At 41.4% G+C, this 132,668-nt stretch overlaps 8 protein-coding genes, 1 long non-coding RNA gene and 2 other non-coding genes across 11 annotated transcripts; 1 reads left to right on the top strand and 10 right to left on the bottom strand.

Moving 5' to 3' along the window:
• Positions 1-22,617: 22,617 nt before the first annotated feature.
• Positions 22,618-86,533, bottom strand: snx29 (sorting nexin 29; the record flags this gene model as incomplete). The annotated part of the gene is made up of 20 exons (XM_030775109.1): positions 22,618-22,784; positions 27,089-27,228; positions 35,545-35,685; positions 45,642-45,723; positions 46,707-46,762; positions 48,069-48,185; positions 55,397-55,506; positions 72,244-72,329; positions 76,322-76,450; positions 76,848-76,911; positions 81,012-81,094; positions 81,189-81,282; positions 81,636-81,760; positions 81,962-82,313; positions 82,518-82,769; positions 83,117-83,187; positions 83,726-83,906; positions 85,495-85,619; positions 85,912-85,964; positions 86,465-86,533. Coding segments are annotated over 20 exons (2,460 nt in total), but the record flags the coding sequence as incomplete, so codon positions are not given.
• A 3,003-nt stretch (positions 86,534-89,536) lies between these two features.
• tnfrsf17 (TNF receptor superfamily member 17) lies at positions 89,537-90,885 on the bottom strand. The gene is made up of 3 exons (XM_030775108.1): positions 90,717-90,885; positions 90,235-90,363; positions 89,537-89,814 (listed from the first exon to the last, which is right to left on the bottom strand). Exons 1-3 carry the CDS (start codon positions 90,883-90,885, stop codon positions 89,537-89,539), a joined length of 576 nt encoding a protein of 191 aa, XP_030630968.1.
• A 758-nt stretch (positions 90,886-91,643) lies between these two features.
• On the bottom strand, positions 91,644-93,023 carry LOC115812717 (uncharacterized). Its single transcript, XR_004025286.1, has 2 exons — positions 92,385-93,023; positions 91,644-91,889 (listed from the first exon to the last, which is right to left on the bottom strand). It is a non-coding gene; the product is annotated as an uncharacterized LOC115812717 (long non-coding RNA).
• A 3,305-nt stretch (positions 93,024-96,328) lies between these two features.
• rsl1d1 (ribosomal L1 domain containing 1) lies at positions 96,329-100,208 on the bottom strand. The gene is made up of 9 exons (XM_030774152.1): positions 100,163-100,208; positions 99,499-99,635; positions 98,971-99,109; positions 98,370-98,518; positions 97,957-98,058; positions 97,578-97,671; positions 97,278-97,403; positions 96,855-97,037; positions 96,329-96,677 (listed from the first exon to the last, which is right to left on the bottom strand). Exons 1-9 carry the CDS (start codon positions 100,202-100,204, stop codon positions 96,528-96,530), a joined length of 1,122 nt encoding a protein of 373 aa, XP_030630012.1. The 5' UTR covers positions 100,205-100,208; the 3' UTR covers positions 96,329-96,527.
• Positions 97,781-97,911, bottom strand: LOC115813460 (small nucleolar RNA SNORA55). The gene has a single exon (XR_004025325.1). It is a non-coding gene; the product is annotated as a small nucleolar RNA SNORA55 (small nucleolar RNA).
• Positions 98,619-98,749, bottom strand: LOC115813458 (small nucleolar RNA SNORA55). Its single transcript, XR_004025324.1, has one exon. It is a non-coding gene; the product is annotated as a small nucleolar RNA SNORA55 (small nucleolar RNA).
• A 1,160-nt stretch (positions 100,209-101,368) lies between the features above and the next one.
• On the bottom strand, positions 101,369-109,712 carry gspt1 (G1 to S phase transition 1). Its single transcript, XM_030773774.1, has 14 exons — positions 109,395-109,712; positions 108,204-108,245; positions 106,777-107,013; positions 106,395-106,428; positions 106,007-106,084; positions 105,594-105,774; positions 105,250-105,404; positions 104,868-105,008; positions 104,574-104,667; positions 102,980-103,060; positions 102,556-102,729; positions 102,371-102,460; positions 102,000-102,168; positions 101,369-101,749 (listed from the first exon to the last, which is right to left on the bottom strand). The coding sequence occupies exons 1-14, from the start codon at positions 109,558-109,560 to the stop codon at positions 101,697-101,699; spliced, it is 1,695 nt and encodes a 564-aa protein (XP_030629634.1). The 5' UTR covers positions 109,561-109,712; the 3' UTR covers positions 101,369-101,696.
• Positions 109,713-110,273: 561 nt separating this feature from the next.
• Positions 110,274-113,214, bottom strand: dmc1 (DNA meiotic recombinase 1). Its single transcript, XM_030775225.1, has 13 exons — positions 113,158-113,214; positions 112,986-113,030; positions 112,727-112,873; positions 112,479-112,561; positions 112,298-112,350; positions 112,051-112,092; positions 111,790-111,862; positions 111,599-111,690; positions 111,424-111,497; positions 111,166-111,280; positions 110,806-110,866; positions 110,604-110,720; positions 110,274-110,343 (listed from the first exon to the last, which is right to left on the bottom strand). Exons 1-13 carry the CDS (start codon positions 113,212-113,214, stop codon positions 110,274-110,276), a joined length of 1,029 nt encoding a protein of 342 aa, XP_030631085.1.
• A 1,347-nt stretch (positions 113,215-114,561) lies between these two features.
• Positions 114,562-117,394, bottom strand: tomm22 (translocase of outer mitochondrial membrane 22 homolog (yeast)). Its single transcript, XM_030773898.1, has 4 exons — positions 117,131-117,394; positions 116,322-116,440; positions 116,093-116,210; positions 114,562-115,667 (listed from the first exon to the last, which is right to left on the bottom strand). The coding sequence occupies exons 1-4, from the start codon at positions 117,221-117,223 to the stop codon at positions 115,593-115,595; spliced, it is 405 nt and encodes a 134-aa protein (XP_030629758.1). The 5' UTR covers positions 117,224-117,394; the 3' UTR covers positions 114,562-115,592.
• Positions 117,395-118,120: 726 nt separating this feature from the next.
• maff (v-maf avian musculoaponeurotic fibrosarcoma oncogene homolog F) lies at positions 118,121-121,406 on the top strand. The gene is made up of 3 exons (XM_030773897.1): positions 118,121-118,267; positions 119,759-119,824; positions 120,467-121,406. Exons 2-3 carry the CDS (start codon positions 119,789-119,791, stop codon positions 120,908-120,910), a joined length of 480 nt encoding a protein of 159 aa, XP_030629757.1. The 5' UTR covers positions 118,121-118,267; positions 119,759-119,788; the 3' UTR covers positions 120,911-121,406.
• A 3,291-nt stretch (positions 121,407-124,697) lies between these two features.
• Positions 124,698-131,297, bottom strand: tmem184ba (transmembrane protein 184ba). The gene is made up of 8 exons (XM_030775459.1): positions 131,067-131,297; positions 130,632-130,797; positions 128,423-128,513; positions 128,163-128,238; positions 127,787-127,878; positions 127,361-127,530; positions 126,315-126,509; positions 124,698-124,927 (listed from the first exon to the last, which is right to left on the bottom strand). The coding sequence occupies exons 1-8, from the start codon at positions 131,295-131,297 to the stop codon at positions 124,698-124,700; spliced, it is 1,251 nt and encodes a 416-aa protein (XP_030631319.1).
• Positions 131,298-132,668: the final 1,371 nt, after the last annotated feature.

Below are 132,668 nucleotides of genomic sequence, written 5' to 3'. Positions count from 1 at the left end.
GATGACACTGCACCTGAGTGACTGATAACAATATTTTATTGTCATCCTTCTTCCCCCTGTCATGTCTGCACAATAATGAAGACACAGCATTTTCCCACCTTTGCTAGCCCTTCTGTAGATTCACTCATGTCGTGTAACATTTCAGAGTGATGTATCCTTCTGTACGATTTTAAGTATAGATAGCAAAACAAAACAAAAAAAAAAGAATGTTCTCTCCATTGCTATGATATCATTGTGTTGATATATAACTATATTGTCTCCTTTATCTGACTTTGTTTACTGTAATTTTTGATGATTTGTAAGCAAAATCTGCTGTATAATTACTGTTCTGTATTCCATTTTCTTATGTGGCAATAAAAAAAAATTATTGACACATTTTCTGTAACTTTGCCTCCTGCCTGCTCATCTTCAAGTTCTTCTTGTTGTGTTTGCCTCATGATTTTGTGTGAAAATGTATCATGCTTTCCTGTGAGTCAGTGCGCTTGGATTTAAACATGTAAAACTGTGCCACATGCACTGAAACCTTCTGTTCGGTTAGGAACAATGATTTTAATTTCAAATTTGCTGGCAATTCATGGGAACACAAATGCAGGTGCCCCCCTTTGTGAGCCAAGGTTTCCAGTTTTCCCACACAATAATTATATAGTATTTTGATCGGCCGTTAAGTTACTCTCTTGGGTGTATACTGAAACATGAACAAAAGAGAACAGAGATTGCTTAATTAAGGCAATACCTTCTCATTTACACTGTTTGAAAGAACCCAATTAACTGCACAAAACTATCGCTGATGCAATCTGTCATACTAAGCAGTGATCTCATATGGGCATTTTTAATAAGCCATTACTCAAAACAGTATCTCATTCCTTTTACAAATCTACAGTTACTTATTCTCAGGACTGCTGCTGTATCTTGTCCTGAATGTTTAATAACTCTTCCACACCGGTGATGTTTCAGAGCTCAGTCTGGTGGACTAGTCTAGAGTTGAGGGGCTGTCATCTCTGAGGGATTGCTTAGTCTAACCCTAGGATTACCCAGATCCCTTTGAATAAGCTTAAACGAAGTCTGCAAAGACAGACAGTCAGTCAGAGAACAAGCAGGAGTCACATGATGACTCACTCTCATGAAATGTATGTTTGAGAACAGATGTCTATGGTTGGCATGAAAGTTACATTTGAAAAACATGATGATGGTCTCCGATAGAAGTCTTCTGAGATGACGGTGCATCTTCTCGTTTAGCTGCGAAAGTGTGCTGTTCATTGAACCTGACGTCTTGTCCACAAGATGGTGAGACACCAGTCCAGCCACTGGCCATGTGGTCAATACTTCCATCACTGCAGAACACAGTTTCCCCAAATATAGTTACTCTACCTCTAAATACATCAGGAAAGGCTTTTGGGACTGGGCATACAAAAAAAGACATTTAAAGCAAGGTTAAGGACTTTGAACATATATCTGGCCTGAAATGAATTGGCTAAAATGGAAGCAATACTCTCTGTGTTGCAGCAGAGATGTGGTAAGAACTATGCGGCCAGAATCACACACTGGGCCAGATCAGTAGAGTGATGAATAAACCATGACATGTCACAGGACCGGTTAGTAGGAGGTACTGTTATGTAAAAATATTCATAATAGTTTTTCCTCTCACTGTAGAGTGTCATCTTCAGTAATTAAGAGCGAAGTGACAGTTTAGAAATTCTAATAATACCTTTTCATTTTTGACAGGAGCACTTTTGTGAATGTGGCTTTTTTTTTTTTTGTAATATAACTGAATGAGCATATAACAGGCACACGATATAAATGAACTCCATGAAGAACATTTTGATCTTCTTAGATTAAATAATAATGCTCTCAAAGAGTTCTGTCTCATTCTCTGTCAAAATTACCTTAGCAGTAATGGAAGTCATTTTCTTTTAAAGTGGCCTGTGACATGTCAAAGTGTATGTCCAAAAAACTATATCAACTATAAATCACCTGTTAACTAAGCATTCACACTCAGCCTACTGTCACAATTCATACGTGACCAGTTTTTCAGGCACACACACGTTCAGGCACACATGTTCAACATTTTGGTGGTCAATCTGACAAAATTTAGGAGCATGGATAGAAACTAGACCCAAAAGCCTGGATGAAAGCCAGCCGTTGCCACGGTGACAGAACTTGTGCCGCCTGCTTAGAAATCTCTTTGTATGTTTCCACGGCAACAACTGTAGATAGGTGGAGAGGGGGTGGCAGTGGGGTGGTGTGGGAAGTGCTATACACATCGTTTTTTGTTTTTTTTTTTCACATGCCTGCATTGTTTATGCCCTGGAATTCACTGGTATAATCGTTTGGGGGAAAAAAAAAAAAAAATCCAAAACAACACAGTTACTCAGCACTGTTATCTAGCTCTACCTAAGCCTGAACAATGCTGCCATCAGCAAGTGCAAACTCACACAGATCAGTCAAGCTATTACTAAACCGACTCTATCTGTTATTTTCTCATTGTTTATGGAACACTGATTTTTTTTTTTTTATTTTAAATTCAAAACTGCTCTGTCATTCAGGTTCCCAGTGACCTTTTAGGTTTATCAGATATATACATCATTGTGTGTCTCTTCATTTATTTGGTAATATTCAGTTTATTTTGGTCTATGTTAGCACAGAGGTGCATGTTTTGCTTTATTGTTTTTTTAGAGATGTAACTCACCGCTGTAATTTACAAGAAAAGCTTACACTAAAGCTGGGATATAAAGCATTCGTTACATCACTACATCAAATGGATGATGATGTTACACATGATTTCTGTGACAGAACCCTGAATCTCAAGCCTGCAACAGATCTATCAGCATCAACAACCTTTCAGCATAGAGGTCAGTTCACGATGAGGAACAGCTTAAAGCCATCATTTTCCTATACACCTTAAGCCTGGACTGATATATGAATACATATGCAGGAGAGGACTGGTGCCATTCAACACTGATGCTAATGTGCTTTTCCACAGAGATGCAGTGCTTAACAGAGAAGACAACTGGATTTGTGTACATTTACCACCTCACAGACACACACACGCACACACACGCTCGCGCGCACACGCACACACACATACACACACACACACACACATGTGCACGCACACGCAAAGGTGCACACACACACATACATACGCACATGCACCCCGACACACACAGGTACACACACACGCACAAACACGCACACACAACTGGCTAAATATTTCCCTATCCTGTTTTTCTTAAGCTGAAGATAGACACAGAAATAGTGAGTGAATTAAGCTCTGAAGCTTGCTGTGTTGACAACAGCGTACACTCAGAAGCATACAAATTTTCTCCTCATGTTGCCTTAAGCAAACGGTCAACTGCAAACACTCTCTAATTCCTATTCTGTGACCATGGAACATTTGTTAGTGCACCTAACTGTAAGAAGAATTTCATCATAGTTGCTGAACACTCTAAACAGCGATTAAGGAAATATTTTTCCAGTTATTGTTCTGGAGGAAGGAAACAACGAACGTGGTCACAGCTGGCTGTGAAGAGCATCTATGTTTCTGAACGAGCAAATAATTAGTCTCACCCATCTGCTTTCTTTGCCCAATGATTTCTCATTTACAGTGTTGGCATGTGCGTTTTTAACCCAGTATTGATTTTAGTAATGTTGTTCAGGAAAACGGCCACGTGGGGTGGGGGGTGTGGGGGAGTGGGGGGGAGAGGGGGGGTTTCAGGGTGGATGAGTGTCACAGCTCACGACTGTGCTCTTTCACACCCCTGAATGATACCTCGTTCAAACCGAACAGCAATCGCCAATTGCAAACTCAGTCACTTTGACATGTAGCCATTACATATGTAAAACCTAATGTCTAAATGTCTGGCAATTACAGCAGGCACTAACATCCATTATAACAAGAGACGAGAAGCCCCCGGCACAACTGAATGAAAGGCCGGAGAATCGACCGTCGAAAAAAAAAAGAAGTCCTGACTCATCTTAAAAGAGTGTCATGTCCAAAAACGCGTGCAAATGATGTTATAATGAAACTCTTGCATGTGGTATTTCTAATAAACACCAAAACATGAGAAACTCCATATGGCATTACATAAGCATGTGCCCAGTATGGGGCGGGGAGTTGGTTTCTTGTTGCGATAAAGCTCTGAAAAACTCCATGATCATTTTCACAGTTCAGGCAGTAGCCAACCTGGCCATCCTGGTTATGCCCTTGCATTGGGCCTTTAGCCAGTGTGAACAGATGGCTGACTGGGAGACAAAGCTGCTAGAACCATGTTCAGTATGATGGGGATGTGATTCCAGTCATTTTGACTGTGCTCTTAGAGTCTGAGGAGATCTCTTTGGTAAACCGACTGATCAAAAATGTTTCACAAATTTGTGTTTAAAGGCAAGACTGGTGAGTGACCCTGAAAACATCAGCGTGTCAAGAGGGAAAAGCATAAAATTTGTTTGACCGCTGGAGCTTGCTGGAATTTGTTTCTTCTGAAATGCAATATTTATCAATAAATTTGAAAAAAAAAAAAACCCAATCCCACTGTCAAGAGACACTATTAATATTTTACCATGGTCCAAACCTTTTTTACATTGCTCCCATTCGAAAAACCATGTACATGCATTCTTTTTTGCTGTGCATGCACGCGTGTGTGTGTGTGTGCGTGTGTGTGTGTGTGTGTGTGTGTGTGTGTTTGTTCATTGAATTCTTCAGACACGGGACACAAAATGCATATCCGCACGCTTTGTCAGCTGTCACATCTGTCCCCGTGAAGGCGCACACACCTGGTTCATGTCACACCTAGCGAGGTGGCGATCACACAGATTGGAGGAGCGCAGGTGTCATCACTCACGGAGAAGACCTCACACTGCCAATCAGATCTGATCAAGGGTAAAGCATCACCGTGAAGTTTCACAAGACTGCACTCAATTACACGCTTCTCGAGTTCTACATAGCAGCTGTAAAAAATCTCTCTAATCTTCCTCTTCCTGTAAACCCCCCCCCCCCCCCATTACCCTCCACACAGCACACCTCCGCACCTCTCCAAAAAGATCAACTTAATACAGAGAGTCTTAGAAAATAGATGCTTCTAAACAATTCATAAGTTTACGGATGTCACACATGTTTTCTGACCTGAGAGAATTTCAGTGGTCTTGTTTGACAGGGTGTTCTGTTCACAGTGACCCTGGCAAAACAGAGGCACTTCCTGTGGTGATTCAGTCAGACACTAAACACTACTTTATGCAACCCTGGATTCCCAGCCCAGAAATGGGAAAGAGCGATGTTTATATATGACATATATTGACTTATGACCCTGCGATGGACTGGTGATCTGTCCAGGGTGTTTCCCTGCCTTTCGCCCTATGAGCCCTGGGATAGGCTCCAGCACACCCCCCCCCCCCCCCCCCCGACCCTGATTAGGATAAGCGGCTTACATAATGAGTGAGAGAGAGATATATTGACTTATGTATCATTCCAAGCTTTAATGATCTAGTTACAAGCAACTTATTTATAACTATTACATTCACACATGGCCGCACGTTTTTCACTTGGAATCATAGAGCCATAAATTCCTGAACTTCCTGAAATTCCTAAACTATATATACATTCTCTCTAGAACCTCTCCATCATTGTTTTTTCTTAATAGTGGCAAATGTATACTGCAGTTACTACACAGGAATGCTGGAAAGCAAACTTTAAGTGCCGAGGTTCTAAAATAAATCAGATTACTGTAACAGGCACACATATCAAACAAAACAGCACTGCACCAAATTTGAGTATTTTTGTGGAAATTACTGATGGAAAAATTTCCTCCCTCAAAAAAAAAAAAAAAAAAAATCCTCCACTGTCACTGATCCTATTATAACAGCACTGTAAACCGTCATCGTCAGGGCTTACAAAAATGACTGACTTCATAAAGTCAAGAGCTTTAAAACATCAAAAACAAAACAAAACATGTTCAGATTATACGTCAGCTGTCCACATGCGTTCTGATTTTTTTTTTTTTCTTTTTTTTTTTGAATGATGGATTTCTCTGTGTAATTGGGGATGTGTTTCAGGGCTCCATGCATATCCAAAGCAGCAATTTATCTTCAGAAGCATTACAAATGCAAATTTCAACAATTCTTTAATTCAGACTGATGAAGCTTATTTTCAGGACACACTGAAAAGAAATGACAAGAGCCCAGCAACTGAGTTCAATCAATTCAGTGAAATTGTAAAGAGGAGCAGTTGAGATTGCAGCAGACCGGAGGTGATTTGAGACTATGTGACAGTATGTTTTCTTATGTGCACTGTATCTTTTGGTGACAAAAAACAAACAAACAAACAAACAAAAAACATTCAAATAAACTGCTGCTGGACCAGATATCAGATCCATCCACCGATTAATTCGATTCTGTTTTAATAAGTATTAAAGGTTTATTTGACATATGGCTCGACTCATAGGATTTACCTGTTTATAAATTTAGAAATTCTATCCCATGTTTAATTCCTCAAATATAAACAAGCAGACTTTATTCGAGACAGAGCTTGCTTTATAGATAAGAGGAAAGCTAAATAATATTCAGTAAAGAACTGTGCCAACGGCATAACGCAGTTTATTGCAGTGAAGCCAAGAGAACACGTATTTAATTATAAAAACATTTTGGAGTTGATGAGATATGAGACCACAAACTGTTTTACATATTATACACATTGATGAGATGTGAAACTGAAGAAAACATTTACATCATACTTTGATGTAAAACATAATGGTTTACTATTTCAAAGAGAAAAATTAAATGAAAATGAAATCATGTCAGAGTGGACAAACTAATGAAGACATGGATCAGTTTTATTAGCGCTTGGGAGCACTGCACTTATTACATTCCATTACTTGTTCTTTTCTTTTTTCATGAACTTTAAACTTTCCTTTTAAACAATTTCATCATAAAACTAAATGTCTAAATGTCGTCTTCTTTTTTTTTTTTTTTGGTCAGGTTTAAGAGAGTAGAAAATCTTCAAAGGAATCATTGGATATAACAGAACTTCTTTGAGAGAGTTTCAATATTGATCACCCACTGGTTTTAAATAGGATTTAATTGAATGTATTAATTTGTCTGTGCAGGGTCTGCTGCTGGTTTTAACAAGATGTGAAATCTTTTCTAACTTGCTGCAGTCTTTCATCAAAAAAGCTTTGCTTATTGGAGAAAGTGTTATATACTCAGCAGGCCTGGGCAGGAATAGAAAGAAGAGAACCCTTTGGAATATTTGAGTGATAATGAATAAGCAGAAACATTTAAACGTCTTTTAATCAACACTTACATGAATTCATTTGCATGTATCATTAATATCTACACTTTTTTCCCAGTTTGGCACAGTTCTAATTATGTTGTCCAGAAGTACACAAAACTGATTCAGAGAAAAAGGAGAATTGATCTTCTGACTTCAAATTTGGTTTCAAATTCATACACATACACGCATACTCTGTTTCATCTGCATTATGCAATTCACAACATATTTAGTCTTTGCTACGCAATTCATTTCTGTTTTTCCATCATCAAATAGTTGCAGTGAAGTCAACCAAGCGTATGCATGATGCAATTGTGTGAAATCAGACTCAATTAGAGAACAGACGGTTACTGTCACTAATGTCACATCTAGTCCCTGCTTGTGCCAAATATTCTTTGCTTACAAAGGTTTTCACTGCATTCCAGCTGCCACTGTGCTTTAGAATGACCAAATTACTATGCAAATAGAGTATAATTATATTTTTTAAAAAAAGAGAGAGAATGTGTTATATGCTGTCATTGTTTGAGGTCAATAACACATAGAGAGAATTACAAATGCATCACTACCCTGACCATTAACCATGACCAGACCTATGAGTCCGTGTGACTAAATATGCACTGTTCCACTTAATTTGATGAACTGGTCTGTTTCCTTAGCTAAAGGCAGGAGTTAATGAGATTTATCAGGTGTTGGAACAAATACCTGCAAAATACACACCAAAGGAGAGCTTCAAATATATCTGCTATTTATCATAATCTTACTCTATTTTTCAGGACGCTTTTATAGTGCCACTTTACAATTGCTCCAATCTAACGTCAGTTATTGTTTACCTCTCTTGAGCCGCCTCTGCATAGTAAACAACTGAGTTTTTATTGTGTATAGTACTCTGCACTTCATAATACTCACTGTGATTAAATATTGAATTGCAGCCTCCTCATAGCTGATGCAACCGAATATTAAAAAAAAAAAGAAAAAAAAAAAGCTTAATATCTTGTGTCTTATTTTAAGTGATGTTCAATTTTCAGTAGAACCCATGTTTGGTGTTGTGCTTAGGCTGTTTGTGTCTGTGGATAAAGAACAATGATTTGCCCCTCTGTTGTTCATTTTAAATGAATATGGATGATTTTTTTTTTTTTTTTTTTGTATTGCTTTCCAAATTCTGGAGTTTACTCCCAGTTATATTCTGACGTTTTCAGCTTATGCTGCACCTAGCAGTACCTATATTGATGCAAATATTGATTTGAAGGCAATTTGCAGTTCTTAATTCTGTCAAAGTGTTTGGCTTGCTATTCAACATATATAGCCACTTGAAGGTAAGCTTGTTTGACTCAGTTTGTTCCTCCGCTGTATTGCTTTAGTTCATCACCTAGCACACAGCAAGAGCAAGAAGGTCATTAAAACTTCCAGCAGTTAAACTGAGTACAAAGTTGCAGGCAAATCACTGGAAGAATCTTCTATCACCATCAACCATCTGTACAATTCCGACGCTGTCATCTGGCACCAATGTGAGCAAGGTGGCGTTTCAAGCTCATTGTAATTAGCCTTGTGGTGAGGGAATTGCAGGATTCCTGCAAGTGTGTAGCACAGGTGTGTCAACTGGGCTCTTTGGCAGCACATCTGGATACTGGAAACTAGAAACAGCTGGAACCAATGCATGCTCACCTCAGGAAGCTCTGTGTGTACGTGTGTGTGTGTGTGTGTGTGTGTGTGTGTGTGTGTGTGTGTGTGTGTGTGTGTGCATTTGAAAGTGTAGACAGTTGTAGCCTCAGTAGCTCTTCGCTGGTGAATTGTTCATCAGTTTTTTTTTTTTCCTGTTAATTCACTGGTCTAAAATGCAACAGCTGGGCTGAATGCTGAGTTTCAGAATGAGACTGGAACACTCTGAGGTGCTTCATTGTTCTGCGTGTGTAATTGGCTGGCATAGCAATGAGAATTTGATGAAACTGATGATTGCTTCAGAAGATTATCTCTCCCATTATTATTTCTTTCCTTAGAAGATTATGGCAAGAAGTCATGGAAAAAAAATGCCTGTAAGCTGACACATAAGTGGCTGAAATGTGTTTTAAGTGGTCTGTATATTTTTAAGTGATCTGTGTATGTTTAGTTTTCAAGATAGCACATATGCTTGCACCAAAGATGCACTTGGAATAGATGTCAATGTGAAAAACAGTGCATTCTCCTTAAACCTCTGAAATTTTATTCAGTTCACAGTTTATCATATTTGATGGCTTACTTCAGTGTGTGTGTGTGTGTGTGTTAGTGTGTGCAACAAAACTACACGAAGGTGTGATGTTTAATTAGTATTTTCTTCACACATTCTGTTACCTGGTAATCTTACCTTTGTGCATTGCTATGTGCTTTGCATTTGATTCTGTTTAATATGCAGCTTAACCTTCCCTTGGGTTTAAAAGATGTAATATCTAATAAAGGCCTTGCCTCCTGTTCAAATGACAGGAACATTCTGATTCGATGGGAAACAACTATTTTGTTTTGTGAGGGACAAACGCACTCATACCACAGGAGGGCTGCGTGATAAGATAATTACCACAGGGGCGTCGGCTTTGCAATGCGCAACGTGTGTATTATTGACCCTTCATAAATCTTGTGTTAAAATTCATAATGAAAAAAAAAAAATCTAGCGTGTTGTTACTTGGAGGCACATTAATGTTCATTTTAGCTATTAACGGGTTTTAAAAGTGGCGTTGACTCACGAGCAGCACGATGTGGCCAGTGCTGATTTCATGAGTCATGTAGTGAGAACTGTCCTTGGTGCTCATACATTCATGCTGCTGCTGCTGACTGCAGATTCAGTACTGGGTTTGGTTCAACTTAAGCAGTTCAGACTGGGGAAATTCAATGTGGATAATATAAGAACAACAGCGACACACATGCACACACACTGAGTGAATTAAACTACTATCCCAACAGAGAGCTTATAAACTCAGGTGTCTAACTTTTCTCTTAATCTGGTTTAGTTGAAGGTAAATCCATCAGATTTCTGACTGAGAGAAAGACCAGTGACTGAAATCCTTTGTAGCAGCTGTATTTAACCATCTTAATCTCTATCACACACACTCCCATTCTCTAGGACAGTTTACATCCGGTTTCCCAAATGATCTCTGGTTTTAAAGAGAGTTATATTTCTCATTTTGCAATGTTCAAACCTGATCACAAAGTTCTCTGTTATAAAACTCAGTATGAATCCAAGAATGTGGATTAAGGAGGAGTAAGTGACACGTAAAATGTTTTACTATTGCTGTCAAACGTGTGCCGTGGAAATCTTTGGTCAACAAACCCTAATCCAGAATTGTGGATGATTTGACAGTAGAGGTATTTGTTTTTTATTGCGGCTCTCTGAAAGAAGCCAAAGGTATTTTCATATTTACTGTCCCCTGAATAAATCACAGCCTGTGCTAATGGACCTTGCGCTTTGTAAATACCGTTATTCATATGAGTTTCATTAAGTCTCCCTGTTTTTTGGCCACTGGAAATGCCAGGAGTGATTCTCTTCTATTTGCAAAACAATGATTTTTTAGTGTGTGTGTGTGTGTTTTTTTTTGTTTGTTTGTCTTTTTTATTTTTTCCTTTGTGCTATTTCCACTCTACCCATAATCACCAGTTATGTAACCATGGAGCAGATGTGGTGTGTGCAGACATTTAAAAAGAAGGTAATTATTTTATGATAGCACCTTTTGTCACTATACATTCAAAACTGCATTCTTCACTGGACATATCTGTTTTTCATTGTCCCCCAGAAGCTGAAAAAAAAAGTGCTGTTTTTTTTTATTTTTTTTTACTCATTTGTCATTCAACACCACTGAAATAAAGACTGTATTGAGCCACAAAGAACAACTGAAAGGCTTTTCTATTAACCTTTAAGAAATGATTGCCAGTTGCCGTGGCTTATGGAGCATTGTTCTTTGTGCTCATTGTAAGCACATACATTTACAGAGCAATAACCGTAAAAGCAGCGGGACAGAAACAGTTAGAGCATGTTTGCATCTGCTTAACGAAAACTGATTTAAACAACAAAAACATGCCAGGCGGTGTAACGAAAATAAAGCGGCCTTCCCACCGTTAGAGACAGTTGCCTGGTGTGAACAGAGTTATTGTAGTTCCTGTGATTTGGGAAGCAGGAGAGGGGTATTGTTCATGAGGAGAATGACTCTGCGGACTGTGCACAGAAGACGGTTAGCAGCCGGAGTTTCATATATGGCACAACTCATCTCCCACCCCCCCTCCACTAGCACATTATTCCTGCATCAAATGGAGAAGCGGTTCACAATGGAAAACCAGGCAGAACAAGAACATTTTGGGACAAGAGACTGAATGAGGCAGATGTTAAATGAGAAAAGTTTAGTATGGGGCTTGACGAATGATTCGTTTTAGCATCCCAGATTCAGCTGAAACGAGGGCTTAACTCAAAATTATTCAGAACGACGTGTTAAAGTTCCTGGAAAGTTCTAGGTTACAAACTCTATTTTTTTTCCACTTGTCTCAGACTGATCCTTCATTCCAAAAGAAATGGATATTCTCTCAGCACCTTTCAAAAAGATTACATAAGGTATTGCACCGTTGCAGTTCACACAGCTATAATCAAGCGGTCCGACCGAGAGTAAATACTGGACTCCGGAAACTGCGGCACTATTGAGCATCTCGACATGCCTCAGTGAATCCACCTTCAGTGGTTATGTGCTGCCAAGTTGGGTGTTCGGTTCCGTTTGATAGATCGGCTGAGGCATCTTTCGATGACATCCAACTTCAATTCTGCCCCCATAATCAAAGCCCTTCATAAAAGGGCCATAAAAGAGACCATAAAAGTCAACAAAATCCATGCGTCAAGCCTTGTAGAGCTTATAGTGCAGAGGTGTTTTACAAGTTGATTTAAAGGTAGACATATGAATGTCTACCACCATTTATCACAAATTAAGTACAGTTTTACTTTCATAAAAGCTCTCATGAAAGTATTCTGATTTGGATAGTTTTAAATATGTTTTAAAAATGTGCTGTATGGGATATCATTTCAGATGCTATCTGAGTGATGTAATTAATGATGGATCAATGTTCTCTTGAAATAGCACGGGAGGAAACTCAAAGACCTGGTCCAAGAAATTCTCAACACAGATAACATGATAATGATCTCCTGATGACAGACGTGAGGGAAATGGCCCATGAGGATCTTTGATCTGGGGTGTAATTCGTTTACATGGAAAAGAAGTCATCACACAATATCAAAGGATAAAAACACATAAACAGGGGCCCACAGTTGATTAAAAAAAAAAGCTGGATGAAAGAGTATTGGATGAGTGTACTTTTCGAAGCGAATAAATTTGTTCATTGAAAATTTTATAGCAATACTTTGGCCCTCTTTAGAGCAACCATTTAAACAAAAAAGAAATGATAATAGAAATAGCCTGTGACATACAAAAGACTGCGATTCGGCTTAGGTCAACAGTTTAATTGAAGAATTACACAGACACTTCAAAGAAATTGCCCATTTTGGTAAAAAGGTAGCTGCAGTGTAGGTGTTAGTAAGGTTAGTAAAGTTCTGTTGCTTGTTTTTGAACCCAAAATGAGAGTCACTGTACTCTTTTCAATATAATACAGATATGAGAATACCTTTATAACTGATTTACAAGAAGATGGTCCTGCTATGATAGATGAGTGTAGAAATCCATATTTAACAAGCACCAAACACAACACAGTTGGACCTCAGCGGTCCTACAGGCTCTGAATGGAAGTCTCTGTTGTCTGTTTTACAAATCTCAAATCTTAAAACTTTTAGTCCAGTTCAATGCAAAAGGTGCCTCCGATATCTGTCAGCTATGGTAAACCTTTGAATCTTGTCATTTAAAGATTAGCTGTAGTCATGTAAATGTAACATAATACTATATATATATATATATATATATATATATATATATATATATATCAAGTTTTTATATATGGACAAAGCTTTTTCAATCAGAACAGGGGTATATGGTTTAAACTGCTAAATCTGAGGTCATGGCTGCTTTGATATGTCTACATATAATTTGTTTAGAACAAGGGCATAACAACTTGGAAAGATATTTTAAGGAGCTTTATCTGTAATTATTAAATACACCAGAGACATGGTTTTCAAATATTCATGCCCTCTGTGATGTACAGTAGTAGGTTCTCTTGCATTCTCCTTTCTGTATGACAAACCACTTTTAACAAAGTACACATCTTTAGTGTTTGTGCAAAGTTGAAACAAAGAAAGTAAAAAAAAAGAAAAAAAAAAACTTCATAATTCCATCAGTACCAACTGTGGCAACACTTTAAATAATATCAGACAAATTACATATTAGCCTCCATTTGGCAAAATACTCAGGATGACAAATGGTACCTCAGCGCTGTGGTACTTTTCATTTTCTCCATGGAAATAATTATTATTTAAATTGCCTGTGGCGCTCATCCATTTGACAGGGCTCTCTCCAAACAAATTATCAACCCCGGCCTGACCTTCAAAAAAAAAGAAAAAACCTAGGGCATGGACCGTACTGAAATTGTAGTTCCAGATGTGAATGTGAGATAAGGTGTGTTGGCATAAGCTGGCACATAGTCATAATTAACTTTTTTTTTTTTTTTCCCCTCAGCTATTCATCTTTCACCGTAATGCCAAGGCACTGATTTATATACCATTTACTTTAATAGCATCTCCAAATACATCAAATCCTGTTCTGTACAGACACAGCAGGCAACGGCATCATAAAAACGTCTGACGCATCGAGATCCTGCCATCGTCTCCAGGACACAACCAAATGTGTTTTGACAACTTTACGCATAAATTAGCATATAAAGTCCACATACAACAATCATTTCAAACAATATACGGTATAATAAGGAAAACTCTGAGAAAGATAATAGCGTAATGACTGGCATTTTGTTTCGATTCCAAAACTGAACATGCCAACAACAAACCCATCGTGGGGCAAGTCAGAACCTTTTTGGGGGGGGGGGGGGGGGGGGGGATCCTAACTTTTGGGGTTTGCAATCTCATGGGAGGCCAAAATCAGCAGAGAGTCATCATGCTTTTCACAGTCCTGCTGCTTCTGGAGAACTCCCTCACCATTAACCTATCCCAACGTCAGCTGGGTATTCCAGGTGGAATTCATTACTGATAGCACATCCTAAAGACAAAAAAAAAAAAAAATCATAAATGCCTCACATTTTTACAAGGTTCTCTGTAATACGTTGCAGATTATGATAACCGTACTCCAGCGAGCCGGTGACTCACACTAGGAGCCATCCTCACATCTCCACATGAGGAATTCCTTTGAGGCGAAGATGCCTAAGCAATCAATGTTATGTAGAACACTGAACCCACCTAATATATTCCATATTCCACTCTCAAATGCCAGGTCCCCAGCTGGGCTATGTGTGAAATCAGGGTGAAAGAGACATCTATTACTCTCCTGAATGAGCGTGTGCAGATGCACTGATGTTTTCTTATAACTCCAGGGATTACATTAACCTCTGTAATCACACAGATGTGGCAGCCATCACTTGGGTATTCTAATCAGTCCATATGGAGCAGATGTATAGATTTTGTACAGCACACTAAGCACTCAAGAGACACATGGTCATCGTATAGACTAGCATACGTTTCCCAGATGTATATTTTACAGCTGTGATGAGAACAACAGAAATGCTTATCCAGTCACTAAATGCATTAGATCTCTCACAGAACCAAAATGGCATATGCAGCGGCAAACATGTTTATCAATGGTTAATGGTTGAAAAAAGCAAAAAGTAAGGCCAGTGTATCTAGGGGCTAAGAAAGCCAGAGAGAAGAAGAAAAGGACATGTTGTGTCATGACGGTCTAGGTGAGCTCGGACACACAGTCGTGGACATAGGCAATTTTTTATTGTCACTGACCAGTAACTGCTGCCAGACGAGGAAATGAGTGCTCCAAACACAAGCCAACCTCTTGAATTACAAAAACAGCACCATAATGGGCAGAGCAGTTAACTGGGCCCCACTCCATGAAGATGTGTCCCTATAGAGAGGATTACATGAGGATAACAAAGCTTCTGGGGGAGCAGCCTCTATCATGGAGCTCCAGGGTTCATGGATGAGAGCTGATGCAACCAGAGAAGCTTGTGTTTCATATTCTGTTGGTTTTATTTAAAAAGAAACATGCACAGTCCCAGCTGCAATATAATTTTTTTTTTTTTTTTTGGGGGGCTCCACAAAAAGGAACAAATAGTAGGGGCATAATCACAAAGTCCAGCATTTTTGTTCTGCTTTTTTTTTTTCAAATTCAACCCAAAAAAAAAAAAAAAAAGCCAAAAAAAAAAAAAACCCCCAAAAAAACTTGTCTCTACCATCTGTCACTATCTAAAACGAGCACGTCACACATTTGAAACTAGTGCATGTTTCCAAGTGCATCCCTGGAGGTGGACAATAGTTTAGAGTTTTAATGAAAGTCTGGCTGGTGACAAATTGCCGTCAAAACCCGGAGTCCAATGAAAAACCATTCACAGTGTCAGGCTTTATTATGTTCAGTCGGACGCCCCTCCCCTGTGGTTTATTATCTGACACTGATCAAAGAATTGTACTCTTGCCATTAATATCCCTTCCACAGTATCTTACTATCAATAAAATCTTCAGAGCTCTGACTGTCCTTGAAGAAACAGCAGCTCATGCGGATCTGACTTCTCACAGTCAGCGTCAAGGTCTTCTGCGGGCGGCTGCAGAGTCTGTAGCTCCCCCCAGTAAGAGGTCCTACACTCCACTGACAAGGATGGAATATCAGCCATAGAGTGGGATAAATGGAAGGAGAGAATGTTTCGGCTCTGAACAGCTACCAGGATTGCAAGGATTGCGTCTTAAAGGGGAACTTAATTTCTGAAGTAACGCAGATGCAGCACATGCTTCATGCTTTTTTGACAAACACAACGGAGAATGTAATCATTCCACCCTTCAAATTTCCCACGCAGTGTTCACACACCTCAGACGAGACCCTCATAGTGTACACTCTTTCCATACCGTGAATTCAAAAAAGCCCTCGCTCGAGTCTTTTGCCTTCGGGATAAGTATGTCTGAGTGGGGGCTCATACACTGCATGTAAACAAAGTTGGTCATGTCCCTGGTGTCTGATATATCGGTTACTGTAAAGGATATTTACAAAGCAGAGACAGGAGATGAGATCAAATGATGCCGTGAAGACTAGAAAAGAATTACACATGCATGCTGAGGTAGAAAGTAATTGGAGTGCGGGAAGGTGTAAGGGAATCGCCTGGGATGTGTGAGAGCGGAAAACACCATGGCAAATAAGTGTGAAATATAACAAGTTTGTGTGAAAATGTATAACTAAAAAGTGAAAGAATCCTGCACAGAGACGTAACGAAAAGTTTGTTCGCAAAAAACTTCTGATGCTTTTCACTTTTCATTAACTTAAGACGTGAAAAAATGTATTACTCTGCGACCTCTTCAGTCTACGACGGCGGGGGCGAAAGCTCTGTTTAGCAGTCAAATATATTCATTTTGAAGAAGATCGATCCTAAGACAGCAAAGGGGTAATAAGATAGAAAACCCATCAACATCTGTCTTCCATTTACTCCCATCTTTCATCTGTCCTTTTCTATCAGCTCAGAGGAGGAGTGTTTCACATGCTGGACAAATGAAGTTGACCTCCATTTCTCCACCATCTAAAATTCATCCACCTTGATGGCATATCCATCCTGTGTTGTCTGACCTCCCCTTGAGCTAATAAAACGTTTGAAGTATGTATGCATGACAAAGGTTGTACAAAGACCTTTTACCACAACCAAGTCTTTTGTCATGCCTGTGTTTGCCCGAAACCCTACTTTTCTCGACGTTAGCAAAGGGAGCATTAGCTTGTGCAATATGACCGAGGAAGTGGAGAGACAAAGAAAGAGGGGCAATAGTGAGGCTTTAGAACACACGTCAACGAAAGCTGTTATCTAGGGCAGCAGACTGTTGTTCTGTGCTTCCTCTACTTTCCTGTTTTCCTTCTCTGTTCATTTCAGCTCCCCTGGGGTATCAGCTCCCACCATCAGCTACCACTTGATGAGATTAAGTGTCCAATTAGACACTGCCTGAAGTCCTCACTTTACAACAAAAAGGGTATTTCTTTTAGGGGCAAAGCTGTGAAGTTAGAGAGAGGTTTTACAGGGAATCCCATCACCCCTCAGTCAAACGATATTCCACGGTCTCGTTTTTATAAAATAACAAGGTGTTTGGACCAGCGCAGCCTTTGAGACGTAGAAATCTGAAACTGCTTAAGTGAAGGAATGGTACGTACAACAACATGATATTTTTCTCTGTGTATGAGCCGTGTCTCTGTGTACAGTGAAGTTTTCTGACTCTCACCCAAATCATTTAGTCCCTGCCAGGTAGTGGCAGGGTTGTACAGTCAGCGACAGTGGGTTTGAGTGAGAGTTTGGAATGAGACCAGGTGTTTTTGGAGGGCAAACACTGTAGGATATGACTGATCATCTCTGAACCACTCGAAATCTGGCTACCAGAGAAGCCACACGGGTAATGACAAACTAATCTATAGTGCTGTGTGAATGCACCATACGGCGTGATACTGGCCCTGCATGTGAAGGAAGCGGTAATCATAGCGATCCTATGGGGGCTTCTACTTTTAACCTTCAAAGGGACTGAACGAGAATACTAAGCACATATGTGTCTATCCCTGTCAGTTCAAAACACCTATCCACACAAGAATACCAGTGACCCTTCGTGCCAACTGTAAAAATAGCTGCTTCCTGCCAAATGAAACTTACGACGATATTTAAGCGCTTCAAATAGCGCTGTCAAACTTCGTTTTTTACCAGACTGCACTGACATTTTTGCGCCTCCTCAAAAGGCCATAAACTGCAAGTCTATATATTATTTTCTTTACTTATATAAGTGCCTCTAATCTAGATTACTATACATTACATCAGTAGTCTAGGTTTCAAAAGCAGAATGTAGCTATTTTTGGGGGGGAATGAAGGGTCATCTACAGTTATTTAAAGTATCATACAATGTGTTATACTAATTGATATAGGTATTTAGTTTACCAAATGAAAATGCACAACATTAAAGTAGAAGCTGCAAAAAGATCTGTTTTCAGATCAGCATGTTTGGCTTTGTGTCCCGTGTATAATGGCGCCGTCAATTACACTTTCATTGCTGCCACTGGTCCTTTACAAAGACAACACACCCGTTTATCTCTGCTCAGGACGAATATATACTCACTCTTCCTACTTCACTTGAAACTGTCCTCCCGATCCATCAATTTGTCATTTTTTTCCCTGCACTTTAGTAACTCAAGCTACAGGGTCACAGGAAAATTAAAATGAAAGTGGACACTAGGTCTCAGAATTGTGGCCTATGTGTACACACTAAACGGTGCTGGTGATGCATTGTGGGAGTTGAAGTTACCAGTACAGCTTTAATGTATAAATCTTAGTTATGCAGCTTACAACAGGCCTTAATCAATATTTCTTTTAAAATGAGGCAGGGGCCTTGAGTGTGAGGCCTGCGGTTAACTGTAACAGTAACCATTAACTGTGTAAATATCAACCAGGTAAAAGATTTGATTGCCTAAGAGTTGAGGAGTCGCTGTGGGCTAGGTGTCTCCCCCAGATGAGGCCAACCTTTTATTATTCCTCCCAGTTCTTCCAGTCAAGCAGACAGAGCCAACAGGAACAGATGATCCCCAAGCAACAGCAAATTAGCATCTAAATCTGGCTTGTCTTCCAGTCTCAACTGTTTATGCAAACGACACGTTGTATTTACAAACCTGTCGGCTGCTTCTCCTCATTAAGCATTTACGCTTGGAACTAAGGGATATTTTGATTTGGAGAATATTGCTGAGGATAAACTTTTACAGCTGACAGACAATGCAGTCTTTTTTTTTTTGGTGGTGTGTTTTTTTTTTTTTTTTACTGACAGTTGCTGACACTCTCTTTCTAGCTACTTTTATGCATATATTGTGTTTTGGTTTTGACAGTCGCTCATCCTTTTGAGTTTGCAGGTGAGGAGAGTTGCATAATGTATAAACTATACAGACAACATGGGCTGAACAATGGCCAAACCACACACATGCTTACAAATGACTCCTGGTCCCACTCGGCTCTCTCACTCATTCAAGCAGCTTGTATTAAAAGCTTAATGATACAGCTGGGCGGGTTTGTCATTTTGAACTGTTACACTCTGGTCCCTCTCACTCAGGTGTAACCAAAAAAGCACTTTTTTTTTCTTTTCTTTTAACTGAAACTTCAGTTTTAGTAAGAAATCCTGCCAGTATATAGTCACGCTGCCTCTGGCAGATAACATTAAAATTAGTGAATATTACTGGAACACAGCTTTCTACGCACGTGAATTCTTGGCACCCCCCCCCATTCTTCGCCCCCCCCCCCCCCAATCCACCTCTTCCCCTCAGATATTGACTTTCTTTTAAATACTAAAACAATGCTGAAAAGATAATAAATTAGCGGTCCTTTCAGGGAGCTAAGGGTTCGATAAAGTACTATCAGACATGTAGCTTTTTGTTGAATGATGTTTCCATGCACAAGTGGGTTGCAAATAAATTACCGAAGATTTTACCAAAGAAGAAAGAAAGAAAGAAAGAAAGAAAGAAAGAGAGAGACAGAGAGAGAGAGAGAGAGAGAGAGAGAGAGAAAGAAGGAAAGAAGAGGCTCGGCTTTGCTTTACTCATACAGCAATCAATCCTGGTGAGCTTGATGTTACTGAAGAATGTAGTTATACAGCAACCTTGTCGTAACTAAGGTCACTGTTACCCCTTTCTTGTCCTTTGAACACAAAGGAGAATTCATGGAAATTGCATTCAGTTCATCAATAAACTTCTAGTGCGTATGAATAAAACAGCATGTCGCTCAAAATGTCAGCTAGTGGCCACATGCATGGTAATAGCACGAGAAATACTCTAATCTAAAAATATACATGAGCTCATGTTTCGTATGAAACGAATCTTCTCTGTGGACTGTAGTCTGTGAAGTCCACAATGGTAGATTATCAGTTTTGAACCTTACGGGAGTAGACGTGAGCACAGTTATTTGAAACAAAATCTGGCCTGGAATCAGTCAACTGTGATTATGTCCCATCACAGCCATGAGCAGTCAACCACTCCTAACTGAGTATGTACACATTTTCCACTCAGTAGACAATCAGTGCAGTCACACAGTACATAACCCAAATAACTACGAGCCCGTTGTTTTTCCATGCAAGTCAGGAATGTTCAGAAGAACTGAAGAGCTTGAACCATGCATCCATCAGCCATCCACCCATCCATTCACCCATCCATCCACCCATCCATTCATGCATTTATCCATCAAGCTGGGTTTTTGTGTGTGTGTGCGGGTGTGTCCAATCTACAGAAATTCTGACTGCTCAGAGATAAGTCCGTGTGTTTTATGTGCCAATAAATTCAAAGATAAGGCTCCAAGGCGTCGCTGAGTTTTATCGTTCAAGGCTTAGACAACAGAGACAAGATCAACGATACGTGATAAACAGCCTATTGATTTTCCTAAAAACCTTAACTTTATGGCTCTCACTGACCAAAAAAGGATATCGCGGTTTATATTGTCCATGGTCACGTTGTAAAGCTCAGACAATTTTTTGTGGTTCTTTTAATTCACTCAATAAATAACAATATAAAAATGCCCAGTACGGTTATTCCTTTATACAGTTATATAGATTCACGTTCCAAATTGTACGGATGAGCTTGTTCATTTTTGCGTAGCATGACAATAACAGCGCTAAACTTTGTTGATCAATAAGGTGGGACAAAAAAAATCAACACTGAGAAACACTACAGTCAACTTGTCAATACCCCATCATTTGGTGCACAAACAAGTCAATTACTCTTCAATTGTACGTGTTCCTCACATACTTAATGTCTTGGCTCTATGCCCAGCACAAACCGACACGAAATCGCCCGTTGCTTTTTTTTTCACTCATTTATTTGTTAATTTTTCTCTCTGACAGATTGAATTGAAGGTGGTGTGCCATGCTATGGCAGAGCAGTTGTGAAATGTAACGCCAACTGCAGACAGCCACAGAACAGAAGCAGATCTGTCTTCTGCCAGCAGCTTGTTCTTGGTGAAGTATATATATATATAAAAAAAAAAAAAAAAAAAAGGATCATGACATCGATGCATAAGTGAAGTTTGCAGTGAGATTGTTTGTTGTGGTAGCAGATATTGACAAATGAATAAAGGCTACGATAACAGCGATGCTACTGTATTGGATGCGTCAGTATACTGGGTAGTGTATCGACGATACACAATCTACCGTTACATCAGATTTCATTTCAAATGTGCGTAAAATGTGTCATAGCCAAAGACAGAAAGACAGTTATCGTGTCACGACGAACCATAAAATCTTGACATTTTCATTTAAATGTAAGCCACTTATTGTGCTTTAACTGATATCAGGAGGGAAACAGAGAGTCCACTGATTCAGCAGAGCTTCCTCTACTTATATAATCTTTTTCATGCCTAATTTCCTCATGGCTTTGTGTACTGGCGCCGTGTTCCTCTTTAACAGTAACGTGACATTCTAGGTCGCAAGAGATATTAGTGCATTCAGAAGACCTCTAAAGAAAACATGGGGGGGGGGGGGGGGGGGGGGGGGGGTTGGTGTGAGTTTTGTCTCTGTAAGAATTCAGAAGCGTTTCAAGTTTTGTCCACTGTAAGACATTCATCCGTGAAGCAGATGCCATCTATCACTCATTAACACTTAGCAACATAGAAGCCTCTTGAAGAAAGTGGAGATTGATTGTTGTATCCAGTCTGTCCAGCTAGCATACAGTCATAGAATAGCATTAGCACATATCCAAACCGAACATGTAGTATAGAATGGTAATAAGATGAGCGACATAAAAAAGGTGTCCCCCTTTTAACTTGATTTGGTAGAATACTGGATAATGCTGTGACCTATTTTCAGATGCTGCTTCTACAGTTTTTCAATGAACGCAGCTTCGTCGAAATTTCATGATAGTTTAAGTAAGAATTACATCTTGTACCCCCTCCCCAAAAGAAAAAGAAAAAAAAAAAGAAATTTGTTATAAAACACTAGGCACTATAACTCATAAAATTCCATCATGAAACTGAGAAAGAAAATAGGCAAAAACCCCCTGCCATCTTGGCTCCCACTCTCCCGGGCCTAGGCAGTCCTGGTCTCAGTTTGTGGTCACATGTGCGCGTGTGCGTCCAGCATAGGCAAGGTGAGCTGCATTTGCCCGCATGCAACCCTTTCAACGAGTTCCCAGATTTGACACGATGCCTCTTCTCACAGCTTTCCTCCTCTGACTCTCAACGCACAGTACATAGTTCAAGAGGTCAGAGGCCAGTTACAAGTCCAGTCATCCACCCTCTGTGAGAGCAGGGTTAAAGGTCACCGCTCTGAGGCTCCGGGTTCCGTGTCTCTCGGCTCTGGTTTCGGTCCATGCGGGGAAACCTGGATGAAGTCTTGGTACGGGCAGTTTTGGATCCACTCTCGTTGGCCTGTGGAGTATCCCTGTCAGAAGACACAAAAAAAAAAAAACAGAAGATGCATCACCTCCACACCCTTTAGTTTTCCGTCACCATCCACCGCATGGAAAGTAACTCCTCCTCTGTGTTCTCCCACCACAGAAAGTTCTAGAACTAAACAATGTATCCCACAGACACATAACGGATGTCATTTCAGTCAGTAGGTCTTATGCTTCTTTATACAGCCTGTATAAGATACGAACATGCTGAAATAAAGCACACGTAATAGGTGTGATTGACGTGGCGCCCAGGACGTAGACTTTCTCCCATTCAGTTCAGTAATGATGAATTAGCCCTGAATTTTCAGGATCTCTGACATATGGCAAGCATGTCTGTCTCACGCACACGAGTGTCGAAATGATGAGGGAAAGCCCCGGGGGGGGGGGGGGGGGGGGGCGGAACCCCTGAAACAGAGATGAGCTGGGGTCAGCGTGCGCTAAGCTTCGCCCGTCAGACATCTCGACCGCAGCCACAGTCACTGGGTCACCATGACAACCGCTCCATTCATGAGGCAGGGGTGCTATCGACCACCCGAGAAAATAATGCCCCCATGGCGTCTTTGTGTGTGCGTGCGTGTGTGTGTGTGTACACGTGTGTGTGTGTGCGCGTGTGCGCATGCATGCATGTGAGTGTGTGCACAAAGACAAAGCAAAGATATCACAAACTTAACGGTGAATAGACTCAGTGCCATGAGGGTTAGGACGTCCACGCTAGGATGACCACACTGTGCTGTGCTTTTCTGGCTTTTCTGAGACGGAACAAAATACAATCCCATTTAAATATTCCAAAAAAGGAAACAATAGTAAGTATTAGCAAACCAAAAAATACGACTATTTTTTTTTTTTTTTTTTTTACAAGTAAAGCACAACCAACATTTTAATCATTGGATGTTTCGCTTTTGCTCACCAATCATGTGAGTCTTTGAGGTGTAAGAGGTGAAAAATAGAGCCATTCCAGCCTGTGCAGAGAGGATACTGCAGGATTGGCTCTCACACAGTGCACAGTCAGGATCACAATTACCGTCAGCCTTGTTGGATACGTCTGAGCTCTGATGGTCAAGCTTTCTGGACATTTTTATAAGAGTTCATATATACCTATTACAGCAGATAGGATAGTAAGCTATATGTGTTCTCTTGGTCTGAGCTTGGGCTTGTCCTCACCAGACCGGCAAGGCAGGGAGGGAGAGAGAGAGAGAAAGAGAGATATATATATATAGAGAGAGAGAGAGAGAGAGAGAGAAAGAGAGCTAGAGAGAGTGAGAGAGAGAGTGTGTGCTTTCAATCAAGCCAAAATAGGAGGGAGGGGGGTGCTATCTGTCCTCTCTCCCTGCCTGCACACAGACAATATTCAATCTGTCCATGCAGAGAGGGGCTTGACCCCCCAGTCTAAACACTAGCTGCAGCTGTCATCAATGGTGCCTGCACACAGCTGAATTACACAACCCACAACAACAAACACTCAGCTTTTTTGTTAAGCCATGAAATAGGCTCTTTTTTTACTGGAGTGCACTGGACTTTGTGGACTTTTTTTTTTTTTTGTGGTAAAGTGGAAGTAAAATAAAAAAGCACACTCTGACAACTGACAGTCTCTCTAGAACAAATAGAGCCTGCACATGAAACAACCATCTGGTTCTCTGTAACTTCTCTATAACATTACTATTCAATAAACCGCCGAGGATTTAAGAGCACACACAATGCTTAAAAGAAAGCACAAAGTAGCCGCGTAACAATAACACAAACTACACGTCGAGCATCCCTGGTCCGAAAATCCAAAATGCTCCAGAGCCCCAAACTTTCCGAGCGGCGACATGACGCCACAGGCGGAAGATTCTGCATCTGACCTCACTTGCCCATGTGGGGCTCTGAGCGCTCCGTCTCATTACGGATATTCAAACACAGTCACGCGCCGCGTGACGGGCGTTTCGCCATTGTAACGTTGTAGCGCAACGCAATACTCGCGTGTTTGTGGTGATGCTGGTGTAAACAAACCTACTGCACTGCCAGTTGTATAAGAGTATAACACATACAGTTATGTACAGTACGTAATACTTGATAATGATAAACAAACAACTATGTTAGTGGTTTATGTATTTACTATACTGCACTTTTTATCATATGTACTCTTTCTACTTATAAAAAAAAAGTTCACTGTAAAACAGTATGCCGTGTTGTGCTGGCAGCAACCTCATACATCTCCTGTTTACCATGTCTCTGTACAGGTTTGTAACCTAGGAACAATAAGCTATAGCATAGCCTATAACATAGCCAACGTGGGTAGTGGGCTATACCATCTAGGTTTGTGTATGTACACTCTGTAATATTCGCACAACTATGAGATCGCCTAACGACACATTCCTCAGAACGCGTGACCGTCGTTAAGCAACGCACGACTGTATTCCAAAATCTGCCGAAAATCCAAAATCCAAAAACGCTTCTGGTCCCAGGCATTTGGGACGTACTTCAAAAGTGACGACGTAAAAGGGAGAGTTTCACTCTGTGCAGCCTTTTGGAAACTGCAGAAATGATGAACTTGCAGTTGCTTGAAAAAGAAAGCATTCCAGCAGCGGGATCACAGAAGAGTCTATTAAGTAAGGGCTGTAGATGAATCGTGCCTACTCCAGAGCGGACCGTAAAAAAGGTTAAGCATGACATTTGAACTTAGCAGGGACGCTGAGGTACACCGCTGCGTAGAGCAGGAACGCACCAGAACAGCTCCTTGAGGTCTTGAATAGCAACTCTGCGTGTGAACGTACAGAATTTAGCATTGTCTTCCACTGCAAGGCAGGGGACATCAAAAAAAAAAAAAAAAAGAAGAAGAAGAAAAAAAAAAAAAAAAGACTTTAGTACCATAAAGAGCTCATTACAAGAGCCCCTGCATATGAGGAACATCGTTCTTCCAGCACCTGTAATCAGTCCTTGTGACAGTGAAGAGAAGATGGGGGGGGGGGGGGGGGGGGGGCGATGACTCTAAGCACACTGACACATGTAGATGTACATGAAAGGGTTCCCTCATTAGTAAACTGCATTGGCCGTGTGCCCTCAGGAAGTCCTCTCTGACAGCTCTCTCCAGCATTTGCCAAGAGGGCTGTTCGACGACACGCGTTCGCAAACACGAGCGGAATAACGCGCGGAGAACTGTCAGATCTTGACGGGCTAATGAGAACAGACAGACGGGAAGAAAACACCGGTACGCCTTCAATTATTAAACGTAAATTGCTCATTGACTGACCAGAGGTTCAACAGACACGCATTTTACAGATAATGTTTCCTTCTCGAAGAAATCTTGTGTCAGCCAAGAAACAGGTAAAAAAGAATAGATGGAGAACTGCTATGCAGTCATATATATATATATATCTATATATATAGATATATATATATATATATATATACACAAATACCTATGTCTTGAATTTTTCGTTGTTGTTGTTGGAGTTCTTTTTTTTTTTGGGCCATAGCATGGCTCTACAGGAGGTACACATTTCTCAGATTTTCATCTCTATCAGAGCCAGAGAGAGAGAGAGAGAGAGAAACACTGTACATAAATGAAATGCATGTACTATATGTACTCTCCTCCATAAGCTTATGTTACTTGTCAGAGGAACAGGCCTACAGCAGAATGTGACACCCTGATACTTTTACACCACGAAAAATCCCTCCCTAATTACTACAGCTAAGCCGTGCCAAGTACAACTCTTTCATTCCCGCCAAAACGAGAGCTGTAGCAATCAGGGCCTTGTCTGTTCGAAATCAGAAATTTTCTCATACCAAAGCCAAAAAGAAACCCATTTAAGCTGGCGATGCGAACCCAAAGCCAAGAATTCCCTTTCAATGCATTTTCATCTGATGTTAGGAGGAAAAATGGATTTTTCATTAATTTTCTGTCTGTGTTTAGAGCATTACAGCGCCAGCATACTGACAATAATTAAGAAAGATACAACATGTACTGAATGTCAAAGCAGATAGACAGATAATGGATGAGCTCATTTTGGATGCTTAACTGGATGAAACATTAGCTATTGAAACAAAGCAAATCGTTTTCTTGTCTGTTGGCTAGTGTCACTACAATACTGAATTTTGGCTCTCGAATGCAGATTCAAGCCACTTTGCATAATGACAAATTTCTCATGGATTTTTGTGCGTCGGCCCAAACTTGACGGTTTTGTTTTTCACTTGTGGTGGGGGGATGTGGGGGGGGGGCGAGACTGAATTCATTTCACATTGGTTTCTGTTACTGCTGTGGCTTTGTGTCCTTTCAGTGCTAAGACAGGCTGAGTGTAGAGTGCGTTCTCACCTGCAGAAGGGTAGCAGCTGCAGCAGGGTCTCCTTGGTGGGTTGGGCGGTAAACTCCGGCAGTGTCTGGATTAGCTTGTTCATCACCATGCGTAGGTACGACTGCAACTGCTTCCTCCGTTCCTCCACGAACTTCGCATCCTGAGCGAAACACACACGGAGGAGGAGGAAGAAAAACACGTTACGTTTTCCGCATCGTGCTCCCCCCGCCCCGCCCGTCCTCGCAGATTACGCAGATGCACACGGACGCTCCTGTCCTAACCGACAGAAACGGCGCTGTTGGTAAAATCGCTTCAGAAAAACAAAAACAACAACGACAAAAAAAAAGAAGGCCACAGCACTCCGGCATGTCTATGCAGCTGAGCGTCGCTACTGACTTTGTGAAAAGAAGGACATGGTTGCTATGTGTCACATGTCATTCCTAAGGTATATAAATGACCCTGCAGTTATCAAATTCGGCTGTAAGTCATACCAAACGTGACCATGACTGCCCTCCAATCACAAAGTATAGAGATACATTCCAAGTCAGGCCTGGTTCTGCAGGCCCAACCAACATGATTGAGATGGAACAGCTGAACTGACCAAGGGTGAGAGTAATAGAGAGAGAGAGAGAGAGAGAGAGAGAGAGAAACTGTAAATCTGTTCTGATGGTTGATTAATAGCCCCTGATCCCGCGGTCTGACGTTCGATGTCACGGCAGGCAGCCCAATTCCCCCGTGTCTGATGGGGATGTTAAACAGGGCCGTTTCTGCCATTCTAAATATAGGGCGATTCCTCCGATCGTCAAGGAAAACAGCTCTATCTCCGCTCTGATAATCAAAGACTATGTGTGTCATTTAAACCACTGTCACCATGCATCCTGGCACTTTGCGCCCGGGCTACAGCGTCAAGCCCTGATGGCGATCTATCTTTACCAGACGTGAAAAGGCATGAAAGTTGATTATCGTATAGGAGATGTGGAGGAGACCTCAGCTGTCAGATTAGCTTTCTCATGAGGGATGTGCTTGCCAAGCCTAATTTAATGGTTTGTTTCAAGGGCCCACATAGTGCTGGATGCATCTCAGAGTTAAAGAGCTTAAAACCAATGACATACAGTATAAATCAATTGCTTTAATATGGTTTAAAACTCGCCGATAATATTATTCAACTTTCATTAAAACCAAATTACCTAGCCTTTTTGTACATATCTGCACGCAATATCATCACCATACCCCATTCTATGAGAAAATCATATAATGTACTGCAGCATTTGGGCTTTTGAAAATAATCTTTAAAATTATGAAAAATGCACGTTGTTGGCTCTGCTCAGAGAGAGAAAGAGAGAGAGAGCGAGAGAGAGAGAGAGAGAGAGAGAGAGAGAAAGAGAGAGAGAGAGAGAGAGAGAGAGAGAATAAGCTAAAATGGTTGTATGTTTGTGGCTTCCTTAAGAGACACAATACTATGAACTGGTCAAGTGGAAATTAAAAAAAAAAAAAAAAAAAAGCATTTTAGCTACCAGTGTGGCATTACTCACTTAATTGGGGGAACTCTTGGTTATTATGACTCAAACACTCATCTCAGGACAACTAATGGCCTCTCTTACAAGCCGCTAGAACAGGATGTGCACAAACACAGGGATGAATAAACATCATTTCTACACAGATGTTTTGAGTTAGGGTGAACGAGAGAACTCATTATCAGATGAAGGGTACATAATCTGGCAGTGCTTTGTTGTTGCTGTATATAAAAATGCAAACAGTCATATCACATTTACATTTTAAGAAAAAACAAAACAAATGCATACACAAACACACACACACACACACGAGAAGCACAAACAGCCCCATAACGAAAGGCAAAAATCAACAAACTACAGTATAATCTCCAATGCCCAACTAAAAAAATAAATAATTAAATAAAAAAGTAATAGATCTCTGTAGACATTTCTCAGCTTTCTGTCTCTGAGCCAGTTTTACCTCTTTAAAACACTGGCAACGCCAGGCTTCTCTCCCGATTCCTCAAACAAACACATTTCTCTCTGTACTCCAGCCTCTTGGAAACCAGGACAGTCTAGAGAGACTCCCAGACCATGTTGTCAAAAAAAACAGCTCATTGGCATTTAAGACAGTACATCGATTTTTCTTTTTCTCCTCCTTCCTACACCTGTCACTCCGTCAACCGGAGATCCTTTCGGTCAATACGGCACGTGCGGTTGGCTAAACGTAGAGCTGTGTGTTCTCACAATAAGACACAAACTTCTCTTAATGACAGAGACATGCTGAAATGCTGATAGAGAAGCTACACAGTGATCGGCGGAAACTCTCAAAGAGATCTTACTAGTTTAAGTAAAAAAAAAACACAGAGAGTGTGGGTTACATGCAACCTGCCGTTCCCTCAGAGTTTCGTGGCATTTGGGGTTTACAAATGAACTAATTCGTTCATGGTTAAAATCGGTTAAATCGCTCAAATTTAAACGGAACGACCCAAAAGAACTACCCTGTATGCGTACGTATTTCTGTTATCCTCAGACCACAAAGACACTAAGAAAGAGATTTTTGATTGTCTTCAAACTTTCAAACAATGAAGTTTTGAGCCGTATTTCCGTCACATAACATTTATGATGTTGAGGTATCACACAGCATTGTAATGTGTCCGCTAGTCACCGAATCCCAAAAGTCGACATGTAAGGTTAACGTTATGTACTGCAAAGCTTTAACATGTCGCAGTTCATTTAAAACATCAAAACATCCACGTCTGTACATGAGATCAGTCAATGTGTCATAACATGCGCAGAGACTGGAACATTTGAACAGTAACACATCGTCCCGACGTAGCTTGGGCCATTATGTAGGATTGCATAACATGAACAAACTACCGCTCCAAATTGCGTAAAAGCTCATGTAATTTACATACACAATGTCTCCACAAACCCTCTCCTGGGGGGGAAAAAATATATACATGCATGAGTACGCATATGAACACAATACAGAAATTATAATTAATTCACTTTGGCCAGTTGGGGAGGGAATGAATTGTGTGTGTGTGTTTGGGGGGGGGCAGTAATGAGCAAAGAACATGTTCTAGTATTCCTCCACCCTTTGCCCCTGAGTACTACGAATTCAAATTCTGTTTTGTTCTGTAAGAGGGAAGTCAACGTTTCCAAAACGCGTGCGTGTGAGTGAGAGAGAGAGAGAGGGAGAGAGAGAATGAGTGCGTGTGAGAGAGAGAGAGAGAGAGAGAGAGAGAGAGAGAGAGAGTGTGAGAGTGTGAGCGAGACAGAGAGATCTTAATTGTATCATTTTATATGAAGGTACTCGACACACGGTTTTTGAAAAGACCTGAAACGAAAGTCAGAGATCTCACTGGTGGCAAAGTTTCAGCTGCATATGGTTCATGAATAATTCATAACACACACACACACAGAGACAGAGAGAGAGAGAGAGAGAGAGAGAGAGAGGGTGAAAAGCAGTGGATAGGAGTGGAACCTCTATCCCCCTCTACTGTGACAGCCGGGCCGCGTACACGAGGTGCTGAGAGACAAACGCCTGAAATCACAAAACCGTTGCCGAGACGCTAAACGGTGGCGTCCCATGCAGAGGGGCCAACAGCAAAGCATTTGCCTGTCGGCCTGTCATCTTAAAAGGGTGTCATGTCTGCGTCGAGTCTCTAAAAGCCTCCTCTGGATCTTCGTTTTGCCATGTCTGGCAGCTCGGGTCCTAGCCCGTGGCTATATTGTGCAGTGTGTGCCTAGACAGAATATCATCGGCCTCTCCATCTGGGCCTCCCAGCTGGGCCTGAAAAGATGCATCACTGAACTCGCCGCAACATGAACAGCGCACGTGGCGCGTTTCTCGACGCGGCCCGCGCACGTACCGAAACGGTCGCAAAACACGGTTCGCTAAGTACTTGCGTGACGACGTCATTTCATAAGAACGAAGCTTTTTTTTTTACCTAGTGATTCACGTATCGCTGTTCTGAATCAGCATTAGCGTACTTCTGTTTTCTACATTTGAGTATCTGAGTACATGTTGTGCTTTGAACAAGCACTTCCATTAATACGCTCCCATTCTCCTCTGGTCCTATCAGTGGAGAGCAGGGAGAGCAGTAGGCCAGTTGCCAGACAAAAGGAGAGCCCAGTTATTATCTCTACGGTGACACTGTCCACTGAGTTGGCCACTGGGCCACAGTGGGGACCTGAGTTGCATTCAAAGGGCACACACACACACATGCACATGCACACACACACACACACACACGCACACACACGCGCACACCCACACATGCGCACACCCACACGCACACACACGCACACACACGCGCACACACACACACACACACACACACACACACACACACACACACATTGTCTCACTCTCTGAGAGAATCCTCTTAACAGTTTCATTGTCAGCCTTCTACTGTCTCTCAGTCACTTTTCACACTGTTTGGCCTTAAATCCAGTGATTTATTTGCCTTTAAAACACTGTTGTGCGAATGAAGCTGCAAGGCTGAAGATGGAGCCCCATAAATTTGATCCAGATGATCCAAAACCTGCTTAGCAGAAAAGGGGGGGGGGGGACGAAGAATCAGTGTGTGAGGAGCTGAGGCAATGACAGTTTGACTGGGAGTGCAGACAGCCCTGCTCTTTGATGTCATCACGCTTACTGTGTCCGCCTCGGCAACAGCAGTCACTGCGGATTTGACGGGCAGGCTGGGGAGAGCTCAGCGTCTATGCCGGGTGAGGCCCCTGACAAATCAGCTGTTTAGGAGCTGTCAGGGCAACTGTGCACAGACCGGCTTGACATGCCCTCTCCAGACGAATCCGTGGACAATGCCAGAGAAGTGAATCCGAGCCGACGACACTCCCCGCCACTCCGGCCCCACCATGCCAACCGCCACCAACTGCCAACCCCCCCCAAACGACAAAATACCGGATGTCCATCCACTGTCATCATACACAATGTACTATATGTATGTATGGTTTCACTCTGTCTGCTAAAACTCAGGCAATCAATCCCAAATATGCAGAGAGAGTTTTGTCAGCCTGCTGAGAAGAACCAGTAGGACGGGCTATGGAAATGTTCTCAGAGGTGAAGGTTGTTTGTGTTATAGTTAAATCTCATAACCTTCTCATCATATTTAATGTCCAGCTCATGTGAAAATGAAATGAACAAGTATTATTCAAATGTCCTCCACATTCTGCTTGGAATAATTTGCTAACTTGAAATGGTTCCAATATCACAGCTGCATGTGACCATCAAATTGGCTCATCAGATTTTACTGGTAACTGATGTTATTGGGTCTGAGACAATTCTAAAATGGAGAAACATAGCATAAATCCAGATACCATATGTAGTACATAAGTTAATCTGATCTGACGAAGCTGCCTGGTTGTAAGTTTTAGTCAGGCAGAGGCTAATCCTTGGAAGGATAATTACGCCAACTGCGATGCAGCGGCCAGGATGATGAGAAAGAGAAGTAGAAGCTTCCGGAATCAGATCACTTTTGACAGCTCATCTGTTTCATCCCCTGTGCTGAGAGAAAGTAGAGGACTGTGCTTTGAAAGGATGTGGAAGGGCCTCCCATATGAACATCTTACACAGCACCAAGAGCCCCTCTTCTTCATCATTATGTACACATCTAATACAGTGCAATCAGTTCTGAAGATCAGTCGGCTCCTTCACTTCAAAGCCGGCTCTGAAATGTGGCTACCTTTGCATGATGAGGATACTGCCTTTGGACCGGCAGTGGAACAAATCTGACTTAACCTAAAAAGACACACGCGGTGAGAGACTAAAAAGAAAAAAAAAAAAAATCATCCAGAGAGAAGAGAGGGACTGGGCGTTTGTACTCACGCGGCACTGGTTATGGTTCATCCCAGTCAACCGCACCTACCAAATTAATATAACACGCTATACTTTATGTTCATTTGGTCAGCCTGGTAAGGAAGAAAAAAAAATATTCAAACGATGTAAGGCTTTTCTACGTCTTTTCTGCGTCTGCCCTGCGATGGACTGGCAACCTGTCCGGGGCGTTTCCCCCCGCTTTTCGCCCTATGAGCGCTAGGATAGGCTCCAGCACCCCCCTCGACCCTGACTAGGATAAGCGGCCTAGATAATGAGTGAGAGTGAGTGAGTGAGTATGCATTAGCTAAGCGGCAATCTAAAGTCTCATTCTCCAACACGTAGAGTGCCTGGATCAGAGGCTTTCCACCTGTACAAACAGTCTTTGTGGGAGAGAGCTGGCTCTTAGTGCCCTTGAAGAGCTGAGAGGATCAGATAGGAAGAGGGCGTCTTTGTGAGAAGAGCGCGGTGTCGTGCCGTGGATTACCTGGGGGACGTGCGCCGAGCCCCCTCTCGACAAAATGCCGCTGACGAGAGGCGGTGAAAACCAATCACAGAAAACAATGACGGGATCAAGAGCGACATGACAGCTAATCTCACTGGGCCCGATGATTACAACACAAAAAAAAAAAAGAAAGAAAGAAAGAAAGAAAGAAAGAGAAAAAGAAAGTCACCAACCATCCCAGCTGCCGTTCGCTCGTTTTCCACTTTAAAGGCCTTTCTTTCTGTTTCTCCCGCCGCTTTCTTGTTCTAACGGCGCCCTAAGGGCTTCTGCACTCCAGTTAGATTTGCATGTCAAAGTTCCTGCCAAACTTTCTACAGTAGTGGTTAGCAGCTCTTCAGCTCCACAGAAGGAGAACAGAAGAGCTTTTCTGCTTTGTAGCGGTGAAAGGCATCTCAGCATTAATAACATCGCTCCATCGCCTCTGTCGTGAACTTTCGTAAGAGGTCAAAAAGCTGTTTAGTGATTAGGAACAACGGCAACTATGAAAAATTTACTGTACCAAACTGCACAAACCACATTCTCAGTTTCGACGAACAAGAGTAACAATAGGGCGAGTTTCCTAAATTTTCGAAAGTAAAGCCCAGAAAAAAAGACAAGAATTGTGGTTTTTGGTTTTTGATTTTTTTTTTTTTCTCGCCTAACGTACTCCAGTTCTGCTTTAAAAGCGTAACATCTTCATGGCGAGACAGAGGCCGTCCTGCTCTTATGCTGTCCTTGAGGACGGTGCCCGGTGCTATGTGCCCGAGCGCCGGTGAATCAGCTCTGTCTTTCACGCTCTGAAAACCCTGCCTTTGAAGGGTTGAGAGCAGACCACTGGCACTATCCCAAAATCACACAGTAAGAGGAAGCAGTGCCATGGACCAATTACCTCCCCCCAGGGGGAACAAAGGCAATGGCAAAGTGTGTGTGGGTGTGGGTGGGTGGGGGGGGGGGGGGGTGGAGCTAAAAAAGACAGGAGCACATCAGAGCCCTGTCACAACTGGCCTGTCCTCATTAGCAGCAACAGTAGCAAATTAGTGACTGCCCTGACACCTGTTAAAACAGCAAGTCCATATTTTACGCCGACAACAACACTGCAATCGATGTAGAAGAGGTTAAGGAGTCTCACGGGTGAAAATCTGTGAGATATTTCACGGCTAAGAGGTGAAAGTGGCGTGCTTAATAAGCAGGAGATGGTGAAAGGAAAATTTCTATTTTAGCTATGTCATCAGCCAAGCAGGTGCTGTTAGCTAGACTCGCGCATTTATTTGTGGTAACACTGTCCTGAACTCAAACACTGCCACTAAGATGTTTAGTTGATTAGGTTGACTTTCTCCATTTGCTGTGTTTCAAAGCTTTGTTCTCTGTTCAGGCAGGACTGGGAGCTTGTTGCCTGCCAACAGAGCTACACTGCCACGCTACCTGTGGCTAGCCTCTCACCCGTCCATAGCAGTTCTGCTCAATACAACTCGTCACAACTCCTTTTTTTTTTTTTTTTTTTTCTGAGGCTTGTCTTACCTTGACAAGTTTGAAGGTGCCTGTAGCACATTGCATCGGTGTCAAAGTAACGAAAGCTAGAGGAAATTTTTTCTCTCTCTCTCTCTCTCTCTCTCTCTCTCTCACTCTCTACTTCTCCACACAATGTGAAAAGCACCAGGTGAAAAAGAAAACTACCTCAGTCACTCTGTGTTGAATCTGCCTTTGAGGCAGGCTTGCTGTAGAATTCAACTTTGTTCCAGGGTATAAACTACATTTCAACAGAAACCGAGCATGTTACTGACAGATTTTCACTTTAGAAACAGAAATTACAGAGGCTTACAATACAATCAAAAAAACTTCTGAGAGCCACAATTCAGGAATCTGGGCATGGGTGGCGTCACACCTCATCAAGTCGGGCGAATATTGTTGATACTGTATCCAAACACGATGAGATAACTACCGTACTGTGTGTACCCGGTGAAAATTAAAACAGCTTCTTTGGGGGGGGGGGGGGGGGGGGGGGGGGAGTATTTAATATGCCAAATGTGGGTGGAAATGGGAATTGAGTGATGCAGTAGGAGAGACAGCTTTAGCCTGACCAGACACATCATACACGCACATAAAAACAAACAGCGCACACAGACTCTTTTTGGAGAAGCTTCCGGCAGTGCATACCTTATTCCCAATGGCTTTCTTGGGAGGGAAGTTAAAAGTGTCCACCTGTGGGAACTGGGACCGCAGTTGACTGTGCAGCGTTCGGAACTCCGTGTAACGTCTGTACACATTCCACTCATTATCCAGGATCCGGATATAAACCTGAAAGGCAGATAACAAGAAAAAAAAAATCCGTCTCTATGACGCAGAACCACAAAACATTTCGACTCAAACCGCGGTCAACGTTACTGCTGCGCAGATAATTCTCAATCAACAAAGAAACGTGTGCTTCTTCTTCTAACAGAGTAGCACTGAAAACAACAACAACAACAACAACAACAACGACAAAAAAACTACGTCAGATCCAGCGTTTCTCTACGGCTTTACTTTAAGGGATTTTTTTATTTTTTTAATTTATTTTCTTCTTAAAGGATGTGAATCCAGTGCTCTTTGAACAACGGTGACTGTCAGACAGCCACAGGGGATTGAGGACGGGTGTGTGCGAGGGGCCAGTCGCACAAGAGAAAAGAGATGGAAGGGAGTGATGCTATTTTCATGCTTTTCCTCCTTCAAACCCAAGAGCAGCACAGAGCAGCACAGAGCAGCCCTGGCTCAAATGAAGTGAGGAGGACCTCGATCAGCGCAAGGCGATACACTCGGTTTCTCAGACAAGGCTGCGAAATGTCGACTTGGGAGGCAAAGTTGTGTGTGTGTGTGTGTGTGTGTGTGTATGTGTGTGTGTGTGTATGTGTGTGTTTAATAGCTAGTAGTACCAAATCTCACAGAAATAATACCGAGGTACTGGATGAGTTGTTCTATTCTTGTTTTGTTTTTTTTTAGTGCACTGCCGCTCATATTGAAACGAATGTGTGTCAAGCCAACTCTGTGTTGATCAAAGGGACAGATGAAAAGAGGCTGGTTGTGGCAGCTATCTGAACAGATCAATAGATAAAGCACACATAAAAGCCACTCGCTCTCATGCCGCGCATGGAGGACAACCCTGATACATACGGGACGTAAACGAACAACCCGACCACAGACACATCTCAGAGTCTACAGTCAGTATTCAGTGGCAACATTGCTGTATCATAACCAGAAATGTACGGGCAAAAAAAAAAAAATTAACAATAGGAACCAGAAACTAATTAATATGCCCAGTGTGCAACCAGCTCCACTTGGCGAAAGGAGCTGAAATTTAATAGAATACTGAATACTGAAGGATTGCTCTCAACCCTTCGGCAAAAAACGAGATGTGTTACTTCCCACTCTCTCCTCTTTAACATTTTGCTCATGCGTCAAGATTGGCCAACTTGGAAGACCTCGCCACCAAAATAAGCAGCTCTTCCCCCATAAATGTTCAATTACTCTGAGAATAAGTCTCAAATAACTAAACAAATACTGATTTGCTTCTGACAAAAGCTGTAGAATAGCGCATTTCACACACAGTAAGCCACTGGCAAACCACTTAGGGTTTAGTCAGTGGAATATTTTCAGACTTTGTTTCATAAAAACAGGCCAAGGTTCTAATGACACGTACACACTATCATGAACAAAATAAAGGAAGCACAGTCTCAACAGAAGAAAATCAAATGACAAACTCACGGTGCATTAAAGCAAAGGTAATCCAATTTACGCCTTCTCATTAGCATATGTATTTGTGGAAACAGATCATCCTCTAAAGAGCAATCACTTCCCCTTCAGTAATTGCAAATTAATTCTTTCGTTATCTATAACAAAAAAAAATAAAAAATATTCTAGGCAATACCGAGATTCCTTTTGCCGACTGAAATCGATTTTTTCTTGATAGAAATTAAATAATCGTTAAATACGCTAATCGTCTTGGCCCAACCAAACCCCCCCCCCCCCCCCCCCCCCCAAAAAAATAACACTTTTGAAACTGATGCTGTTAATTAAAATGGATTAATGTCGCCTCAAGAGCAATTTTGGAAAAATCTAGGATTGTGTTTCCAATTCAAAAGACCAAGGTCAAAGCCCACGGGGGGAAAAAAATTATACAACATAACTGCAAAGAACAGCCATCGTGGAATACAGTCAGGTATGTCAACAACTGTGCATCTAACATTTATATTTCATACTGTGGACACACACACACACACACACACACAAAAAAAAAAACCCAAAAAAACCTTCAGTGCATTTATCTTGTTTGGGTTAAAAAAAAAGAGAATAATTATAGCCAAGTGAAGAGACCAGTCGGTGTATGATTCATACCATGGGTAAATGTCAGACGGGGGGAGGGGGGGGGGGCTAATGTTTAGCCCAACTTTGGAGGCATTTACAACAGCTCATTATATCCTTATCGAAAACGGAAGCACTCCTCAACGGGAGATCAGGAGACGCAACGGAGAGACATTTCACGGGGATTTGAGATAGCCCCCTACCTCAGTGCTTCATACAGTCTCTGTAACTTGGTATTAGTGAGAGCGGGAAAGGGCCAAAGAGGACATGCGCTCTTTGATTGAAGATAAAAAAAAAAGAAAAGAAAGTAAAAAAAAAAAAAAAAGAGATCTGTTAGCAAGCACTCAGACAGCAGTATGTTTAATTGGCAGGACCCAGCTGTGGTAAAAGCTCCAGCTTGACCTCTTCGATCCTCTAAAAGGAACCCAACAGAGAGTCCTCACTCCTTCGACAGTCAGAGGGAGCAAGTCACGTTTCTACCTGTGACAGAGTCCCGGAAATATCCACCGATGCCAGTCAATGGGTGTCATTGGATAGAGCTGCCTGGGCAAAGTGATGATGGATCTGAAGGCTGCCTAAAATTAATCTTCACCAGTGGGAGCGGGGATATGTTCAACCACCACAACAAAGTCATTTTAATTTTCATAACCTGACATGCACATAATAGATATGCCAAACACAGATGATGTTGGTGTAGTAAGTAAGAGATTTAGGATTTTTTTTTTGGGGGGGGGGGGGGGGGGGGTGTAAGTACATACTTGTCATAAGCCTTCTGCTGTTTGTTTTTCATTAGTAGCAGCCAGCTAGCCAGATGAAAGTCTTTGTGACAGTAAGAGTTAGGGGTTTTAAAGCTGGGTTGGGAATAAGTGTGGGGGGGGGGGGGGGCTATTTGATTTATGTGCACAGAGGAACCAGTGAAGCGACAGGACTGGACTTTCAATAACCGGTTCTTTCACACCCAGCTGCAGAGCCTGAGTAAGTCATCCTTAGCCCAGCACAAACTAATTAAACCAACCAGTCTCCTTAAAAGGAAAAATATACCTCCAACAGAACCTTATTTTATATCCATCCAGAAGTCCCCACTTCAACCCCAAGGAGACACATTTGTGAAATTAGGCAGAAAATAGAATCCATTTGGTTTATTACTAGGAGAGAGTGAATGAGAGGACAGAGAGAGACAGAGAGGACAGAGAGACAGAGAGGGAGAGAGAGAGAGAAAAAGGAAGAAGAGAAATAAGGAGGACAGAACTAGAGCTCTTCCATCAGGGATTTTCAACAGTAGCATCTGTCACCTTTTCACACTCTGCAGCAGCAAGACATAAATTGTAAGACGCGAGATGTGAGTTAGACATTTGGAGAAAGACGGAGAAGACAGTAGAACAAGTCTTTACGTAACCCGCACCTGAAACGGTAAACAAAAAAGGACACGTCCACAGCTATTAAACGACGGCATCATTTAAACAGGACTTGCTAACATCAAGCAGTACACAGTTCAGTTACACTCAACGGAAAGCGGGATTAAACTAAGAATGATGAATTAGCGCAGCATGACAGTTTGACCTTATCATGTCATCTCTAATACGACATAAACAAACAGCCAATGATAAAATATGGCAGCAACATGCTAGGTGATAGCAGTGAAGCAGATGGGTTTGCTTAAGGAACCGGACAGGACAAGAAATCCAGTCCTGGAACAAATGATACAGACACGTCTGACCTTTGTGTCCCACATATATTGATCTGAGCGCGAATAAGACTTTAACCATAACAACATTACACATTTTCAGTACCTACAAAGTGTTCTGACCTATTACCAAGAATGTTTGCAGTTTAAAATAAATTGTGTGGCTTGTCCGTTCTGCTTTTTTAGTGGAGCGAGCCTAAAAATAGGGCCTGGTTGATTTTCTAAATGCCAGAAAATGAACAGGTAGAGGGCAGGAGGCAACTGTAGCCTCTGGTCTGAACAGATGGTCTGATAAACAGTGTTACTCTGGGTTAGGGTGAGCAGCACACAGAGAAAAGAGAGCTATTAGTGCCCATGCTCCACTAAGGTGTTCATTAAGTGTCCAAGAGATGGCTCCTTATGTCCTCTATGTTTAGAGGGAGAAGGGCTGCACACGCCATCATCTGGATTGGCAGTTTTCTGGGGGGTTAAAAGCTATTTCACCACACACGCGCACACGCATGCACACACACACACAAAGACACACACACGTGCCACAAAAACAGGACAAGCCGATGGAGTACTGTCGAGTGAGAGAGAGAGAAAAAAATCACATTCAAGTGAAGAGACTACCGGGAGGATATTACTCTAGTAGTCTAATCATAGCAGCCAATAAGAATGACACTGCCTATTTGCAACAAGCCATCCATAAATAATAGGACATAAATGCTGGTATTGTTCAGTGTGCTACCTGATGAGCAGTTTGTACGTCGGCGAGAAGCATATTACGGTTTTTACAGTTTAATCAAAACATTTCAGAGATTTTTTTTTTTTTTCTTTCCAACCCGGGACACCTCAGATGAACACTGCAGAATGTTATCAGGTCAGCCTGAGGAGACATTTCAAAACTTTTGAAAATGGAAGCGTTTTGAAAATGCAGGAGACCCGGTGGCAAACTACACAGTACCACGTACCACCCCTTGAAATTGCAAGTTCGAAACGTAGCAATACCAACGGTAACTGAAAAGAAGCTATGACCGATTTCACGTGTTTCGGCGGACGCACGGACTAGTCTTCAGACGCTCACATCCCAAGCCCAGCACCCACCACACCCCCCCCCCCCCACCCCTTCCCCGACTTGATCTTGCCATGGAGGGGACTTCCAATAATGCAGGAAATTGGAAAGAGGGAGGAGATGGGTAAAAAAAAAAAAAAAAAGAAAAGGTTAAAAAAAAAAAAAAAAAAAGAAAGCGAGAAAAAAGAAAGAGAGAAAAACTTCCGAAAATGCGGGAGCTGCTCAGGCGAAGTCTTTAGCGGAGTGTCAGTCTGTCAGTGAAGTAATGAGCTCAGGCCCAGTGAAAGCTCCTTTACCCCTGCTCCACCACTGCAGTCTACGTGGGCCAATAAACACTATTTGCTCCCATTAAGTTTGAAATTGCCTCATAGAGTCTGCATGCTAATGGGAGATAAGGTCTAATTCCACAGCCTTCCAAGCCCAAAGCTACCTCAAAACAGCTTGACAAACAACTGTTTCACACTAACGCAAACGAGAAGTTAGCGATAGCGTAAGAAAATTATAGCAATATTTTCGAACAGTTTTAGGTGAGAAAAAAACAAAAAGAAAAACAAAAGAAACTGAAAAGCAGAAAGAAGTCAGCAAAGCATGTCTGATAAAACTTCCCATTGAAACGTCTCCGTTTCTCTGTCAAAAAAACTCGATGGTGCTAAGCAGACAGCTAACACGGTTCGAGAACCATTATGAAAAATTGATAAGCACACGGGAAATCCTATTAAAATTCACTGTGTTTGAGGATGGAGGCATGATCAGGTATGAATATCCTTCCTCATGCCTATCTTCCCCTGGGTATCAATGTGCATGTGTGCGTGTATGTGTGTGTGTCTGTGTGTGCGCACGCGCGTGTGTGTGTGTGTGTGTGTGTATTAGCATTTGAAATCAGGAAGACAAAAAACACTGGAGATATTCATTATACAGCACATGTGCCCTACATGCTAGACTGCAGGGCAGCAGAATAAGTCGTAACTTCAGTGGAACTGTCTCATATCTCTCCTCGTGTCTGTGGTTTAACGAGTATGGAAGTTAACGAGCAGGTACCCTTTCCTCTCAGTCAGCCATTAAGGGCCACTTAGTCTACCCAGCAGGCAGTTCGGTCCAAGCTCCATCAAGATATATGAGATTAGTGATACTGTTGTAATGACTGCAAGTTTAAAAGGTTAAATGTGCACATGAACACTCTCGCACGCACACATACACTTACACACACACACACACAGACACACACACAAACATACCACATCTCTCAAGACTGTAAACAGAGGAGGAGATAGGAAAAAAAAAAATTCTGCCCGCCTTTTCAGATTATCCAGCCGGGACCAGAGGTAAAATTACTGAAATAAAAGCGAAAGCGTCTAATATTCTAACGACATTCTCTCTGCAGGAGTAATTATGATTCAAATGGATCCGGTTTCTTAACAAATGTATCTGGCACTCGAACAGAGTCATTCAAAGTGGACTTAGCTTCAGATAGATGGAACACCTCTCATTTTTCTTCCGCTTACGCTCCTCTAACACAAATGAGTTATACGTCAAGGCGCGGCCTGATATTAAAAACCTACTCGAGATGGAAGTCTGACAGTATGAAAACAATATTATAATTTCACCAAGAACCACTCATCACCAGCATTCTTCTGAGAGAGATCAATCAAACGCGGCGTCTGCGATAGCCAGTGGGCAATTATAACGCTGATACGCAGAGCGCTTTGCAATTAATAACGTCGGCGAAACGACGCCGCGGTAACGATAGTCATTATCATACTTAACATCATCATGATGCTTATTATCGTCTAAATCACTGCCATCAGGACCATCGTCAGTATTAGGCCATAATCAGAATCATATCCTCCATAAAAGATGTACATGCATTTTTTTTTCCCCCCGCTTTGCATACCGTGCATTTGCATATCGCATTCTTGTGCTATCTGAACAACTCTCTATTTTTCTGTTCTGCAATACAAAGTGAAGGCATTTTTATTGCCACGAGAGTGGGAGCTGCTTTATTGATGTCTCTGCCGTCATCATATCTTCCACTGCCCTCTCTGGATGGGAGTGTATGTGTGCGCGCGCGTGTGTGTGTGTGTGTGTGTGTGTGTGTGACAGAGAGAGAATGAGGAGAGACATGAATTATGGAGACATCGGCATTAATAAAGATTTATACAGATCCAATGGCAGTCACTTTATATGTGCATTTTCAAAGATATGACCAAGTCATTAAAAGAGAACTAATATCTATGTACAGTATGCAGAGCAAACGATTACATTTCTCCACCATGCTCTCTCATCTTATTTCTCTCTCTCTCTCTTGCTTGCTCACTCACACACTCCTATCTTCACGCATTCACGCACACACACGCGCACGCGCACAAGCACACACATACACACACACGCACGCACACAGCCATCCAATCATTGGCACAGAGAAGCATTCAGAATTAAAAAAAAATAATAATAATAAATGAGGAGGGGTACAGTGGGGGGAAGGAAGAAAAACCCGGAGTTATCAAATCTCATTAGCCTAATAAAAAAATGAAAACTTTGCAGAGCTGGGAGTCATCAGACTCAGCTGGTTTTGCTGATCAAAGGGAATAACTCATTTAAAAACCCGCACTGAATCCTGCGAGCTGGAGGTTTGGTTTTTTTTTTTTTGGTACACACTACTGCTTGTCTTGGCGCTGAGCCCGTGTATGTATATGCACTGCAGAGAACTATGAGTAAAAATGAAGTTTGTGTTAGTGCGGTGTGTTCAGTACACAAACACAAATTCAGCCACGTCCGTATTCCGTCTGTGTTTTTTCTCCCCCGCTCTGTGATCTCAGAGAGAGAGAGAGAGAGAGAGAGTCTGAGACAGAGCGCTGTTCGTAATGGAGCGCACCACCACGAAGAGCTTAGCACAAAGTGTTAAAATGACACTGCTGAAGTCAACAGACCACACTCACTGCACGCCTCTTTACATCACACGTCACAGGGCTTTGGGCAGCTCACACCAACGCCATATAGTTAACAAACACCTATTTAACAGATGTCAGCGATGATGACGCCATACTCCATCATCCCTCAAGTCAACTTGTATGTTTGCACTTGTTTACACCACAATGACTGAAATGATTTGGTGCCATAAATACTCGATTTAAAAAAAAAAAACATAGTGTCCCTTAGTCTGGTCAAATCAGAGAATAACAGATAGAGTGAGAGAGAGAGAAAGAGAGAGAGAGGGAGAGAGAGGGAGAGAGAGAGAGAGAGAGAGAGGGAGAGAGAGAGTGAGAGAGAGAGAGAGTGAGAGGGAGAGAGAGAGACAGAGAAATAAGAGACTGAGAGAAGTGCAAGCAGTGACCTGGCTGACATTGAGTTTCACTGATAGAGATAACAGTCACTGGTGGCTCCAGAAAACCCATAATAAGTCAGTGCTCGTCGCCGTGACAACACTGATTTACCGGCGACATTTTGATTGATCTGATACCACTACACACCAAATATCGGTAACAACACAACCCGGGCCAACCACATCAATCCAGCCCATTAGGAACCAATACTGCACAGTCCTCTACTGCAGCGGGGGACAGGGGAGCTTCAACTCCGAGGGAGCTCACCTTTTACGAGAGCCACCAGTACAAGCCACAGACGCAACAGCGTCCGTAAAGCGGTACAAAATGAGTCATTCATTTTCCTCACTGATTACAGCCCCTTTTGTTCCCTCAATAAGCTCTTCTGTTTGAGCTGCATAAGAGCATAAGAGCAGGTTTTCAGCAACTGTAATATTTTCCCATTAAATGAGAAGTGGGAAGTAAAATTCTTCGGTGAGATACAAAACAGCAGTAATAGAAGAGAAGATCAATGAAGGCTCTCTCCAGAGCGAGCATCTCGCTATATGGGCCACGCCCATTCAAATTCTAGAGAAAGGCTGAAAACACGACAGTACAACAAAAGACACGCGGTGCTATACAGCGTTGGTAATGTCGTCCTGATGTTAGCCGATACGGAGGGAAAATCTCCGCCATTAACCCTTATCTTCTCTCTCCTGCTCTCCTCTCCTCACTCCATGGCTGATGTTATCTGGTTTGGGGGCCTGTTATTGTGGAGTAAGAGGAGTAACCATGGCTCTCATACGGGACCAGATCCAACGCCGTTCTTCGCGCTGGTCGGCTCTCGAGACACGAAGGACGGTGGATTAAATGACATCAGAGCGGTTTGGCCCGATTACAAACCGCCGACTTCCATAGGATGTCATAGCGATGCAGAACTCAAGCCGTACATCCCGTAAGACCGATAATTACGTGCAAGATAACTAAAGCAAACAAACACACAAAAAATTGAACAAAAATAAATAAATAAATAAATAAAGCAAAACATTTTTTTGATGATTCACAGGATTTTGCCTCTGAGGGTTGCGTCTGTGCGTACGCGTTTGCTACGTTCAAACTGAATAAGGTACATCACACGCCTGTGTCTGAACATACCCAGGGCATGACTAGTTCAGTGCAGAGAAGGCTCCCGTAGAGTCATCAGTCATGTCTTTAAACGTAAGCCTCGGGGATACTGGCTTAAACCTAACACAATAGAAAGCGCCAGCCATCAATCATTCACCATGCAAACAATAGGGCCGTTTCCACGGGGAACCATTAAAACACGGGACTCGAGAGAACATTTAGAAAGAAAAATCGAAAGAGATGTCAAAAGACATTCGCTCAGCAGAAAAGGCTTCATATCACAGACCGGAAGGAAAAAAACCGACTCCGCTTCAAACCGGTGCGTCAGACACTTATAACGAAAGGTTCATACGATGAAGCAGGAATGAACTGTCCTACGGATCCATAACCGAGAGAAAATACAGGACTAATCTAACAGGCAAGGGCCTGAACTGTAAGTGACAAAAAAAAAACCACGAGGCCGTTTGGGGGAACAGGGCACGACTCAGGGGATTACCACGCGTTTAACTTGGATTCACACCGAGTCCTCTGGGACCGTATCTTCGTATCGGTCCAGTCCGCGCTGCATTAAGCAGAGTGGTGCTCAGTCAGAGAGCCAGCCAAGCTTGAACAACGTGTGCATGTGTGTGAGTGCGTGCGCGATCTCTTTCGTCAGTCCCACTGGAGCGGGATGTCTGTGCATGACAGAGCAGGTGAGTGAGACGTACCCAGAGAGGACAGCGGGAAGTCGGAGAGAGTTGAAGGAAGACGCGGTTACCTGGTACACATGATAGGCGTTGGCAGAACGACCTTGCAGAAACACTGAAGGGATCCACACGTTGACAAGAGCGCGGTGAGTTCTGTGGAAAAAAAAAAAAACAAAACAGAAAGGCAGTGAGACGTGCACACATATACCCAGACAGACAGACAGACATAAATACATACACACAGATACACACACACACATCCAGACAGACAGACAGACATAAATACATACACACAGATACACACACACACACCCAGACAGACAGACATAAATACATACACACAGATACACACACACACACACATATCCAGACAGACATGCATACATACATACACACACACACATCTAGACAGACATGCATACATACAAACACACACAGATACACACACACACATCCAGACAGACAGACATACATACATACACACACACACAGATACACACACACACACACACATGCACACACACGCACACACCCAAGAAGCGTTTAATCAGCTGACAACCATACATCAGTACAGAGATGGAGGTTAGTCATGTTGCCTTAGGAAATGAAAAGGTAAAAATACAACCACGCTTTGGTCTGGCAGGAAAGAAAAACCAAACAAACAAACAAACAAAAAAAAAAACCCCAACTGTATTACAACTATTTTAGCTCTCTCCTTTTTCAGCGATACAGCCTGCAGAGTAAGTTAGCAATGCTAACACAACACGACACGCTGGATTCACCATTATGTCCATTCCATTCGTGATCCATTTCCTTGATCAATGCTCAACGGAGAGCAAAAATAAAAAGTAATGCCCTGAGACACTGTAAAGGTTACTGTTTTCCTTTATGAGCTTTTTTTCTCCACTTTCAAAACAGCACATAGATCCAACATCCTTCATTTTAAGTGCATTCACAAACCGAACACCCTGTGACATTTGCCCCTTTGGATTCAATAAATAGATTTTTTTTTTTCAGACCACACACACACACACACACACACACACACACACACACATGTATGCACATAAACCATAAAAAATAATTAAAAAAAAAAAAAATAAGTGTACTGCGTAACAGGCGAGAGGCCGACTTACGTTTCGAAGTCTGATAAACTGGGATCGTCAGAGGTCTGGCTCAAATCCCCTGGCACCTTTTTTTTTTTTTTCAAGAGAGAGAAAAGTGGAGAAGTGTCAGGTGACCTTTAAAATGAACCTGCAGGATCCCCTCATGTCCACAGACAAGACGCCGGGACTTCCAACTCCGAGATCGTCAACAAAAACTGCACCGCGCGAGCCTGCTCTAGCGTGACTCAATTTCGTGTCACTGCGGACTAAGCTTCCAGGAGGTCCGTAACACCGTTTTTTAAAGATATGCATGCCCTGGAGATCTGCTGTAAATTCATTTGAAGTGCTCACTTTAAGTTATTCAGCGTAATCCACAGAAAAGATCTCTAGTCTTCCTTAGGATGTAAAATGCAGTTGCACACTCAGGGTTTGTAAGTCAAGATACCTGAGACAGATTCTGAGGGAGTGACAAGGTAGAGATTCCCCAGTGAGGTTCAGGCTGTTTAACTCACTTAATGACTCCTAAACACAGCCCCTCTTCCCAGATGAGTCAAATCATTGACTGTTGTAATGACCCACTGTGATGGATTCCTGTATGCTGAAGTAAATCCACATGATTGGGGGGGGGGGGGGTTATAGAACTGGCAAACTGAGAGATCCAGATCCATAGAACTAGCCCTGTGGCGTTCTTAATAATTCTCTGTAGAAATTATACTGTAATCCTACCTGTGTGTGCATGTGTGCGTGTGTGTGTCTGTGCGTGTGTGTGTGTGTGAGAGAGAGAAAGAGAGAGAGAGAGAGAGAGACCTTCTCAGTAATAGAGTAGTATTGTCAGCATTTATAGAGATTGTGGACACCTGCATTGTGCCAGTTTTGTAGTGACACAGATAAGCCGAACTCTTCTTCATGTGGTCAGAACCAACTAATAACCAAACAAAGTCAAGTTGATGCCTGGTCAAGGCCACTGCAGCAGGATGCATCTGGAAGACGCAGCAGGACAGAGTCCATCACAATCAGGGGCCAGCAGACGAGAAGAGAGCACTGAACCAGTGGTCTAGTAAAAGGTCAGGAACCGTGGAGGGAGCCCACGGTACAGTGACAGAGATCACAACCAATGCCACTGAGGAACTGGACAGATTAAGGAACACCTGTGTGTGTGTGTGTGTATGTGTGTGTGTGTGTGTGTGTGTGTGATGCACGGTGGAGCACTGCACAGTGGTGAAGCGTTGGCACAGGAAAGCCGTTATCGACCAAATGTGGCGAGAGGGTGTGAAGTAGACAGTGGTCTGAACGAGAAAGACCTGCACAGTAGAGATACAGAAGCCAGAATGCGTTTGCGTATGCATGTGCGCGCACGTACGCGTGTGTGCGTGCGTGCGTGTGTTTTCTCACCGGGCCGCGCAGGTCGATAAGCTCCTGTCTCATCTGGCCGATCAGGTGGTCCTTGGCCATGAGCGAGCGGTACAGTCGCTCGTTGAACTCGATCAGTTCTCCATGCATCTCAGCCACCTGCAGAGAGCAGAGAGCAGCTTCACTCAGCACACACACACACACTCTCTGTCTCTCTGCATGAGGGTTTTTCACTAATCACTTAAATAGCTAATATGTTAAAGAGCAAACAGTTTCAAAGGGATGTAAAAAAATAATAATGTGAGAGTAAACACACGAGGCAAACATAGTTATGAAAAAAAAATATGTGAAGAACACATAAACGTCAGGGCTATGTGTGTATGTGTGTGTGTGTGTGTGTGTGTGTGTGTGTGTGTGGGGGGGGGGGGGGGCAGACAGCGAGTGTCTCTCATTAAAGCAGGTTTGATTCCTGCCAGAGACCCGTCATCAGCTGTCACCAAGCATAAACGACACTGACGTGCAGACAGGTTGCTGTCAATAAAGAGCAAGCCGTCTGCCAGCCAGAGCTCGCATTCATTTGTTTATGGAAATAAACTGTCAGCGCAGGGCGGCTTGGTAGGGTGACGTTTTGCCTGACAAGAGAATTATGTCACCTCTGGCATGTTTGTTCTTATAGCTGCTCCTCCTCCTTAGAAATTTCCAGAAAATCTCTTTCATTCTATGACAGTACGTCATACACGGCACTTAGGAGAGACCTACAATCAATACCACCTATTATTAGCAGCATTTATAAGTCTAAAAAAAAGATTATTATTTATGGTGATAAATTAAACTGCGCTAAAACGTTGAGGCCTTAAGTTCAATTCTCAGACCCAGAGAGGAGCTGTGTGTGAACTGGGAGGGGACAAGAAGCAGGGGTTGACCTTGCATATGTCAGAGAGTGCACTAGTCCTCGCTTTCCAGGGTTAGCACAGGTATTCTAATGGTGGGAATTTGTATATATAAAATAATTAATAAATGAATGAAAATAAGGTAAATCAAAAAGAACAAACCATTTAGGCCACATTCTCGCTAACCAATCACGGCTCACCATGCTACTGACAAAGTTAAAAGACAATACTGACAGCCAATCACATCCAGCTGGGCTTGACTGAACTGTCCCAATACCTGTGAGGCAGACAGCTCCGGGGAGAGTGTTCTCTCGAGTTGACTCAAAACTGTCACAGTCTGAGAACATTTTAGGCAAAAAGAGAATTTGACACAAGCCTTTCATCCCTTACTTGAGTCACTGTGCTTTAAATAGCTTTTTGGGCCTTGCCATTGTATAGCATCACATCCATTTTTGTATGTCTATTTTGGACGTTGTTTGTCTGGCCACTGAAAAAGGTGTTTTCAAAAATAGTGACCCCCCCCCCTACACACACACACAAACCTCCCTTCAACACATAAAATGCTTGAACATCAAGCCAAATAATAGTGAAGTTACATGCAGAGCTTTGAAGGTACAGCAATGAAAAAAGCTTCCATCTCTGCCTGAAAGGTTTGAAATTCATGCAGGCAAAAGAAAAAAAAAAAGAGAGAGAAAGAGGGAAAGAAAGTAAACTTGTGAGGAAAGTCTTGAAGCAAGTGAGAAGTTAGAGTAGTGTTAAGTAAAGGATACACACTGACTTAGACACAAACACAAACATTTACTCACATGCACTGATACAAATCGTAAGGTAGTATCTAGGCTAAGTATAATCCTCCGGGGAGATGGAGGATTATAAATCATCGCAAATTCCTGTTTTCTATCACTTTGAGCTACAATCCACCAACCACAGGCACACTGAACAGAGTAAGAGTCACGGCAAGTGTCATCTATTTGGTATTAATTCATATGCAGTTCCCCTAACAGCAGCAATAAGCCATTTTACATTTGGGAGACAGCTCTCAGGATATTCATTCATTTATTTATTTGTGCCCTAACTTTTAAATAGGGCATAGAAAAAAAAAGAGAGTGAGAGAGAGAGAGGGCGAGAGAGAGAGAGAGAGAGAGAGAGATAGAGAATTAATTTTAAGCGTGAAGAAACCCAATTAATTTTCGGCGAGAGCAAATCGGTTTGTTATTCCGCCGTCTCTCACTGATTCATTCCAGCACATGAGTGAGAATTTCCAAACCTCTGTTAGTGCATCCCAGCTCCTCCAATTTGTGTAAACAGGCAACGGGATCACGCTATTCAGTCAACACATCAAACCTCATTACCGCAAGCCAACTCCAAACCTGAAAAACTATGACCGCAACTGCATCGGCTCAGTCCAATTACAACCTGCCTTCACTGTAACAACACTTCATATATTCCACAATTAGCCATTTCTCATCAACACAAAGAATGGAAATAGAATTAAAAAAAAAAAAAAAAAAAAAATGAAAATAACATACCCTGAGGTTAGGTCTTAGAAGAAGGTAAAGCCAAATTCATTCCATAGGTGGAAGTCGCCGGGAGTGAGTATGACTGGTAATGTAGACATAACCGTGCAATAGACCAAAATACTTGGAGGGAGGTTTTTTAACGAGGGATACAGCAGAACTGGCTTCGGTAGTTCATTATTTCTTCCCGTCAGGAGTTTGGTTGCCTGAGGGCTTGGAGATAGGCAGTGACGGAGGAGAAATTTTGTTACTCTTCTGCATGCTGGATGAAATGTATAAGTAAGCACATGCACGTTTGGAAGGAGGAAGACAAAAGGTCACTGAGGATGACTTCCACTCAAATGTAGTGCGACATTGGCAGGGTTGGAAAATACAGCTGCCATAACGCATTTTTGAGGATGGAATGTAATTTCGATGAATTTTTTTTTTTTTTTCTACGGCAGTTTCATCAGTTAACAGGATTGGACTAGAACTCTCCAGTTACAAAAAAAAACTACCATACAATGAATTCTGCATTTAAATAACCGACCAAACCCTCCTGCTGCTTACGTAGGCTACTCTGAAGCAACGCTGAGCGCGTGCAGACCTTAGAGAGTGAAATATTTAGTGTGCCAAGTTCAATGGGGTAACCTAAACTCGAAGAAACCAAAAAATAATGCTAACACTTTTATCATGTTTTATAATTCAGTGCTATCGCTCTTGGCAAAGTTGTTGTTTGCGCTGTGTGGCAGGGCGCTCACTCTCTCTCTCACACACAGGTGTTGCTGACAGTTCGCCTGCGTTCCCGTCAGTGAGAGAGCTTGTGCTGAGGCAGGTGCCCTGAATGGAAAGGCCCGTCCTAAGCAGAAGTGGGAAGCGTGGCCCTGCTGCAGCTTTAATGCCCGTAATTGGATGTGAAACAAGTCTGAGACGCAAACGGAGAGGACAGGCTTAGCAAACATAAACTGAGAGAGGCTGGCAGGAGAGAGAGAGAGAGAGAGAGAGTGAATGTGAGAGGGAGAGAGAGAGAGTGAGAGAGGGAGAGGGGGGGGAGAGAGAGAGAGAGAGGGAGAGAGGGAGAGGGAGAGGGAGAGGGAGAGGGAGAGGGAGAGGGAGAGGGAGAGAGGAGGTGAATGTGAATGCTGGTGTCAGTGTCTACTCCTGCAGACACACACTGACAAAGAGAGAGATTTTAGCAAGGGCTGAGGAAACTCCTAACAGGAAGAGAAATATGCAGTGCAGCAAAGGCAGGAGGAGAAGAAGAAGATAGATTAATAGAGACATCCAAGGCTTGGAGCGGGGGGGGGTTTAACTCACAGAAAACACATTCATGCCCATGTATATGCAATTCATATCAATCAATTTATATTATATCATCATGCGATTTATATTCATCATAATCATCAACACACATCTAATGATATACGGGAGGCACAAAAAGTATCACCCTGTCACAAATATATGTTACACATTCCCTATTACCAGATATAAGCATTAAACAACATATCTCTCAATTTTCAGCACTTCAGGTTTGAGTGTTCCATCACAAAAATACTCATGATGTTAATGGGCGCATGCTGCGTAGGGTTTTATTTCACCATGCTCATCTCTGAATGAGTGAAAGAGAGAGAGAGAGAGTGTCAGTGAGACAGAGAGAGAGAGAGAGAGTGTGTCAGTGAGACAGAGAGTAAGAGAGAGAGAGAGAGTGTCAGTGAGACAGAGAGAGAGAGAGAGAGAGAGTGTCAGTGAGACAGAGAGTAAGAGAGAGAGAGAGAGAGAGAGAGAGAGTGTCAGTGAGACAGAGAGAGAGAGAGAGAGAGTGTGTCAGTGAGACAGAGAGTAAGAGAGAGAGGGAGAGAGAGAGAGAGGGAGAGAGAGAGAGAGTGAGAGAGACTCAAGAGTAGGCCTGCTCAGCTGCTTTGCAACTCAACAGAGCGAAAAATCACTGTAAGTGAGAAAGCACCACGGCCTGAGGAAAAGCCTCAGACTGTCTCTAGAGATCCTAGTCCAGATTTTCACTGTTCTATAAACACACCGCACATGTGACACTACACTGACACCCCATACGCAAGCCCGCGCTCACACACACACACGTACATGTACACGTACACGTACACGTACACACACACACACACACACACGCGCATACACGCAAACAAACACAGACATACACGTACATGTACTCGTACACACATAAGTACACACACACACACACACACACACACACACACACACACACACACACGCACGTAGACACACACACACATACATGTACACATACACACATACACGTATACACACACGCGCGCGTGCGTGCGCGCACACACACGCATGTATACACACACGCGTACACACACACACACACACACCCGCGCATACGCAAACACACACATTTGTAAAACAATCACGTACATAACCCCCAAAATAAGGAGATCTTAGCCCTACCCACCAAATCAGTTTTGCATGTTTATTTCCTTTTATTTGATTGGTTCGGTATCCTTTTTTTTTCTTTTCGATCCATGATTCAAACTATCGTTTTTCCGAGACTCCGCATTGGCTACGCGTATCTGACTGCTCCTTCAAAATACGCGGATTTTAAGAGACAACTACTACATCACAACTTAATATACTTTCACCACAGCAAGTACAACTTGAAACTAAGGCAGGTGTTTCCGTAAAAGAATCTGAGTGCTCTAATCCGTCCCTCTGCCTGCTCTTTCTCATTAATCAGCATGCATACTAATGACTCAGTCCTGCTCCACAGGTTTGTTAATGAGGCTACAGATCAAAGGCATTCCTCCACAGTTCATATCCAGAGATCTTCCACTCAAAGTCTGCTACAAATGGTACCAATTTCTTAAGACCTCCCCTCACGGGAGGAGACCTCACAGGTTCCATCTCCAACCCTTTAATCATCAAAGCTTTTTGCTATGAGCTAATGAGAGGATGGGCGACCCTCGCCCCTGCGAGCGTAGGCAACGCTCCCGTTTTACTCCGCCGCACGTGACTCGGCCCGACTAATCAAGGCTTTTATCGGCTTCCGAGTGGAGTCAGGTGCGCTGGATCCGGGCTGGGGCAGAGGGGCTGCGTGTGCTGCAACACTGCGGGAAGAAGACTGCCTACCACTGGGTTAATCTTCTGGTACAGTTATCCAATTGCCTTTAGTTTGCATTCACAATTAACTCTGCTACTCACGTTCAAATGTCTTGTGTGTCCCCCCCCCCCCCCCTCTAAATTGGATGCTAAACGGCACTCCAAAAGTCTGCCGTGGTGTACAACCGGTTTTGTGAGCGAGCGCGTTAACGGGAAAAAAAAAAAAGGGAACAATACCGGGCAAAGCCGAGATCTAACCGACAATCAAACTGTATTCTGGGTTAAATCTGCCTGTTTTGTGCTGCCTTCAAAGGGGAGAAATGACAACAGCACGTACGCACTGCTGATCTGCGAAACACTCTGAAATTTTAGTTCTGTGCCAGTTTTCCTTCTCTGCTATTTTCAGTAGCTCTGCAGCAAAGCATAAACCGCTGCTCAGTATCAGGGGCTGGTCAACACGTAGTACTCTCTAGCACACAGCATGATCAAGCTAGAGACCATCGAGCTAAGACAGACTGTCAAACATAGACGACAGAGGTAGAGAGAGAGAGAGAGAGACGATATGCTCTATCAAATGTTCTGTCACGAAAGGGATAGTTCAAATGTTCTTTCAGGACAGATGGGAGAGGGACAATAGGTCACAGTGGCAAAAAAAAAAAAAAATTGCTAGGCATGGCTAGGGAAAGATCCTTAACCACTATGAGTTGAGCTTGGGATGATCACAGTCAGTGAAGATGGAGGTCGGGTAACACGCAGCGGAAATGTACACACAGACAGACAGATACACACCCCAAAATGTCAAAGAAACACCACCCAATACTCCTTCACTGGTCAATAGAACTACGGCTGACCTACCATACTAGCCAGTTCTATAAATGACCTTCCACCTTGAGAGGAAGGTAGAAAAGGACTACATTGGAAATCCATTGGTATAGCTAGTCCCTTATTGGAAATCATAAAACCATACACCATACATACTACAATGCATTAATAGGCCTGGATCTTATTACAAAGCCTTACTGGGACGCACTAACTACTGAGCTCATATAATTTCTAAATATAAACAGTTATTGGTCAAGTCTACGTTAAATGTAGGATCCGTCTCTGTATACGTGAAACAAAGTGGAAAGGTTTTATAGACACGAATTAAGTGAAACTGAGTCTATGAACTTGCTTATTGTGTCTAGAAAACTACCTGCATAGATCCTGATATTTGTTTATTTTATATATTTATATGTATATATTATACTATATATTATATATATATACACATATTTATCATATCTGTAGCTATTTTAAATGACTGTTGCCTTTTAATGCGCAAACACTGGCAAGTTATGGGGTTTTCATCTGTGATGACAAGTTGGATCAATTTCATGGTTTTTTTCTTCTTCAGAGAGAGAGCACAAGCAAACAATCTAATCACTGTCTGAAGTAAAAGACAAAAGAGGGGACATTTGTTCGGCAAGAGAAACTAAGTAAAGCTGTCATTCGCCCGAGCTTAACAATGGGCTTTCCTCCCACCCATGTTTGGAAAAACCCTATTGAGACCGACAGCTAAACAAATGAGAGCATAAATAAGTAAACGCACTCAAAAATACATAATACATAAATACATAAATAAGTCAAAAGATACTTTTCTAAAACATAAGCAGAATTATAACTCATTAAAGAAATATAAAACAGATATGAATAATTCACGTAACCCTCATTATCCAAGGGCTTCCCATTTCTGGAGACATCGCTCTGTCCAAAAGTCCTAGAATCCTTCGCCAGTGGCTACAGCCCAGAGGTTCAGAGGCAGTTTGTACAGAGGCTTTGGCTGAACAAGGGGACCTCCTCTGTGCCCAATGAGCTCCAGAAAAATTCAGGGCTGTGAAAGGGTACCCACCTCTATAAGTTTCCGCTCGTAGTTGGCAGCAAGTTCTTCGACATCAGTAACCGATTTGTGCTGGGGGAGTGCCGAGGGTGCTGCTTCACAGTTAGGCAGTATGGGGAGGGCTGGTGAGAGAAGGAGAGAGATAGACAGAAAGAGAGAGAGAAAGGGAGGGGGGCAGGTAGGTGCATGGGGTGGGGGAGCATCAGTAGGGGGGGGGGGGTGTCAGAGAGCGAGAGAGAGAGAGAGAGAGAGACACAGAAGACAGACAGTGATGTTAGATTAACAGTGCCATTAAGGGGGTACAAAAATATAAAGAAAAGCGCTCACAATAGAAATGACTGTAAAGCTGCTTCACGCTGTTCCAAGCTCATTCTCAAACCGGAGAAGTGTTAAAAAAAAAAAAACACTGAGAGCGGAGCTGTCTAGGCAAAACAATTATTGACCACAGGTGGTAAGAAAGTACTTCTGAGAAATGTTCATTTTTACATTCAAACTTCTGTAACCACCCTTTGAAATACCCTATACACACTTCCCATTGACGCCAGAGGCACTTCTAGTCTGGTATCGCATAGCCTTGAAACAAAGCGTAATCCACTTTTAAAGATGCAAAAAAAAAAAAAGAAAAGACAAGAAAAGTGACAGACACGTGGGGGTTGGAGGTATGTACCATAAAGAGTGAGAGAGATCATTTCACCCAGAGAAACTCGATTAAAAACTAAGATCTTTTCTCCACAGCAAAAAAAAAAAAAAAAAAAAACAACATTCCCCTGAAGAACAAAAGCAGACCCAAAAAAAGAAAGACAAGAAAACGAAAAAAGCAACAAGAACAACAGCTGTGGGTCTGGCCCGGCTATCAAAGAGCAACCGAGAGAATTTTCTTCCTTTTTTTTTTTTTTTAATCCCGATACAAAGCTCTGAATTGCCTGGCCTTCAGAGGTGGGAAATTGATTTGAAGAGTAGGAATGGTAGGATTGGGTTGGCTAAGAATGCTGTCAAGTATTAGAGCAGCACAGTCTAGTTGATAATAGAGGGACAATGAAACATACACACAGACAGACAGTGTGTGAAACACTGCTGATGTGCAGGTGGCATGGGCGAAAAGTTAGTCATACCGCCTTAACCCTCCAACACCCCCCCCCGCCCCGCCCCGCCAAACACACACCCTACCCCTACCCCCCCCCCCCCCCCCAAAAAAAACACCAATAAATCCCAGGGAGAACCGTCCAGCCAGCCTGACAGGGAACCTTTATCACTTAACCTGCACACAGCCAGCTGCCATTTTAATGCTGAGGCTTATCTCTGTGCTGCCAATAGCCTGTGTATGCCCTAACCTACACCCCCACAGAGTCAGCAAGAGGCTCCACCGTCCTCCCAGAGTCCCCGCACTCTGCTCACTCCGCATTTCAATCCTCCACCACTCTGATAGCAGCTTAATAATAAATGCTGTTATGTAGTGCATGTCTGTATGAGTGTGAGCATGTGTGTGTGTGTGTGTGTGTGTGTGTGAGAGTGTGTGAGAGAAAGAGAGAGAGAGAGATGGCTCAGTCTATAGCTGGCTTAGTCTATGGCTCAGGTGACAGAAGAGGTAGCTTGTCTATAATAACTGAGCCAATTTAACAGTAATCTTGAGATGCTGAGCTTCTTGCGTGTGTGTGTGTGTGTGTGTGTGTGTGTGTGACTACTGCATGTGCACTGTAATACAGCACAGAGATAGCGAAGCTGAATATACTGATATTTCATCTCCAGAAATGAGAGAAACACTTAACACTACCAAAACTCCAAAACTCCTCTTCTTCATATTTATAAAGCTCTATGTTTTTGTCTGTTTCTGCAATACAAACCTGTTTTATACTTGACCTCTCCTGAATAAAACAGAAAAATCTGGACAAGCTTTAACTGATTTTAAACCAGAAGTATTCAAAGTCAGTTGGAAAAAAAAAGTCAACTTCTAAGAATGTGAAGTACTTAAGTACATTGTGAGTATCTGTATAGGAAATGGGTTGGGGGGGCAGAAAAAACATCCTAGCAAAGAGTGTGTAAGGAGTGTGAGAGGAAAGCTAGGGCACATTCGTATACCTTCTCTAAAGAATAACAGACATGGATTTTAAAATGCTCATTGTCAAAGTGTTCCAGCTCTGCCATAAGGGAGTATGTTTAAAAAAAAAAAAAAAACATGACAGTCAGAGTAACTGTAAAACATACAGTGCTGTGAGTGACTTCACCGCGAGTGTTGGTGAATCACTGCATTTAGCTGTATTTCTACCATTCTTGGCACAGGTAACTATCTGAGGTATTTGAATGATGGGGCCCTCTTCCCATACTCTTGTATGGCTGCTTCCCTGTGCTTTTCCCACTGAAATGTGAGCAGAGCTGAGAAAGCTGAAACAATACACACACACACACACACAAAAAAAAATATATATATCTATCCCCCCCCCCCCCCCCCCCCATATATCTGAATGTCTCACAGAGTCTTCAACTAAACTGGAAATATTATCCTGTTAATTAAAAGAGCTAGGTCACAAGGAACAAGATGACGGCAGAGAATTGGGACAAGACCCCGGATCATTAATATACCGATTTGTCCCAGGTCGGGATGTTATCATTCAGGAGACGTCGTTAAGACACGGGGGCCGTTCCTCCCCGCTCTCCTCTCCCCTCCTCTCGGATTAAGCGCAATCAAGGACACAAAGGCGCGGCTGACGAACGTGTGTAATTTTATGCGAGAATCATTTATCGAACTGTAGTACTGGCCTCCCTCACGACCCATCTCAAAGATCACCTTACTTTATCACACGTAGGCTGCAAATCCCTCCCCTGTTTCCTTCACCCTTACGGCGGTTACACTGGGAACGGTCGCAAAGGAACAGGTGACGCGGGCCTGACACGTTCAATTACGTTACATGTTAATTGCTTCTCTTTGAACACTTCGTTCCACCGGCGCAGGTCTGAAAAAGGTCTCCCTCGGGGGCCCGTGTCATTCAAAATGATGACGGACAGGAGGGGCGTTACACGTACAGAGAATTGCTATGAGGAAACGCCGGAGAGTAATGCTACGCTCACACGTGCGTAAGGGAGAGAGAGTGAGAGATGAACGCTAATATTCACGCATATGCACCTATGGGAGTAAATGCACACTCCGTGATTGTGCCAAATGGAAACAAACTCAAACTTTGATGATGCGATAAGGGAAGGGAAGGGAAGGGAAGGGAAGGGGAGGGAGGGCTGGGGGGGGGGGGGGGGGGGGTGTTAAAAAAAAAAGAAAGAAAGAAAGAAAAAAAGTGCGGCGGAGTTAATGAATGTGTTGTGATCAAAGTAATCTGCCTCCATTTTCCCCATCTAGCAGCAGCTGTTTCCTGTGAGACTATCGTGAGATAGCGACAGCGTATCACTCCATCAGAAAAAAACCCATCTTCTCAAATTACAGGACGCGGCCAATTTGACAGTTGGACGTGAAATTGCATGCCAAACATAAGGCACACCTTGGAGAAGGAAACCGGGCAGATGTTTTCTATCCATTACATAATGTGATTTTCCTGCAAAGACGCATGCATGCAGCAAGCCGCTTCATCCATCAATACAGATTCAGATTTCTCCGCCGGAGTTAACAGAAGAAACTGAGGGAGAAAGTACAAAAACTAAATGAACAAATAAAAGAAATAAACACAAAACACTTCAGATTTAAACTGTGAACACTAAGCGTTCTATCATACTGTTAATCCGCTATGATAACAGATCATTTGGAAAATTTCAGTAATCTTCAATTAAGATAATTTTACAAACACCGGCGTGAGTTCTTCACAGTAATTTCTAGCTCGCTAGCGTTCTCTCAGCGCTCCCATATTTCATTTCAACGCAACCGCTGGTGTCACAACATTAGCCAAAAAACAACAACAACAACAACAAAAATATAAGATTCACTGCATCCCGTCGGTTATAGTTCAGCACTGTGGCACCACCTGAGGCAAACACCTACTTTATCTTTGGGTTTGTTTTTTTCTTCAAAGAAAGGGCATCTCGCACTTTGATAGCGTCCTCGTATAAAAGAACAGACTTGGAAAATTGAAACGCGAATCAATAAATAAGCAAACTTTGATGAGGCTGCTGTAAGCCCTACAATGAGACGATAAAAAAAAGAGACTAATGACTCAAAGCCATTTCTCTGTTCAGCCTGTCACAGCTGCTCAGTTTTATGGCGTATCACTTTGCAAGGGGGCCAACAGCCCAATGCAGATATAATCTCTGGTGCCCAGAGATAGGCACACTGGAGCAGAATTAGTGTTAAAGTTTGGAGGGGGCGGGGGGTGGGGGTCGGTGGGGGTCGGGGGGGGGGGGGGGGGGGGGTTAGAAATGAATGGAGTGGTATTGAATGTTAAAAAAAAGTGAATAAAACACTCAGGAGCCAAGAGAGTAACAAACCTGGGTGAATTATTGTACCTTATAAACGTGCTCCTAAAAATGTCTTACTGACAGCGCAGAAAACAAACACAAATCAATGTTTACTTGGTGTATGGAGGTATTAATTGGACAAATATATACTTAAGAAGGGATCGTGAAAAAAAAAAATGCAATGACCATTCAGAATGTTACAAACAGGGAGTGGCTTTGGGTGTTTGGCCAGTTGTGATTGGATGAGGGTTTGTTCCTTGACATCTCACAGTCATTCACTTTAATTAACTTCAGAAGCATTTAAACCAGCACAGTACACAGGCTCCGAAACCAAATATAAGGAGGCAATAGCTCATCCATTCTGGAGCCGAGAGGGTAGACAGATTTCGGGCGAATAAATTTTAACATGATGTAAAGTTGGACTAAGGTATTCTTCATTATTCATGTTTTACAACAGCTTAATTCAGCCTGATAATTAAAATGCATAAAATCTTTTTCACGCATCGGTGCCCAAATGAATATTTAAATATATCAAACAGAGCTATTTGTAAATAACATTATTACTCGACGTCAGTATATTTTAGAATCTGTAACCGTCATTTATTTGGACATTTTAAAAATACTGGTAAACTGAACAGCCCCAGGGCTAATTCGATTCCCCATATGACTTTGTGTTAAAATTCTCTCTGCATCTGCTTGTTATGGTGTTGTTTACTATCTAACCATAATAGTAAAATAATGAGTGTGTCCATGTGTATCTCTCTGTGTTTGAGTGTGCAGGATGTGTGTCTAAGCTGTGTGTGCATAAGCTTTGTGTGTGTGCGTGTGTATGTGTGTATGTGTCTGTGTGTGTTCACAAGAAAACAAGAAAGAATTTTCTCATTATTTTCATTATGATCAAAGCAATTCATTAAGAAATTTTGACCTAAAAACGTCTCCTCTGGAAAAATAAATAAATAAATAAAAAATGAAAAAAAAAACCATACAGCAACAGCAGTGCTGAGGTCCATAAATATGAAGCAAAACAAGATCTCTGAATCCATACATGAGCACACTCACAGACAACTCAGCAGACAGCTGGTCCCAGTAATTCTCTCTCTCTCTCCCCCTCTTTTTTTTACTCAACGTTTCTCTGTTGGGCAGGTTCAAGTGTATATTAATTAGAGAATCACAGCTCATAAGACAAGATCTAATCTAATGCTGGGTACGTGATGAGCAGTGTTAATGCCCATAGCTTGTTATCAGTCCATAAATCACTTCACTCCTGAGTGGCGTGTAACCATCCATAAACATATGGACATAGTGATAGCTCCCAAGGACAGCAAGCACACTGCTTAAAAAAAAAAAAAAAAGAGAAAAGAAAAAAAAACACAACAAAACAAAGAAAAAAAAGCAAAAAAACAAGCATTTCTTGTTATTGGAAAGTAACTACTTTATCAGACCCTGGGATCCTCCATTCTAGGCGTTGTAATTGACTGCCATTTCCAAAAGTCAATCTAATTGCTTTTTCATTATAGTGTTAATAGTCTTGACAGCAGTAAAGGCAGATGCCCCTCCTCAGGAAAGAGACCAGGGTCCACAGACGATTAATTTGCCTCCCTGCGATAATTAAATGCTAGGTAGCTGATAAACTCGCCACTGACTAACGACAAATGTTAAAATGGGTCAAATCAATTTTCCCAACATCAAGAGTGGAGAGGAGAGAGAAAAAAAAAAAAAGAAAAAAAAAAAACACGGTTTCACAGCCTCAGCAGACAGCATTAAGGCAGTGCTTCAACACACATGGAGAGAGACAGACTTACGTCTGGTCTGAGAGTAATCATGGTTAACTGCATGGATGGCTGCCTTACTCCTGCCATGACAAGCCTAGGAAGTCATGACTGTAGGAGGATAATGTAGTAATGTACTTTCACCCTCTGCAGCACAGCGCCGGGGGGGGCGCGGGGGTGGGGGGGTTAGCAAAAGGGTTCTTTCACAGCCCAGCGCTTCAGCTATGGTAATGGTACCATCCATACAATGATTCAATTAAGATTACGTCTGTGGTGAAAAAGACACAAAGCCTCTGAACCAGGAAAACCATTTTCTATGGAGAGAGGAGATAGCTATGACAACGCAGAAAACATTTCCCTCCACTGCTCCGGTCGCTAACCGTACAGTCTGCGTACCGCGGTTATAAACACCACAGACTGAAAGTGATGTCTGACAAGCCTTTTGACACTCAAACAAGACACGTCGACAAGAGGGACCATTTTCACAGGAGTTTTTTCTTATTTTTTTTCAATCTCCCCTCAATGCTCAAAAAATTAGATGTTCAAATATATATATATATATATATATATATACATATATAGTATTTTAGTCACGTAGAGTACTGAAAGAGAAACCCAGGGAACTAAGCCAAACTTAGTATTTGATCAGTCTATTTATGATTTCCTTTACTTTATAGGTTTTTTTTTTTTTTTGATGTGACCAATTCTAATTCAATGCTGGGTGCTTATTTAAAGGAGGGAAGTTGCAAAGGAGGCTACGCAGACATTAAGTATTGATGTCCCCATCTGTTTGGAGAGGACGCAATGCGCTCAGCGCGAAGACAAGAGGAAGTTGAGCACTCATCTGCACCCCCCCCCCCCCCCCCCCCCCCCCCAAACCTCCCTCCCCAATGTCTTTCGCCCCCCTCCACCCCACTCATCTTTTCAAAAAGTCGATAAGAAAAAGCCTTTTATTTCATATCAAATGAAATGTGCTCTGTCCCTGATAGAGAATTAAAAAGAGGCAGACAGAGAGAGAGAGAGAGAGAGAGAGAGAGAGAGAGAGGGAGGGAGGGAGGGAGAGAGAGAGACAGAAGAAGAAAAAGAAGAAAAGAATAAGTCTCTGCATTCCATTAGCAAGTGTAATTTAGACATTTCCTATTTTGGGGTTTGGGAAGAGAGCGGTCCGTATCAAGGCCGGCACGGGGCTCTGTGATAGGCCGATGCTATCACTGGGCCATTATGTGAGCAAGCAGGCTGACATCTTACAGAAAGGAGCCTTTTCCCACCAACGACACTCATCAATAGGGAGATGAAGCACATTCCTCTAGAGAATGCTAACAATGGGTCCCCACGGATAGGCCATCAACACATCACCTACAACCCACTTCTTAATATTCTCATCGTACACTCATGAGAAAAGACTTCAGAAAGCAACGCCGCTATCTCAACTATAACTAACGACAGGTAACGAGACATTAATGAATTACAGCCCATGGTAATTATAAAACAGATTCCCATGTCAGACATTATGCCAGCAGGCTGAACTGTATTGGAAGAAAAGCCATCAATCAACACGCCTGTCTATAGAGTACACACATAATGGAAAACAATGGGAATCTTAAACCAGCAGCGCTCCCATGCTCAAATTAAAATTTACCATTGGGATAAAAAAAAAGGCATTATAAAGAAGTCAATCAAGGCCCTTAACAAAAATAACAGGATTTTCTAAATGCACTATATGGATTTCATTCTCTCTCTTTTTTTTTTATTTTTTTATATATTTTTTTTTTGAGCAATGTTTTGCTACACGAGAGTATTAATTGTATTAATGCATAAGTTTCCCCTAAATTTTAATACGAAAGTTTTTGAAAATTTAATAGTTTTAAAGGTCGAGAGCCAACATTTTAAGCCTACGATTCATTCATTCAGTCCATAAAACCAGTCACCTTGAACTCTGTGTAAGCAGCCTCTTTCTCTCTCCATTTACATAGAGGTTTTATCTCATTTCATCCATCTTCAATTAGGAAACCTTTGGTGCACTCTTTTTGTCATTAGGTCTGCATGAATAAAATGTCACAGATCACTTGTTTTCAGTTACAGCTCCTGAAGGAGTCTTAATTGAAAGACTAAAATCAGACAAAAATCATTATGTTTGCTCCAGGACAAGGAGGACAAAAAAAAAAAACCCACTACACTCAATCGCTTAATACATGCTTTTCACAAAGATTTATCTTTTTCAAAATCCAAGCAAGTATTGGGACCTTGAACGTCTCCCAGAAAACAGTTTGTAGTTTTCTCATATAATTTTGCAGTGCGATTATCCAACACCAAGTCATTACGAATGCTCTGGCCTTCGGTATGCCTGCAAGGTTATCCAAAAGCCCCCCCGAGAAAGAAGTCTTTCCAAACAATTTAACCATTCCCCACAGGTCTTCTGTAGCAAATCTACATCTCAAGGTACTTTAAATGCATAGTTGTTCATCTCTTGCTCACATAATTAGGTAAGTGGTTCATGCTACAAGATTGTGCAGAAGGGGATGGTATTAAAAGCACAAAACATATACAAACATCTACAAATGCTTAGTCAACGGAAGATAACCATGTCAAGCTTCAGGCTTCATTTACAATGAACACTTTGGGTCAGTGCTGTCATCAGACTTTCGTCCTTTCATTCTCACATAGAATATTCTTCGAATCTGTTTTACGCAAGTGACGTCTGATGACGAGTCTTGTGTAATGTAAACCTGAGTCCGGTTCCTACAGACGTGCTGTGACTGCATCTTAGACACGACTCAAATTAAAAGAAAAAAAAAATCATACGTATTTGCACAAATACTTGTTTAATTCTGCAAATCTGCTGTTTTTATTTGGTTTCTTCCATTCAGGAAAACAGAGAAACTCTATATAAAACCTGTAAAAAAGTTTTTGCTTTTAAACTTTAAAACAAAGTAAGGTCATGGTGTACCACACTGTCCCATATTCACTTTTAGACTTGTAGAGTTCCAGAAACAGCCAATCTTCTGCACAAAACCTGGAGTTCTGGCTCCGGACTGAGAAGATAAAACATCGATCTGTATTATAACAAAAATAGCAGCTATGTTTCTGTTGCAGCTCTGAGAGCATCCACTGCAGTAGGTAACTCTTACAGTGCGATTTAAATTCAACTAATCAGCTTAGTTATTTAACCCAGAGACCATTTTTTGAATAGTAAGAATAATAGCTATTATTGTTTTGGTAGTTTAATATTTGTGCAAGAAAAAATAAAAAACTTCCATTAAAGAAAATTTAGCCTGCACTGGCAGTCACGTTCATTATGTAGGAATATATTACAATACATATTTGAATATATAAATATAATCATGCTATGGTGATACAGACTACTGAAGAAGACATTTCCATTAAAGAGATAACCCTCGCTCCTAATACCACACAAAGGGTCAGCAGACCCTTTCAGAGAACTATAAGACCCTTCTAGTTGCATTATCACTAATTAGAGTTCAGACCACTGTCTATCAGCTTTACCACTGTAACCGCTGAAGAACAGCACTGACTCTCCGCGTGAAGGCCTGCATTCCTTCAGGGCGTTTTCTTTCTTCTTCTTTTTTTTTTTTTTTTTTTTTTTTGCAGCTCTAACTGAAATACAGTTTGGGCAGGACTGGAGTGAGTGCCTCCATACACTGATGCATTCCAGTGGGAGAACTCTCTACATCTGCAGTAAGATCAAGACTTTATTCCATCTGGCTACTGGTAACTCTGTAATGGCCATATACTTATAACAATAGTAACAGCAACATGGAGTTGTGTCTATCAGGGTGTACTCAGATAAGCGAATGATCAATATGCGTATTTGGATGACCAGAATTTACAGGTGAACAGCCCCATCCAAGAATTACGTCTTTTTGGCAATCTTTATTCTGTAGCATGTTACCTAATTGCTACTCCTATAGTTACTGAAGATGCATAATTAGCATGTAATTGGATGATCTCAGAACTGTGTAAACCGAACATGTGATGACAGATCGAATATTATACCTAAGACGATAAAAAAAACACTTTCAGTTCATCATCGCTGATGAAGGTATAATCACAGATATCAGGTTTTTCCCCCTGCTGTGATTAGAACAAGAGACGACATATTCCCGTGTGCTGTCTACATTTCTGACACTGTGCATCTATTCCAGTGGATCTGCATCAGGAAGAAAGACGACCGGTGTAAGAACAGGGTTTTAAACCTGAATATTTACATAGATTTATTAAGGTGCACAATCTGGCTTGATGTGGACAATTGACAACTGAATTTTTTTGCTCAATGGCTAAGCAAGCATAAGGAATTCACCATAAAGAGAAAATACAAAACCATCTGTCAGCTTTGCTAAAGCCAGGAAAAACGTCTCTGACGAACACAGACAGCCTTCAAGGTTGAAGGCAGGATGTTCCCTAACACAGACATCACCCCTTCCTCAGAAATGCATGCAAACATACATAAACAAGCTCCAACATGCATATCTAATTTAATCAGGTAGGAACATAATTGGGATTTAGATTAAACCGCCATTAGACATTAAGTCGCTGCCGACAAAGTGTTAATGTAATTATGCATTGTGGCAAGGACCTCAATCAATGTTCATCCAAAGTCAAATTTCTCATGTGTTCCTGATGGATCTGAGCATCAGCATAAATTGATGCCTCGAGGATTATGCATTAAAAAATAAATAATTAACTAAACAAATAAATAAAACAGCCGACATGATGGGCCCATGTATGTAGCTAGCTATAAACAAGACACACCAAAGCAAAATCTACAAACTTTTACTGGAGCTGAATTCTCCAAATATGCAATCTTAAAGAAAACACGGGCGAAGCTAAAAAAGTCGGAAAACATCAATATTCAGATGTGTTTCGAGCGGCATCTGAAAGGCCTTGAGGTTTAATAACACTAGATAATTTTCTTTTCTCAGTAGTTCTCCGCGAGCGAGCGGTTTCAGAGGAGCGTTCAGCTGGTGTGAGCGGTCGCTCCGGAGGTTCTTCCATTCTGGTAAATTTTATGCCGCATGTCATATTCATAGATTCAGAAACACACAAAAAGGGGTAAGCAAAATAATTCAAAAGCTCCTCTATCAGAGAGGAGGGGAGTAATCATTTTTAGCTTTCCAGAAAAACGCCAACTAACCATCCACCTTCTCGCTCGCTTTCCTCCGAGTCAAAGCCGCAGCCTTTTTAGAAATCTCAGAAGTGGAGAACAGCTCAAAACCGTCTCTGTCGGGTCACGGGGTCAGCTTTACCAAAATATACATGAAACGGGCTCTTTCAAGAAAATCTTCATGGATCTTTAACTCAGTGAGACCATTATGCTGAGCTGTAACGGTCCAACATATTAATACCTTTGTATAGATAATCGAAATACCTAGCAGCGAACACAAAGGCTTCATGGGAAATCTCAAGATAAAGTTAAAGTGCCTATCCAGCACCTCAAAAAAAAAACAAAAAAACTTGGAGACCAATAAAATAATAAATAGATGGACCAGACTGAGAATTCACTTCATTTTGTTTAGCTGAATAAGTTTTCTTATGGAGGGCTCTCCGAGCTTCCTCACTTTGTATTTAATTTGAATTAAAAAGTCGGCACAGTTTACAAGCTGTACTTAGCATCTTATCTTACACACACACACACAAAAAAAAAAAAAATTAAGATTTATACTTATCCGTTTAATCACGCCGACGGAATATTCTATTTTGAAGAGAAATCAGCGCTAATCCATGTTTTCTTTACAGTCTATCAAACACTGGAGAAAAGCCAAGCAGGCAGGCAAGACATTCAATCAAAACCACTCAAGCACTTCAGTATGCTGCCTTTACAAGCTATTTGCCAACATGAGTTGTGGCTGAATTATTTCATTAAAACAGATAATATGGATTTAGGTCATGTAAATATTAAAAAAAGAATCATATATCAGAGGCATATGATATCTGAGTATAATGCTAAACCAAAATGATATCTCTGGACAAGTCCACATACATATAAATGACAATATTACTCATATTGTACATTGAAACACTGTAAGGACTTAATCAAACTACAATACTGTACCATTGCAGGCCATCAAAACATGGAATGTGGGGTCAATTACAATTCCACGAGGGGCCAAGCAAAACATAATTAAAATAACTATTACATTGACTAAACGTTTTCATTTTGGAGCTGAAAGGCCTGAAAAGGTCCTTTAAATGAGATTCAGAAATGGTCCGCTGCTTCTGATTTCCGACTCTAATCAGTCATTAGAGGATGTGAAATCATTGCAATCAACAGTCTGACACACAGAGCCAAGTGACCAGCGACACCGACTAATCCTCTTTTTCCACAGACATGTGCAATAAGAGCCAGGATCTAGAGTCAAAGGTTTTACAATCATTCAGAACCAAACCTCTGATTTGACACTTTCTATGGTTTTAGGCTTGAGCTGCTGCAACCTCTGTGAGCGTGTTTATGGTCTCCTTCCACAAACCTTGTTTAATGAAAATGTATTTCAACTATAGTTCAGCTCTAGGCAGCCAAACTGAGCATGTTGTTGTTGAAGACCAGATAGATGTGGAAGAGCCCTCAAATAGGCATCACACACCACATTTACAAACTTATTACAGCTACGGTCTTGGATTAATTAAAAAAAAAAAAAAAAACTAAATGTTGCGAACAGGGTGAGACGATGTCTGCAGTGCCCACTTCTGCAGCCTTGTGTGGGTATGTTTACACAAAACACTTCAATCAATAATCATAGACGCTTCCCCATAACTAAAAATCTCAACGCTGCTGAATTATGCTGAGTTCGATTAGCATCGGGTTAGACAGGGGCTAGCACATCTTCGCTCTGTCAATATCGGCTCTCTCTCAGGGCTCGCGGAGATCAGGTCAGTTCTGCTTTGATTAGCAGCGCGGCCAATCTGAGCCGAGGCTACGCAGCCTCTCTGACCGGTAGAAACCTGTTTGCCTGTGGAGACTTCTCTGAATGTCTGAGAGTGTCTCTGCAGTCCAGCGTCATCTGAATAATGTCAGATAAACGGTGGGCAATCCACACGTACAGCTGCAGCTCTGATTGCGCTGCATCCTGTTTCTCGTCTCTTCGCGAGGGCCACTCTTTCATCCCAGCAGGTAGGCGACACAGAAGGTGACTTTGAGGCAACAGCAAACCCCCCCCCCCCCCACCCCAACCCGCAAAAAAAGCAGATAAATAACTGAAATACATTAATAATTTAATAACGGTAGCTGTTGAACGGCGCACAACAGGCCTGATCTCATCTCTTTATTTACCCGCCTCCTTTTTTTTTTTTTTTTTTACGCATAATTTCAATTTGATATTCAACTCATTTCGGAGTGATCAGCCATCCGCTAAATCGCTGCTTATACTGATAGCTCGGAGGATTGAGGAAAACTGTCCTGTGGAATAGTGGGCAGATGTAATCCCTCCTGAGTCAAATACGCTCTCCCACTCCACACCCACAGCAGAGCCAGAATCACCAAGCAGGGCTCCTGTCAAACGGAGACTGATGTAGGGTGAGAGTGGAGGTCTGGGTATTGCTCGGTCCACAGGGAACTGAAAGACTCCAGGCTAGTGCCCAGTGTGATGGGAGAGCCTGTGGAGGTGCTGGAGGTCTGGTCGACAGGATAAATAAAAAATAACCGCAGGCGATTAGAGCCGGGCCTGACGGCTCTCCCTCCACAACGTCCAGGTGCTTTTTTTTTCCCCCTCCAGAAAGCTCTGTTGCCAACCAACCTAACCTCTCAGTTCTCAGGGAACACGGCCTTGCAATAACTGACAACAGCGTTGTCAGAGAGGGGGGTCACATGAAAGCGCTGTTTAAGCGGCAGGCAATAATTAAAATGTTCATTAACACTGCTCATTAGCAGGTGATTGGAAACGTCACCCCTGCTCTGCGGACCACCTGTCCCCACCTGTGCTCCTTCTCACACCTCCTCTTAGTCGTAAACACACCCCTTCTGCTTCATAAAAATCAGCCTTCATCACACTCTCCAGGGGAACTGGATTAGTCAAAAGCAATAACAATACCTTACATTAACCACCCTTGGCTGACCAATCATCTGCACCTCTCCGCTACTCCTCAAGAGAGGCCGAGAACAACGATGGCCACTCTTTTGACTGCCCAACAGGGACAAGCAAATATGATTTAGAGTGTAATGAATTTGCGACATTAAAATTATTAACACTCTTTCAAACGACTCTGGTGAAAAATGGTCCTCGTTGACTCATTAAGTGTGGCCGTCAAAAGACAGAGAGAGAGAGAGAGAGAGAGAGAGAGAGAGAGGGAGAGGGAGAGGGAGAGTGAGAGAGAGAGAGAGAGAGAAAGGTAAGGTCTTGGCTCTGTGTTTATTCATCTGTGGCAATCTATTTCCTTCAAGTGAGATTCATTCAACCTGTACAGTCATATTACAAATGAACGCACTGAATCATTCACAGAGAGTCCGACACCATCGTGAATCTATCATGACTCAAACGTTAGAAATCTCATCGAAAAACATGAACAGGGGGGCTGAAATGAATTTTTAAAAGCTGAAAACACAACCATCGTCCATATTCAGGAGGTTCAGTGAAGTTCTCTACAAGTTTCTGTCTGGTTGTGAGACTTCCTTTTATGGCTCGGAACATCTCTGAGGGCTTTGCCAAAAACCCTCTTTTGTGACAGTGTGATAATTACAACAGCTCACGATCTCCTTTGAGTCTCGTAGTTTGAGTGAGCACTTAGCCATGCATATTTACATGCTTGCATGCTTATTTACAATGCCGAATATGGGGGAAATTTACTATGGGGATGTGAAAGTCCCTCTGTTCTGCATTTGCTCAGGCTACAAAGCAGCATCGAGCCAAGAGTTTAACCAAATTGCTTGTGTTAACAAAAAAACTCAACGAGGAGATACGGCGAGTAAACTGAACCTGAAGCCACACTGACAGACGAGACAGCTAGACTGGGAACAGCTAGACTTGGAGGAGTCGTGTCCAAAAACATAACACAGTCTTGTCTCAGATCAGCAGGCTTTTTTAGAAGAACACATCTGGAGTGAGCATCATTAAAAAAAAAAAAAAAGGTCTCAGAGGCATCATATGATCTGCGAGCGCTCCGACAGGCCGTGAGAAAAGAAAAAAAAAAATGCATTGTGTGCTTGTGTATCAACTTTGTGTTTCCCTCCATCTTATTCAACTAGCACTCGACATCAAAGTCTTGTACAGTATGGCACATCATTAGTGCTAGAGACGTTAGGGGGAAAAGAAAAATCATTTAGACTCAGATGTGAGGGCTTCGATATTCCCGTCTTTGGGAAGAAAGGAGAGCGGGGAAGAGAAAACACATGCGAATGATGAGGGCAAATTGGGAGATTTACATCAAGAGTACAGCTCGGTACCACAGACTGCGGCATTCTACAGGGACCAGCGAAAAGCCTCGTGCACAGTGGATAAAGCAGCCAGGCTGCTATGTGAAAGGGCTTTATTAGCCATCAGTATTGGCTTTCTCTGTGTTTCGCTCCCCTGTGGGAAAAACGTTCCTTCACAGCAGGCACTGAGCTGACTGCTACGGTAATTGGGCGAAGATGAGGAGACAATAGGAGCTTTGACTGGAATGATCTACAGAGGACGTGAATGTTTGTCTAAGCTATTACGGCGACACAATGTACATTTTAAGGGTTTGTCACCATTTATGGATGAGTTCACACCAGTAGATTAGACTGGATCTTCTCCAGAGTCAAGAGGATAAACAATCAAGGCACTCAGCAGAGGGTTTCAATAAATGATCTGTGTCTGATTTGGAAAGATGCCATGGAGGCATTTGGCTCAGTTTCTCTTCTTAGCTCTTGAATCCACTGAACCAGTGATGTGTCCTTTATCAGCAGCTTCACGACACAGAGAGATGGCAGTTCCAAAGCACAGCTTGGTAAAATCCAGATGGTGGAACAATCTTCACAGAGCAAGTGCTAACCCTGTCTGAACTATAGGTGAGCGATCGTCTTAATAAACAACCCACTAAATATTTTCCCTTAAAACGCTCAAGAAAAAGGCTACAGATGGTTGTTGTGTGATGTTGCATCATGTCAGTCTTGCAGAGAAATACTCAGCCACCTACACGTCCATCCCACAAAAAAAAAAAAAAAAATTCAAAACCAGGATCCATTTCATCTCAACCTCCACAAATGTTGAAAAGAAAAAAAAAAAACACACACACACACACATTACTTGTGTTTGTCGTCATTTTTAACGTAACCGCAGAACTTTTCTATCAGTTATTATTCTGGTCTCCCCAACACCCTGTGCTTCTAGAGGTGGTCAAAGAGTCTCTGAGATTTTCTCTGCTGCTGCACTGATAACACGTTTTTTTTTCCCCCCAAAATATAATTAGTGATTTTTTTTTTTCCCTGAAACCTGCCACGTTAATGTTGTTTGCCTTTGATAAAGCTCGCCTTATCTGAACACCCTTTGCGCAGCATGTTTTATCCTGCAGCAAAGTAACTTTTATTAAAAAAAAAAATAATAATAATAATAATAAAGAAATGAGAAGCTAATGAGTTAGCATGTTCAATAACTGGCTAATACACAGTTTCCTCACAGGGAACTATTTGGTGAGCCAGGGAGCTATTCTAGCCCCTCAGTCTCTTTGAGAGCCCAATCTCTTTAGGCCCCTTTCATTATTTTTTAATATAACAAAAGGTGTGTGTCTTACCATCACGGCCCTGGCTGCCCTCTCTCTTCAGCATCTGGACAGCGCCCACATATTTCTTTAGCTGGACCTTCAGCACCTCATTCTCCCTGAAACACATACCAGAGTGTCAGAACACCTCACTACATTCAGCACTTTCATTCCGCTGCTCCGGCGATAACACGCTTTTATTCTGACAGAAACATGTCAGCTTCATAATACAACTCCATCATCCAGCGCCGTGGGACTCCAGCAAGCTCACGCTGACTAAAACTGTCATAACAATATATTATCGGAGTCGTAAACATCCCGACGCTTCATACATTAGATGACGACGTGTCGCGAGTTGTGAGGTAACAGTTTTTAAAAAAAAAAAAAAAAGATTAAAGGATGGATTAGTGTGTATGTCAGTGTCCAAACTCTTTTTTTTTTTTAACAAACGCATATAAAGGGAAACGCTGAGGAAAAGCAATGAATATCGGAAGGCTAAGAATGTCTGACGCGGGAAAGGACACCCAGAGACCAAATGAAAACCCGCGGAACGTGCAGTCGACACAGGGGGAACTTTCCCTGGCCGCCTCGTAAAGACCAGATTCAATTTCAGGATCTGTTTTACAGGCGCTGCTGCGTATCTTTTATACGATTGTTTACAGTAGGCCGACAGCAGGAGGGTATACGTGTGTGTATGTGTGTATGTGTGTGTGTGTGTGTACTTACAGGGAGCACAGCTAATAATTGCTGGTTTGGGGGAAATCAATCAAAATCAGTGGGAATTGTGCAGCTGTGAAAAGCAGCCCTTTCCTGTTCTTGTAGGACGCCTTTTGCAACTCGCTTATCACATTGCCTTATTTTTAAAATTTTTTTTTATGTTCCACAACAGACAAGCGGGAGCGGGAGATTTCCGTCGGTGTCGCGCCGCGTTCTCAAAGGAAGAGCCTCCCTCACTATCTGAGCCGCCGAGCCCAGCGCAATTCCGCTGCGATTTAATTAAACCTAATAAATGGCCTCTTCCGTGTCTGGAGAGTTACGCGTCTCAGGTACGTCCCATCCATCTTTTCCCATTGTTCCCTTTCGGCGACCCTCGCGTCTCACGCGCGCCACAACGTTTATATTTCAGAGGTGACATGCAGCACAGGGGCGTAAGAATGCTTCATCCAGCATGCTACTGCCCCATCCCGCTCCCGGGAAGCCCACAGACCTACGCATCTGAGGTCTCTCTCTCTCTGCTCTCTGCTCGGTGTGCTTCGTGTAATCAAGGCCTTGACAATTTCACTGATGAGTGGAACCAGGTGTGTTAGGGTAGAGAGAGTCCTGAATTCTGCCAGGCTGGGGGGGGGGGGGGGGGGGGTGACTCTGAGAACAGGAGCACTCTGAAAACTGGATTGGGAAATGCAATGCTAAAACCCAGTTTTGGAGGGCCCTCTGATTTGGATGACATGTGAATAAATAGCTCCGGGGGTAACAGTAGTTTATCTAATGAGCAGCACCTTGAGTAATCACTGGTGATTGGGTAATAAACAGCCGCATCTTGTACTGTCTGGTACCTTTGCAGAGCAATTACAAGTCTAAAATCAGTTGTTCTAATCTCTGTTGAATACTTTTTAGGACAAACACGCAACTGCTTCATTAATTTCAAACTCACACAAAGCCACTAATTAAATGATCCTAACTGTGCTTTTTTTTTTTGCATCAAGCCTATAATTTAATACACTAAATCTCATAACTCTTATAATTGAAACAATCTAGGAAATTCTACCTGTTTTATTATCACTGTTTTTACTTTTTTTGCACATGAATGCACATTTCACACAGACATTAATTTTAATAATACTGCATACTTAAGGCTCAGGAACAAAATGTTTTAGGACAACAAGAGGCTAATTCCAAGCCAAAATGAGTACAGATTCATCCGTCGTCGGAGCCGGTGCCAGTCGACTTACCTTCTCCTGAATGAGATTTTGTGTGGGCTGATTAACATGCACATCAGGCCCAAGCATGGGTGAGCGTGCCTACAGAGCAGAGATCACTCCTCATTCTAATGTACCTTCCTGTACCTCTGTCCAGCAATGGGATATTCCTTTCTTTTGTTCTAAATGGATTCCCTAAATGTGAGTCCATTAGTGAAATTAGATAACAGAGAAGAATCAAAAGATGACTGGTGCGCTCGGGGAGCTGAGGAAGGAGAACGGGGGAGGGGTACGGCAGACGACCTCCTGGTGACCTCTACTTAAGGCTTACGGGAATATAACGGTAACAGCGACAGCAGCTTAAATACCACGAGAGACTTTGAGGGTCCAATTAAGACACATGTCTTTTGCAAGGAGAGGACACATTAAACAGCATATGCGCAAGGGTGTTAAAGCGGAGTGGAAACGATGAGTGTATATGACACCGGGGTTTCGGACAAGACGTGGCACCTCTTTCGACAGCCTGAGGGCACCGGCAGTTAAAATGTCAAACTCTGAACATAAAGAAGGGCCAGTCATTATGCCAAGGGTATCCACTGCATCCACAACAGAACATCAACATTAATGACTATTTCTGTCTTGAAAAATTGTCACTAATGGTCTCCATTTTTGACCTGGAGGTCAAATGCATTCTAATCTGAAGGAAAACCGCACGATTTTCCGGTAAAAGTGAACCGCTTAAGATTCTCACCCACCTGAGCCTGTACGTAAGTAGCTTAGGAGTAAAGAGATATTTTCAATGCTTCCCATACGTGTAAGTGTTTACAAAAACGCTGCCCTAGTCAAATGACTCGAATGAAATACTTTTATCAAGTATGACTGGCTCAAAGGTATTGCCTAGGCTGGAAGCAGATGTCTATGACATGATAGTGGGTGTGATTTTCTAGTCACCTCCAGATACTATGCGTATTTCTTTTTTCATTTTTTTCCCTCAACTTGTTACTTTTCCCTCCATATTCTGCTATGAGAGCAAAGCCGCTCGGGCAATGCCCTGACAACACCAGTTTGTCCTCCCTGGTGTTTTCCTCCGGCTCAGATTAAGGAACGTGTTCGCTCACACTCCACATTATCCCCGGGGGAGCCCACCGTATTAGAGCTAATGAAACGGTAAGACGACCACGACGTCTAAACCAATAAGGCCCCTGTGACTCAAGGGGACCTCGTTAACCCGGAGAGGCGGTTGAATTCACCGGGAGCCGACGATTTGAATCTTTGCCTGACCCACGGCCGCGTTCCGCCGGCCGGCGACGCCGCGTCATTTTGGAAATCTTTCCACGCCGGAGCTCGTGAGCTTCGAACGTCATCAAGCGTGCGTGCTGTTTGAGCGGGGGGGGGGGGGCAGCGTGACTCTGCGTGCCAGCCTCTCACCGCGTGGCTCCCACGTCTGTGCTCCAGCCCACTCAACTGAATGAATCAATGATGCGGGGCCTCACAAGCTCGCCTCTCTAACACTCTCACACAGAGCGCCAAGCCAAGCTGAGGTGCCCCCCTCCCCCCCCCCACACCTCCCCTCTCCGTATTTTTAGGTTCTGTTGACCAAGCCAGATCAGATCTGAGACAAAGCCAGCCACTGGCCCCATCCTCCGGGCTCAAGAAACAGGAGATAAGAACCGCACACGAGCACCGTTTGCCCTGATGGTACCGCTGCTTATCTTTATCCCAAAGAGACCAAGAAGGAGAGAAATATTATAATAAGCTATGACCAGTGAGTATTAAAATGCCCCTGTTCCAAAATGTCCTAAGAGGCGACATGAAGACATGAGTAGTAATGCAAAAAATTACTACATTACTAATAAATACTAATTAACTCCAATTAATAATCACTGTTAAAATCACAATCATTATATGTTCATTGCACATGATATAATCGTTATATGTATAATGTCTCATCTTATTAAATATTGTCCATTGTAATGTAATATTGTAATGTCTCATCTTATTAAATGTTGTCGTTTATTTGATAAGGTGCTTATACGTCCAAAATATGTATACAGGACAGGGGAATGAGGAGGGCAAAGAAAAGATTTCTGGCTCCTTATGGAAAACCTCCACTTGTCAGGAAAATCATTCCCAAATCTACAAAATTTTCACGAAGACGGTCATTTACGGTCAGAGACGTTAGGTGTGTACAGTACCTGCCGAGAGCCTGGACTTTTGCTGCGTGTCTCTCCTCCAGCTCTGCCAGTTTTTTCTTCAGGGTGTCCACTTCCTGTCTCAGGGCTGCAGAGTGCTCCATCTCTCCATCCAATAAACTGCGCAGAGACCTGGTCCAGCAGTACACATGCGCGGTATTGTGATGTAATGCAAACATCATTCAAAACAGGTAACAGCAGCACACGCATTTAACGTAAAAGAGAACACATGCATGCTACTCCTTAGCAGACAAGGGCTAAGACACAACTGAAAATGAAACAAAGATGAGGACGGATCACCTTAAGTTCTCCCTGAAAGTGATGTCATCCAGACGCAAGACAGGACCCACATTAAAAACACATGCCCATACACCCAATTCAAATTTCAATGATTTTCAACACAAAACCACACACAGCTTTGTTATTAACAGACTATCTATAGCAGGTCAGATGTGTCTGACATTGGCATGCAACACACCTTTAGCTATACAGCTTAACAAACAAACAAAAAAAAAAAACACCCACTCACGTGTTCTGCTCAGTTAGCTCGTCTTTCCTGTTCATCATAGCAACTATGGCTTGACGAAGTTCAGCTACGGAGAGGGGGGGGGGGGGGGCAAGAGAGAGAAAAAAAAAAACTTTTAAAAGCAAACAAAAGTGAAAAAAGTACTTTGAAATAACAGAAGTTTCCCCTTCCGAAAAAAATTCTGAGCAAATTATTTCTTGAGGAACAATGAATCTCAGTATCTTCCTGGGATTTAGCGTGTCATGAAGAGCCGGATCCTTTGCTTTTATTAGAAATCCTGCGCCACTCAGCTGACATTTTCATTTGTGTAACACCACAGAACTAATAAAGAGAACTTTCTACAGCTTAAAATACCAGCCAGACATTAATTTCTTTTAACTGGAGATGACAAGAGAGAGGAAGGGTGGAAGGGGGGGGGGGGGGGGTTGCATTTATAATATACTGAAGGGTTTTTTTTTTTTTATCCCCTCCTGACTGTATGAAGTAAAACAGCCATTCACCTGTAAGTAGTCTGAGTGAGACCCAGAGAGCTGTCAGGGAAGGCCATTATCATCAGCGTTCAGTTCTGAGGTCTATTCTTTCCCATCAGCTCCACAGAAATAACCATGCCCTTTCCAACGGCCACACATCACATGCATTAGCCACGACAGGGCCGGGACACAGTCAGGCTTAAATAAAGAGGCCCAGATGAGCCTGAGTAGTTTCTGTTAATGACAGCCTATGAAAGACCGTGAAAGACCAAACCCAGGATAAATGGGGATTTTGGGGACAAGCAGAGGGGAGAGAGAGAGAGAGAGAGAGAAAGAGACAGAGCAAGCCATGGCATTGTCCCTCTCTGCTCTCAGTGCTTGAGGGCTAGCCTAGCATATGTGTCTCCTAGAGACAATGCCAGCATGATCCCATCAGCTCACAATCATTAAATGAATCTCAGAAGGACTGTAGGCTTTCTACCCTGCCATCTGTACGAGCCGGTACAGGCCACGGCATATTCAGACCACTCAACATGATCCTGATTTCAGCATATGCACCAAGAGCTGAACTGTGAGACAGTTTAAACAAAGCCATTCACCATTCTCAATTATGACACTATGACACGTATGGCATTAAGTTCAAGTGTTAATGGTCTGTTCATTCAGATGACTATGAACAAACAAAGGAAAAGTCAGTTCCTAAAATTTGTATTTGTGTGTGTGTGTGTGTGTGTGTGGAACCTCTCACAAAAAGGTGCTGAATAGACATGCATTTTTTGGGGTGTGTGTGTGTCTGTTTGGAGGTGTGTGTGGAACCTCTCATAAATAGGTGTTGAATTGACATGCATTTTTTGGTGTGTGTGTGTGTGTGTGTGTGTGTGTGTGTGCGCGCGCGCGGAGGACAGAGAAAAGGATCTGCCTGAGGAGTCCGGCAGATGAGCCCGCCCCCTCCCTGGCATATCCATCTGGAGGAGAAACACACCCTGGTGAGACTGCAGCACCTCCAACACACACTCTCACTCACACACGCACACACACACGCACACACGCACACACACACACACACACACATACACAGATGATTTACAACCTCAGGATAAAGACCAGCCTCATTGTCCACACAAATAAAAAAAGAAATATGTCTTAGGGATACTGTGACATTCACATCCACATGTGCCAACATGCAAGACACTCGTAAACAAAAAACTTCAGACATACCACATAGTCACATAGATAGAGACACATCAAAGCCAGTCAGTCGGAGTCCCTGTATAATCCTGAATATTTTAGCGTGTAGGAGGGTATGACCTGAACAAAGCAAGTACAAGAGGCAAAGCTTTGATTTTCAACCCACCTCCCAGAAGTAGCACAGTCGGAGTTAAAGATCTGAAGACTCAGACACTCATATTCATACGCACAGCATTTTCACGACCTTGAGTCTTTATGAACAGCGAGATATCGAGATGATTTAAACCTGACCCAGTACAGACTGCATCATAATAAGTCTCTCAATCCGTCCTTGTTGATTTGCATACATTACTTTATATGAATTGCTTATTGGTTATATCACCTTCATTAAGCGATAGCTAACGGAATCGCCATAAAGACATATGAAAGTTAATTAAATCCATGCAACGTGGAATTATATCCTTAGAGACAAAGAGTTATTATCTTTGAATTACGTTTGCTACTTGCAAGACATTGCATTATACAGCTGGACTAAGACACAGAACCTCAGAGGTCCCTTCGGTTCTATTCAGACTGAAAAAGTACGTTCTTAAATAGAACCATTGTCCTCCTTCTCATTTTTCTCCCCCATTTCCAGTTCCAAAAAGCCAAAATATAACTCGAGCCTTCGTCGGCTGGTTGATCTCAGCGTAGAGTTTTTATCTGTCCCCAGACAACATAACGGCACAGGCAGGGGTTGCCCCAGTTTGAACCAACAGTGCCATCCATTGGAGAAAAGCAGCCAGTCAGAAATGACAAATGATTCATGACAGAACACTCAGTCCAGCTGGAACCACAAATCAACTAAACGGGGTTCTCGGGAAAAGTCTGAGGGCAACAACAAAAAAGCTTCGATAAAAAACATAAATGATGGTGCTCTGCTAAGGCTTTTAGCAATCTGTAAAATCAACGTGTTGAATTAGGTAAGAGCGCAGTTAAAAAGAAAACTGGGATCAAAATGGTGTGTCCTGCTGTCTCCTCCAGCGCAGGTGTGTAATAACATCCTCCACAGGGGGAGGTGATAGCCAGGGAGAACAATTTTCGGAGTTTCGTAAACATCCGCCCACAAAATCCTGAAGCAACCAAAACATTTTCAAAGAACTTCAATGAATTACGAACACAGCTGCCAACCAGATTTACCAAACATTTTCAGACTGTCCAAAAGAAACCCGGAGAAATTCAATCAATCCCTTTCCGTTTCACTAAGAACTTTCCAATTACAGAAAAACCACGTGTCCAGGTAGGTTTGCTCAATCTAAACAGATTGCACTATGGTTTCTGTAGCCCTCCAATAGTAGTCACTAGCTCGTGTGTGACTCCAGAGTCAGTCTGGGTATTGGGATTGCAGATTATGGTCAATGTAAAGAGCTGTGTTAACCATCACCATTAAACTGAAAACTAATTTGAGTCCATATACAAAACTGCCAGATATATGAGCCTCATTCTACAAATATGTGATATGAAATAGTCAAAGTACCAGTGCAGACATTTGTATGTGATTATCATGACTAGGAAGAGTTTAGTTTGAGTGTCACGAGACCCCTCTGTTCTCAAAATAGAGTTTTGTCGGCCACATGAATGCAAAGCTATGCACCTGCGGTGAGCTGCTTCAAAAACTCTCCCCGTTCCTGATTTCTCTGTGTCATTCTGCCATACCCTGAGAAAAATCTACATATGTGGTTTCAGAATGGTCACATATTCTTGGATTTTCTCATGTCTTTCTATCTTATTCTGGCTTCCTGAGGCTAGTGTAGTTCTTCCCCTTTTCTCTGTTGAGTGGGTGAGTCAGTCCAGCCAGTCATTCTGTGAAAGATTTCAGTTTGGAATAAGGCACATTTTTGGTCAGTGATAGTTTCTGTTACTAACAGATGAGAACTTTGATTTCCTCTCTCTCCTCCATGCAGCCCAATCACGGTTACGGCTGGTTCACTCAAAAAAAACTCCTTCATTTCCCTCAATAAATACGACTTGTACTGCAAAAAAAAAAAAAAAAAAAAACTTGTCCTATTTATGCAACTCTGTTTTTCTGCTGAACTAGTTTATGTCTCAATTTGAGGTTCAGAGAGGATTTTAGGTCATTATATTATTTAAAAAAAAAAAAATTAAATGATTATGAAACTTTCGAATGAATAAGAATGCCTGACGTGGGAAAGGACACCCAGAGACCAAATGAAAACCTGCAGAACGTGCAGTCGACACAGGGGGAACTTTATTAACTTTAATTTAACTTTAACTTTATCCGTTCATTAATTTAAAAAAAAAACCTGATCAAGTCAGATAAATTATAATACATAGTTTTTTATGATTTTATGTAAACATTTCAGATTTTGTTAATATGAGTGAACATCAAAAACCATAAAACATAAAAAGGTAGAGGAATACAATTATAATGTCTATTTCATACCATGATGTTTAACATATTGAATGACTAACCGGCAGAATATGCGCAGGAATAAGAAGACAAGCTTACCCACGCTCATGGACTCCGGCAGGCCTGGCGGGGGTAGGACACTGGGGGCGGGGTCACTCTGGACAGGTGGACTGGACTCCATACTGAGGACGGAAAATTATCACATGCTCCTCTGAACCCCGCTGACATGTTTTATTAAAATGCTACATGCCTCCGAGAACAAAATGAAACAGCTACCTGAACTGGAGCTGAGATGTCGGCTTTTCCATGTCGTTTGCGGGGATAATGCTCTCATCCGGTCTGTGAAATCCTATAGTCTCCACGGAGCTGCCTGCATTAAGCAGAAACCACGTCGATAAGATTTCTCAACCACAAGCAATTGTAGATTTACTCAGGAACAAAATGGAGTTCAGCAAATACAACGGGAAAGCTTTCTGTGCATTTGCTACACACGCAGCCGTCATTAAACGGGGTTGTTCAACTCCCCCTCCCTCCCCCCCCCCCCCCACTAAAACTCATAAGTCAAACCCTTCCAACTCTGAGTTATTAGACACAGTATCTGACAGTATCTGCTATTACTGGGCTACTGCAGTATATTTTTTCTGTACCAAAAACAAAAAAATAGTCCAGAGTCACTCCACACTTGAATGAGTCTGTTCTGTGCTGGGTAGCGAGCGGTCTGACCTTGCTGGATGTAGGGGTCCGTAGCGGCCAGTGGGATGAGAATATCTGAGCTGTCGTTGTCATTCTCCGTGACCATTTGTCTGGGACTCCAAGTGGACACGCTATTCAAGCTTCCCACAACCACCCTGGGTCAAAACATTCATCAAAATCCCTCCACAAATCTCTCAAGGCCACGTCGGAAGGACTTTCACTACTTTGAACTTTTCTACACTTGCAAAAGTAACGTTACGGTATTTATACCACTACAAAAAAAAAAAAAAGGAAATTGGATTATAAGTGACACATAAACTGATTAAAAAATGTATGAAATGTGGTTATGCACTCACTGTTCTGCACTACCAGACTCCTCCTGGGGTTCTGGCCTGCTCTTACTGTACACATCTTCATCCTCCCCCTCATTGTCTATGCTCTTGGTATCAGGAAAAACCCCATTCTGGGGTGGTGTTGCAGCCCAGCTGACGATACCAGGTTCTTCCAGCCCGTTCTGAGTGGGCGGAGTTTCCTGGGGTTCCAAGGCCTCTTCAGAGCTCACGTGAACCACCGAACTTTTCTTCTGGTTCCTCCCCTTGTCGTCATACCCTTCCTCTTCATCCTCCGCTCCTCCGTCCAAGTCATCGTCGAAAGAGATGATGTTGGTGATCTTTTTCTTACGCCTACGTTCTTTCCTCAAACCGGAGTCTGGAGAACAGAGAGAACTGCTCACGTCCAAGTTCACACGCATCACACAGTAAAAATCAGTACTCATGCCTTGTCCAAGTTCTTTGGCTTTTCTCTTTCCTGATAAAAATAAGCAAATTTTCCACAATCGTAAATCTGTTATGAATGATTTAAGATCTGTTAAGCCCCCACACGGCCAGAGTTTGTTGACCGTGTCCTCCCTACCGGCAGAGGTGCTACGTGGTATGACGGGCAGGGGGTCAGTGGGGTAGTCTGGTCGAGGGTTCAGGCCTGGAACCACTGCGGAAGTGCCAATCTCACGCAGAAGTGTGGTGACGCCCTGGGTCGACTCCTTCCACAGGCTGCTCATGCCCTGCGTCGACTCCTTCAGGAGATTAGACACGGTCGTGCCCGCACGGACCTGCCCGTTGAGGTCCGAGTTATCAATGTTAATGGCAAACAGGATGGAGTTGAGACCTGCACATTCACAGAGAAGACCACACAGGGTTTTACATAAGCACAAAACAAAATTTGACAGCTAACATCATTACTGATCTTGCAAAAGAGAGACGAAAACGCCCCTGAATTCAGTCTTACTGATCATTTCACTTTCATTATGACCTCAAATCGATCTTCTGTTTTCAAATGACTTAAAATGCATAAAAACAGGGATGAACCACGTGACAATGGAACAAAAGCAGATTATGATAATCGACTCTTACCACTCTGAGAATACAAAAATACTCCCAAACACTGGGCAGGCTTACCTTTTTAAACAGTGAACTTAACTGGCTAAAAAAACAATCAGAGTAAACTGTACTCACCTGCCGCCATGGTAGGAAGCATACTGGCTCTCTCCTCATCCAGGACAAAAGCCCAGTCTTCGTAAAAGGCACTGAAACAAAGACCATTTGTCACTACTGCGTTTCATTACGAAAACACTTTACAGTGGAGATGACACAATCTTATCCGAATACACTAGACCTAGATACCGAACATCTTTATTCTCACTTAACATGAATATAATCTTATTTTGTAACTGTTTGCATTTATTTTCACGGTTAATCATAGAAGAGAGACCCTGCACGGGCCTCTTTTTGAAACCGAAAAAGCTTCAAACTTCTTTTCACTCATAATTTAAAATGTGCTTTTTTTTTCTTTTTTTTTTGAGGAAGCAGCCTGAGTCGAATGGTCAGCATTGTTTACCTAGTCGACCGGCTGCGAACGAAACTGAGTTCAACAGGGGATCTTTGCGTAGAGTAGCACGCGAGGGGAGAAACAACAAAACATCACGGTTAACGGACAAACAAACTCTGACTTAACTTTTAAATAAAGTGCGGCTTTGTCGCATCATAAACTTGACGACCAGTGACAACGACAAAGGACAAGGAGCGCTCAGGCGTTCTGATTTGTTGTGATGTGCGCAGGTGTACCTGAGACGGGCGCGGTCGGCCAGCAGCATGTGGAGGTAACGCTCCAGAGTGTGCTCGTTGAGGGCACAGCGGAGCCAGGCACGGCCCCTGCCCTGCTCAGATGAGATGTGCCGCAGGGAGTAAAAACGCTGGAGCTCATGCCGGTTCAGTTGCTCCTTCACGTAGAACCAGAAGGTCAGTTCTAGAGCAGAACAGAACAGGAATCCAATCAAACCGCCGCTATCAAAACAACCCCCGTGACATGGATTTGACTGTGAGGTTACCATATAATGTGCTTCAAAGGAATCCAAATTGGCTATTATAACTTCCTCTCAGAAAAATCCCTAAAAGCTCTCTCTGATCATTGTCATCTACGGCGATATTCTCAGATTTTCACCAGCCCAGCTCACCAAGAATGAGTATCTCAAAATAGCCCCCGGAGCTAGAGTAAAACTACTTTTAATGACCTCAGAAACGCTTAGAGATTAACACCATTCATACCATGTTTTTTTGGGTTGTTTTTTTTTTTAACACACACAAATTATGTTACGTAAAGGTGGTGGTCTCAGTTTCTATGGCACGCTTTATACAGGAGCCGCTGACAATTTCACATAACGAAACCACTTAACCCCTGAGAAATGTATTATCCAGCATCTGTTCAAGTGGATTTCTGGGGGTTTAGAGAGATCTCATTACAAAAAAAGAGTGTGTGCCCAACTGTTGCCCCTCCATATCGCACAGTTAAACTGTGAAATGAGCCCAGTTATGAGTGCCACTAGCACAATGAGATTAAATTATTCAGACCCTCCAGAAAGTAATGTGATTACATCTACTGCACAGATGGCTTGCACACACTCATCAGCTGACTGAAAATGGAACATTTGATTTATATTTGTCTTTCGCCACCCCCCCCCCCCCCCCCCCCACACACACACACACACACACACACACACACACACACTTCTAACACAAGCCATCCAAAAATATCTGATCACCCACAAATCTTAAGACAGCCTTCTAACAAAACATCCATTAATATGTTTAAGGACTATATTTTTATGTATATTTTAGGAAGTATTGACTACAGGCACAGGACGGAGTTCTGCAAAAGACTTCGGACGAAATTATCTGAAGTTTCAGTTCTTTAATTCTTAATGATGTGTTCACGTATGTGCTCTGCACTGGACAGGTATTGACTTTTCTAAAACAACATAAAGACTGAGTGACCAGATAACACTGATAAACATTCCTTGAGGAATAAATCGACTCTCTTAACTGTTCTGGTCTTATTTAATTTGTATCATTCTTTCTCCTGCTGCTACTTTTAAAAAAGTACTAAAAACCACAACAGGTGCTGAGATAAACCACAGAGAATGACTGTTTCCCTTTTCTGTCGTTGTTCACAAGTTCTCTTGCATAACCATCTGGTTTCACAACAGCCTCGGCACCTGGTTTTCCGGCGTGGGCCCTTAGAAGCATCTGTTTCCTCCATGGACAACCCAAAGCAGGACAGCCGTTCACAGTAACCAAGGACACCTCTGAGGTAAAGTCTCTCAGGGGCGAGCAGGAAGACAAACCACGCCGAATGGCGTAATGAGCTCACTCAGCAAACTTTCTGAAAAAGTTACTTTTCTTTTCTCCTGTCTCTAACAGACAACCTTATTGAACACACAGGGCAAGCTGTACATAAGCTTGAGCACTGGTTTAGGTCAGGACCCGGCTCCCAACCTAAACCCCTCCCCCGAGGGCCCAGAGGTTTTTTTCTCGTGACGAGTATCTAGGCACCACACCTGTTTCAGTTTTGCTGGTGAAACCTGCAGCCTGCTTGATGGCAGCTGCGGTGAGGGCAAGGCCACGGCTTTTTCTCAGGCCGTGCTGGAGCACAGCTTCAAACTGTGCACACAGGCATATTACTCTGTGGAGATACACACACACACACACACACAGTGAGAACATCACAGGATCGTCACTATACAACCCAGAGAAAAATGTCCTCATAAGCCTTGAACAATACAGAGGGTGAAAACAAAAGGGAAATTAAAAACATGTACTGCCTGGAGATTAAGTTGATCATTAACAAAAAAAAAAAAAAAAAGCAACATTTAAATTTGGCCAGCTAAGAACACAAAGGGAAAGCTCTCCTCAGTAATGAAATGTGATAATATCCAGTGTAATGATGAGTGTAATAACCGGGAAGTTACTCATACCTGCTGTCAGAGTCTGAGGCTATCTCCTTTCTTCCTCCAAAACGAATCTGGCACTGCAAAGACAAAGCAATTGTGCTTCACGGAATAATTCTCAGAGGATTTCAACTAAACTCACCTAATATAGCCTCGCCCATAATCCCTCCACTAATAAAGTCTGGCAACGTTGTTCTAATAAAGGAACTGTTTAAAAATACTATGAATTTCAATTATATAAAATGGCATTTTTCTGAACTCTGGTCCAAAAGGCCCGTTTCATTTATTTTCATTTTAATCCAGCACTAACACACTCAATACAACAAGAGAAGAGCTTTGGTGATTAGTGGCAAAGTTGAAGCAGATGAATGGTATTGCACTAGGATGAAATATCCTCCCAGGAGGTTCCAAGAAATGAAGTCAGGGAATACTGCTACAGAATGCTTAATCATTCCACTGCATTAGCACTGACCTATCAAAGGAAAAGGAATCGCATTATGAGTTCCTGCCCATAATTCCAAAGAGACAGATGTTTTGGATGACAATAATGTCATGTGTACCACATTTCAGTTATACCTACCTGTTTTACTGCATCCAACAGTCTTTCCAGCAGGTGTTGTCTTTTCAGGTCATTTTGCTGAGTGCCTGAAACACACACAGCCGTAAAACATTAATGGTCGTCAGACCAACGCTAAACTACATTCACTCTTCATTCTCTCATTCACAACTACAATGAATCCAACTGTCAACTCAACATTTAGGACTACATTTAAAATAAGTCTAATGCACATACAATTACACGTGCCTACTGTATGGATGTACGAGTAGATATACGTAATTTGTGTAAATCTACATATAATCTTTAAACTCACTGGAGAGAGTATGGGAAATTAATTACTACACAAATGTAGTGGTCTGTTATGGAACTACATGAGCACAGTTTATGCTGAATGTGAGAAAAAACTGTGTTTGTTATTGTAGGTCACTTTCTTTGTAGGTCAAAGTGCAATGCCGCATGATGGAATTTGGTTCATAGCTTTGGTTCACAGACAACCATTTTGTACAAATAGCCTATTTTAATTATATTAACTAAACTAGGCAATGTCTTATAATATTTGTGCAGCAATGCTGACTTTCATTCAATTACACGTTTTTGCTTGGACCTCAAGCCTGTTTACTTCAGGTACGCCAAGCTTCTGTATTTGGTAAATAAGCTGCAAATGGAGCGAGTAATGCTACCAAGTAACGCCTTTCTGTGCCAACAGTTTAGATTATTGGAAGGAAAGTTCGAATCGACCTGCTTTGAATCAAATCAATGTATGGGGTTACTATCAGAGGGTGCATTCTAAAACAGATGTTTCCAGGAGAAAATGTTATGCAAGACAAAAAGTAGCCTACTTCAACAACGTAAAAATATGATGTTCTTCAAAGTCCTAAAGGCATCTTCTTCAGCTTCGACAATTCGACATTTTACGATAATGATTGCTCTGTCTATAGCAAGAACCTATCTCATTTAATATAACACCGTTTTAGGTTATTTATAATTTTCTCTCCTGGGTTGATAAAACTGAGAGCCCACGGCTTCTGTGAAATACGTCGCAAGACATTTTGAATTGACAGTTCCAAAAACAGGAAGGTCGTGTTCTTTCTTCACAAACAACGAGTAAATCATCTCGTAAAACCCCAGAAGTTCTAAACAATACACGCTAAACAATAATCAGTGTTTTTGACATCATGTTCAGTTAGGGACAAATCAGTCTGAGCAACCGTTGTGGATGTACTATCATCATCCCAAGACTTGCTGACATCATCGTCCAAATGTTTCCCCAAAACACTGTCTAAAGATACTTCCTGGCGCTTATCCTACGAGCAGCAACTTTTGAAAAAGATCGGAGAAAACAGAAAGTATTTGTTCCAGATAAAATCTTAACTATCTTTCAACCTCCTTGCAACTCACCGTTCATTCTGACAATCCAGGTTCAGTGGTATAGTTTGATTTATCACACGACATGTATCCTTGTTTTTATTCCCTTAACGTTTAGTGAGGTCCATATAAATGCTTCGGGTATTTCTTCACATTATGTTCAGGTCCGTAATTCTTGTTTCCATTTGAAAAGCTTAGACAGCGTCTCGAAAAACTTGGTATTCCTAATTGCAGTAGCTAGTTTGCTACCCGAAGAGGCCTGGTCAAAGACCGCAATGGTAGGGATTTCTCACCGGGAACGTTTACGGAGACTATGTTACACACAGCAAGTATCGCTAAGTGATTTTGGAAAGTTTCTCACTGAAACTTACTGCTTGTGGACCTCAGGCTGTCAGAGTGATTTTATTATTGTCACATAATACAGACAAAAAGGCTGACTACACAGGATCTTAGACGGTTTTCCCCTTCTGTTGATCACATGATTCAACATTATGATCACATGACAAAATAAACGCGTAGTCACATGGTGTGTCCGAGCCAATCTTCCGCCTGTCGTCATTTGAAAATAGGCAACGTGCATGTGTGAGGATTTTACTTAGATTAAAGAGTGGTTATTGGAATTGGCTAATCTAAATACTGCAACGGTTGAAATTCATTCATTCATTTATTTTCTAAACCGCTTATGCTAATTATGAAATTGGTCATCTTTTTTTGTCCAATCCACTGTGAAGCACGCATGTTTACGAGAATTGGAACTCACTTAACGAAGGAGAAACTACCCAGCGCAGAATTTGTGAATAGGTAAAAACTCGTTAAATGTCTGTGTTCACTGTCTGTTGTACGTGAATGGCAGCAAGGCACCTTCAGAGACGTCCAGTGGCTCTTTGCAGCGTCACACGCAAAGCAACCACGTTTTTTAATCCTCGTGTTGTAAATCCCTCTCAAACTCCGAAAGGTCCTCTGTCTACATTTTCCCTTGAAAGTCCAAAATAATCAGTAACGCATAATGCAGGCCTACTGAAATCCAGCCCGAGCGATCTCCAGTGACCAAGAGACGATGACAGTCATATGGAAAAGTAAATATGTAATATTTACATGCAATATGACTCTGAGCAAATAAACAGGTCGACAAAAAAATCTGACCCGTGAACAAGACACTGTCTGGAAATGTGGCCCATTTGAATTTTTAACTGAATGGGCCTTGGCGAATGTAGTGTCACGTGCCATCTTTAACACTTCCAGGAGTTCATGCGTGTTAGGAAACTTCAGTCTGAACAACTGTGTTTTTGAAGTGGAGTTTGTGTTTATCGCAAGTGTGAAGCTAAAAATGTGACATTTATTGCAACAGCAGGATCAGCACTGATGCATAAGCTGCTCAGACAGCATACACAGTAAATGCTGTCATTACATGATTTATGCAAAACTGCACGTTGTCCTCACGGGTTACTTAATCTCCTGCCCCCAAAATCACTTAGCCAAAAACACAGTTGTCAGATCTTACCGAAATTTGCATAGCCAACATCTGAATATCCGGAACGTCCATTTGTTGTGAAGGGATACAGAATAAATAAGCTGTCAAAGCAAATATGCTGCATTCAGGGGTGGCTTGAGTTTTAACAAAAATATTTTATTGATAGTGGAAAAGTTATGATTTAACAGCAAAAGGAAAAAAAAAAATTAAAAAATACACTCGTTCAGGATCGTCTCTCTTCATCCTGTGGGAACAGCTCATTGTATGAAACCAGATCTCCAGATGTTTAAAGTCACGTCTTCTATGTGGCGTGCTGTACAATTATGAATTTGCACAGTCTTTGTGGTGACAAGAGCAGTGGTACCTTCCTCTGTTGAGGGAACAGGAAGGCTAGAATTGTAGTGAGTCTGAGCTGTTTCCTGTTCGGGGTCAGCTAGTCCGTTTTCAGTAGCAGCCGCCTCTGCCACCTCGGTTTGCTCGCTATCATCGCAGCTTCTTTCGCCCTCAGACGTTTCGACCGGCTCTTTGCATGGCACTGTGAGATAACATTGCAATGATTCAATAAGGTGTTGTTTGGTATTAAATGTTAGGCTGTAGAAGATATCTGGTGTTGTATGTGATCATTTCACACATGGTATATATTTTCCAATAGCAATATTTCTATGTATGAAGGAAATCATGACATCAGTCAATACAAGCTACTTACCCCTGAAATCAAATAATATGTCATAATAGATTGTGAATATCAGAATGTTCTTTTTCACTGATCATTACTAATTTATTCATTTTAAAATAATGTTACGTTCCCTTGTCAGACAGTGACAACAACACTACTCTTTTTTTTTTTCTTCATTGTTCTTATGTGCCCCAATATGAACATCTGTTCTGCTGTCACTATGTCTCACCATGTAATACTGTATGAATTCTGACAGTATTGTACCTGTGGGTTTGGGACGTTCCTGGCATGTCTTTTTGCGTAAGACCTGCACAATCACCGTCAGCGCAGAGAAGGCACATACAAACGCAAACAGCAGGACCAGTATCAGCTGAACATTATTGCTCTCTTGAGATTCGTTTGATGATGCTATGGAAAATATGAATGAGCGTCAGTTTTTGAAATGTGAAGTGCAAAACATGAATTTCACAGTAAATCACAGAAACAAAAAGTTGTGTTAGAGAAGACGCATAACCATGTATTTAAAAGCATTTGCTGTTTAAAAAAAAAAACTCTACAAGTCTTAACATTAATTTCAACATTTCAGCATAAATTATTCTTATTAATGTGTGTTTAAAACATTATTCAGACTCTTTATAACATGAAATCTACCATTTTTTTAAAATATTAAAAACCCTCTTGTTATTTTTAAACATTTTGACATAAAATTAACAAACCCCTCTTGTCGCGAGTAAAATTCTGACATAGAAAATGAAAGAAACACTTACATGAGGTACAGAAGGTTGTGCAAATGTGTGGTGGTGAATTACACCTGGTTGAGCAATGTTTACACTCTTCAACAAGTCCATCATAGTAGTAATCCGGGGCACATTTACACCAAACCGCAGTTAAAGGAACGGCGTGAAGTGAAAGCCATAAACGCAGAACCATCTTTCACTGACGTAGGTGGTCTAAGGCTTTTAGAGGTATGGGTGTTTTTTTTATATGCTCAGTATGTAAATAGCCTTTCGAGAAGGGGGATGTCCCTTTGCATTTGGGCAAAGTCACTATACTGAACACTGTTTTCATCATGACAGTCTCCTCTTTTGATGAGCTCATAATCTATCACAGGATTATATATAGTGTGCTGGAAGATTGTCACGCAATATTAAAAAAAAAGGAAAGGATGCTTTCAGCTTTGTCGTCTTTAAAGGCGTCATAATCTAGCTAATGTCTTTAAAAAAAAAAAAAGTTTGAAACACTATCTTTCATGTGATGACATCACAGCCTTTGAGGAAAACACCTCTTCAAAGGGATTTGAAGAGCTGTAATAAAGCGGTACACAATTTAAATGTGTTCCTACATGATTAATCTGGTTTCACCACATTGGGGAAGTTAGTTCTAAAGCAGTTCCATTTACCTAAGCCAGTCAGATGACTAGCCTACGTTGTCTAATTATGTCTTCATACGTTTTCTTATGAAGAGTCAAGGTTTTCTTTACTCATGTGTATGACTGTATGAGTAGAAATCCAACACAGTAAAAAACTGCAGGACCGAGCATGAAAGAAGTTCTCTCATTTTGGACAAACGGCACTATTTTCGCAGCCTGGGTACTGAATCATCGGTATTTAGAGGTACTTTATTCTTATTTATAAAGCTTTATTTTAAACAAGTCATTTACTTATGAATAATGAGAGACAAGATATATATTGCAAGTGTATATTGCATAATTTATCATGACAGAGTGGAGTCAGTAGAAATTTCATCATAAATGTTGAAACATCAGCAGAAATATAAATCAGACTACAATAGCTTAGTATCATAAATACAACAGGAAAATATATGCAGGATATTAAAGTTCATTTAACCACAAATATACAGCATCAACATTCCAATCAAGGGCTCTCTGGGCAGTAAGGTTGTGCCTTTCCAAGTAGACCTTCATCCTCAGGTCACTGTGGAGAAAGAAAGTGTTACAAGAAATTAAAAGCTAGTTAAGAGGTAATAAACATAAAAAAAAAAAAACAAATAAATAACAATAATAATAATTATTATTATTATTATAATAAAAAGTAGGCTTGTGCTCTTTAAGTTTAAATGAAGCTTTGAAAGCGTAAGCCAACTTTTTATTTTTATCTTTTTCAATGTTTCTAAGAGAGGAACACTGAGCTTGGTCCAAATTGTGCAAGAACATTATCTAAGAGATAAATCCTGTCGGGTCCTCTCCTAAACCAGTTGGAAAGATTTGGGAAGCAGTTGATAATTAACAACGCTGCAGATATTTTCCGTTACATGAAGCGTAATCACTTATGTTACAAGGTAAAAAAAAATGTGATACAGCTGTAACCTAAAATAGTCAAATTTGAATGTTTTAACAACAGCATGACTTTCCAGTTAGACAACTGTTTTAATGGGTTGATCTGTAAGGGATAGACTACAGCTGAGAGTACCTGAGAATCATATTGACAGAGGCTCCCGATTCAGGCTGTTTGGTGTCACTGAGGAGTGTGTGTTCACATAGGAAATGACAGAGATAGCAACAGGGGGTTGCTGTGTGGTCTCTTTTCTGGTTTTTGGCCAGGAGCTCTCTGCAAGACCATTGCCCCTGCTATTCCTTCTGAAAGACCGTGTGATTCCATTAGAAAGTCGGCTTGAAACCTTTCGCACGACACCAGAGAAGCCTCTGTTGATCTTTTTTATCCCCACATCGTCTTCCAGCTCTTCAGGTGGTACATCAATGTTGCCCGTATACCAGAATATCCACCAAATGAGACTCAAAAAGATGATGACGCCGCCCACGTAAATGAGAAAGTCGTGAAAGAAAACGTCCCAAAATATTCCAACCATGAGAATTAAAAATCCGAGAATGTCATGAGCCACAGCGAACCAAAAGGCGCATTTACATCGGCCAACTCCAACACGGCCATTCTCCATAACGAAGACAACTTTAAAATCGGTTTTCGGATTAAAAAGCCACTTCTACACTTTAGAGCCCTGTATGTCAATGCTCCCATAGGCTTGCACAACAGCCTGCTATTACTGAGAGAAACACATTGAGCTGTGACTTCAATAAAATGGTCAAAGGACAAGTGAAGTGAGTCAACCATTACTTCTGACCCATCTGACGCTCTCTATCTAATCTAATCTTAGACACTGCCCCCAAATATTGCTGTGTATTGACATGTGACGGCCTTCAGCCTTGAATAAAGCAACATTATGTGTCATAAACATATGAGGTACTTCATATGAACCAGAGTGAAAAATCTGCTATGAGCATATCTTAAAAATAACAATGTATAAGAAGTAAAAAAAAAATTACCATATATCTTCAGTTGTTAAACTGTACTTCACATTAAAAAGTATCACAAGGTTCAGGGCAAGTAGAAATGCATGATGCACTTGCAAAGCTTAGAGACACATTTTAATTAGAATTGTTACCATGACTGATTTGCCATTTCATTCTATATCAAACGATGTGGCGTGTGGCTTCAGGCCTTTCCGCTTTATTTTTTCCCTGATAATTGGTAACCAGACCAAACCAACCACAATAAACATCAGACCAACCGACAGACACACAGGCCTCACGTGCCTAATGTTTGATATATCTGTTATGTTCATGTGGTTAAGCATGGATAGCACAGCGCCTGTGCCTAATACCAACCCACCGATTACAATGATGAATATGGGTTTGTGGTAGTAAGTCCAGATGGCTGGTTGCATAGGTACAGGAACTTGTTCAAAGCTTTGCATAGTTTCCTCTATTTGAGGCACTTCTTTTTTTGTGGAACACATCCTTCTGGGAACAGGTCAACGGTTCAAATTTCTTCAGCCAAAAATTGAAAAGTGAACCTGTGCAAACCAATAGAGGGGCTTTTAAATGACAATATTTTAATGACTACTTTTTCTAAGCATGTATTGTTTATACTGTTAACAGCTGTACAGTACATATATCTGAATATATATATGTGTGTGTGCGTATGTAAATATACAGTTAGTCAATGAGCCAACATAGATTTTTATATGTGTTGTACTGACAATAAAAAGCAACCATTTAATCAAAACTTTTTACAAACACATGGAACCTTGTAACTTTAAAATAAACACATTGTCACAGGTTCAGAATATTTTAAAATACATATTTTACATGTTTATTGCAAACTGGGGCCCTTATCTGTTCATGTTCTTTGCCCATATTTCACTGTGATAGGCTAGAATTGCAATGTCCTGAGTTATCTTTTTTTTTTTTTTCCCAAACAAACATTACATTATCTTCATAGTGTCAGTCAGACAAATCCTCCAAACTGTGCATGACAGAGCAAGGCAGACAGAAGCCATTTTGGGGGAAGGGATAAACTGCTTGGAACTGGTATGTCTAATAAAATAAAAAACACACAGAACTGAACAGTTTAGAAGCTGAAAGAAGTGTTGTAGCAGAAGAAGAGTTTACAATAAATTGCTAGTGAATAATCCAAAAAAAAAGGGACCAATTTTTAGACACATTTTTAGAAATATTTTAGACTGTTTAGGACCAATTGAGCCATTAAAAAACTAATGCAGAGCTGGAAGGAGGGCTCAGACCAAACACGTTCTTTTGTACTTTGTGTACAATCAGTTACTTTCAGCATAAGTATGACTCTAAAACAAAGGGGAACAAAAGTAGAATGCTAGAGGGGTTGATCTACACACACAAAAAAGTGTGACGAAAGTTGGATGTTGCTGGTGAGTAACAGCGCCTTGCTATCTCGACAGAACTACGGCACAAATGGTGTGTAATGTCAAAAAGTGGAGGCAACAAACTTTCACAGCACTGTTCGAGACTTTCCCCTTTCTACGTGGACTCAAACTAGGACAATGAAGTACTGTAGCAATACTAATCTACTGACTTGAAAAGAGAGGACCATAGCGCCATAATACAGCCCATCCAACAATGTGCATCACATGGAGTTCTCCAAACAACTGGTTACAGATGAATACTTGAATATAGAGGCATGGTGCAGTAATAAAACAGTAAAGGAGAGCGAAGAGCTCATTGTCCAAACAATTCCCCTGTCATATAGTATATCAGTGCAACACATAAAAAAAAATCACTGTAGTCACCCTAAAGGGGATTTCCCTTTTAAGACATCCAGCATGACTAAGATTGTTCTGTTTCCAACAAAGGGCAAAACAGACAGATAGAGAGATATGTGGAGGGTAAAAAAAAATGTACATGCATAACTGCCTCAGTAAAAAGTATTGCTTTATGACTAGAACTGTATGTATGTAAATTTCTTGGCATTTCAATTATTTTTTGTTTCAAATGTTACTTTCTCAATGGATCAGACTACTTACTGAAACAAAAATGTTTCTAGCATTTACAGTAAGTTTTCATTATTCCCACTGGGTCAAAACTCATAATTACAGTGAAGACGTTAGTGTTATTTTACCATAACCTATTAAAGGACCCGTACTCACCAAGTCAGTCTTCTGTTCTTTCTGTCTCTGTTTAGGTGTGTAAGCTTTTAAACTGATGTATTTTCAGACTGTGTTGAGTCAGACACAGGGAGGGGCACTGCAGAGATGTATGACATGACTGAAACACTGCTGCCTCTAATTGTCATGTCTAATTCAAACCTTACAGGTACATCTCCAGCAACCCAAGATGTAGGCTATTAAGATTTCAGATGCAAGATGCTAGAATGCATTCAAGATTGGAAAGTACTATATACTATAGATGACTGACCCTTAATATTAAATACCACCCCCCCCTTAATTTTTTTCTTTATATTTTCTAGCCTGTCTTCAGCTCAAGAGAATATCTTTGCTTAAGGAAATGTAGTTTAGTGGAAATTACAGATCACAAATCGACTTTCTACAACAATACACGTTCAGGGAACCCTTAAAATTTTAGATTGAAATCATTTAAATCTGCAATTATCCAAACTCTTCACTCACAATATTTCCATGTATAACTGAGCCAAAAAAAGGGCTTTAATGTTTTTCAATTCCATCTTTTTTCTTCCATCACAAAAGTATTAAGTAATATTGAACTGACAATTAACTGGATGATTTCACAAACAGCACATCTCACAGACAGCACACTACTGTACTGGTTAAAGAAAATTCTGTCAACAGCAGCTGTGCAAAGCAGACAGCAGCTGTCCAGTGGCAGACAGTAGGTATTGTGTACATCAACAAAAGGCATGTAATGTGATCCAGTCCAGAGGATCCAGGATTACCTTCGCTGAGGTACAAACTTAATAGATCCTAAAAAGCTAACAGACTCCAACGTTATATTAGGATTAAAATAAGACACACTAGCAGGCAGGAAAAGAAGTATAGAATAGAAAAAAAAGAAGGAAAAAAAACAACAACTGTGCATTACAGGACAAATACAGTCAAGACATCCACAATCTTTCAATGTATACTTTTTACTTTACAAATGGATTTGTACAGAAAAATGTAGCACTTTCACAACATCACTGTCCAGTGGTGTTTCAGTTTCACATGGTCAATAAAGTAGCATCTTGGTGGTCATTGTATAAAACAAAGAATATAACAATAATAAGGGGAAACAGATCTCTTCTGACATTGCTTTTATAGAACGTCAAATTCTACTGTTTTGTTGGAACCTTTTTCTTCGGCTTCAGTCCAGTGGGTTTTGAGTCTTTTTTAGTTAACTTAAGTGATCCTTTTTTGTTCTTCAGTCCTCCTTTTTTCCCAGCAGGCTTTTGGGCTTTCCTCAGTCCTTTTTTGGACGTCACCTATGAAATCAAGCGTCATTTGACATTATATTTAGTTTCAACTGAACTTTCTGCGGCATAAAACAATAGATGCTCAAAGGCGACATTACGAAGCCAAACGTACGTCGTATGACATCGCTAGTTACGACTTTATGTACTTGAAATATCTCCGTCACGTGAAACAGATGCACCACTGACCTCAAGTTTGGCCTTTTTGCTTGGTGTCTCAATGGGCACCAGCTGTGGAATTTCTTCATCATCTTTTTCTTCCTCCTCTTTAATCTCTTCACTCTCAGCCTTGTTGCCCTCTTCATTCACAGTCTCGTCGCCCTCCTCACTTGCATCTGTCTTTGGCTTGTTCTGTTTCTTTCTTTTATTTTTCTAAGCATAATTAGAAATGAAAGACGATTACTTGTTAATTAAAGAAAATGGTGAACGCACACAGTGCCAACGCTGTTGCAACGCGTCCTCTTTATCGCACGAGTTCAGTTTGCACAACACAAATATTCAGAGTTGTCACAGAGACAAGCGAAGTTAAAAACTGGAAACAAAGCGAATCAGGGATAATATACACTACTCTTTTTTTTTCTTTTTTTTTTTGTATGGGCAGTGCAGTCTTACCTTGGCTAAAGCTGCCTTAGCCTGTCCCTGCTCCAGCACTGAGAGGTGACTCAGGTCAGAAGTGTAAATGGGGAGAGCCACAGAGGTCTGACTTTTCAAGTGGATGATTTTGATGTTCATTCCATTCTGGAGGGAAAAAAAAAAAAAAAAGTCATCACAAAATTTCAACCCAAAACACACACACACGCGCGCGCGCGCACACACACACACACAGCCCTACTCATTTGACAAGCAAACTTATTTACGTCAAGACTTATGACGATTTGTCCCCTCTAGTGTTGCATCTGAAGGTGAACTTACAGAGCGCATCTTTGATGAGATGGTCCTCACTGCAGTGATGATGTTCTCAACTATTTCCTCAGCTGTCATCCCTGAATGTGCTACGCGCACCGTGCTTCAAAACACAAACACAACACAGGTCAGGCAGCTAGACAGCGGTGTTGTTTCAATTAAAAAAAAAACATAAATACATACATAAATGCATAAATACATTTCGTAACATTGTCTGTCTCAAAGTTGTAGGGACAAGTTCCAATGGAGAAGGAGGCTTGTCTGGATACACTGTGAGTTGATGTAGCACTACGTTTGACCCACGTTCAACACTAAAGCCGAAGTACAGGGTTTGCTTGAGTGCTGTGTCATATATTCAAAAACAGGTCATACAAAGCGCCGGCCCCACCTGCAAGGCCCTTTCACGGATATTGTCATCGAGGTGCCCTGGATGAGTCGTTCCATATCCCGGGCCAGGTGTTTGCTCTCCAGGTCCACAGACAGAGGATTCCTGAGAGACGGAGAACAGATGACAACGATTGCAAAACCGACTGGTGGGTCCCAATATACTAATGATGCTTAGCTCTTAACAGGGTAACTTCGCATTTCCTGAATATCACCGTAGTTAGAGTTGAATTGAAATAAACTGCTCTTTGCATATTTTAATGCTTTTTTTTCACTGGTCAAAAATTAGTTTAGGGCCTGACACATAATAGAATGCTTCCTTAGGATGCAAAGAGACGAAATTACATAGAACGTGCACAGTATTTTGAAAAGATGATTCATGAATAGAGTTTAGAACACTTTGAATCATATCCTTACTTCTTTGTTTCATAGAAATGCTTCCCAATGTGAGAGGGTAACAGCCGAAGAATGCGTGCATCGGCCAGGAAGAGATCAAAGTTCTTCAACAGTCTCCTCTTCGCCTCAAACGGCTTGTATTCTGTCTTAAGGACTTTATAAGGAATCACCTGAAAGACAGAACGGGAATAAAACGCTTCATTTTTCAAAACATCAACATTAGGCTTACCTTGCTTATTTTAACAACCAAAACTGTCTGGAACATTGATTTATTGTGTCAAAGTTGTAGGGACAAGCTCCAACGAAAAGAAGACTCGTCTGGATATACTTTGAGTCGCTCTAGGCACAATCTTGACCCTTGTCCAGCTCTTGGGCTTATGGACAAGGGTTTGCTGAAGTGCCATAGTTCCACATGGAAATTTCATCGCGTGTACTGAACTCCCATAACCGAAAATTATTATTATAAGTTACAGTCTTGTTCAGTTGGAAGACACTCTTAATCCAGAAGAACTAGGCAAGGGGTTTTCTCCTCACTGATCACTGATCAGGCCGTTTACGCTTTATAAGAAGTGATCAGGAATCAGGACAGTTGCCGTGAGTGTGTCATGCAGATGGGGAATACCTCTGAGACATTCTTCACTCCCCTCTCTGTGAGCAGCTTCTTATAAAACCTTTCTGTCTGATCTGAGGTCATCTGGGGTTCGTCGCGAGTGAAGAGACATACCTCTCCTGACTCTTTTCGGATCCCGTGAGGCAAAGGACTGAAAGTGTACATGCAGATCAAAAATATCATTCATTCCTCAAGTGCATGCATGAAAACTCGCATAAACATCAAATATACAAACAACTGACCACAAACGTCCTAACTGGAACCTCCAAAGTCATTGGTACTTCAGTACTGAGAATTTTCAATGGTCATCCGGTGCAAGCACAAAACACCAATACAAGACTATGTTTTAATATATAGAGACAAGCATGTGCTTGATCACACTTTTATTCCTTGCCCTGTGGATCACCAAAGGGTATGTGCAAATTTCAGTGGATGAAAGAGTTTTATATATATATATAACTATGTGAAAATACCAGGTTGAGCATGTTTTACCGTCAGGCACAAGTGTAAATAACGCTATTTTTTATTCTTTAAACTTACATGCGAACGGTCTGTTTAACTTGGGGAATTTTCCATACTGTCAGGAGCAGAAATATGTGCTGATTGTCGTCCAGGAGACGGCGGCCAGATGAAGTGCTCTTCAGGTAAGCCTGCAATGCCTGTACAGCCTTTTTCACCTGCACCATTAGGTTAATGACAGTTGATTTTCCAAACGAATGTGATTTAAGTTCACGATAAATGAATACTCTCAATGGAATATTCTCAATTTTTACAGTCTAGACTAAATATATGTGGCACAGCGTCAATGAATCCTCATGCTCTGTTGTGTCTGCTTAGCTTTATCCTAAGGCAAACTTATAAGACAACTAGCAGCATCTCTACTGTGGCAAAGTAGAGCTACAGAAGTGAGCGGGTAAGACGACTCATACATCTTATTACTTGAATTAGACCAACACAAATCTAAATACATATTTGACGGGTCCCGGTGTTAATGTAACAGGGATCTTGCAAAACTAAGGGTAAAGTTAACTAGCCATCGCTAACTCAGCTAAAGCTACCTCGTGAAGTAGACTACTGGACTCCATGTAGCATCATACAAACTTTTATCCGTATGAGAAAATCCATGAACAACATGCAGACAAGTAACAAAATACAGAGAATATTTGCGACTTTTTTTGTGAAAAGAGAGGGTCATCTAACGTACCTGAGCCTGGTCCAACTCCACAACATGCGGCGTTTCGTCCATGATCTCTTCACGTGTAGCCACGAATTTGCGCATGCGCATACCGCAGAAATGACGTCGTACACGCTGCTTTTAAATCCCCCAACTTTATTTAACGGCTTATAAATAAGCTCAAAAATACATTGCAAGTTTGTTCATGCCTTTCTGTCTCGATGATACGACTAGACTAACTGTGTTTGCTGACGTTGGGTGTGTGTTTTTAAAAAGTAGTATTAATGTAAATCAACATCGCACTTTTTTGTTGTATAAATTCATGGTTAGGGCACCATTTTCTGTAACGTTGGTGCTCTGTGATGATTAAAAATTATGATGCAAACCCATTATATCACCACCAAAAGGAAAAAAAGACCAGAAGAAAACAGCTAAAATCAGCAGTTAGTAAGGAGCCTTTTACAGTTCCCACGTATATTCAAAGTATATGACATACTTATATTTGATACCAACCTAAACTAAGGTAACAGCTCCGCCAGATTCTTTCAAACTTTATGGACAGCAGTTTAGAGGTGTCTGAAATGTAGCTGTGTCATACACAGCACCATAAGATGCTTTCTGTAAGATGGCATTCACAAATGTTTCAGTCCGCTTCTCCACACGTTAAATGAAACACTCGTGAACAGTATATTATAAGGGAGCATGTGGCACAAGACTTGTATTTTATACTTGCATACACAGTGGAGCTTCAAGCCACATGTGTATGATGAAGGTGTTGGCAGGCAAAAGTTATTGAGGTTGCCCATCAAGAAAGTCCTAAGGAAGAACTAGAAGGGACAGATGCCCCAGTGAGATTGCAGTGTTCTGAATGGTTGACAGGACATGTCCTTTGGATGAAAAATTTGAATAAAGAAAAAATAAAATAAATATCTGGATAAAAACACAACGTAAAGGCTCCGTTCTTTCACAATTTATAACTTTATTGTCAAGGAAGTGTTGTCAACACACACCCCAAACAGGAGCGCGGTGAAGAGCTATTTGGTAAAGGGGATAACCAGAATTTATATCACAGTCATACTTGAATTGAATTTTTGTGTTTCTGATATATTTCTGCTTTTCATTAGTGTTGTTACATTCTGGTCACCGGTCGCATGATCGATCCTCCGTGTGTCTTTTCAAAAGACAGTTCGAATGACAATATATCTGAGAATAAAATTGCATCCATATTAACATTGAAAATGGGCCAGTGGAGGGGGGGGGGGGGGCTACATGTGTGGCATAGCTGAGCTCTCAATATGAGAAAGCTGACACAACAAACATCTCTCTCTCTTTGTTTTTTTGTTTTGTTTTTGTTTTTAGTTTTTGTTTTGCTTTTTGTTTTTTTACACTGATCTTCTTAAAAACTGACTCTGTCTCTTTGATAAAGTCCTTTTTTTTCAAACACGCTTTTCATTTGTTGATCCACGGCGGGTAGATGGTGCAGAATGGAGAAATGCCAGTCAGCTGACTGTCGCATCCTTCTCCCAGACCCCAGAGCGTATCAGGACACTTCTGCTGTTCCCATTTAGTCTTTTTCCGGAACCAACTTCAACACCTTGCCGATGGCAATAGTTTTGCCTGCGAGAGGGGAAAATAAATAAATAAATAAATACAGGAACTATATCTCTTCACAGTTACATTTCTCAGTATGAAGTGCTGTGATTTGTTTTTAACAGTTCTGAACAAAACATCCCTTTATCTATTTATTTATTTGTTTATTTAATTTTTAACTTCAGTGATCTCTAAAATAACAGTATGAACCGCAACTGCAATTTGTATAAACATCCTATTTGTGAAACTGGCAATTGTGTCCTGTAACGAGCTTTACCCTCATCCCTCAGGGTGAACCTTCCCATCTGAGGGAAGTCTTTAAAAGTCTCCAGGCAGATGGTTCCCGCTGCCCTGAGACGGGCGATGCACACTTGGTCTTGTTTCACAAATCGAGGTCGTGTTTTACTCTTTTCGCCCGTCTTCTTGTCCACGAGACAGATTAAGGCCTGAGGAAAGAATAAGAAATAGAAGAATAGCTCTCCGTCACCTGGTGAAAAAATGATAATGAATGAGTTGAATAAGGTGTGTGCCATTCGGGCACAGAGGTAAATACTAAAAAAAAAAAAAAAAAAAAAAATTTTCAACAAAGCTTTGAAAATGCTTACCATTAGACCTGACAAGTCTTAAAAACAAGCAAGCAGGACTTACGGTTATCTGAACTTCTTCGATGCATGTATGAATGTGGAGGACTGCATTGTAACCTGGGCATATGATGGATTTGTGTTCAATGATAACAATCTGAAAGCAAACAAAGATAAACCGATCCAAGAATTAAGGCCAGAGGAAGGCAGCGAGTTAAAGTTTCCGTCGACAGCTTGCAGCCTGCACCGTACCTGGGCATCAAACGTGCGGCCAGAGTGGCAGAGATTCTCGGGGTTGCATAGGATGAAGCCAGGCAGAATCTCCTCTTCCTCGATGCCCTTCAGCCGCAGTTTCAGGTTCTCCCCGGGGCTTGCATCATCAGTCTCCACGTCATCCGAAAGAAGGCTCAGAACCTCCACGGTGTGCTGAACAGACAGACAAACAAATAAACCAACCAATCAAAAAAAAAAAAAAAAAAACCAACAAAAAAAAGACATACAAGGTTTTCTGTTACGGAATCTGATGGAAAATAAGAATCAGAATCTGATGGTTCACTGAAGCTGAAAAAAAAAAAAAAAACTGGCTTAACTAAGACAAATTGTTCTGATGAATAAGGGTAAACAGCACAGGCTTACATTCTGTCCAAAACAGTCGAATGATTCTATATAATCTTACCCTGTTTGGCATCATGACAAGCTGCTGTGCTTTACTGATACACCCTGATTCCAGTTTGCCAAGGATCACTGTGCCCATGTCCTGCACGCAGCCACACAGAAAAATGGGATATTTTTCATTAGGAGAGGAGTACAATAACAGATAACACAAAACAAAGCAACGAAGCATAAAAGATTCTGAACATGTATAACAGAATCATTAAACAGACAGTTTAGATGTGATTACGGTTCTGAATGAAATTACACTCCTCCAATTTGTGACATGTTTATGAAATGTGTCTGGTAAAGCAGACTCAAATTGAATCGGACCGATGTTAATATGGAATTAATGATCATTTGACAAATGCCAACGTTTCAAAAAATATTCTGTTTCATTTGAATTATTGCAGTCATTGCAGACGTCATGACAAAATTTCTCATATTTACTACTTTATGCACTCAGAGAAACATACAAAATCCAGTCAGTGACAACTTTGAAAAACAAAACACGGGAAACACAATTTCGAATGACAAATAAAGAGTTATTGTTATCTGTCCTCGTCGCTGTCTTTCTATTGCTTTGAGTTTCCGATTATTTTTTTTTTTAAAAAGGTCCAAATCGCTCCATGTCTCCATCGCTTTCATTGTTCATCAGACATTGATTCACTGTTCCTGAGACAAACGAACAGACACCCTCCTTATCATGAGCGCTAAGGGTTCAGATGCTAATGCTTTGGCCTTAATCGCATTACATCGACCGAACAGAAAGCTTACACTGAGCCCCTGGCTTTCATAACACTCCTGCTACACAACCAGTCAGGGTACATGGAAAGCAAAGCATCTGTGGACAATAGATTTCATGTTTTTGATCATGTCTTCGCTTTCTTTCAATGGAAAAAAAAAAAAAAAAAAGAAACCATTTCAATCCACAGAGCTTCATTCTATATGAGTGAACTACGGCTTTTCTGGATATGGTTTGGAAGAAGGCTCAAAAACATCAAATCCCGTTTGAACACAGTGTTCCAAACGTGATTTCACAGGAGAAGAAAAGCAACACATTTCCCAAATTCCCATGCATTTTTATACCAATTTTATCTAGATGGGTTTTTTTAGAGGAATAACATTAACCTCAACAAATAAGCCTTTGGTGTGTTTGAAAGTACTGATGGATCTGTCCATCACTAAAACTTATAGCTGTGAATCACTGATCACCATGGCGTCAGTTAATGATCCCCTCTCTGTTTCTCGTTGAGGGACCGTGGATGGAGCTGTATGAAAACCGGACAATAAAACGGTGGAGAGCGACCAGCTGTCCTGTTTTAATGCCATCTGGACGCTTCATGAATCCAGTCCCACAGAGCAAGCAGGGACGCTTAATGACATTGAAAGTGTCGTTTGCATTATGAATCTGTGTGAAGTGGGTTATTTTTTTTTCCACGTTGGCCTTTCTTGTATATTTTCAGAGCTGTAGACTACAGCGTGTAACGATGAATGAAGTTAGAGGCAAGAATATTACAGTCATCTGTTTTTTGTGATCAGTTTTTCAGAAAGCCTGTAGTTCTTGATAATGACGAGCACCCGTAGACTACACAACCTTCACACCTTTAGTTCCTTACCTTGTATTTGTCGACGATAGGTAATCTGACGGGGCCGTCGCTTGATCTGTTGAAATTTGGCAAACTGTCCAGATGTGCAATGAAAGGTAAACCCCTGTCAAGAGATTACAGAAGCGAAAATACATTTAAATATCAACAATTCTGAGCCTTTTGGATCTTTCATGCATGTTTTTTTGGTCTATTTCAGCATCTGAATGATATTTGTTATTGTCCACTTAATCAGATGTCCAATGAATTCAAATAAAACAGGTCATTGTAAACACTGAGGCAAAGGAAAGTTGGGGTCGCACTTACGTATACCAGGGGCAAAGGTCAGAGGGTTCTTTTAGGTTGGCTCCAGTCAGTCCAGAACAGGGCATGAAATGAATATCTTTTTTGGGGTTAAAGCCCACCTTTTTCAGAAATGGCACAATTTTCTCCTTACATTCCTCATACCTGCAAGCAAGCAGGAAGAGCATGTTTCTCAGCACCTCTAAAGAACTACGGTTCACATCAAAACAATTCCACTTTTTCAAGTCTTTGCAAGGGTCCAGCACTGAAAGTGAACGTTCTTTTCTGCGAGAGGGGAGCACACGTAAAACTACATCCGCAAACCAGAAAGATTTTTTTACGGAGAGAGAAATTTGCAGTCAAGTTGTGCGTCAATTTCTGATTCGAAGAAATGGACTCATTCTACCTCTCCAGGCTCCAGTTCACAGTGGGATCGTCCATTTTGTTGATAAGAACTATCAAGTGTTTGACTCCAGCTGTTTTAGCTAACATGGCGTGTTCACGAGTCTGTCCACCCTTCTCAAAACCTGTCTCAAACTCTCCCTTTCTGGCTGAGATTACCTGAGAAAGCAGAATAGACGACACAGTTTTACATTCACCACATTAATAATGCATACTTTCCTTTTCCTGAAACAGAACTGAACAAGCAAAAAAAAGCCATGTCTTTTTTTTCCAGAGGTATAATGCTGAACAAGATGTCAACTTCTTCTGTGTAACAGACAAAGACAGCTTTGGAAAAGTGAAACTCACCAGCACTGCCAAGTCAGCCTGCGATGCCCCACCAATCATGTTGGGTACAAAGCTTTTGTGACCTGGGGCATCCAGGATAGTAAAGTGCTTCTTCTCTGTTTCAAAGTAGGCTCTTCCTACCTCCACAGTTTTTCCCTTGTCTCTCTCCTCCTGGTTTGTGTCCAAAGCCCAGGAGAGATACCTGTAAAGCAAGAATACATTATAAAAAAAATAATAAACAGGTTCATAACTCATCGCTTGAATGCTAAGTCTTCCCTAAATGCAAATAAAACTAGCTCTACGAATTCAGGCGTGTTTAATGTTGGGACATACAAAACCATTAACTCTGCTTCTAATGGAGTACTATTTTGAGATGTGCCTGATCCTTGTGTATTCTTTGCACCCTGGCCTCAGCAAATCCAAATAATGCATACCAAGTTTCTCTGTTCTTCTCTTTAGCTTCCTTTTCATATTTTTCAAGGGTCCTTTTGTCCACCATTCCAGTCAAATACCTAGGAGAAGACACATCAAACACAAATAAATGTGTAACATAAAAAAAAATAGAAAAACTAAACATATAAAATGATAGAAGCCCTGAAATTGAATTCTAATCAAACTAATCTTTAGTCACAAAATGTGGGATAGTATAAATGGATTAAACATTGTTTTTCTAAGAAAACAAAACAATCCCAGTTATTAATTAAAAAAAGGTAAAAGGCAAAAAGGTCGAATAACACCTGAGAAATTAAATTATGACATAACTTGAGAGTATAATGTTAATGTATGTATATATTATTTTGACAGAAAAAAATGATCACTTACATGATCTGTCCACCAATTGTTGACTTGCCAGCATCTAAAGAATTGGAGATGATAAAAAAAAGTTTATTGAAAGACAAAATCAAAGAAGAGGAAACTCATGGCACTATACTTGAATACTATGTCAGTAATATTACTTTTGATACCTGTTCTTTCTTAAACTGTCATTTATTCAGTAAAATGAAAGAGAGGGTTTCACTATTTGTTTCTTAAACAGGATCTGCCACCAATACTTCAGAGATACTGTTGTTATTTCTATATTTTTAAGTTATTTCTAATGTCGTGATATCAAACAGCTTTTTAAAAAAGCCAAGTAAAAGGAACAGAACAAACCACAACGCAAACAAACAAACAAACAAACAAACAAACAAGCAAACAAACGCACCCACATGTCCGATGAACACAACATTAACATGCTCCTTTTTGGGGGCGTTGGGTGCGGCAACAGGTGGTTTAGGGGCAGGCATCTCCTCCTCATCTTCCTCCATCATTTCTTCTTGCGTCTCCTCAGCAGATACTCTGCTCTCTGCCAAAGACCCACTTCCGGGCTCCTCCTCATCTAGCTCTGCCTTCTCCTCCCACGTCTCCGTGTTTGTGTTCGCCTCCCCATTTGCCACTGCAGCTGTGGGTCCAGAATCAATATTTCAGACAAACGTCTTGACGGTTAAACTGGTCTTTGGACAAAGTTCGTCTTTCAGCGAATTCGCTTAGAACGAATCACTCTAAAAGCAAACCGTTTCATCGCACCACAAGCGGAAAAGGAAACAACAAAAAAAAAAACTTAAGCGAAATCTAGACGCACGCACAGACATTTAGACATTATAAAAGCAGCTGAGTTATAAGTGAGAGAATAGCGGTACATTCCTTAATTCAAATGGTCACATGACAAATAACTAGATTATCTCTTTAGCCTTTAGGTACATATGCAGACCACTAGATTTTTCTCTGTAAACTTCACCGCATGCAGTTTGACATGACACATTAGTAAGCCTATGTCTCTATAGTAGCAAGCTTTTCCCTCCACAACAGAGCATAAATGAAGCTCTCATTATCTTGTCAGAGAAATTAAGCACTTCACTGATCATGTACAACGCTCCTTTTAGTTTTACCAGTCAGCCTTAGAGCACAACATAGATGACAAAAGAGCTCATCAGATATGTTAAATAATCAGACAATTCCATTAAAGATAGGTGCCCTACATTTCTTCAACTTCATTTCAATAAAACTGGACAAACACATTCCCTCACTTATTTCTTCACTGTTACTTCTGTATTCAGAATTTATACTTTTTTTCTCTTCGGTAAACCAGGGTCAACACATGAGGAGGCGGCACTTTGTTGTTACTGTATAAGGTTACTTCATCGATAAGAACATAGCCTTCTACTTCACTATGTTGCTGACTGCAGTTGCTGGGTATGCTCAGGGATAAATAAGGCAGGTAATATGAGACTTACACCAAGGCTGATGTAAATAGCTCAAGTAGGCAGTTAAATGGCTGATTAACAACGTAACAGAAGCATGAACAGACGATTGCATGCATAATACAGCCTAATACAGAATGTCATTTGAGAAAGAAATCAGATTCTAAGGAAATTAATGAACTAGAGCATGTTCTCCAAATAGTTCACTTGCTGTTGTATTGTATCTCACAGTAAACTGTAGCATCATGATAAGTACTTCTGTAAACATGTTTTTGGTCATTTGAAATGTTAACAGGGGAGAAATGGAGTCACAGTAGGTGATGTGGTGACAGTAAATAAAGGTGTAATGCATTCATATTAACACTCATTCACAGTTCGCTTAGAAACATACCCACTGTTTCTGAGACTTCCATGTTGGCAACTGTATCGGTACCTATGGAAAGAAACAGGACCTGTAACTAAATATCTTTAAATTGACTAGAGAGAATTAATTAGTAATTTCCTACGGGATTTCCTTTCAGTTATGGATACACCTTATTTGTACTTTTTGTATAGCTTAGTTAGCAGAATAGTACAATTCGTCAGTGTTACAATTACTTTTCCACTTAACCTTTAAGGCTAGACAATCGTAAGGATATCAGTACCACTGCTGATATCATAACACAGACTGTGGGATGTCTCTCGCCCCTCATCTTTACCAGACCAACAGACCTAAGTTCATCCAATTTACAAGTGACTGAGTAATACCTGAGTAACAAATAAATGAGTTTCTGATCTATACAAAAACTATGATAATTTTATATGCAAACTACTGATGAGTAAATCCAATATCCATAAACTGTGTTTCAAGAAATTCCATCCTGAAGGCAGTTGCCTAAAATTTTCATTATTTTGACTGTACTTGTTTTTGAGTGGGAACTGCAGATTTTTCCCAAAGGAGAGATATGGCACACTTTTGCTCATGTTATTTCAGAATAAATGGTTTCTTTGGCTGTTCACTGACATGGAACACGAAAAGAAGATGCAACAAACACCAAGGTTAAGGTACACATCCATGCTTCAACACGGATGAGGCTTGCTGTCATTCAGAACATTAGTTCGTTAAATAATGCATGGCAAAGGCTGCAGACACTAGAACGTTACACAATGTTGTACGACATACCTAACATCAAACGTTCGTGGCACTGTTAACCTGATTCTCTTGACTTCACCCTAAATGACTCCGCTATGCTAGCTAGCTAGCATAGAAAATGCTGGTAGAGGGCTGCTGCTATCTTGTGTCGGTTAACGTGCCAAGAATTTGCTAGCTAAGCTGCGTTTTCCATAAGACAGTGACTCTTAATGCACTTGCTAGTTAACGTAATATTGCAAAAGAAGCAACAACAGTAGCTACGTAGATATCAGATACTGGACATATGTAGTGTTACAGTCACATCTAGCTTCCAGTCCACCTGCACTAAGGAACGTTTCTCTATTCCGCTAACTTAGCTAACTTGTTAGCTCCCAGAGTTGCCGTTATTGCTGCTGTGTTAAGTCTTTGCAAAGCTAAATTTCTTAGAATGTCACTCTGACATTCATTTACCATCAGACTGTGGATTCTCCGGGGGCCCTCTCTGAAAAGATGATGGTACAAATTCAGGGGCATTGACGTTGAGGCCAGTAAAAGCAGTCTGAAGTTCGGCGTCAGTTTCGGCCTCAACATCGTCCTCTTGCTCCCAGGAATCAGGGGCTGTGTCACTCGTGTCCATAGTGAATGTAGTAATGCAGTCAGCTCAAGATTTTGATACACAGGACGCAGTTAACTTTAAAGCTAACCACTTATAAAGCCGTTGGTTTTATCACCTATCCTGGATACGTTCCTTGATATAATCTTAAAGGAGTGTATAATGCATAAAGCGCCGGTTCCACTGCCACGGATTGATGGACGTAGATTTCTGCGGAGCAGGCGCAAGTTCTCGTGGACGCACTGCTGTCCTGCCGTTGAAAATGCATTGTGGGATGTGCAGTCTCTCCGGCTAAACCACGTTCCTTCAATATGATCAAAACATGTATGTAGTCGCTGGACTCAACCAACAGAAGATTGTTTGTTTGTATGTTTCTTATTTTGAGGTAAAACAGTAAAAAAAAACATTATGAATTTACATTCCACGAGGCTGCAGTTGGAAGCATTATAATTAAAAAGGCTTTACAATTAATAAAGGCACAACATATACATCTTTAGACGTCTACACTGGAAACAAACAACTCAACAAAATAACAAGACATGTCAGCTTGTTTACTGTATTAATCGTGGCGTTTCAAATGTAGCAATAAATACATTTTATAAACAACTTAAATAAATAGAAAGGAACATAATGTCTGTGCAAACAACTTTACATTCTTGTAGGTAGGTACAGCTGTGCTTGTATTTCAGCTGTCTATCAATGCCTAAGCTTTTCTGCATTTTGAAGACATCCATCGTTTACTCTTTGGCATCTGCAACTCCTCCAGGAGTAATAGCAAAGGTGGCCTCGTTTTCTGGCATGTCGGGACTTCCAAGTTGTACGAGGTCGCCGACACAGAAAAATTTTTAAGAAGACAGAAAAATAATCAGGGTCAGTTGGATTAAGAGTTGCACAACACCTGCATTAAACACCACTGAACCTCAGTGCTGTCAAAAGCCAGGGGCAGCAGTGTTTCAGTACCAATTGTTTATCCAGCTGTCTGAATGTTTTCCTGCAGCCAATTAGTTAAGGGTGCTTTATCACTGCCAATGTAACACCATACATTTTTCAATGTACAAACGAATTACCTATCAAATATCTTTGCAATTCTCATCTCTCCCCGTCCTTTTCTCAAACTGATCCGGGTAGTAGAGGCATGTGCCAATATGTGTCCTCCAATAGGTTTCTTGGGATCTGCTTGGAAACTAGTCCGTACAATTGCATTTATTTTAACAGGCCTTTCAACGAAGTCAAAAAAATTTAAGATGAATGGATTTCTATTAGACATACGTCATCCCAGCTCCTGGGTCTGCTGTCATCTGGTTGGTGACAAACACAGCAACATTGTACTCTGCAGGGTACCATATGACACACATGATGTTACTCAAAGACATGCCAAGCAACTGGTGCATAACTGCTCTTCATCAGAGCCAAAAAAAAAAAAACCCAAAACATTTTTTCATACTGAACAACCATGCAATTACTACCATTTTTATTGAGTGACTGCCATTCAAAAACGAATAACCAAATCATTATGTTCTGGACACTGTGTTCCCCTGTGGTTGTTAAATATCACCATTAATGACAACAAACACCACAACTATGTGAACAATCTAAGCTATGGCACATCTTCTGGGGGGTGTGGCTGACCTTCAGAGATCTTTTGCAATCTAGAGAGCATCTGGGCCAACTTCTGCTGTCTCTCAGCAAGCTCACCACGGCCAGAGAAGTCCACCCGGAACAAAGCCATAATCGAGTCAATAATCTTTGCGTGGCAGAGACAGGAACAGTGAAACAGAGAATCATACTGTGTGGGTACAGCAAGGGTAAGGAAAGTATCATACCTCGACATGTGAGAACACGTTAGAAAACCACAATGCTGATTGAATTGCTCTTTCATGCCCATACCAATAGCTTGAAAACACCCCCCTCTTCATGAAACTTAGCTGCCACAAAGTCCAGCAGCTCCATCTGGTGTTCACCTGGAGTGGATAACGCACAGGAGATTGGTCCAATACAGAATACAGAGTAAAGAAATCTTCGACTCGTTATTTTCCGTTCTGAATAAGCGAAGTTTCCTCACTGGTGTAAGCACGAGCATACAGCACGTTATCCAGGACAGCCTCGTGATCCACATTGAATCTGTCTGCTATGTCCCTCAGTCTGTCTGGACGACTGCAAATTTAGGATCAAGTGAAAAAGGAAAGAATGATCTAAATAAATGGTTCTAAATAAATGAAATGTATACAAAGAGGATGTGAACGAGAGGCATACAAGGTATTTTCTGTGTCTATGAAGATGACCTTCCCTCCTGTGTAATCATTCGTGCCAGGAAGCTGGGCTGTTACTTCAGGGGGAAGAGGTGCAGATGTAGGTTCGTGAATCAAATACAATAATCGAGGAAATATATTTTTAGTTATTTTACATTTTTGTAAATATATTATGAACATTTAAACTGTTCAGGTATTTTTACTTGAGCCAACTGTAATATCTTTCAGTGACTCCTGACTTAAGTAGTATGACGTTTTCACCTACCACACAGTGTGTGAGATAACTGAGTCTTCCCTGTCCGAAATTCTGTGAAAACATTTCGGTAATACGTATACAAAAGACCAAATAAATATATAAATATATATCAGAAAACAGAGACATATGTACTGTTGCCAGTTGGTAAAATTCTCAATTTCTGGGTCAAGCTTGTGTTTTATCACGAAAAACAGCTGGCATCTTAAGAGAAAAATAAACTAAATTCAGACAACTGCAAAGTCAGTTAGCAGCTTACCCCCAAAGGCTTCAGTGATAGCCATACTTTCTATACCTCCTCCAAGAAGCTTACTAGAACAAGATACAAACAGTACTGCCCAAATATAGTGTGGACTGAAAAAATACTCAGAATCCAATGCATATATTACATGCTGGTGATACAAGTGTGTGTGTGTGTATACTTTAGTTTGTATCTTAACTCAAACTCCACACTGCCTGTTGTGATATGAAACACCTGTTTCCTCTTCTCACTATATTCAAAAGCTGTCTGAAATCCAACAGTCTGCAGTAAAAAGTCAGGACTTGTCAGACACAAATGTCTTTAGAGAAGTTATTATATTATAAACATTCAAGTAAATTTAGTCTATGTGAAGTAAACCCTGAGAAATTGTTTAATATAAATTGCGGCCAAAAAAAGAAGAAAAAAAAAACAAGTAAGCTCTCAGACCAGCAATTTTCCGGCAGCTTCTTTAATTTTATCCACTTTGGCCTCAGACAGACCCTTGACGTTACAGAGCGCCCGCCGTGTGGTCATCTGAATCCCTTTCACCGTACAGATTCCCACAGATTTCAGCTTTTTAATATCCGCCATGTTCTGTGCAGGAAAAATAAGTCTTACAAACTGCCAATATATTCTAACATCTCATTATTTCTGGCACGTTCATAAACCTCGTTTGCCTTACAGACATATTTGTGCATTTACTTACAATACCGTGTTTCTGTAAGAGGTCAATATCTTGGAAAAAGCATTCCTGAGGAGCAGAACAATATTTTGAGACAGTCAATATTTAAATTTTTTAAACGTGAGAATTATAAGCATAATGGTTGCATAAAGTAATAGTATCTACGGTAATAAATAGCTAACGTTAGTTAGGTCACCTCATCATCCTGGAACCCTGACTCATCCACAACGACTTGATCCTCCATTGCCTTCATTATGACAGAAATAGGTACTAATGCTGGGACCGTGTGGCCGAAATTTTGCAGCAAAGTAACTGACAAAATAAGAAAAAAAGAAAAAATACTTAAGAAAAAAGTTTGGCTGGAGTAATGCTAAAGTAGACAGCTAACTTCATTTGAATATCGACAAAACGGTACAACCTTCCGTGCCACGGAAAAGTTTGTCAATATAATCAACAAACTTGTCTATTTACTTTTAGTAAATAATTTTGGTATTTGGTTCAAATATTTCTTAACAATTTACCCGTTAATCTTGAAAACTGAACCTTGAGAACATCAGCGTAAAACTACGATGTGTCACGTCCACGTGCCGCCCGCGTACCTCCGAGCGGTCTCTAGAGTCTTTAATTCAAACTGTCTCGAGACCCTCTATGTGTGTTTCTGCCTCGAGAAAATATACACATGGTTGTATTTTAGCGTTTTATACTTTCAAGGCCATTTGGGTTTCTGAAAACTTTTCAGTTATTTGAACGAATTTCCATGTTATCCCCAATTCGTATTTAAAATATATTTACAATCTAAAATCATTTCGCATTCAGGGCAATTAAGTACCTCTGGTTAGTCTAGTGTTGTCAGTCCAGAAGACTGTCAAAATAGAAGTGGTTCACCACTGGTTCAAAGTGATCCTTCAGAGTGACTTGAATATATAGCATTAATCTTGAGTTTTCAGGTGTTAAGTAAATCCAAACATGCCAGGAAAACACACCCCATGCCATAACAACAGTTGGGCAACTGTTCTTTAGCTTTGGAGTATGTTCCTCTTTAACCATTCTTCACTTTAAGCATCACAGAAATCTTTTTCCTACCCTGCGATGGACTGGCGACCTGTCCAGGGTGTTTCCCCGCCTTTCGCCCTATGAGCGCTGGGATAGGCTCCATCACCCCCCCCGCGACCCTAATCAGGATAAGCGGCTTAGATAATGAGTGAGTGAGTGAGAGAAATCTTTTTTCTAAACATAATCAAACTAAAATGAACATGCAAGTAGTTTTACAGAGCCAGTTTATACATGTATGATGGGATATTAACTCAGGAACCACAGCTGTGTGGGTGCATCTCCATGCAATTTACTTTGTACCCCTTGTTTGTTCATGTGCCTCCTTTATTTTGGCAGTCAGAGTTATGTTGTTGTCAGCCCATATGCAGCAGTAAGCAAATGAATGAGTGAATCAAGCATTACAATACGTACAATGTATGCTTCTATTTTATTTATGCTGTTACTTTGCTTGACGTAAGACATAATTCATCAAAATTTAAAATCACCATGGTTTTTCAGCTATTCTTCATTTTTGGCACGGGAGAATAGAAACAGTACAGCAGTGATGTCATTTTACATTTTTATTCCTGCAGTCATGTCAAAAACACACAGACTTTGCTCAGGGAGGAACATCAGTAAGAGATTTAGATGCTACACAGTGACCACACAGAAAAGTAACAGAGCATTGACATCAAAGTAAAAGACTATGAAATGTCCATTTTTGATGTACAGCTTAATGAGGATGGTACTGGAAATGTCTGCCACATTTACATCTGACCATTTCATGGTATATTATGCTTACTTGTTCATAGTGAGACAAACAAATGGTAACAAAACGGTTAAGCTTTAGGGGACATTACAAAAACCATCCATTTCAAAACTGACCATGGGGTACACTTCATGATCATGGTTCACACTCTATGGCTTCGTCTTAGGAGTCACAGCATTGGCTGTTGATCTATATGTTCTTAGCACAAAATCTATTTAAAAAAAAAAAAGAAGAAGAAGAAATTGTTGATAAAGGGGAGCCTCACGATAACTAAGACATGAACATTGTTTTAAAGTAAACAAAAGACACCATTTAAATCTGGACCTCCTGGATCAGCAATGAATGCAAACTTGTATTTATGTAATCGCAAAAACCTAAGGTGATTTAAAAATTATGATACGACATACCAAAATTCCAATCAGATTCAGCAAGATAGTGTACGGCAAAATCCCAGCAATGAACACAAGTCAAATGCTCCCACCAACAACCACTGTAGTCACTCTCTATCCAACAACAAAAGTGTGTTTATATAACTTGAAAAAAAAAAAAAAAAAAAAGTAAAAGATCAGTGCTAAGAGGTCCGTCTATGCAGGATTATGTATGAGAGAGGCAGTGAGAGGGAAGTTCATCTTAACATTCTATGAAGAGGACATTCACTCTACTCCCCCTTATGCAGAACCATGGTGATGGAATGAGTTTGTGCGCTGACCAGCTGCAGCCTCTCCTTTTCCTCCCTGTCAGTTCTCAGCCCCGCCCCCCTCTCTCACTCTTCTCAGGTCTTCTCTACCTTTCATGTATCGCACCTCAGGACTGTCACGGGAGTCAATTTCTCACATCTTTCCAGGAGCTGGGGGCATCATTCCAGGCATTCCACCAGACATCCCAGCATTAGGTCCCAATAAAATCTGTTGAGAGAGTGCGTCATATTATTCCATTCTCAGATGTGCACTGAATGATGAATATGTGTTGTTGAACTGGTGATGTACCAAATGAAGGAAATGCTTTTGAAAAAAATAAAAAAATTAAAAGCCATAGCAAAAATGGCATAGCCAAAAATGCATTTTTAACCACCCTTCCTGTAGAGAGGAAAAGAATTATGAAAAACTGTATAAAATGTTTTCAATTGGCTTGAATTGTTATCTCAACAGCACATCAACCTGTAAGACTTCCATCTGTTACATGATCAATCCTTCAACACCAGGAGGCTCTTAAAACCAGCAAACCCAGGTGAATATGAGCATAACAGGGATTTAAGTGTAACATCCCAGATAAGCCATGTCTGCACAATTTTTGTGGCAAGTAACATTTCTCCTGTGCTATCAGTTTGTACCTGTCTTTGCTGTTGAAGTTGTTGCTGTTCTAGCTGTAGTCTTTCCGTTTCAAATACAACAGGTAGCACAAGGATCATAAAGGACGTGGTGCCAACCCACAGTGCTGAGCGCGAAAAACTGTGAAAAGAAAGAAACCCTTCTTTCAACATATTTCACATACATATCATCTGTGCATGTTACATTTAAATGTAGGCATATAAAATACAACGTAAGAGGAACAGGGCATACCCGTAAAGCTTTTTAGCCACAGAGAGTGAGCATTGTGCTGATACTTCAGCAGCTGAACGCAGTCTATCCGGAAACATCTCTGTGAGTCCCCATAGCCTCTCCAACAACGTCTCATCCAGCTGAATGGGAAGAGTATACAACACAGTCAACATGCTGGCACTCACACAACAGTGACAGTAAGTAACATTAAAGCAAGCATAAAAAATAAGCGTTAATTGGTATACTGTTGTAATTATTTCCTGGGTCATATATGTCAGGACTTCAGAACACTACCGGGGTTCCACATTGTTTCATTTTTTTAATATTCAAAGTTCAAGCCATTGTGTGAATTAAAGCTATAGTGGTGTTGCAAGCTGCAGCTAAACAAATTACTGGCCAGGTGTTCAGTGGAACGGTACCGGGATACACCCGATTGGTCAGTCCTTGTCTAATAAAGCTAAACATGTACTCAGAACGTCGAGGACAGACTGAAGACAATTTAAGTTGCCGCATTACCCAGATTCCTTACTACATATTTAGATTAGCCAGATCGAACCTTTCCCCGTCCGCACAACCATCCAAACACACATGTACACTTGATTAATCTTTCCCACGGTTACAGACATCATTTTACTTTTCCTCATTTAAAGAAATAAGCTATGCTCATCAGCAAATTAGCTAGCTAATGCTATGTGTTAGCCTGGTGCCCGGTGTCAAGAGGCTTAGCGACGGAATAAACATAATCGCAGCTCAAATTTGACAAGAACTTCTATTGTGTCACTGCAATGGTTTAGCACGAGCTATAATTCATTGATTGCAGCTATACATACGTCTTCGTCCTCATCATCTCCTTCAATCTCGTCTTCAGGGGGCCGTGTCTCTATAGGGCCCGCGTCCGGGGACAGCTCTGCGATTCCAGCCATGACAGATCTGTTCCCAGTGAGTATGATGATACTAGGACAGCAACTATTATTTAAACGGTTTTACAGTTAATAAAATTACTTGTCTGGTTTTAAATTTTGAGCTCCTGACCACAGGCTGCTTTACATAAAAACCGGTATGTACAAGCGTGCATTGGTGCTGAGGTCACTCGGGTTACATGTGCGATGTACGACGGGAACAAGCAACAACCGGTCTTGTGTGAAATGGCAGAAATACTGAGTGCGCCATCTATCGTAAGAGAGGTCTGATTGCAGATTTTCGGATTTGGTCGTTAAACTTCATCGACAGTTTTTGCTGCGAACGTATTTATGAAAATTAATGTATTTATACGCATTTGGTATATCACAGTAGCTCATTGGCTTGCCCCAGAGGAAATAATCGTGGACAACACTGCAGTTATATTTAACTACATTCTTAATTCATGAAAGCAAAACGACAGTAACTCTTTTAAGAGGACACTAGTCATTATGTTTCAGACTTCTGACGGATCATTCCCAAATGCATGCAAAGGAGAGAAGGTTTTATCTAGATAATGAAACTGAGCTACATGTTTTTGTGTTTTTTGTTTATTTAAGCCCCTGTCACCTCTGGTGTCTTATCGTGACTTTCCTGGGTCGCAATAAGTCGAAAATTGACAAATGTATCGGGTCAGTTCAGTAGGAGAACGCAAATGCCTGAAAAAAAATATAAAACAGTATTTACTCCATAGGAGTCTGGGAGGAGGGGGGCGTAATTCTTCACGGAGGCATTTCAAGTTGTTGTTGACATGCCTTCAGTACATTATGTGGGGGTGGAGATGTTCCGCCCTCATTCTTGAAGCCTTGCGTCACTCTGTGTTTTTTATGAATGAAAGAATCCAGCCACACAGATGGTGAGTAATTCCGGGAAAAGGTGGACGGACGTTTCGTCGCCTGTATTTGAGCAAAATAACTGCACCGTTCTTATAGCTGTTGTATCACAAACCTACCGCAGTACCTGGTGACTGAAAATTCATATTTGTTTACAGTGACACGGTCGTGGTCAGAGTAAGTAGCCATTTTTAATCATTTTACTTGTTTATAACGCTCGGATTGCGAACTTGGCCATGCTACAAATTGACTAACACTATGCTAAGTAGCTAGCTATGTAGAGTTAGCTCTCCCACAAATAGACTAGCAGCCGATGCTAGGTTAGGAGGTAAGCGATGCAATGTGAGATCTAGTTGTGCTTATTGTCCCCAAAAAATCTTATACATAGTGTTTGCTGCTGTCATGAGGTACTATCTCCTGGCGTTGACTGATTACAGTTATCACGATCCATATTAAATATACCTAACAGCATTAATCAGCATACTTAGCTGACGCGTCTGTGTTTATCATACTTGAAGCTAAGACGCTAGCTTCCGTTAGCTGTTGTGGCAAACGAAGTAGCCTCACTTACGGGGAAATGGGTGGATTGTTATTGAGAAAACACTACTGCTACTAAGATTGACTGAAACATTTAACACGTACATTAAAAAGAACAACTCTCGCGAAATACTACTACGACTATTTAAAACAACTACTAGTTTGTTTACGAGTTAATTAGTGATAACCATCGATCACTCGGTTGTTTTAGACGGCTCTCCTTTAGTAAAGTAGCAGTGTGCTATATATTGGGCATGTGATGTAGTCTTCAGCCATACTTTTGGCTCAGCTGTAGCTGTCATATTTGTTTAAATGTTTTTCATGGAGCTGTGGTTAAATAGATCAACATATTGTCTTTTAGCGATAACTGGGGGTACCCAAATAAATAGCCTATAAGCATTTATCCCAAGTAAGTCAAATTTCTTTCTCGGCTCTATTGACTCGAAATTGCATTTTTGTCGTGCTCCTTCGTTTTAACTACTTTTGACGTTTCAAATTGACAATAAACGAGTTAAACGTGTTTTTAAGTGTAACTGAAAGTGTGTTCAGCGCTGAAGGTGAGTGTTGCTGGTAAGGGTGGAGGACACAGGGCAGTTAGAGATCTGCTGAATCACTGTGACTCGATGGAATTGGTCACACTAAGCTATCCAAGGGCGCCTTGTGGTTGAACACCCATAGCATGAGACATGTTCTTGCCACACATTTCGGAAATGGTCAGCAAATTTGACTTCGTGCGCTGCACTTAAACCAACTTAAATCAGTATGCCACTGTACTCAATACATATTTTCACCTTGATTTAAATATTTATTATCAAATACGGTTAGGATATCAGTGTTCTATATTAGAAACTTTTCAAGAATCTTACTAAAGTCTTAAATTGTGTATTGACAATATGTTAAGTTGTTCTTTCCTAATAGATTTGCTCTGCTATTTGTAATGTAGACATTTATCACTCCTGACAGGTGATTGAAAACGAAGCCTCGCACTAGCCACGGTTTTGTCAGATCAAGTTTCATATCCTCATTCTTAACGTTATAAGTGATCGGCCAGGAAAAATGTCTGTATTATCAACATGTACTTTATAGGCTAAGTTCTCTTTTTCTGACTGAATTGTTGAACTGTGTCAGCAGGTGTTTGCAACAGCAGAACAAAGCAGGACAATGACTTCAGACAGCAGAGCCAGCAAAGCCCTTAAGGTAAGAGTTAGCCTATATTTGAAGAATAACAGTCCGTGTATGGGTGAAAAGCAAACTACTCCCCAACACCCAGTATATTATGTTGTCATGAATATAAACCCTCCCATCAGTTTGGATTTTGCAGCTACCTGGGATAGCTGAATATCAAGATTCTAACAGTACAAACCCTTAGCTGGATACAGTTGGAGCACATGAGGTCACGGTTTGGCTAGCTGAAATCTTTGCCTCATTACCTCTATTGTTTCCAGCTGTATAGTGGCTGATGATTCTATCTTGAGATGTAGATGTCATGGGCAGTGGAAAGCAACACATTCCCGTTGTCAGAATTATTTTGAGTTGAGACAACAATTGCGAAAAAAAAAACCAAATAGTGAACTTGCCTATTATATGTCAACCAAAACTGCAAGGTCAGCACATCCTAGTTCATGAGACGGAGCTACTTCCACTTCCTTTTTGCTCTAAAGGTCTGATAAGTATAATGACCTTTTATATGAATATAAGTACAAAAGCTGCCTCTTTGTCTTAACTTTAAGACAGAGGGTTAGTGTAAATCAAGTGAATACAATGCTAAAATATAACCCAGTTTAATGCTACATCATCGTCCAACAACTACATGACAGCCACTCTCTCCTTTGGCCCCAGGTGAAGAGGGAGTGCGGGGAGAATGTTCCGGTGCTCTCAGACAGTGAACTGATGTCCCTGTCGGTGCGCGAACTGAACTTGCACTTGCGCGGCTTGTCGAGGGAAGAGGTACAGAAACTGAAGCAGAGGCGACGCACGCTGAAGAACCGCGGTTACGCGGCCAGCTGCCGCGTCAAACGCGTGTCGCAGCGCGAAGCTTTGGAGCAGCAGAAGAAGGAGCTGCAGAGGGAGGTGGAGCGACTGGGGGCGGAGAACGCGGGCATGCGGCGCGAGCTGGAGGGCCTCGGCGCCCGACTTGCCGCCCTGCAGAGGTTCGCCCGAGGCCTGGAGTCTGGAGGAGGCAGCCTGTTGGCCACGGCTCCACGTCTCAACACGGCCTCTGTCATCACTATCGTAAAGAGCCCTCAGCAGGGACATGCCCAGAGAGAGCAGAAGGCATCCTAGGGCTGACTCATACTAATAGGACATACACCTACACCAACCATACAGACATACAGACAGGACAGTTAGACAGGAACACACTGACTGATTGACTTCTGGAGGATTAAAGAGATTCCTTTTAGGTAGTTATTCATATCTGAATACACTGTATTGTATTCTCGACACACACATATGTTCATATTTAAAACAAAGATGTATACATTGACAGACAGCACTGGACAGCTGACAGATATAATGGGAGCGTTTATAGTACACTCACTCACACAGGAGACAGTGACTAAGACTTTACACCGCAGACTCTGTCCATGTCGCTGAATGTTTTCTCCTATTGGTCCTTACAAAAAAAAATTCAGTCTGCACTTTTCATCATGGCATTTATTTTTCAGCCTGTGTGCGCGGGCAAACTCTTCATTTACGTAATTATTTTTTTTTCTGACCTGTTTCATCAATATTATGCTGGCCTCAGGACCATGTCAATGCAATGTACGTCTGGCTTTTTTTTTAAAAAAAAAAAAGGCTCTGTTCTATGTTTGTTTGTTTATTCTTTTTTGCTTTACTGTGGCCATACAACATGAGAAGGTGTAGTTTACTAACTAGCCTATTATTTTAAGTCTGTTTTCCTTGCTTTCTAAGTGGGCTAGCTGAGCTTACAATGTCTGTGACTACCAACTGTATGAAAGTTGGCAAGTTTTTTGCAGGAACACAGTCTTACAGAATGTTTTTTGTCGATGAAAATTTATTCGAACATTCCATTATGTTGTTATTTTGTAACGTTTGTATAAAAGACAAAAAAAAAGATCTTCATTTATCAGAGCTATTTTATTTGTATTTAAGATAGTAATTATGAAGCTAATTATGAGTGCTGTGATGTAAAGTCTTATATATGACTAGTTTGGGAAAATTCTCACGTCTAATAATTGTGAATTATTTTTGTAACCTTTATTATCGTAATGAGCAGTTCTGTTGTGCTAAGGTGTATGGCCCAGTTAATATAATGTCAGTACACGTGGTGTGGGTCATATTTGTACTAATATCATAATTGCTTGTTTGTAGTGGTATTTTTCTATTTAAAACCAGAATCATGATTTATAATAGCTATTTATGACAAAAAAAGACCATCTGGGTGTTTTGGATACAGCTGATAAAGATCACAATGATAACCCCCCCTAAGAGAGAAAGATCAGCACGTGTATGTAGGGAAGAGGCAAAGAAGAGAGGACAAAGAGAGGGGTCAAGAGAAGTGTGTATGTGAAGCCTATATGAAGAGAACTTGACTGGCCAGGGAAGGTTAGGGAGACTTGAAAGAAAAGATTTGGATAGTAATTCAGCACAAGTTAAGCCGGGGTTATTTAGGGTATTCTTTCCAGCTCGCCATAGACTTGATAACTCCCAAAGAATGGAGCTATGTCTGATGTTTGGATTTTGACTATTTCTGCAGTGTTTGTCATGAAATGTTTATAATTAATTCATTTGTTGGGAAGCATTTAGCTTTGGTAATAACCGTGTACTTGTACTTTTTTTTTTTTTTTCCCCCCCTCGTGCGTTTCCAAATGTGCTGGATGTTTTGTAATATGACAAAACAAAAATGGTCTTGTTTGTATTTATTTGTATTTTTTTCTATGGTAAATACATTGTCTATTTTATACATTAATTGAAATAAATGTTGTATATATTGTACATAAAATGCTGTGCTCCGTGAGTGAGAATAATCTAACAAACAATCTTAAAAGAAACAAATGTAGTAATTACAAACACAGATAAAGAATGGATACAGAGAAAAATTGTTTTAAACAAAATTATATCATTTATATTTAATTAAGCATTACAGGGGGAAAAAATAGAAGCATAGTTTGTAATGCAATAATATACAATAATATATTCAAAATAAACTACAGAATAGAACAGACATTGGCTGGCAGTAGAACGGAGAAAACATTTGCTTTAAATTTTGTGTACCTTAACCACCGCTTGCGTCAGTGGCGTTTCTTTCTATAAATGATTTCCTTAGTTTTGATCATTATTACATAGAGGCAGTATATTTAAATAAACGTATGTTGTTTTCATAGTAATACTAACTCAGGCTACATTTTGGGATCATTTTAGGTCTGAGATGAATCTGCGGTTTGGAGCTATCTACATCAAAGCAATCCTGCAAACCTAGATCAGTATCGTTAAACAATATAAACAAAACACTATGAGAAGACAGAACAAAAAACATATTTCAAAAGTGTAACTGGATTCATTTTGTACTGGCCCCTGTACAATAAAAATGAACTGAGTACTCCAATACCTACCAAACACACAGTCTGGACTCATACTGCCCAGCAGGGGCCTAGCGATTGTATTAGGTACAAAAAACAAGAGGGCCTGATGCAGGACTACGTTATATGACAGAGCTGTAAAATAAGTGCATGGTACGGATCGTTCTGTTATCTATAGATAGACTAGGTGCCTGCAAGTTCATATGTGTAATAATGGCAAGGGGCAACAGTCATCACTATACTGCCCTCTAGTGGCACATTATGAATTATAGCTGTACTGTGAAAAGCATGCTGACTTAAAATGTCTGAACTTCATGCTGCCAAGAATAAGACATGATAGTAACTCTGTGGGAAAGAACAGTCTAAAACCTATGATATTCGTAGCGCATGGTTCTGTCCACTATAATCTATCCTATTCAACAAGCAAAGTCCAACACATTAATGAGAAACAAAGTCACTGTCACCAAGAACCACCAGCACACTGGTTTTAAAACCTAAACTTATATACCGGGTGGACGTAACCTAGATGTTGTTTTCACATACACATAACCCAGACTGGGGGGTTTAGACAGTGGTCTAGTGACCTATGCGCTCTCTCAAAAGCCCGCACTAATCTCCACTATGAAAATAGTGCCCCAATTACGGCCTTATAATCCAGACTACAGTGTGCTCTTCACCGCCCGCCCAAAACCGTGTGCAGATTACTCTTAATCTATAATCTTATCTATTCCCAACGACCAGTCTCCTTATATTCACTACCTTAACTGCCCCCATGAATTTTCACTCAGAGTAAAAATATTGTTTTGCACGCTGTCACTGACTACAATAACTCTCTCAGTCACGCTGTCCCTTTCAATTGCACAGGGCGACCTGTAAACACTGTTGCCATGGTGACGCACATCCGTGTTTATGCTTCAAAAATCTAAAGCAGAAGAAAACGTCAGCAAAATTCATATAGGACTAATTCTAAACTAATACATTATTACTTCTCACACATCTCACACACTATACAGTTTTAGCATTCCTCTGTACTCTAAAAAATATATATATATCAAACCCATTCAAGTATAACCACCTTCAAGAAACAACCAGGACCTTTTAATGAGCAACACCAAAGCTGCCAAGTACATAGTCAGAACAGAGGATACGGAGCATAAACATCATCACTCTAAAAAACAAAATAATAATAGTAATAATTCTGTCATTCATCACTGTTTGTGTCCTCTGTACACGTTAAATACAAATAACTCGTACTTTGTTCACGTAGTGTTCCTCTAAGGTTGTTGTTCGGGTCAAAACAATGGAATAATAAACAGCAATGATCCTTTTTTTTTCCCTCTACATCTAAATAAATCCTTAGGCTTGTTATTTCATCTGGTCCTGTTATAATGTCCCTAGGGGTATGTACTGCTGCAACTCAATATGCCACAATAGCACGATGTTACTTGACTGCTATAAATATAAGAGTACCTCTGCTCAGTACTGGGAGTTTGAAGGGTCAGAGGAACAAGGTTGGGGGGGGGGGGGCATTAGAACTCGTCATCAGAACTGAGCAGCAGGGTTTTCTCGTTGTCCCGGACGTTGGCCGCGCTGTGGTTACGGGACACAGGCGGCGCGGGTACTCCTTGCTCCAGTGTGGACTGCTGGGTGTACTGCTGGTAAGCAGGAGAGAAGTTATGGATGGCGTCTTGGACCATGTCCCCAGGGTTCATGGTCTCCTTTAGGCTACTGGAGATACTCTTCATAGGAGCACAGCGACCTGAGGAGAAGGGAGAAAAGTGGGAGAAACGCGTGATGAAAAGAAACTGAACGGTGATAAGAATGGGGAGGGGGTTCTCATGTGTTGCATAGGCAAAAGTACGTGTTGTTGAACTAATGAGCACAGCATAGATAAGCGGTAATAAATAAATCCGCTCACAGACTAAACATGAAGTCTAAATCAATAACACACAAACACACTAAAACGCATCCAAGCCATGTGCCACTACGTCACAGATGTGAACCGGAGCGAACAGGGCAGGAGAAACGCGGTGAGAAACTGTGGCCTACCGTACTGTCCGTAAATAGGAACAGGGCCTTTGGTGTGCAGCATGGGGCAGAGAGAGAGAGGAAGAGAGAGTGAGAAGATACAGAGATAAAAATGTAGAGAGCGAAGGAGGTCGAAAGGACGGTTACGTAGGCGGATGCCCATTGAAAAAATGGATTGAGAGGAAAAAAAAAAAAGCGAGGATGAAAGAGGTGGAGAAAATGTAGGGTTAGGCAGGGTGCGAATTACGGGGGGACTGGGCGCGTCTGACCCCCCAGTTAAGACTTGCAAAAAACAACAGTTCGGGGAGGGGAGGGGTCGAAACATTTATATATCTTATGGTATATAGCCTTGGAGAAAAAGTTGACCCCCCTCCCATGCCCGATTGTCGTTGTATAATTCGCACTCTGGGGTTAGGGATGTATGATTGAAAGGAAAATGACGAAAGGTTATGGTCGATGTTGATCATTCGCAACGGTCACGTGTGTGTGTGTGGAGAGGAAGTGACAAATTTGGAAAAGAAAAACGCAACTGATGAAAAAAAAAAAAAAGAAAGAAAAGGATGAATCACAGACCAAGCAGGAGAAATGCGGAGAGGAAGAAAGGGGCATGTCAGTCAACAGATGGCAAATGACAAACACATCCTTAAATAGAGACTGCAGCCTCACAGCATCAACAACGGCAGAATACTGTCATTAATCTAATAAAAACCTTGATTGTCGTCACCCAGTCGTGAGAGACATTGACTGGTAATCAGCTGGTGCTCAACCAAAGAAATTCAGGCTCCCATTTTTACATAAATGAAGGGAAATGCCTACGTCATACGCCAGTTTGTATTCCAACGAACTGGTATTAATTAATCATACAAATGTCAGCAATTCTTGACGTGCTCAGAAGTCAAAAGCACAGATACTGTTAAGTAGTACGACAAAACTGAAATACTTTGCGTAGGAAGGAACTGTCCTAACCCTCTGCCAAGTCAAACAAAAAACCCCCTCTATTTATTTATTTATTTATTTATTAATTATTAACTTATTAATTTATTTCAATTTATTTCATTGGATATCACTGACAGTCTGATCAAATCAACAGCAAAGGCCCTGAGTTCTGAGACTCTCACCTTGAGAATCCAGCCTCTTGTCCATGTAGACTTTATAAGTGAAGGCGTGCCGCAGGGCCAGGGCAGCGAAAAACATTTCAACGCAAATGATGAAGTTCTGATAGCCGGCTGCTACCGTGCCCTCGCCCACGGACACTTCCGGTGAATTTATCTGAGGAATGGCACCGCATTTCTCCAGTATGGCAAGCAGCATCCCTGGAGGGTAAGACAAACAGGGTCTGACACACTGCAGCCTGCCTCTTATTAACGTCAGTCTCCATTAGCATAATGTCATCAGCAGGAGCGTCAAGGACAGGGCAACTTACACCCGCAATAAGCTTCACTTTCTTTATAATGCATCGTCATAAACCATAATTTCTTAAGTCATTACTAAGAGAAGTGAGACTCTGTTCGGTTTGGCCCTGTCAAAACGTTTAGTTCCAGAGCCTGATGATCTACTGATGATTTAGGGTTATTCTGCTCGCGGGCATGCAGTGGGTGGAAACATTATGGTTTTCATTTTTCATAAATAAATGTAATGTTTCCAGCTATTTGATAATGAGTGAGACATGCAGTCTCTCTGCACTGCACAATACAAATGAGTGCTAATGATCATACGTCTGAGCATCATGAAACTCAGTGAGTTTAACTGAATGTTGTGAAACTGAACACCATGAATAAAAATACTTCAACAAAACATATCAAAACACAAAACATTTGCATCAATCTGCTAATGTGCATGTGTGTGCGTGTGCGTGTGTGTGTGTGTACACACACAATGACATAAACAGAAGGAGACACTGTAAATGTACCAGCAGAAAATCAGTGGTTAAAGATGTCAACAAACTGGACCAAGCGTGCAACCATGTAAAAAAAAAAAAACATCAGGGTCTGTGTTCTCACACCAGGGAACTCAAAAAAAGGACACAGTTTCTCTAATTTCACCGGCCCGAAAAATCCCATGTTATGCGCATCTGCCATACGCTAAGGCACGAGATTAACGCAATCCAGCCACTGCGCTCCGCTCCACTTTGTCATCTAGGATGAGAGACTGTGTGCTGACTCACCTTGCCAGAAGGAGAGGAAGATGACAGATTTAACCATGAAGAACTTGAGCATGGGGCTGTAAGGGCTGAGGAGGTCTCGAGTCGCAAAGTAGAAGAGGAAGAGGGCGTAGAGGGACAGACTGACGGAGATGTTATAAATGATGGTCACATACAGGTAACCGCTGGCAACGCTGCAGAAAAAAACCCAAACCGACAAAATCAATGTTTATCCTGTTCTCATCCAGCATGTCCTTTAACTACGGTTAACCACAAAACCGTCGATTACCATGGTAACAGCTCTGAATGCAACATAAACGTGCAGTCAAAGAGGTTTAGGAGGTTTTAAAAGGTGTTATATTTTTATAGTAGAGAGGTCATACAGTATTGCAACACGGCAGCATTGCCAAATGAAGGAAAGCACACAGTCCAAAACACTTAAGCGCATACTTGAAGTCACCGTCGCGATATTTCCCAAAGGCCTGAAGGATGACAGTCACGACAGCCATCAGGGGTTTCACCACGCAGAACTGCAACGTGGCCTGCACAGATCAAGAAGTAACCAATCAATATTATCTATCTGAAACAGCGATTTTTAATAGATGCAAACAACACCTGAAATAATGGAAATCACATGGTGCAGTCGGAGGTGAAGAGAAGACGTGAGTAGGAGGCTACAGAGAAAAAGAGAGAGAGAGAGAGAGAGAGACAAAGAGAGAGAGAGAGAGAGAGAGACAGAGAGAGACAGAGAGAGACAAAGAGAGAGAGAGAGAGAGAGAGAGAGACAGAGAGAGACAGAGAGAGAGAGAAAGGGAAGAGCACTCACCTGTTTACAGAACCTGAGGAAGCCAATAGAGTAAGTCTTGCCCCACAGGCAGCAAGTTCCATATATACAACTGGACCTGAGACAGAAAGGCCAGATTTCACACAAGGGCAGCAAAGCGCACGAATTACAGTCCACAGTCATGGCCTCAGTGAAGTCACGGAATAAGAGTATAAGGTCAGGGCAATGAGATTTTAAAATAGAAAAGTTCAATCATTGTGGCAACTGAAGAAATTTTTAGAAAGTAAGATTAAAGAACTCACTCAATGGGTTTTCCCCTGATTTCTGCCATGATGGCACTCTCTCCCCCCAGATATTCATAACAAAGACTCAGGAAGTTGTAGATCACAAACGCTGCAAAAAGAACATAAACGATACCAATTTTGGGTGCAGAAACATTTCTATAGATTCCATAAACGACGCACTAATAATTTACACGCATAATCAAGTCTGACATGTTTACATTATACTGCTCCTTTGAGAATTCCTAAGACACAGAAGTGTAGACTCCTTCAGAAATTCTGATAAAAATCAAGACGGTCTGAACTACAATCCTGGACCACCCTCAGGCCCACACAGAGAGTGGTTAATCCTGTTTATCACTAAGCACTGAGTGCCTCACCAGTTACATCCATATAGGCTTTCAGCAGCTGCTGAGCACTGGAAAAAAACTCTCTTTATTTCATTCAGATACTTAATTAAGAAACTGTGTAAGTGTTGCATGAATATGTTTGATTCAAAACAGTCATAATTACCATTTTAAAACACGAGCAAGCTCACAGTTCTACAGTCGCTACTTAAACTGGCTAATGTGACACAAGAGAACGTGGCCAATTAAAGCAGTTCTTTCTTAGTTCTCGTTATTTCCCATTACCAGAGAACAGCCACCGCATTCTACTCTAAACTGTCAATTTCAATGTTACCATTCAGTGCAAATGAACCTGACTAAGAGCACACATATAATACAGCTCTGGTTAAAAAAAAAAGTGGGGGGGGGGGGGGGGGGGGGGGCGCACTGGTTCAAGCACAGTCTATACACAAATAACACCAAAATAATCATTATGTATTTTGTCATGATTCCTGGCAGCCCCGTTAGGCATTGTGTGAATGCGTGCCACCCGTGTGGCTCTAAATATAGGCAGTGTACCCTGAGGACACAGCTGCTGTGATGGTCTGCTGGTGCTGATTGGAGAGAACACAGCTGAAGGGCTAACTCATGCAAACATCAGCTTTCCTGTCATCCCCGCCCTAAACTTCTCCCCCACTACCCTCTTACCTACACGTGCTTCCCAAAGACAGCGGATCTGGCTCCACATGGCAACATCACATCACGTCAACTCAAATTACATCATAACCGTGACTGTTCAGTTCTGCAGATCAGCAGACATAACTAGAAAAGCGTATTTGAAATGACTGATAATACCTTCACATTAAAACTGTGTTGAAGGAGTGGGAGACCTAGCCCATATATGGCTTAAATTAATCCACGAATCGATCAAATGTAATGGCCCTATTAATTTTAATTTATTTAGACATAAAACCAACGTTTGGCGTGCAGTCGAATCAGGAAGATTTTCTTCTTTTCAAAGCCAACGGAGAAAGTGGTTGTTCCTTTGGTAACAAAGCAAATAAATCTTAAAGGAAGGTCATTGGTTTTACTGTTCCTGAGAATCTTCTCCATAAAGGAAAAGTAAATTAGGTTGCTAAGCAACAGGCAGCATTTCCAGAAAAATCCCAAAAGAACCTCAGAAGGCGAGAACAAATACACTTGCCCACGGAGACACATAACGAGGCAAGCAGAGGGAGGGCCATCTGCTGCTGACACTCCAACAGAAGTTACCCACACTTGTACCTGCAGCTAAAACACAGACCGACTCTGCAGACACCAATTACTACTGCTAGACTGACAAAACGAGCTTAGTGAAGGGTTTGGACATTGCTACATGAACGTGACTGTTGGTTACCATACATGCTAAATTTCAGCCTATTCAGAGCACACAAAAAAAGTGAATGAGGTTACAACTGTACCCAAAAATAAAGTAGATGGCAGAGGATATCGACTAAGCCCCCCGGAAAATGCGATTTCTGGGAAGCAGGCTATTACATGTGGTTCTCTACCCTTGGTGGAATAATTGTAAAGTGTCGAAAACTTGAGGCGATTTTTCAGTGCTTACCGCTGTAACATTTGGTATGAAAGGAGGGTACTGTTATGTAACACAGAGGAAACTGCCTCCAAGTCTGGCACTTAATCTAAATTTCATCCAGTATTGCAGAAAATATTGGACAACCTTTAAGTACCAACAACAATCATATCACTTCCTCTAGGGTTTTTTTTTCCACTCACTCTCTGCAGTAAGTACAGCAAAAAAAAAAAAAAAAGGGGAATTTTAAAGCAGCAGTATTTTTATGATTCACGCATACCTCCTCAGAGAGAAACTGAAGGTCTTGGGGAGAAGCAAAACACAGCCTTACCTTCATAACAGTCCCTGACTGTGTCAAAGTAGACGTAGTACTGGTCGTTGGTAAAGAAGAGGAGACTAAGCCATGAATCAAAGGCATAGATGGGCACGATGAACAGAATGCGTACTATGTGTCTCTGTTCATTGGGCGAGTTGTAAAAACGCAAGTGCATGTAGATCTACGAGAAAGAAAGAGAGCACCCATTAAGATGAGGACAAATTTAAAAAAAAAAAAAGAACTAAGGCATCCAGTCCATCTCCGATTTTCCAATGAGAGAACATTTAGCAGTATTCAGTGATGACAACGGTACAGTTATGACTGATTAATCAAAATACCATTTCATGCTGAAGTTAGAACCCAACCTCTAAATGTAACACAAGTGCCCTTAGTGTACTGACTGCAAGGAAGAGGGATTTAGATGGACTAAGGGTTCTGACAGGTTATTACCTGCTGACAAGTGAAGAGCAAGGCCGTCCACACAAAGAAGCCAGACACCGCCTGAGCCGTGGTGGTCATGAGGAAGATGGGCTGCTCAGCAGTGGGAAGAGGAGCTGGAAGCCAGGTGATGTTGGGCCCTGTAGGAGCCCCTGTGACTGGAGACCCAGGGGCCATCTCTACTGGAGGACTGTCTCCCAAGTGCTCAGATAGTGGAATGTCGCGGCTTTGAAGCCTGTGCATCTAAAAAGAAAAAAAAATAACAATTCAGCAAGGATGTTCTTCAAAAGACTGCTGACTTTGGTTGTTGAAAAGTCATTGTGAGAAAAGGCAACAAACGATCACGTAATGTTATCAACTGTCATACGTTAATAACAACAGAACAGTGAGTGCAAAACATAAACATCCCTGGATGTGCTTAGGCAGCCCTGTATGCTCTTGATATGAAATGGCTGATCAGTTGTGAAATAACTGGAGGGGGGGGGGCTTTTTTTTTTTTAAAGAAATCATTACAAACACATGACAACTACCAAGAAAAAAACCCTCCCTCACTTTGAAAGTCTTACTGAAATATGTCGTCAAACTCCAGACTAAAGTCTATCAAAGCCCTTTGTAGTCCGATAAATAAATAAGAGCGAGAGAAAATAAAGAAAGAGAAGAAAGAAAGAACCAAATTTAGACCACAATGACTCATGTTGCCGATGACTAGTTCAAGGAGATAGATTAACACTGGACAAATCTGGGGGGAGGGTCTTCAACTGACACATCATTGAAACTACTGCACTCGGTATTATAAAGCAACTAGTAATCCATTGATGATCTTTAACAGAAGCTGTGTGTGAATTGAAAGCGTATACGGCGTTTCCTAAAGCACAAAAGCAAAGCGGAATGTGTTAATGGACATGGGAAACACAATGCCTTGGAAATGAGTTTGCTGATGCAGAGGGCCATCTGTTCTCATTTAAAAGGCAAAACATCTATCAGACAAACAAGCAGACGCAAGGCACGCTGACACAATAAGACCAACTAGTCGGCTGACTGGCAGGTGGGAGAGTTTTAAGATTTCAGATATACAGAGACCATGAGAAAATTCCTCTTACGTTAAATTACTAAGTTGACAATGAGGAGCCAATGAACAAATAATTCTGAAACCATCACACCGTATACATCTCCTGAGATACGCGGTGTCTGCAAAAAACTCCAGTGAACATGCGAAACAGTTTCTGCCTATTAATCCATTCTAACCGATGAGTGAAATTTTGATTAGATTGTTATATCAAAATTAAAATGTCCATTTAAAAATTTGTATATCTGACTTCGTCTCAGTAACAAACCATGTGCTCTAAAATTCAACCAATCCAGATTAAAAGTATGAAGAAACGTGCCAGTGAAACAAATATAAACTTTAAGTGCCAGATATATTTTCTGACAGCCTAGATGTCTCATAACTACAATTAAATATCCAGATTCTGATATGAAAGACAACTAACCGCTTAGCAGGAGTAAGTGTAATTCAGTTTAGCAAGCTTGTTACATTGTTTAGAGACAAGGAAATTTTTACTAACCTAATACACAGACGATGTTTCAAAAACTGCCCTTGTCCAGTTGGGGACA

Source organism: Chanos chanos, chromosome 5 (genome assembly GCF_902362185.1).
Source record: "Chanos chanos chromosome 5, fChaCha1.1, whole genome shotgun sequence".
In the NCBI taxonomy this organism is placed as follows: Eukaryota; Metazoa; Chordata; class Actinopteri; order Gonorynchiformes; family Chanidae; genus Chanos; species Chanos chanos.
Note: the sequence above shows the minus strand (reverse complement) of the source record. Positions and strands in the feature narration are given on the sequence as shown.

Bases quoted from the DNA above. Each gene is read 5' to 3' on its own strand.
- tomm22 (XM_030773898.1), bottom strand. From the start codon at position 117,223: ATGGCTGGAATCGCAGAGCTGTCCCCGGACGCGGGCCCTATAGAGACA. The intron at 116,441-117,130 runs GTATGTATAGCT...CTTCCCATTCAG, and splicing joins GAGATGATGAGGACGAAGAC to CTGGATGAGACGTTGTTGGA. The intron at 116,211-116,321 runs GTATGCCCTGTT...TTCTTTTCACAG, and splicing joins GTGGCTAAAAAGCTTTACGG to TTTTTCGCGCTCAGCACTGT.
- tmem184ba (XM_030775459.1), bottom strand. From the start codon at position 131,297: ATGCACAGGCTTCAAAGCCGCGACATTCCACTATCTGAGCACTTGGGA. The intron at 126,510-127,360 runs GTGAGTCAGCAC...CTTACCCTCCAG, and splicing joins CTTCCTCTCCTTCTGGCAAG to GGATGCTGCTTGCCATACTG. The intron at 124,928-126,314 runs GTGAGAGTCTCA...CCTTCTCCTCAG, and splicing joins CAAGAGGCTGGATTCTCAAG to GTCGCTGTGCTCCTATGAAG.
- dmc1 (XM_030775225.1), bottom strand. From the start codon at position 113,214: ATGAAGGCAATGGAGGATCAAGTCGTTGTGGATGAGTCAGGGTTCCAG. The intron at 112,874-112,985 runs GTAAGTAAATGC...TTTCCTGCACAG, and splicing joins TCTTACAGAAACACGGTATT to AACATGGCGGATATTAAAAA. The intron at 110,867-111,165 runs GTCAGCCACACC...GGTACCCTGCAG, and splicing joins ATTGCAAAAGATCTCTGAAG to AGTACAATGTTGCTGTGTTT.
- gspt1 (XM_030773774.1), bottom strand. From the start codon at position 109,560: ATGGACACGAGTGACACAGCCCCTGATTCCTGGGAGCAAGAGGACGAT. The intron at 105,405-105,593 runs GTGAGTTTCACT...CTGCTTTCTCAG, and splicing joins AGGCTGACTTGGCAGTGCTG to GTAATCTCAGCCAGAAAGGG. The intron at 102,169-102,370 runs GTAAGTCCTGCT...TTCTTTCCTCAG, and splicing joins TCGAAGAAGTTCAGATAACC to GCCTTAATCTGTCTCGTGGA.
- maff (XM_030773897.1), top strand. From the start codon at position 119,789: ATGACTTCAGACAGCAGAGCCAGCAAAGCCCTTAAG. The intron at 119,825-120,466 runs GTAAGAGTTAGC...CTTTGGCCCCAG, and splicing joins GAGCCAGCAAAGCCCTTAAG to GTGAAGAGGGAGTGCGGGGA.
- tnfrsf17 (XM_030775108.1), bottom strand. From the start codon at position 90,885: ATGGTTCTGCGTTTATGGCTTTCACTTCACGCCGTTCCTTTAACTGCG. The intron at 90,364-90,716 runs GTTTCTTTCATT...TATTTTCCATAG, and splicing joins CTTCTGTACCTCATGTAAGT to CATCATCAAACGAATCTCAA. The intron at 89,815-90,234 runs GTCCCAAACCCA...GTTATCTCACAG, and splicing joins CAAAAAGACATGCCAGGAAC to TGCCATGCAAAGAGCCGGTC.
- rsl1d1 (XM_030774152.1), bottom strand. From the start codon at position 100,204: ATGGACGAAACGCCGCATGTTGTGGAGTTGGACCAGGCTCAG. The intron at 99,636-100,162 runs GTACGTTAGATG...CTAATGGTGCAG, and splicing joins TGGAGTTGGACCAGGCTCAG to GTGAAAAAGGCTGTACAGGC. The intron at 98,519-98,970 runs GTATTCCCCATC...TCTGTCTTTCAG, and splicing joins GAGTGAAGAATGTCTCAGAG to GTGATTCCTTATAAAGTCCT.